Genomic DNA, 136,813 nt, shown 5'->3' on the forward strand with positions numbered 1-136,813 from the left:
TGTAAGGGAATAAGAAGTACTTAGAATGTATAAAAAAGGATCCACACCTACTTAGGTTTCTACGCTCTTTTTAATTTTTCACGACCTGGGTTTCGTTTGCAGCGGAATATCATCATGTTGTAGCGAGTAAAGTATTGAAACAAGTGTAACATTGTTAGTGAAGCAATTCCACCAAGTGACACCCATTACTGAACATTTCCTCAAGGTTTAAATAAAATCGGACGTACAAGAGAAGACATATGAAAGCACGAACAGGATTTTCGATACATGCATTGATTAGAGAACTGAGGCAAACAGATCTACGACTGATAAGCATTGATGGTTAATTTAAAAATATGCATTAAATAGTGACATACATTTATTTCGGCAGACTCATATTGACATTTCTATTTCATATGCATTTTCAAACAAAATAGAAATTGGCCTTACTACTTGATAAGTTTGAATAAATATCTTCTTAGTGGTTTCATTTCCAATTTTACCACTTTTAATTTCATATAATAAACTTAATAAATTGGATGTTATGCATGCATGTGGTGTACCACTGATTACTTTAGTCAGCCTCTGGAGAAACTCAATGCACGCACCAAAATCCGTCGTCTTTCCTTGATAAAACGCTTGGCCTTTGTGGTGCGACATCAGTTTTCCAGTTAATACGATGACTAATGAAAAGACATGGAGGGCGGGACTCAAGAAAAACACCCTTCGCTCGACCACTCCTCCCCCCGCCCGTCAATTCGACCCAAGAGTGGAGGAACTCTAGCGCGACGAACCCGCGCGAGGCAGAACTCAGAACCGCTGCCTGTTGAACCCTTTGGGCCGGGCGGGAGACACCAAAACCCCTGTTGAACCCTCGGGATCGGTGGCCTACCCACCTCGGGGGCTCGTCTCGCCGCCTTCCGTGGTTTTCCCGCTCTTTGAAGGGCCGTCCGCCGAACTTTAGCATACGAGGGGGGAAAATAAAAGAGAAATAACAGCGAGATTATCTCACCGAGATAAAAATGTTTCCCTGACCCCTCACTATAACAGAAAATCCTCGCCGGCCTCCCTCCACTTACAGGTGAATTCCCTCTACCGAAGCCATCCCATTCTCTCCCCACCATACCTCAACTCCCCGCCCCCCTTCGAATGTATTGCCGTGAAAATTGGAGCGAGAACCGGCCGCGGAGGCGGCCGAATGCACACAATGGTTCTCCCGATCGCAAGGTGTTTCCCTCCCGATTGTTTTTTTATCCCTCCTCTCTCCGGTAACGTGCGGGCTATTGTCGGAAAATAGCGGCTCCCCTCCCTTCCTCATTCTCTCCCTCTCTCTCTTTTCTCTCTCCATCTCCCACTCCACCTCCCTTGCCCTCGCTCGATCCTCCACCCAGTCTGTGGATAGAATAAAAATTACAATGAAAGAGAGCAACATTTGCAGCAATAATAATGCATCGGGCGTGCCAGCCTCGGATCACGTTATCAGATGAGGGAAAGTGCATTTGGACGTGATGTGGGTGAATGATGATAAGAAGAACGGGAAGGAGGAAGAATGCGGGGTCGACGGTGGGAGGCTCGGAGTGAAAGGGATGAAGGGAGATTGGCAAAAGGGGAGTGGGCGAGAGGATGGATGGGAGTGGTGTAGTTGAAGGGTTGGAGAGGAACAAGAGCTGAAGGGAGCGTGGACTGGAGGGAAGGGGGAAGAGGGAGGGATATGAAGGGTTGGGAGAGGAGGGGGAGATGAAGAAGAGTGGGAGTGAGAGGAGATGGATGGGAGAGGGGCGAGGAGGAGTGGGAGTGAGGAGAGGAGAGAGAGAGGGAGTGGGCCCGCGGAGGAATTGAGTGTGAAAGAGAGCGTTGTGGGCACGGAGGGTGGGACGGGAATGGACTAGGAACGCGCTGGTGGAGTCGGAGGGGGGAAATTAGAGGCCGCATGGAGAAAGGGGTGTGGAAGCGGCGGGGAAATGTGAGTGCGAGGGTAGGTGAGCGGTCGGGGGGAGTGGGCGGTCCGGAGTGCGGATGGGGGGGAAGAGGGGGTTTTGGGTTTGGTAGTTTCAGGTGAGATAGGGGAGTGAGGGTGGGGTGCTGATGTGAGAGGAAGTGGGAAGTGTCGGGCGGGAGGGGAATGGGGTAGGCAGAAAGGAGGGAGGCGTCAAGTAGGGAGAGGAGAGACCCTGTGGTTTCCCCTCCGCGTACATATCTCTCTCTCTCTCTCCCGCCCAGCCCCCTATCCCTCCGTCTCTCGGCCACCCCGCCGCCGTCTCTCGCTCGCAGTCCTCGCAGTCGCTCCTCAGCCACCTCGCAGCGCGTGTGCGTGAGCGGACCTCTTCGCGAACGGCTCTCCCTCTCGTCTCTCCCTCCCTTGCTCTCCCTCGCTCTTGCGCTCCCACAAACTTGCGCGCTCCCTCGCTCTTGCGCTCCCCCGGTCTTGCACTCCCCCCGTTCTTCCGTTCATCCGCTCGCTCACCCGATCGCTCTCTCCTCTCTCCCCCAATCCGATGATGGCGGGGCCACTCCCACCCCGTGGGTAGGTGAGCCCCCTTCTCACATACTCTCCTCCCAACCCCTCCCTCAACCACCACCACCGCGTCCTCCACCTCCTCACTCCTCCCCTCTTCATCCTCCCCCGTGTCCCCCTCTGTAAGAGGGAGAGAGCCGGAGAGGGCGCTGTCTCCGCTCGATGAAGCCTCCGCTCCCGCCCTACGCCCCAGAACGGACCGCCCTGCCGCCTCCTCTGCCCCCGACCGGAGGCGGCGGAGGGTTGCCATGGCGACTGGCCACGAGGGGTCCGCCGCCACCACCACCACCGTCACCACCGCCGCCGTCGGCGATGCTTCCTCCTCTGCCGCCCACACGGTCGCAGCTCACGCGGTAAGATTCGAATCTGTGGTCCTTTCCTCCGAGGAGGCCCCCGGCGGTGGTCGGCAAGAGAGCGCGCGAGCGCCCGCCTTCCGGATGCCGGGGCGAGGGAGGAACGCGGGCCACCAAGGCGCTCCTTACTTTCGGGGACGGCAATGCGCGTCCAGCACTCGCGGCCCCTCCCCCCGCCGCACCGCCGCGCCGGTCGAACCGTCTCCTGCGGGAGGCGTCGATGGTCCTTCCGCCCTCGGAAGTGGTGACGCGTGTTGTCGGCGGTTTCTTCCCGTATTTCTCCCCTCCTGTTCCCGTTGGACGGAAAAACCCGCGGTTTGTTCACTTTAGTGGAAGTGCCGTAGAGTCCTCAGAGAGTAAATTCGGCTGAAATGGCGTCTCTTTTCAATGTCTCCGCGTGATTATTTTCTCCGTGATTGCTCCTTCTTCCTCGACCCGAACCTCCCCTACTGTCCGTTATTTATCCTCAGCGTCTCTTAGGTCCTCTCGCCCGTCTCCCCGAGGTGTTAATGTCGTCTCGGGAGTAATTCGTTCACCGGCGTTCCGACCGGCCGGAGTGTCCCGTCTCCGACGTCCGTTCCTTCCGGCCCGATCTCCGGGACCACTTCCTCCCTCTCACGGCCCTCCCCATCCGTCCGCCTGCCGACGCCGCGCCGCGGGGAGGACAGGTTGAATCTGGAAAAAGAGTCCCGTCGCCAACGTTGACGTGCTTTTGTGTTTGTGTGTGCTCATTGTGTAGATAACACGTTTATGTGGTGTAGTTATCTCTCGGAAATTCTAAGTGAGAGTCGAAAATTCTCAAGGATCGATCGAAAAGATGATGTATTCAACGGGCGTCAAGTGTGCGAGAGAGATAGCGCGGTTAGTGTTAGTGACAGTTGGTTAGGAGATCGTTTAAGCAAAATACGACCTGCGAATCACTCGAAAAGTTTCGCCGCGTTGGATAATTTATGGCATTGTGAATAAGAGGAAGAAAATAAAAATTGCTGTATAGTTTTGGCTGTTTGATAGTCCTGAAGAAAATACATGCAAGTCGGTGTTGTATCGCAAAGAAACAAAATTTTTGTCGATTAACCGCGTCGATTGACGAATACGTCGATTTCGTCCGAAACATGTGATGCCATAAATTTAAATTTTTTTTCAAAATTTTAAGAAACCGCAATTTTAGCTAAACTTTTCATTTAATTTTCAAATACTGGGACGGAAAGTAATTTGAAACTTTACTCATCAGCTTAAACAGAAAAGAATATTATGAAGTAAATGTGATTAATAATTTTGGCTTTTCAATGGTGGCTTTACGGTGATTTCATTTATTAGACAGGCTATTTTAATTAGTGATTTCATTCATTTGGAATATAATGTTTGAGGTTATTTCTTAACCTTCCGCGTGTATTGCATCCGTAACTTATTGTTTCAATCCAATTTTGTGGTATTTTCCAATTTAAATAAGACTGGGCGAGAGGTCAGCGCTATAAAACCGTATATATGTATAGTTTAGACGACATTTACTTTAAAGGTTGTAGTTATTCATTTATATTGACCTCTCTCCTACCAGTTATTCTCGATAATAAGTTCCCGCAAAGCAATTTTCTCCTGATCTACGCCACTCATCACCACGTAAAGTGTGATATAACATGTTTCGAATATTAAAATAATTTGATGAATAAAAACAATATAAATTTTCTCTCCTTTTTGTAGCAAAACACATTTCCTCAACAGTATCGTGGTAAATATCGTACTATACGCTAATCTAGAAAAAATTATGAGTTTTTTGTTCATTTTTGTAAATGACTCATAATTTATAATTTAATGATTAGCCCAACAATTATTTTCTTTTTCAGATGGAAAATAATATTTTAAAGAGAATAAAAAATTATATATGCTAATGAACCAGAATATTTTTTAGTTTTGTTAAATTACTTTTTTCAAAATTTAACCCTACATTGTTGAAAGCCATGTGTTCGAACGAGTACACTGAAAACGCCGTACAAAAAATAATGAGCATTTTTAAATATTCTCACTTAGTCGTATGCTCGCAATTATCCCCATAGTCTAGTGTTTAATAATTCTAAATTAAATCAATATGAAGAAAATTCAACATTTTATAATAACGACATTCAAAATATAAATCATCTCAAATATATGCAGACTATAGTTTAATGTTTATGTATAAACTGTTATTTTATGCTAAAATAATTGCTTAAAGGCAGAAATCGATTAAATTAAACAAAAAACAAATTTTGAAAATAGATTTGCAATCCCCAACTAGTGTTTCAGTTTTTTTTTCGGATGGCAGATTCAATTTCTCGTTATAGTGGGCAATCATGACCGTAGAGTATCCATCGGGTTTGAAAAATAATATCAGTTCACGTTGAAAAAGTAATGAACCATAAAAATTTTATCATTAAAAAAATTTTCCCCGAATATTCGCTCTGGAACCTGGTTTGGGGAATTAACGGAAATGAGTTTATTCTAAAGGTCAGCGACGGTTCATCGTGATTCTGAAATTTGAAAAAAAAGTCAGAGTGCCACAATGTGAAATCGAAAGGATCGGCACATGTTGCGTCCCGCTTTTAATTAGTATGCCATACGAAACATTTGATCTCCGATTCAGCTTTCACTCTCTCTTTCTCTCTGCTGCTCCTTTCCTATCATAATAATTTTGTTCGTAAAATATTCTCGAAGAAATGTATCTTTCGTTTCTTTACCTGATGCAATTTATATATATTTTCCTCTAATGTAAGATGAACAACTATAAATAACCAAGAAATCTTCGGGTTGTAGGTATATGATATCTCGGCTCAGAATTAATCAAGGAAAATAATAGAGCGTAACACTTGTTGATTAACAGGTAATATGACTTTCCGTGTTATGGCCCTCCTTCCCACGCTGTGCCGTGCAAAGGTATTTATAGGGTGAAATATGAGACCGTCAATAGACATGCGTGCCGATGTTGTTGCCTATTTTGATGAAGGAATCGTGCTCAGCGATTCACTGACAAACCGGTCACAATTACGCTTTCACAAACTGTTTCGACAGTCCATTTTTAATTTAATGCTAGACACATTTTTATCGATAGTAAGAACGTATTTAAAAATTTATGTTACCTGAAAAGTACTTTCAACTTGCGGAATTTGTTGTGTTTCATAATCGCATTAAAAAAGAAGGAAAGAGCGCAATTTAAGTTTTTTTAAAGAATTTCAAATGCTAATGAGACCAATTTCCAAGTATTACACGAAAAAAAAATTCGCAACTTAGCCAGACTACTTAATTCAATTAAGATGATCTCCGGCTTGACTTTCCATTCCATTTGACTCAGTAAGCACCTTTCAAAGGTGACGCTAACACGATCGCCACACCGTTGCCTGTTCATCAAACATGCACTAACACTTCGTATTTATTACGTATTGAAGGTAAATAAATCGAATTTGAGCTCCTTGTGCCGTTGAAATAATAAATGAAGAGCGTAGAGTGCTCGAGCCAAAGATTAAGGCCATTTTCTGGTTTCCATGGTTTCCATTGGGATCGATGGGGCGGGAGGGGTGAGAGCGCGCGCGCATCTCCCGTCAACGACGGTGGGCGAAGAACGAGAAGTGGTGAAGGGCGACAGGGAGAAGAACCAGGGGAAAGGACAATGAATTGAGGAGGAAGGTAGACAAGTACATATATGTGAGTTAGAGAGGACAGTGGGAACATAAACTAAGCACGCACACACACCAACATATATTCGCAAAATAAAGAAATAATTATAGAAATATCACTAATGTTTATATAGACTAAATTTAATTACTACATAATTTGTATATACATAATAAGAACGCCCTCTCTACTTTCTTTTACTTCAAGGTGGTTCAAGCCACTATCGATGCGACTGCGAGAATGCGACTACGACTGCATGCATATGTACGTTGTGTGTATACATATATATATATATATATATATATATATATATATATATATATATATATATATATATATATATATATACACACATATATATACATATATATATATATACACATATATATACATATATATATATATATATATATATATATATATATATATATATATATATACATACATACATACATGTATACATGTGTGTGTGTTTTCAACCACTAAGCTAGAGTGGGCGGATGAGATGGTGTGCGTAGGAATTTTCGCAGCGGATGATTGGGAAAGAAACATCCAGGGACGATGAGAAGAAGAAGTATTGTTTCCAGGAGGAGAAATTGAGAAGAAGTGAGGGAGGTTGAGGGAGGGAGGGTGGGAGAGAGAGAGATAGATGGCGGGTCGAGAGACGGGACGAAAGAAACGGAAAGGAGAGAAGAGAGAGGAATTAAGACGCGAAAGTTGGAGTGAGATAGGGTCCCTTTTCGGGGAACGCTGTCGGGTGTGGTGAAAGGGTAAAAAAAAGGAGATGGAAATAATGAGGAAGAGGGGAGAGTGAGATTCCAGGGAAGGGAGGGGTGATAGGAGCGGGGGGGGGGGGAAAGGCTGTGTGGGTGGGATGGGGCAAGTTGAGAGAATGGGAAAGATTAAGATTGCGCGCTCCGAAACATGTCCCCTAAGAGCCGAATGACATGAATACGTGAGTTATGCGAGGAAAATTAAATTTTGCATCGCTTGAATAATCGAGGAAAGGGAGTGGATCAGAAGGGCGAGGAGACCGCGCATTATTAATTACCCCTCACCTATCATTAAATGACCCCTGGAATGTGAGGAGCGAGGCGAGTTTTGCCATTCACCGCATTGTATTCACTTTATCCCAAGCTTAGGTTCGTGGACCCGATGTCCTGTTTATTGCTCATAAATTACACAACTTATAACGGTGAGTGTGGATGCCACGTAGAAGTTATTGCGTTGTTGCCATAGGTATTTAGGTACTAGTAAGGTACTTAACTATGAAATAGAGTAATGGTGCTTCGACGGCAAGTACCGGTTTTGTCTGGAGGTATACGAAAAGCTAAATGAAACAACACGAACTCCCAAGTCCCGGACGCGCAAGGAACCCGGGACCTATGAATAATCATGTGGCACACACCCGTATAATGCTATTCTACCATTCAAGTCGGTATATTTTCATTAGGTATTCGCTACGTGTTTTTAATGCCCAAGTCACCCATGTTGAATCCACTTCTTACAGCAAAACGTTATGCTTATAATTTTAACCACTTTAACATCTATTGGTACAACGTTTTAGCGAATTAAAAATTACGAATTTTCTCGGCTTCCGTTACTACTCTATAATGAAAATAAGCAAGAGACACGAATATTACTTTTAATTATATGTTAGTTTGTCACTAATAAAAAAGGCTCGGTTATTCATATTTGAATGTTTAATGCCTATTGTCAAAGGCTTGAGTCTCGTCTCTTGAAGTAATGATATTACATTTTGCCGTTTTGGTCCCTAGTGTATTTCGCGTACTTGCAGTTTTTAATCAGCTCAAGCACTGGAGCACCCGAAATTCAATTTCTATGAAAACCTGCTCGGTTAGAAGTTTGTAAGCCAGTCTGGGTCATGTAAGTTATATGTGAGCACATTTTTTCGTACCTATCAATGTTTATTTACAGTAGTATTTATTTAATCAGCCGTAGATGTACTTAAATTCTAAATAAAAATCAATTAAGGGCACGAAAATAAATGATAAATTGCCTGGAGAGTCACCGCAAGGTGAGTAGGGTCCATCATAAAAAATATTGTTGAATTGTTGTATTTTAGGCGTGACATGACCATCCCTACGGAACAAATTTATATGCCATACCCCGATTGCCTCATTAAATTTTCGGAAAAGTGTGGTAAAGGAATTCATTTTTAGGGAAAATCGATTTTATTCGACGTGGACGAAGGTAAAGAGTTATACCGGTCTTGTATTACCACGGCACGCCCACCTCCGTGCGCGAGGGAGGCAGAGAGAGAGAGGGAGAGCGAGGAGTGTGATAGATTATGGAGGTGGTCGCCCCTTCCCGTTCCGTCGTCACATCTCGAAAATTCCAACTCTCTCCCCCGGAAAGCATTTCATTTTTCCTTTTTCCACTGCTCTTCCAGGAGAGAGAGGCGGGGGAGGGAGAAACCCCAACAGGGGAGAGGGCGGGGCAGGAGGGCTTGTCTACGCCCCGGGATACGCATCGCGGGGAGCGGGAGGGGTGGGTGCGTGGCCGGGAAGGGGGATAACGGGGGTGAAGGGGTGGCGTGGGGGAAGGGGGGGAGTGGTCATTTGGACGACGTGCGGCCCGACGTGTCAATACGCTAAAAGAGAAATACACCTGACGGATGGACACCGGTCGCCGCGCTTTTATTTTCGAAAGCCAACCCCTTTTGACCCCCCGCCCTCCTCTCTCCCCCACAAGCTTGAATTAAGCCGTCCAGCGTTCCTCGAGAGATTAATATTTGCGAACGCTCTCTCTGTTATTATTTTCTCTCTTTTTTTATTTTTTAAACCTGCCTCTCCCCTGACCTCCGAACTCTCCCTCCCCCCTTCCAAAAACCCTCCCACCCTTCCTTCTCTCCCGCATTCCTCCGGAGCCTTGTCGCCTTTCCAGTTCTTCTCCTTCTCACTCCCAAGTTTTCCTCCCTCTCATCTTCAAAATCTCCTCAGTCCTCGCGTGCGGTCGCCATTCAATTAACGTCTCGGTTCGCGGCGGTGGCGGGTGGATAGCACACGCGGGGCGCCACTTGTAGCGTGTGACCTCCGGCGTCATTCACGGCCGACTAACGAGCCGACTACGCTCCCTCCCCCGCGCCGAGGATCCCTGCAGTTCTTCTCCTCCTCCTCCTCCCCGCCTTACCTCTCCCTCCGCATTCCCCGCTCTAATCCCACCCGCCCCCGCTGCGACACCATCATCCACGCGGAAAAAAAAGAATCCGCCCCGTCCTCTTCCACCCGCGCAGTCCGCCCGAAGTCTTAGCTCCATTGTCCACCGTCGGCTCCCTCCGGACCCGATTGTGAGGGAGAACGGGGTGGAAACACACGGGTCCCAAAAACTGGTGGTAATTACGTGAGAAAATAATTGCACAAGGACGCAGTTCCCGCTCCACGCCCGAAGAAAGGTTTCATTTCATTCGAGCCCATGGAAATTTGCCCTTCGTGTTTTTATTTTTGCGTTAATCCTTGGAATTACATGGGTTCATTCGTGCGAGCATTGCTGCGAGTCATTGATTTCCTTTATTGAAGCGATGAACGTTAGCGGCTCAAGTGCTGGCTCTAAAGAAGACCCTCGTTAAGAAAATGGTCGAATTTAATACCCAAGGTAGTTAGTTATTTAAGTTGTTGTACTTGAATTTTTGTGGATGACATTCCCTAATGTTTGTGGATGGCTAAAATGCGTTGTGTCTTCAGATTAATCCGACATGGGCTCTATGGTGTTATCCAGCAGTTTCAAGGCACTCAGTTAAAAAAAATAATCGTATTCAAGAGTCGGCACAATTTAAACTAATCTTCTTGATTCATCTTGGAAAAAAAGCAATCGGTTTCATTGCAATTTACTCTTCGTTCACTATTTTTTTAGGGGAATTAATTGAATTTTCGGTTTCATTTACGTGAGCTTTCATGAAAAAATTACCGATTCGCACTAACTTGATTAATTAAATCAACGCCGAGAAACGCGGATCCACATGGAAAGATTGCCAGACCAATCTCTGGGGTCGAAAGAAAGCAATATCTCTACACCCAGATTCTTCCATTCCTCTTTTGTTCACCGGAGGGAGCGGCGGGAACGGATTTCCGGTCTCTGGATGGAATATGGCCTGACGTCAATCGGGATATAATCAGCTCCATGAGCCCACACGTCTGTCATTACCTCTGACGTTCCCCACCTGGAGACTTGACGGATAACGCTGTCGGGGTAGGCTCTGACGTTGAATGTTGCGGGGAGGACTATCTCCTCTGCGTCTAATCTGCATCAAGGCGAATTTCTTCCGGGGCGAAAGTGAAGAGGCCTTCTCTCAGGGTGTAATTGAAAGTAACCGAGACAAATGGGAGGGGATATTTCACCCGAAAGCCACCAACCCTCCTCACTCACTCACTCTCTGCCGCGCGCGCGCGCGCCCTCGTTCTCTATCTCTTTCTCCCCGCCCCCCCCCTCACCGCTCGAGGGCCCAAAACCACCGCAGGCGAGGCGGTACCGGGGAAGAAGCAGTGCCGCCACGATCCCTCTTGGCAGCAGCCCCCTAATCTAAGCAGGTATATCCCTTCGCTCGCTGTGCGGGAGTTGACCCCTCTAGATGGTGCTTTCGATTAAACTTCCGCTGCCACCTTCTAGCTAGAGACTGAGAATGGTCCCCGCGTGACTTTGCCCTAATTGGACGGCTCATTTCGCTGTTCCTCCTCGGGTCTTGATTTTTTAACGCGCTCGAGAACGATGCGAAGTGGAGGCGTGGGGTAAAATAAAAATAAAGAATGGAGCATATGAAATGAACTCCTCCGTCGCTTCGCTCTGTCTTTCCCTCCCTTCAGAAGGATTGACGTTCGAATTGAATGCTAAGTGGCAACGCGGTAGCGATATCCCGGTGATAAAATATGGAAGGGAGCGATATAGAAGAGCTCCGTAGTTAACTTATTATTTTAAATATTTTTTGATGGCATCATACGATCCCCCTCTCCCTCGCTTCCTCTTGCTCCCTTAGTCGCTCTCGTCGCGTGAAGATTGCTTGCTTAAAGTAGAAGCTCTGCCGTATACCCTCACCGCAAACACCCAGTGCCCGGAATGAGAGATTTGAAGTACGTAATCTTGCGAAAAATCCCCGCTCATTGGCCTCTCGTGGAGCCGACTCTATATGGCCTATCGATTATTCCGTACCCAATGCATTGAATGCTTGGGTCGCCACGGCGATGCCTTTCAGCTCCCGGAGGATTAGCGGGCCAGAGAAGAAGGGGAGGCGCGGAGGAGGCGGGCTCGTCCTTTGCAGAGCTCATTCGCCGGCCGAGAGGGCTGCAGAAAGGCTCGTTGCCACGGGATAAGAGGGGAAAAAAGAGTACGCAGGGGTGGGGGCGGAGGAGTGGTAGCGGGGGAGAAAAAAGGGGCAGCGATGTTCAATTTGCCCTGGCCCGTGCCATCCTGAGAAAGATGAAAAATTGAGTTTATAATCCAATCAAAATCACTCTATTGGAGATTTGAACCTTTCTTCTGCCAAAGGCTTCATCGCAAACGACCTCATCAGAATAAAATGTCTTCCTTCAGCACGTAATGGGTCGGGAAGGCCTTTCTTCTGGACGGCTGAAAGAGTGCCGCCTTGCTGTCAGAGATCATGAAGGGGTTCAAGTTTTCCAACCAACCCATATTTTGGATGAGAGTGACGTCATTAGATTTTTAAAGTGCCGATAAGAGGAATTGGTGTCGTCAAGACGCGGCTCTTATGCGATTGAAAGAATGGAATGCATTCGATGGGCGTTGTGAGTTTGATCGAACTAACATTGTGTGTGAACGCTGTCGCAAACGTTCATATTTTCCGAATACAATTGAGCTAAACAAGAAAACGAAGCGATGATTTCATCAAAGCAGCGACATTCGTCAGTACCGTGCATATTATTTTGCTCGAGTATAACGTCGCATGATGTTAATTCTTCTGGAATAAGCCCTCGATTTTAGTGAGTATTTTTCACTTGTATTAGATTCGCCATTTTCATTCCAGATGATTAGAAGTCTTTTAACTAAAGTAGGAACAATCTTTGAGAACGGTTAACTTGACCCCGCCGTTGATGGTCATTTCAGTCCATTATATTCCATCGTAGCACAAAAGTCATGCCTAAGAGATGCTTTGCCGAAAATCTTTGGTTCAACCGAAGATAGTATTTTAACCGCTAACAGTTAATGGTAATGTGTATTTCTTAGAGATTATGAATTCTCCTATGAGAATCTGTTATTTTATCCATCAGAGTTTTCGCCCAGACACGCATGTACTCTGGAATTCAACAAAATGAATTGCATACTTTCACGGAATATACTAATTAATCTCCCCATTAATCATCGCTCACGGGTAATTCTTTTAAATGCTGCCGACGATCATTCTATCCTCAAGGCTGTTGTTAATCACATTTATTTATTTCCTTATGTATTTCTCCAAAGCAAAATGCCTTCCAAAGGAAATTTACTCAATTAAATTTAGAAAAAAGCCAGAATTTCACTCATGCTGTTCATTCGTGACGTAGTGCCATTTTTATCTGGCGAAAATCTTAGTTTTTTTACAGCACTAATGTGACGTAGAAGTTTTTTCCCTGAACCTCTGACCTGCAAAACCTTTACCTCACAGATTTCGTATAGTTTCCTCTCACGCAAAGGTCTCTACTATTCAGGCCCGTCCATAATCTGCAATACCTTTGCGCGCCTCTCTTCACAACTCGCTAGTTGACGGCGCATGCCAGAGAAAATCTATCGGAAGGAAATAAAACCCTCAGCAAGATGGGCCGTAAAAACTACTTGACGTAAAAATAAGATACTCATACTCGCTCGGGGTTGCGAAGCATTGAGTATGTCTGACCCCGTTGGGTCTATTTTCGCATTCCTTATGGCAGAAGCTATGGCTTGCTAGGCAGTTGCCTTATTTACGGCAAACATTTTTGCGAATTTTATGCACTACTAATTGGCAAAGCAGGGTCTTATCCGGTAACTCGGGTAGCGGGATTTGCCGGCGGGAATTCCAAGAGTTGCCTGGGGAGTGTCGCCCAAAGACCACCGGTGCCTACCCAGGTGGTACCGAATGCCAAGAGGGGTGGGCTAATCCTGTGGATATTCAACGTTGCAGGCAAATTGTTTGTCAGAATTGAATCGGGTTAGGAAGTGAAAACGGTGTATTATCACCATTAACTATTGAATAGTAAATCAGTGAAAGTGGTCTAATCTTGCACTGCTGAGAGAGAAATCACCTATCATTATTATCCATAGATCTCCGACATTTCATTGAGTCTCTTTAATGATCAAGGGGAGGGGAATCAGTTGGTTGCATCATGCCCTATTCTCCATAAGCTGATATTTGATATCTGATGAAGGGAATTGATATGCTCATCTAGCATATAGAAAGCCGTTAATATTACTTGTATTCATTTAAAGAACATTAGCAACCAAAATAACAATGGATCTCAGTATTCAAGTAGATAAGTTTCCTAATATACGCAAGGTTGTCGTTTCAGTTCATTCTACCTGGAAAGGTGGCTTTTTTTTATCATACCTATGGAACTAAGGTGTAGTTATAATTACAGTGATCTTCCAAATGTATTAATCTACAGGAACAGTTCTTTCTCGGCTACTCACGCTTGTATTCTTTCATCGCAAAGCTGCACATATAATGACTCCCAGTTTTCGTATTCCCAAGCATGAAGATAACGATGTCATATTGTTACAAATAAATATATATTTACAATTATAATGTATACATATTTATTTAATATATATTTGTCATTATAGTAAATATATATGTACATATATATATTTATTAACTTATATATATTTATTTATTTACTGATATATTAATAATCCTAAAGAGCCATTGGCTTATTTTCATCTCTTGATGGCTTCAATATAAATGCCTCTTCACTTGCAAACGCATGATAGAACAGATGAATGTGTGTCAAGATTGTTATACGTATAATTAAATAATTTGCATTATAAGTGAAAGGATAACAATTGAATTACACATTTCAGCCTCTGTAAAAGTGTATATTCCCCATGTCTACTTGAGGCAAGTAACTCTTCTTGTTCACGTGCCCGCAAAAGCTAAGGACCATCTAATAATTTATTTAATTATGATTTAATGTTATTTTCACGGCTCTGGTACGGTGAGAATCTGACTGTAATAATACAAATTGGTGGATTATAAGATTAAAGCACTCCGCCTTATACCCTATTCCGTTTCAGATCAAAGCGAGAAGGTCGTTTTGACAGGTCTGCCTTTGCGGTATGAAATTCCGACACGCGCTCTCATGATATCATTCCCCACAAACCAACTCAACACCTCTCCCAGATGCTCTGCATTCGAATATACTCTCATATTAAGGCATATTCGAAGGAATCCGGCGCTGTGTTTCTGTAGGTACCACTCTACTTTGGGGAGAAACTGCTTGAGCAATAAAGCAATGGAAGTTTTGACTGATCAATAAACTATGGAGCACATTGGTGACCTAGTTTACGTTAGTGACAATTACAAGCTCATCGTAGAAAGGGCTAATAGATATTTTGCACTGACAATGAGTAATGAACAAACTGGAACATTTTCCATGCGGAAAGATAGACCTGCTTTAACAAATGCAATGCAGTTGAATGGATCTAAGTAGTTAAAGAAGTGTACTTGTTGGTGGAAATCATTAGCGCCGAAATTTTTTTTACGAGTTCATACAAAAAATCCGTTATCTCTAAAAATTCCGTTAATAGTAATCCTCTTGGCCTGATAAACTGAATTTTAATATGTTGAAAACGATGTAATATTAATACCGTCATTAAAGATCAAGTTTAAATGAGTGAAGCGACTTCCCGCTGAAGAAGTATTATGAAGAGGATTACTTGTTGACATTTCTGCTAAGAAAAAGGGAACGACTCAGTGTTGATAATCCATATCATAACAATATACGGAGACAATATAGGAAAGAATGATGGACGGGAAGTACTAATGTTAAACTTAGGATAGAATACGCAGAGGAGACAAAATTAAAAGCATGGGTACTGAACTTAGAAATGAAGTGGCTAGATGAGAAGAAAATGATAGAGGGCTGCTTCAAACCCATCTCCAGAAGGATAACTACGATAGTTATCTACAAACCTAATTACTCAATTGAATTTTTCAATCAGAACATTTTCTGGTGTGCAGAAGAATTGAGGAATTAGTACAAAGCTTTTACTTTAAATAACACAGTATGCTGCCGCATCATTGCATGTAGTTCATTTTAGTAAAATAGGTTAGGTTACCATGATTGCATCCATTACAAAAGAGACAATAATAGATAAAATTCAAACGTTAATTTTAGGAAATTAAAACCATAGGTTTGGACGGCTGGGAACAAATATTCGAACTAGCGCGTCGAAATTTAAAAATAATTGGAAAATGTATTAATAGATTTATAACTTGTGTAAGAAAATCATTGAACTTTGCCTTTTTCGCGTAAGAAAAGTAGAAAAGTCTGTAGCCCAACTTAGTCATATAGAGGAGACCCAGAAAACTTGATTGTGTGCTTTGTGATTTGATATCGATTGATATCTTAGAGACAAAACCAGTTTAGCCAAAGTTTAGTCAGCAGCCAATTTCTTAAACTCTGATTCTTTTCTCACTATCCGGGTCACAATTTTTTAAAAATAATTTTAAGTAGAGCATCAGTTCAGTGCCGCAAGTTGGTTGATCATTATTTGCAGGAATAAATGCATATGCAACGGGTAATAATACCTTGAGAGTGCACTTCAATGAAGGTATTATGTGAGATGAGGCTAAGGCCCTCCGTTGAGAATGATTAAATGGTAGAACCTGGATAATCGATACGTGGCCAGTTTATAATAGGAGGGCTATTTTCTTTCGGGGATTTTTAGATTAGGCAGCGGCTCTGAGGCGGAATGAAAGGAACGGGGCAACATCCGGGGATGAAGGGAGAGAAAGAGTCTTGTTTCTTGGGTCCCCCGTCCATGGGTGAAATTAAAGCGGACCAATCACCGGAGATTTCGGCGACTCTCTCCGCGTTGGCGTCCCTCCTCCGGTGCCTCTTTGCCTCCGAGCGAGCCACTAAGACGCTCGAGAGACCCGAGTGAGGGGGCAGGGCGTGTGCTGGTGTGTGTTTGCGTGCGTGCGGGGGTTGTGTGTGTGTGTGTGCGTGCGTGGGTGGATGGGTAAGGTAGGGGGGGGGGGGGAGAGGGACCGAAGGAGTGGGATATAGCATCGATCTGAAGAGAGTGGCGATGTATACTTTAGAAGGAGGGAAAAGGGGGCTGGTGGGACGAGAAAAAGGATTTGATCGCCATCAATAAATCAAGCGACATCGTCGTACGTTACTACTCTTACAAAAAAAAGTCAATAAAAGCACGTGGGTACGTAAAAACTGTTTAATTTTAAAACGCGCGTGCGTCATCGAGCGATGGGGAGTAATGGATCTTAGTGCATTGTGAATTTTTTTTGGTAGGATTCGAATTTTCTCATTTATTTTTGGAGGGAAATCGTTTTGCGGCCTCATTCTGATGTCTCCGCCCGATTAATGGATGACATGCAGCGGTACCCCAATGCGAAAAGATCGCTTCCATTCAAATCGTTTCCTCCAGCGTTCGGGGGTATCTCACGCTCATCCATGTAATTTCACATGCGAAAACTAAAATATTCAATAATTCTTGTCCTTTTGCGATTTCTATAGCTAATCGCTCAGTTATTTAATTCATTAACTCCTTTTGACGAAATATTAGGGGTCATGTGAGGCTGTGTTCAGGGCAAGCGCGTGAAAATTGCTGAATTGCGTCCCCCGGCCCAAATTCCGCAGGCGAACTCGGAAATATATGCGGCGAATCAGTTTCACGATTCTCGTTACTGTTCAAACTGTCACATTGTCCACTTGAGTAGGGAATTAGATTTTGTGGGAAAATGACATCTATCGCGTGAGCAAACATTAATGGTATTTGAGGAATTTTGGAGCTTGTAATTTTCCAAGAATCATTTCAACCGAGATAGGAGCCAATTTATTATTCCAACTCCATGGAGAATATGCATCGCTGTCTTACAGTTGAAAATGAAGAATTTCTTTAGCTTTTATATCGGCAGCACGGTAGTTTTTAAATGTTAATTTAAAAAAAAATTCCTTTTCGCTTGTGAACGATGGCTCGTTGGAGTTTAATTTATGTTTGCGACTTCGTGGTTAAAGAATTAGTTTAATCGCTAAACTTTTTTGCTGGCTGATTAAGAAGATAGAATGCGCCAGTTAGACCTATTTTCCTTAGGTACTGAGCATCACTCAGTGGAACTCTGAGTTTCTCCTTGTCGTGAGATTTTAAAGGTAGGGAACAATAGATTTAATGGGCAAACCTGACAGATATTTTCATACTCTGTGATTAAAGTTCAAGCATCTCTCGTTGCAATCATTAAAGAGACGCAACAGAATACACTCTCCAAGGTGGAGCCTGTTAATGATGTGCAAAACCTTCAAAAAGACAAAAATGTCGCCCGTATGACCCGAGGCTGCCGACAGCTTTGCACCGCAAATATGGTGCCCCCCCAAAGGCGTGGATACCGTTTGCCCGAAAAAAAGCACATTCTTCGCCAGACCATGAAATCACCGCGCCCTAAAAATAAACACACAATATTCGGGGTAGCCCAAATATTTACCGTCCTTGCAACCGCAGGGCTACAATATGAGGGACACGCTAAATTGTTTGCTAAAGCAGAATATGCGTTTCGAATTTATATGGATCTTAAATTCTTGCCACGAGTTCGTGTAGTGATGGCAAATAAGCGTAATTAAGATTCTCAAAATATTGATGATTATAGAATGGTAATGCAGTACGAAATCACGTTTGAGATGACTTGTCTACTCTCATAATATACACTGCCGATTTGTGCAAAGGTGAATCGGAAATTAACGCGCGAACATAAAAGCGCATTTATAATAAAGGGAAATTTAGTGCGTGAGAAATGTACCGGAAAAATCAGGATATTTGTTTTATTAAATGGCTGTTTTTCAGTCTCTGGGCGTATAAATGCCCCCATATTTTCGTCCTTCTATTCTTAATCAAGAGTGATTCACGTCATTAAATTATCCAAAAAACTTGGTTCATATTTTTACATCTTGATCGTAGAAACCAATGTCTCGTAAAAATAAATGTCTATACCAATTCATTGCATTAAGGTAAAATCATCCGTAATTAAGAAAAAAGGAATAAAACTAACATATCCTATCTTGAATTAATCATTTTGCGAAAACGAATCCGCGGATGCTGAATTATTAGCCAGGACTTAGTAGGTGGATAACTTTCCTGGGAAGGAAATATAAATTAAAATATATTGACGCAAATTGGAATAATTGCGACTCATATTTGATTAAATTTGTAAGTTACTTTTCATTGCAATGTAACAGCAAATTATATGGGGAATTCAACATTTTTCTCGATTATTTTTTTGGATAACGATAATATGGAGAGAGCTTTCCTGGCTTTAAGAATCGGTATACAGGATAATCGTAAAGTAATCATTTTAATGGTGATAATAATAAGCAATTTAGTGTATCGCTTAAACTGGTATAAAATAAACTCTTTCGCCAATTAAACGGTGCTTAATAATAGTTAGAAGATTTTGCCCTAATTATAGTGTTAGTTTTCTTTTTGAAACATACACAGTGAGTTGTAAGAAAAAAATAATCGATTCACTTGAGTCTTAATGTAGTCGAAAATTTTGTTTTTTTTTCTTTAAAAATCTATTTTTCATCTCATCATCCTTCTTTGCTTGTCTATCACTCTACACTCTTCCTACATGAGTCTCTGAATGTATGAATACCCCATATTTTGTCCACGTCAGTGCATTTCTCATCTCCTCAGGATACCTCATGTGTCGTCTGTGTACTTAACCGGGAACATGCGTCCAACCGCCCGCAACGCTTGCACTTATCCGTTTTCACTCAGCCCAGCGTTATACGTACTTCCAGCCCTCCAACTAGCAAGCTTCCTTCCATCCTCTCTCACTGTTACATTTTCAAACGTAGAAACACACTTCATACTGATAAACGAAATTTTTCTTTGTGCGCTGCCTATGGTTTTCTCATTAATTCCTTCACTTACAAAAATATTCGCCTTACTGTCACCTATTATACATTTTATTTCGCAATTATTTTCGACCTCTTATATTTCTTCCTTATGTATTTAGTATTGAAAATGAAAATAATGAACAAATGTAGAACATGTCACGTGACCTAAGTTGTCTTCCTCCCTTAATAATTTGTAATATTTTCCTACATCTCGACTTTACATTAAGTTTGTCTAAATTCCCGACTTTTCTTCCTTCTTGTGATTCCTTTGCGGAATCGCTCTTATGGTTTCACTTTTCACCAACCACACTCACTTAAACCACTAAAAGTCAGCGAAACATCTTTGAGGCAGACATTTATTATTCCTCTCCCCTTGCTTTATTTGTTCCTCGAAGATTTCCAAGGATGTTTCGGAAAATTCTTTCTTACTTTGCCTTATGAATCCTCCGAGAATTCAACCGTTCGCGTTCACCCCTTCTTTCTCCCCACCCCCCACTGTTGAAGAGACTTCAACTTGGCCACACACAACTGCTTCCAATTGACTGGCCTCCTCCGTTTTAAACGTGGTGAGGATCGAAAATCCGATCCATCCGTTAAAGGGGGCCACGCGTGCATACAAATCCCTGAGGGGCTCGTTCAGGCCGTCTAATAAATCACGTGCCCCTCGCCGGTGGGATCGAATGCCGACCTGGCCCGCGGGGCTTACTCACTTTCTACCCCCACCGCCACTTCGGAGGGGTGGGGAGGAGGGGGAAGGACAAGGGGTTGGCTCTCTGACCTCCCCGCCCTCATCATTCCCACCAACGTATATCCCTCTCTCTCTTTCTCTCCGCAGTTGATAACGGACTGCAACTCCCAGGTGGCGCTCTTCAGGGACCTCCTCATCCACATCGGTCAGTCCAAGGACTGCCCGGAACTGAGGGAGAGGATCCGGAAGCTCAGGCGGCAGTGCGTGGATGGCCTGCGCCGCGCCTCCCAGCAGCTGCTCCCTCAAATCAAGCGGTGAGTTGTCGAGGACGACAGCGACAAGCCCCGGTCGCGGTTAGGTCAATCCGTCCGGTTTGGCAGTCCGCCCGGGCGGGGTTCGTCCCGGGACGGCCGAGAAAGGAAATTCATCCCTTTTCACGTTAGGTCACCCGTTGTAGGGCCATGCCCTTCTTTCGATCAGGGGCCCGTTTCTCAAAGCTACGAGAGGTCATTTAAACGTCTCCTAAAGGAGCCACCCTGGTTATCAACCCGCAAGGATTGGCTCGTTCGGTGAGGGTAGAGTTTAACTCCGTAAGGCATATTAAGTACGTATTAGTACTAAATCCTCAGAAATGTGAATCATACATTTTCCCAGGAATATCCGATTACAGAAAAATCACACGGCTTGGATAAAGATGCAGGTGTCCGGGGTGACTTGGTTTTAAACCGGTGTCCACCAGCCATCAGCACAACGATCTAATTCGTAGATTACCACGCTCTCAAGTCTTCTGAAAACAATATAAAGTTGAATATAAAATATTCCATACATTCTGATAACAATAGATGCGGGGATCGAGATGGTGCGGGGGCTAGCGCACTGGCTTCCCACCCAGAGGGCCCGGGTTCAAATCCCGGCGGTGTTGAATATTTTTCAGAGGTATCTCGATCCCTCCTTGAGGTGCTTTGTGGAGGGCACTTTGAGTGAGTACGCCGTCCGTCGGATGGGACGTTAAACTGCGGACCCCTTGGCGCCTTTCGTAAAGAGTAGGCTAATGCCGACGCCGGGTTTCTCTCCACCCTTCATCCTTTCCTATCCATCCCCTATGGCGCAAATGACCTCAGCTGTCGGTCGCCTCCCCTCAAAACTACTACCCAACAATAGATGCACTGAGGTTGCAATATATGCACGTTATTATATTGCTTGGCATTCGTGAACTAAAACGTTTAGTCCAGTGGAACGGACCCTGAGTATCCTCGCGTGTTGTCAGCCAATAGTTCTCATGTTGCTCCCTTCCCTCGGGCTGGCCACATTTTACTTCATTTAAACTTAGATCAAGGATCTTGGGCAGAAGAGGCGCCATTAAATTACATCATGTCGATTGTCGTCACTCTATTCACATACTACTACTACAGTCTACTCACTCTATTCGACACCTTAATAAATTACGTTAAATGAAATAAAGGGCTTGACCAATTATTGTTCTTTTGCCAGTTGAATCCCACGGAGAAACTCAGTTCTTAACGAATTACAAGTAAACGTTATAAGCGCAAAGGTTAGCGCCTAGGAGAGATGGGACAGTTTCAGAGGTACGCCCAGCTTGACCGAGGGGGTAGGTGCATTTAAATTTGGCGAAGGGTTTATGTGGCTGGATTTTTTATAAATACCTAAATAGCTTTTAAAAACACTAGAACCTTCTTTAAAAAAATATATTTTCCATCGACCTATATTTTCAAGAGGGAGGCATACTTGTCCAAAATTTCTCTGGTCCCTTATAAGTAATGCATTTTGAGTCTCATCAATCTCCATTTCCTTGTGTATCCACTGCGCGGAATGCCTTTGGGACGAGCCGCCTTGCACGGGATTATCGATCGCACGAATCGCTTTTCTGTCCCGAAACCTGATGAGTAGACGTTCGTCAGCGATGCAAGTGGTTCTTCGAATTCCCTGGCGATATTTTGCGAGGAACCAATATCATGCGAACGTCGGAACAGTCAAGGCCGAGGGAATTTCAATTTACGGGACGAAGAACAAAGGGGCACGTCAGCAGGATATCTCTAGCTACAGGAATAGAGAGGGATAGGGAACCATTAGAGTCTCGGTAGTGGACGGAGTCCGTGTCGCCGCGTCCCCGGAAGGCGCGCGGCCAGGTGAACGCCATGTGCGGAGCGTCGGGGCCTCTCCATACGCGGGTGACGTCACGCTCTTAAGATCACCTGCCTTTGATGTTGCGCCCAGCGACGCGATATGAGAGCACCTCTTATCTGGGGATGTGCTCGAAGGTTTCCCTGTATGAGCGATGAGCCCCGCTGTGCACTCTGTGAACTCCTCAGGGATATGAGACTTCGTCATTTTTTTTTACCCCGCCGAATACGCGTCCTTTTGCTGGAAATGGAGTAAACAAGGATGGAAGATGGGCGCAAAATTGGCCTGTCGGAAGGACTCTGAATGAGCCATCGTGTCTTGAACCAAAGACGACTATTAGCTTTCCGAACTCTTAATGGGATCGTGTAGAGACACGTGTGGGCACTGGTGAGAAGGTAGGGAGGCATTTGCGACAGTTGGGTCCGTGCGAGAGATAAGCGCGCATTCACGACGTACTCAGGGCCACGGAAAGGACGCGCGAGAGAAATTAAATACCTGGAAGGATTCTAAAAAAAATTGTCTTTCCCTTGAGATTTATGAGAGAGTCAGCACAAAAGGGGTAACAGGATGAATTTTAATGTGCTATTAATTAATTTGGCAAGAAAAATCTTTATCTACGTCCAGAAAATTTCAAGATTAACCTTCATACGTAACTGAAAGTCCGAATCATAGAATTCACATGTTACTTCATTTTGTTTGCTATGCAAGTAACTTGAAAGCTTAAATGGGGTTTAATGGAAAAAATGGTCGATGGTAAAATTTTATTTATTTTAAATGATTTTAATGTCCCAACTTTAATTAAAATGCGTTGCCAACCAAAATATGATAATTATATAGCCATCAGCAACCGATCGTTTGAGCTTCATTTTCAAACGCTAGGACTAGAGGCTACGTACATTTTTTAGGTTTCATTTTCTATTCCTCGATCATTTCTAACGGTTCGCAGTCTATCTAAATGTTTCAATTTATTAGCCATGGATATTCTATCAAATTATTAGTTAGCTTCCCCGTTAATTAGTGCGCATTTTGGCGTAAACGATGCAAGGTAGGAAGACTCTTTGGATATATTCAGGAAGCGGTAATTGCCTTTCAGAAATACTAGACATTTTATCCAAGGCGAAGCAAGATAGGGCAAGGAAGACTGAGCGATCATACTTGTAGAAGTTATTTCGCGGTTTTAAAGGAGAGATTTGTCTGTAGATACAATTATTTTTATCAAATTCACACGTCTGTGTGTGCACGAAGTTAACTAGCGATATCGAAAAGGAGGTTAAGTGGAGCGTGTTCCACTTACGACACCTTAAGTGCAAGATACTATTCGAGGTGATAACCGCGTATATTCGAAATTGACTTTTCCATCCATCTCGCCGCGGCTGATGATATTTCATTACCCCAAAAGAGAGATCGGAACAAAGTCATCTACATCTGTTGCCAATATGCTGAAACATTAACGACATTAATTACAACGTGAGTGGGATAATTAGGGAAATGGTATTTTTTCGTCGGTAATCTACCAGTTAAGCTAGGTTTTTGATGAACGCAAGCTGCCAAACGGTACAGCGACAATTTCCCAACCTCTCCTAACAAAACACAACCTAACATCCTACTCTACAATAAGTCCCACTTCAATTCATCATAGTTTCTTCCTCCCTTGATTCCATCCAATATCGCTGTACTATTCCTTTCCTCCCCTTCCTCGCTTGCTTAAAATTCTCCCCTCTAATCAGTCTTCAACCTCAAATTTAACCAATCACAATGCTCTGTATTCATCTTTCCTGCCTCCTTTGGAATTTCCTTAACAATCCTATCTCCTCCATCATCATGCCTAGCCTCCATCATCCTCGTTTGTTTTCTTTTCCGTCAACTTCACCTTTTCCATCCTTCTCCACGCCCTTGTTTCAAAAGCCTCCAATCTGCGCCTATCATCCTGTTTCAATGACCATGTTTCCGCGCCGTTCAAAACTACGCTTCATATCAAGGTTTTGACGAGCATTTCCTTTAAATCTTTACTCAAGGTCCCTGTCATCAATTCCTCTTTGTGAAAGCTTCTTCGCATGTTGCAATTTTTATCCCCCATTACTCTGACCACTTTGGTCCAACACACTCCCGAGTTAGGTTAACTGTTGGACCTGCTCTAGTTTTCATCCCTCTTTTTTAATGTTAAGTAACTCAGCTTTTATCTTTCTGGAAAATCGCATAACCTCTGTAATTAGTCAATACGATCCATAAAAAAATAGTAATACTTGTATCTATCAATATATAAAAAAACTTTTAAATTATGTTTTGATAACTGAGTGATCTAAGCGAAGCATAAAAATGTTTCATAAAAGCGTTTTAAAATTCTGGGTTGATAGTGAAATTAAATCATCTAAACCATCTATTATCGACCTATAAATTAACCATAAGGAAATTTTCATTAGAATAGGGTTTAGGAAATCGAAAATACTATCTTGGACACCAGTCAATGAGTATAGAGTCGCGGACGAATGTTTTCTATCAAAGTGACATTTTTTATCCTTGATCAACATAAACTTTACAATGTTCCTGCTAGAGAAAAACGATTCTATACTACTTCACCTAGAGCTCATATTCTTCTCTTCATACGTTAGATCTTCCTGTAATTTTTGAACCTGTTTTTATCCATTATTACTTCAAGTGTTCATCATATTCAAATCATCATCATCATATTTATTCATCAAAATAATGCATCAAAGCAAACGCTCTCAATTTATACAAATGGCAGCTCTCGAAGGGTCACGATTTTTTTTCTCCTTTGAATTTTCTCCTGAAGCCAAACTCACAAGTCTTTAGAAATTTGGCTTTATCGAATCAAATGTTATTTACGATTTATATTTGCTATAGGAAGGAAAATTGAGAAAAAAATTCTACAATTATTCCTTACGGTTTTGTTCAATTGAAATTAATCGATAGATTACCATCACACAATAAATCCGACAATTGGTTTGACTGGAAACGACACCGCTCTAAATATTTTGTAATGATGTATAAGAAGAATGGAGACAACAATTAGTCAATTATTGATGGGAAAAATAAAAAATAAATACCATTTAAATGACATTTATTAATGTAAATGTTCGATTAAGCGTATTTCTTTGAAATTTATCCGTATAAAATTCGTAAAAAAATTAGCTATTTAAAGCTGCTCATGTACTTGATTGATGGATGACTAATAATGAGTATTCATAAACCGCATAGTTAGGATACTATTATGAAATAAGAGTAAACTCTAAGTTAGAATGTTGGGATAAAACGTAGAATTAAAGTATTCGAAAATAAAGTAGAACAATTAGAGATACGAAGGACTTTGAAAAGAAATTTTCGTAGAGAGAAGGATCAGTTTGCACTCGTATATTTCAGTTTAACACCTAAGATTAGATCTAATCACAATTCGTATAACTGCTGAATAACATCATTGAAGAGTAATTTATGTCTCTTGAATTGCCAAAATGCTCATAAATCACGTTAATGTACTAATCTTTTTTCAATATCGTGTTTATTAAGGCACGCCGTTCTATTTTCCTTTCGCTGTTATTGAATACGGCATGCCAGTCTTTGATGGTCGTTTCCAAATGTAATTCTTTTCATTTCAATATTGAATGGCATTCATATAGTCTTTTACGGTGAATTTTTCCAAGATATTCCATGTACTTACGCTTCCCCAACGTAAATTTTCTAACTGAACACTTAAAAATTAGAATGTAAGTAGAAGCAGACTGCTGATTAAAATTTTCTTTCATTATTGATTAAATGAACTAAAATCATCATCCATTTTTAGTCTCAGAGGAAGAAGTAATGTAGTGGGCTTAGTTCGAGCTTACTTTGGAAATGTATTTATATATTTTATATTCGATTCGTTTTTTAAATGTAAGATTTATCTTCGAGATTTAAAAATTGAAGTATACGTGAATGATTTTAATTTGATTTGTGCATAATTCGTAATAGAACTTATCAGTTGAGTAACTCTGTTATTTAGACATTCGAAACAGATGGTGTGGTTAAACACATCAAAAAAGTTGACGTCTCAACACATCAGCCATACAGCAATTATGTTCATATTTGTGCTGTAGAGATGCATACATTTTACGTAATATTAATAAATTAAGTATCAAAGAGGCTCAAAAACTACATCATATTGTTCAGTGACAATGGCCTATATTGTGAGACAACATTTCCTTTACTAATGTACTCGTGGTAAAATGTATTTTTGGGATTTTTGCATTATTAGTTTCATATTTATGACATAAATCTTCTCATCTCTATTCGCCTAGGTCAAGTGCCATATGTACACATCCGTGGCCACAAACGTTCATGGTATATTTTTATTTGTTGCATTGAAACAAAATATAGTAATTTTGAAATGCCATTATAGAGCTTTCAAAGCGCTACAAATTCACATTATTAGCTCCCTGGTAGTACATGTACGACTCCAAAAGCTGTCTTCACTTGCATTTGTTTTTAGAGTTAACACATAAAAATCAGTTTTATACTATGAACCTAATAATGATATGCTTTTCCCATACACGAAACGGACTCTCGTTCTTATATAATATAGTTGTGTTTCCGACGAAATAATCCGCTATCGTCGGCAGTTATCTTTAGTAAGATTGCGGCGCTCCATTCCATTATATTTCCAGGTAGTATCTTCATTTCCGTCCCTCCAAACCTTCATATCTCTCTTTATCTGGTTGATATATAGCTTTAGAGGCTGACTTACTGAGAGCGTGTACTTGCAACGATACTAATATGCTCAATTTAATTTCTTCCAAGATTGCGTTTCTTTTTTCCAGTAGATTGCCTTATCTACCCCATTCTGTCCATGTACTTCTACATTTTCTACTTTTTCTATTCTAAATCATTGTTTCATTGGGGGTGTGAAAAATCGACTATTTTATATTTTTACTGCCTGCATATTTTCATGCCCCTCGTGTCTCCCTCCATTAAAAATGTTTTAGTCTCGTTTAAATTAATATCTGGCGTGTATTTTCGTTTCCTTTCTCAAGGCTAGCCATTCCTCTTTCTTTACCAATATTGTTGTTCCATCAGCAAATTGTGGCCTGTTGATTGTTCTTTCTCGTGCAATGAATACTTGATTTTTATTTTTATCTCACTTGGAAAGCAGCGTTTTCAATATCAACAGAGAAGACACTTTGAGTGGTGAAAAGAAGCACCTTTGTCGTGGTTTATTCTTCATCCTTGTCTCTTGAATGGAAAGGCAGTATTTGTTCAATGCCTGCTATTCATGGAGCCTAAAAATATCTCTTCGTCCGCTGTGGAGCACTAGCACAGCCAAAACTCTTTTGAAGTCAACGCAATAAGTTGTTTATTCCAAAAAAACCGATGCAATAAAAATCTGCTTGCAGTCTCTTCTCTGAGAGAGTTTTTACGGGCACCGATCTTCCTGGGAAACTGCAGGCGGCAAAGGAAAGAAACTGGGGTCCAGGATCTGATATTTTAATTTTTCACTCTTATCATGCTCATTTTTTATCCCATCATTCTAAAAGTAATACTTGTAAAATATTTTTATGAATCGCATGAGGTCTAACTGTTCTACAATTGTCGTATGTTCCTGCCCGTTGCTTCTTGGATAACGGGGACATTAAAAAGTATTCCTAGAAGCTAATTGGCATTTTACCTGCCATGCGTGTCGTAGATTTATTTCGCTTTCTCAGGTTTTTTTATTCTGTTCATGGTCTACTTTCCCTTATGTTTTATTGTGGTTGTAGTTCTGAGGGCGTTTCAATATATTTATAACCTTGTATTTACGAAAACCCTACATCGCAATATCAAATTATGATTTGTAGAGTTATATAGAGGACTCATTTTTGTCTCCATCATCAAATGCATCAATATAGAGTATTCTTCTATGCTATTCCAAAGTCATTTTTTCCCAGGGATCCGGTCTTTCGTCTCTCTTCTCCCTTTTTCCCTCGTTTCTCATGAAGATATCTCCCTTAGCACTCCGAATAGCAATGCATTTTGTATGATGTTCGCCGAAGTGACCTCTCACATTTCGTAGGCTGCTTCATCTTTCCTTGTAACACAATGTCTTTAATTCATTCGCATATACTTCCTCCATTCTTCTTCTTCCTATGCGGCTAATATACATGCATATTTATTGTATATTTCTGCTGAAAATTCTTTCTGTCATGTAATTTTTAATTTATATTTTCGTTTAATAAACACAACGTATTTTCTTTGATGTCTCATTTTTACTCGTTTTCTTTCGTATTTCCCACTTTCCCTTCCGCGCCTCACAGTATTAATATATTTCATTTCTTACAATCTGCCCTCAATGTTACTTGCCATTTGAATGCCATAAATGGCCATTCATCACCCTTTGGAAGAGTAACCTATATTCTTAGTCATTTAATTATTCCACCTAGCCGCACATTCTTCATTGATTTTCTCTGTTTTCAAATGTAAGTCAAGACCCCATCACTACCAAATTTTAATCTTTGTCGATTTTCATATCTAATTAGCTCTTACGGTCTTTAATTTGCTTTCGAAATCTGTTGAACCAAAATGCGATAATTTTTTATCTATTTCTGGTATCTTTTTTTCCTGGATTTCTCCGCGTGTGCTATCTTTGACGTTGGTTTCCAGAAATGTGTTTGATTCTAAAAGGTCATATTAGATCGTAATTCATGAGATCCTCTTTCGCTTCATTTATTCAATCCATGGTTATCAACCATCTCCCCTTCTTGTCCCTCCGCGATAACTGCTTTCCAATCTTTAAGAATCATTAAGTCATTTTCTCCATTAAAGTTCTTCACCATCTTGGCCACGAGTTAGATTTCGTTATCTGCATGATGACATTTCTTCTCTTCGTATTCCAGACCTCCTCCGTAGTAGTATGATTACCACTATTGCATTGCAATGTAAATCTCCAGTGTAAGTAATACGTAGTTGTTGTTGCAAAAAAGTTACATGTCTTGAATCATATCTAACAGTATCACTTACCTCTGGGGTACTTGGGCCATTCTTCCCATTTCCCCTTTTCCCACTTTCCCATTTTCATTTTTTTTCGGTCGTCCATTTAAATGATCTGGCATTCCACGAATGGCTGAGACTGTTATTGAACACGCATGCCTGATCACGAGTGACTGATGAACACTCTCGACTGTTACCGAACGGAAATATGGTTGACATTCTAGTTTACATCCGGAATATTGTAATATAGAGCTTTGTGTCTTGTTTGAAAGTGAAACCTAAAAATTTGAAGCTTCTCCCATCGATTTATACATTTCAGTACAACAGCTTTTGAACGAGGATGAAAAGTGAAAAATGTTTCCCTATGATGAAAAATGTAAGTTTTTATAATGAGCCTGCATCTTATTATTCAGCCTCTTTGGGTTCATCTATAGATGGAATGCATGTAAAGCCTTAATTTTATTCACTTAGATATCCCGCGAAAATTTCAAGTACGAAAACCATTTACGTGCAGTATTATTATGATTGAATATATATTGTAAGTCGTGTATGGTATATTGGGTTTTGAGACTAGCAGACATCCAAAGAAATGTTTAGGAATATTAATGGGTTATTCTGATCACTATTCATAGTGAACTTTTTAAAATAAAAATCTTGTTACGACCTTACCTATTTTGTCATAATTCATTTTGACTTTCACAGAATTTAAAGAAACGAATGAATTCATTTCAGCGGTGGAGCAACCAACCTAATAGAGACATTATACCAAGAAAATATTAATGACCAAAACTAAAAATCAAAAGTTTACAATAACGAATCATGAGCATTTTTTATACCTATTTACAGTATTACCAACCTTGCCATTTGTCTTGTTTTACAGTCATATTGAATACCGGAGGAGGGTGCAAATTTCTCTAAAATTTTGGTGAAATTTCTTATAAACATTCTTACGCAAATAGAGAACGTGGACACCGCATATTTTAAAAATGGCTTACTTCATATAAAAAAAATTGCTTGTCGGGGGTGATATCGGGGCTAGGTGACGTTTTTGTAAAGCAGAATGGGTTTATAGTAAATGGAACTGAACAAAAATTGTCTGGAAAACGAAGCACTAAGCAAGCAAACTTTTTAAGTGGGGGTTGTTTTACCTTTAGAACGCCTCAGAATTCGATTGGTGGAATTGATCGAGTCTATAAATACAAAATGAAAATAAAACGAAGTTCAGAGGAAAACGAAGTGCAAAGTTTTGAGACTGCCGGTTTAGAGGGAGGAAGGAAGCAGACTGGCTCTTTTCATGGAAATGCAACTGCCGCTACTCGGATGGGGATCGTCCTTCATTGAATCAAGGGGAAACGCGGATCAATGGAATTCGCACGGTCACTTGGGTCCGCAAAATGTGCGAACCGGGCGTGGTTGGGATAGGACTGAATGGATTCAGGATCCGGAAGAATGTAAACAGAATTAATTTCATCGGGTTTAATTTACATGGCGTCCCCCAAACCAGCTACAAGAAGATTTGATTTTTTTAATTCACAACTGTTTCGACAAGTTGTCATCTTTCCTGTTTTTTGGCAAACATTTGTATCAGATTAATTAAAATGTTTGTGTTCTCCATCACGAAGTAAAATAGAAAATACGTAGCCAGGCATTTAACAACCTGCCGCATTGATACGGAGAGTGGGTTTAAGTAACTGTGAGTGACTTCCCAATCAATAAAAAACGATATTTACTGGTGGTATGATAGCCTAGTTAGTGCTAGATATAGGATCCCGGGTTTAAATCCAAACCAATACTGTCGGATAACCCCATCTAAAATAAACATTTCTGATTAACAGTATTCCGTGGAATACCAAGGTGACAGATGTAAGGTATTTCTCTCCTGAATTGAATGGTCGGATTTAACGCAACTAATGACTTAGTTCGAGGTGACCTTTAACCTTTCGTATAAAAATTCAGTTTGGTGACTCTGCTTTTTTTAAATTTCATTTTTACCCTTCACGTGAAATAAAACATATTTTGCTGATATCGATGGAAATTTTAGCATTTTATTCGCGAACAGAATTTTAGTCTTAGTTTAACCGAGGGGAAAATTTATTCTCGAACCTGCAAAATCCAGCTGATAGGATATTTGGAGCGCATAATTTTGGACATTATTGTCCGTACCGGCACGAGTGGGGAATGGAGGCGGAGTCGAGATGAATACGCTAAAAGAAGATTTCCCTGGCTATTCCCGTTTCACTCTCCAGATTCACTTTTCCTTCTCTCTCCACCCTCCAACGTTTTCATAATCCAAAATCCATTTCCGTGCGAAATTTCCTAATTCGTCGGGCCATCGTATTCCGAAAGCCTCGGGAGTTCGATAGGGGTTGAGTAGGATGTATGGAAAATAGTATGAAGATGCACGATATTTTTAGGAGTAAGCAATCTCTATACTGAGGCTCACGGGGCAAAATGAGACCAGCAGCTTGTTTGGAGTCCCGTTGGCATTTTCATGCAACGGGGAAGAATTTATTATAGCTAAAACGTTCACCCTTTGCGATCAATATAGTGCTTCCTCCATTGTATAAGTTGAAGCATGCTCGACTTCTCTCTCCTTCTGCTGGCCTGTCAGATACGGCTAATAAAATTTTGATCCCGTTGGCCTCTCGATGAGAAAAATGACGAGTCGGAGTGTATCTCAACGAATATCTTGAGTTATTGCTCTTGCGGTGCGGGTTTTTTTTGTAACCAACTCACGTTAATGTGAATTTTCCACCGTTTGGGTTTAACGGTCCTATGCTATGGATTTTTTTTCGGCTTAGTTTCCTAGTTTGTATATTTATCCTTCGTTTATTTAAAATACTCCTGATCTCTTACTAAATAGTCAAATTTTTCTTAAACGATATTACTTTGTTAATATACCTCCATATTGAATGTTACTTTTTCACAACATAAAAAAAGGAACGAAAGTTGAAGGCAAGAAATAATTTACTCGATAACGTTAACATGTTGTCATTTTAGTGTTATTCAGGAATTAATCAACAAATGAAATTATTGGTTGCCAACGAATGAAACTAATCCAGGAGTCCACATTATCAAGCTGTAGGAGCGTTAAAGAGACAAATGGTGCATTTGAGATCCTGTTTTCAATATATTGGCGGAACCGTTCATTTGATTGGCACTTGTATTAACGGAGCTACCGCATCGTATCCACAAAAATCTGCTCGCTCTTCACCAGATCCCGACTGCCCTACCCATGGACGAAAGTAGAACAGGAGAACAGTCATTTATCACCGTAAACAAGCATCAAGTCCCATGAGCACGAAAGGAAAATAAATGGTTTTATCTAGAATAAAAATTGAATATTACAATACCAAGAACAATGATATCCAAAAATGAACATTAGATTCCCAATTCGTTAATTTCACCAAATGTTTTTCTTAGGTTAGCATTGACTTTACTCCTGGAATTAAATCGAAACCACACGACGCACACATTGAGTACAATGATTGGGATGGCTTAGGATTTTTATGGCAATTGGAGTAGTATTGGCCCTACCTTTGGGAAACACTCGTTAGGACCCGCGCTGAGACTATAGTTGCTGGTTTTGAATATCTGTGGCACGTTTTCTGTCGCAAGTACTTTGCTGTGAAATATACCGATAGCCTTAGTCAAGTTTCATACCCTTGGTAATATGCCTTTGCAACGATGAACGGCAGTAAATGGAAGCTCGTTTTCCGGGTCGATGGATTACTATATAGATGCTGCAAATCTCTAAGCTACCAAGCTCGCCATATTCCGTCGAACTCCTTTCCATCGTAAAAAAAACAAGATGCTCACCTCCCATTTGCCATTGAAAAGTGGCGTGGCAGAGAAGAGGTATCTCCGTTCCAGAAAAAAATTCCTTCTAAATAAAATGAATCTGGTAGGAGATTGATTACATCCTAGCTATCAGTGGAATGGATTCCGTGTAAGGAAAGAAGCCTCATTGATATCAAGTGGTAGCTAATGGGAAAGCAAAGATATGTAGAATCTGAATTACTTCTGGTGGTTTTGCACTGTGAACTATGTCGTGTATATATGCATGGCTTCCGATAAACTTTCAATGTCGTACTTGTGGCGGCCACTGTATTCAGAAAAAATGTACGCTTCATTGATATCCGACATTATTAAGTCCAAACACTCATGCTAATAAGAGTCACTATTTTCGAACCAGCTAAACACAAATTCAGTGATTCTCATTGCATTAGATGTAGAATTCTACTTTAGTCTCACCATATTTAGATGGTTAATGAATATTTCTTCTCACTCGATGATACGTTATAACTAAAATGTTCATCGAGCACAAACGTTTTCATGGTATCCTTGTGTGAGCATCTTCATTTAAAAAAATAAGCCACAATTAGTGGTTGAAAAAATATTTTTCCAAGTCATTTTCACGAACTTCCTATACTTGAGCGTTTCTCACGATACATTAAGACTCAAGAATTAAATGAAAGAGCATTATTCGATTGTGCACCAAACAATATGGCGGCCTAGTCTAGTCTAGTCTATCTAGCCCAGTGCCGTAAGCTTTTGGAGCAATAATCTCAAAGGAAGACGAAGCGATACTCTTGACACAATCCATCCAAAATTCGATGCCGGATGTCATCGAGTGGAAAATATATCTGCGCCGCCGTTTCGAATGTTTCGGCACCAATCGATTTCAGCGAAAAGAAATGGATGAATCGCTCTTTTGCCTTTTTTTTATCTAGGTAACGGAAGACACTTGCACAAACATCTGCCATCATTTTCATCCTCATTGCAATCGACGTCTCTCGAGTTTTTTTGTACCTTTTTCGTCTAATAATGGTACTGGTACAATATTTTACGCTGTCATCCTGTGCACCGGGACATTTGGCTTCCGTGTGTACTCGTTTTTTTGGTGATTTGTTGCAATTTTTCAGTGTGCATTTGAGGGAGAAAAATTATAAATCTCATTTTTTGGCGTGACACAGCATAGTACCCCATTTTATTCCAATCCATGCGTATACTTGAAATTATGTCATTTTCGTGCTGTTGCGGTCAAACTTCGTTGTTGCCTCTTTCACTCGTGTTTCCACTTAGCCATTTTACTTCCTTCTGAAGGTCACAATGACGTCGGTTTGTCTCATTCTTTCCTTTGCTATAGAAAATTTTATAATAATGCCACATTTACGTTCTTAGCGAAAAAAAGCACTTACACTTACGAAACATCTATTTATTCAACAAAACGTGTAAAATTTCGTCGATTACACTATATTTATTAACAAAGTAAATGTTTCAATTCCACTAAATTTTAGTTCCAATAAATTGTTCGACAGCTATATATGTTGCAATGAAAACCATTGAAGTCGTTTCATTTTGATTATGAAATAGTGTATATTTTTAGTATGAGCAAAGGTCTTTTTCGAGAAGGCATACATTTTACTCATTGTATTCACTGCTTCATGCACGAATATAGACTGAAAGCATGCCTAATGTCTATATACACAATTTCTTGAGAGTTCAAATAATCTTAAGCGTAGAAGGAGCTCTAATGTCCATCAGAAGTCACAGAGAAGGATTCTATGGAAGTGTTTAATGAAAGACTATCCATGTGGACCTTATTTCCAATTAAATCCTTTCATTTTCTAGATTATCAAAAGGTTGCCGTCCTCAATATAGGATCATAAATTAATTGGGGTCCATAAATATCCATATTCAACTGACCGTTTAACGTTTGGGTGATCGCGACCACCATGATGATGCGAAGTATACAGCCATTGGCAGATAAAATGTGAGATTTCTGAGGCAATAATGGTTCCTGAAAACTATTCGAAAATACGAAGATAGAGAAACTTTTCCCTACAGTGAAAAATTGACCATCCATTTCTCTTTAAGTTTTGTGCTTCCTTTTTTCTCCTCAATGGGCACTTAAAATATACGCCCGTAAAAGATATATAAATTGTTTCTCCCCCACATTTTTGAAAGAAATCCCAACGTTGACCTTTCTCGAGATTTTAATTTAGCTCCGTGTCCGCGATATTCCAATAATTCCCTCGCAAAATCCCACGATTTCAGTGGTACAATTTTTCTCTCACGATAAAAGGGCAATCAAAAACATCAGAAAAGCATCTGCCGTTTATGGATTAAAGGAACTCGGTGGTCCTCTCTGGGATTTTCGATATCGGAAGGACGGGGAGTTGGGAGGTTGGGAAGGGGTGCCGGGAGGAACGCGCACTCCGTCGGGGGCGGGGGAGATAGCGGGAGGGAGCACTGGAAGGGGGGAGGGAATTTCCCATGAACAGACTCGAGATCCGTGGGAAAATGCCGTACACTTGCACCTAATGCCCTAGTCCAGGCGACTATTTAAGTTGCGCGAGTCTTTGTGAGAACCACGATAAGCTAATTATTTCATAAACTTAAAAAACTCAGGGTTTTTGAATTATGATTGAGATTTTGATTTTCCTTGTATCGTTGTATATTATTTATCTAACAACTTCAGGCATAAGCGTGCCTAGCAAACCTTTGGATGGATAAATTCAAGGATTTCAAACTCATAGGATTTTTTTTCTCACTCTACAGCAGTTATCATTCGCAGTAACCTTTTTGTGCTTTGCATATATGTCAAACCATGCTAAATCCACTCATTGATTCAATATAATTATTAATTAATGAATGAGAATGTGATAATCGAGTCGCTTGTGATCCCATGTCAAATATCAACATTACATATACATGATGTTGGTTTATAGCTCCAAGCTCATAATAATTTTAACTTTTTGTAGTTTTACGTAATCCTTCAGTCTGGGCCATCGAACTTTAACATCATAAATATTTCCTGAAGTAATGAGTACTCTGAAAATCTTTCTTCTGAGAAAAAGCCGATTGAGGAACCAAAATATTAAGGGACAAAAATGAACTCTCGAATATTCCAAGGAAATAATAATTCCATTTTTTGTCGATACTGAATCTCATCAAAAGTCTCTGCGTAAAAGTTACATTTTAAAAACGTTAAACCCTGTATTGTTTCGGGCAAAATTGGGACTAATGGCAAGCGCATAACGGCGTTCGTTGAACCCCTCCAGACCTAATACTTCCCGAGATATTGGTAGAGTTTTGGTCGTCGAATCCATTGCCCCCCCGGTCGCAGTAATGGTAATAACAGTAATTAGGGCGGGCGGCCAAAAACAGGTCATTTACGCCTGCCAAGTATCGAACAACCCATCTATTAAGAATGGGTAAACATATATAATTTAACACACCGTCCTCCTATTTGAAATGAGGGGGTATTTAGTTATCGGTGGGCTTGTTTGTTTAAGGTGAAAGGGAGGGGTAAAAGCACACGAGGACGGTTAACGAATGGCACCCTGAAGTCATACGACTTTAAGTCCCATCCGGCGTGCTAAATGTTGCAACTGATTTTCTCTCCATTGATCCCAAGGATCAGTATATTAATAAAAAAATGTCACCAACAAGATATCAACACGGACCCGCGAGTTGGGAAGCTAGTACTCAAAATGCCACACCAACTGCAATCCCATTCCCCCCCCCCCCTCACTTCGTAGTTTTTTCCTTTCGCGGTCTTATCATAGGCTCTTAGTTCGCAATTCTCCAAAACTGTGGCAATCTCCCTGGAAGTATTTTCTCTGAATGTGATTCAACGAAAGATCTTATCCCCTCTAGATTTACTTTCTCAAAAAGTAACATTGAGTATCCAAATTTTTAAACGTAACTTTATCTCATTCGGATTGGATATATAAGTTCGGATTGTTATTTCAAGGCTTTCCATCTTCTAACTATGTGCATTCCTTTGGTGGTTTATTTATTTGATAGCAGTATTAAAACGTCTTTGTTGAGTAGGAAATATTGAGGTGTTAAGGTTTGGTAGTTCAGTCGACAGAGTAGTTTTATTATTGATCATGTTAAACTCACAAAACACCAAAAGACAATATATTTCCTAATTTATTTTTTTCCACTGCCCTTACATTTCACGAAAAAATGAATTGAACTTGTATAGTTGCTCACCCACCACACTGGAAAAGTATTTTTTACAGGAGATATGAAAAAACTCGTAACTCTGGTTACTGTAATATGATTTGAAACCCATATGCCCATTTTTGTTTTGAAAAAGACGCGACAGTTTTTTTTCACTAGAATTTTTTCACAGTCTAAGTAGAAAATATGGCCTCTATGAAATATTTCTAATTATATTTTTTGAAAAATGTGAATTTATTATATTTCGTAGCAAGTGTGAATGTTGTCATTTTTCTTCGAAGCATCAAAGTAAGTCATCTCATCGTGTCAAGTTTGAAATAATTGTTTTGGAAATCAATTCATTGTGATTGATTCGGCAATGAATCTCTTTATTCATTTCCGGAACCTTTTGATCGAAGGAAAAATAAAAGTAATCCAATTGTTTCAAGTCCTATTTTTCATTCCGTTTCACTGTTTTTTTCCTCCACTCCTGGAGGGAGATTTTTCGATCAGCCGGAGTTCCTTCTTCCTTTCGTCATCGAGGAAAATGAGATTTGTTTGGCGCATTGCATTTCCTGTCGAAGTGCTTGACATGGCAGAGACAAAAGGAGGAAAATTTTCATTGTCATCCTCGCGGAGAGGGAGGGGAGAATCGGGCCCTCGAGAGCGCAATCTCGCCTCTGTGTGTTCGTTAACCCCCCTCCCCCTCCTTCCCAAGCCGATTCCGAAATTGTCCGACGGCGAGGCCGTTTCATTTGGTCAAGGGAGATCCTCTCTCTCTCTCTGCCTCCTCACACACCCCTAAACTCTCCCTCGCGTCCAGACGATCCCCTCCCAAACACACACATACCCTTACACACACACATTCACTCGCACCCTAATGCCACTCTCCCACATATTCCCTAAACCCCTCACATCACGACCATCCCAAGCCACTCCCACAGCCACGAAATGGGAACCTTCCTCCTCCTGATCTCGCGGAGGGGCATCGCTTCTAATCGGATACTGATGGCGTTAAATCTCAATAACCCTTTCGCCCCGCTCACGGAATGGGCAGCCGATTAGGCAAAGTCGCAACGGCTACTGCTGGATCGTGAGAGGAATATGTCTTCCCGGAGATTTCTCCCTCAATTTCTCTCCCCACTTCTTTCTCCCTCTCTTGAACCCCCGCGTCCGGAGGTATTTCGGAGAAGTAGAGATAGAAAGAGAGAGAGAGAGAGAGAGGAAGAAGCATTTACTCACCTTGCTCGGGAATGTGGTGTGCGTGAGGGATTTGGTCGTTTCAGCCTCGAGATTCGTCCCGGAGCGTGAAAGCGGATTTCGTGGAGCACGTCCGGGAGGGGGCGTCCATAAATGGAGTCGTCACAATTATGGTCATTCGGGGGCACCCATTCCACTGTCCACCTCCTCAGTCGCCTTCGGTGATGTTTGCCTTAAATCCTCTCCTACCCTTATAGAATATTCCATACAATGGCGTCTTCGTGGAGCGAGGTCGTCTCCTAAACCTTAATACTCCACCCTCTGAGAACCCCCCCCCCTCAGAAGTAAATTACGTGGATTCCTAGGAATCCAGTCTTTAATGCCTCGAGTATCTACCGGAATACCTCATCTCTAAGGCTTGTACTGGGAATCCTAACTATTATTTAGGTCAATGGATTCCCAGATCTCATTTTATAAGTTTTGAAAGCCCAAATGGTCCATCGGCTGAAAAATATCTTTGGTAGAAGGAAACTGGGGTGACATAGGGTGAATGATTTATTCACCTAAGACTCTTTGAATTTATTTACCTGTTTCATGAAGTAATTTGAAAAATTCGAATGGAGAATAGATCAAAAATTCTCGGTACTTGATAAGTTTCACAATGCAAATCATTTTGCCGTAATTGGATTATCTTGAGTTCCCGTGATGGAGCGCTTGAAGGTCTCCAATTCTTAATAGCGCCTAAGCATTCTGTAATTAAGCCGTCGAACCGTCCTACGCCCTGAATGGTAATGAAGTAGACCGTATGGTGAGGCACTTGCTCCGATGGGGATAGGATGAGTTAGGGTAGATTTTTGAGAAAGAAAGAAAGGTGTAAGGAAACTTGTGATTGGGTGTATGTAATGTTCTCTAACAGGGGATCATCAAGGTCCATAGTTTTACATCTCTCTCGATGGACGGATTGCCAAACCTTAAGTCTTTCTGAATGGCAACGAAGTACGGAGATCGGATACGAATCGCGTTGTCCAATAAAGAAATACATCCGTTAGAATCCGAAAACGTGTCCTCAACTAGTTAGTCACAGCACCAGTTCGATTACCTTTCACCTTGGTATCACTCTCTCTCTTTGACGAAACATTTACCTAGGGGCGTGTCTCGATCATCATCCAACTCAAACGGTATGGTGTGGTTCAGATCCGTGCGTGTCACGCGGCGCTTTGCTTTATATATGTACTCGTATGTATATAAATGTCTCCCCAACCCGGAGGACAGCTTCGGCGCGGGGAGAAATTGAGGCGACCGGCTCCTCGATGGCATTTCACTCCCGTTTCGTTTCCGGCCGAGAATTTATCGACGAAGAAAATAATATCCGCTCAGAGCGAGTCGAGGAAAATTTATTTCCCCGTCGGACCATTAGTCTATAAACCCTCGCGTACATGAAGATGCTGCCCGTTCCCTGCGCGGGATCGAAGCTGCCGTGAAGTGAGTGCCCTCGCTCAACTTCCTTTATGATCGCACCATAAACTTAAACGCTGAATTTCGTGCACTCATTTCTAATGTAGTAGTCCTCGATAATGTTTGCAGTCCTGCGTTGATTTGAGAATTTCACTCCAGGAATTAAATGGGTCGGAAGCGGGATTTTATGGACGGGGTGATTTGAGTTGGCGGAGGCCTGAATCATCTTCCGCTGGATGTGGTTCTGAAGGGAAGAGAGACTCGGAAAAATTGGTTCTACCGGAATTAAAGCCCTGCTATATCAAGAAATGAAATTACTTCGTTGCGTTTGAGGCGCTACATACCATGTGGTGTCGGTAAATATAATCTTTTATATCGATATTAAATGTTTTTGAACTCCAATACCGTTGATCATTTTGAGTCAATGGTATTTTTTGAGTGATTTTGGATCAGGACAAGAAGTAATTGTGAGCCCGAGGGCATCCATGACAAATCTAGTTAAGTTCACTTGTGCTCCGAAAGATCTGATATAATTGAATTTCCCGAGTTCGATATTTTTTTCCGATCCAATTCGACCATGATGGGCCTCAGGAGTCCCTCTTTTTCGAGGCGTTTCGTTAATTCTATTGATTTCTTTTGATTTATTAGTTTCGTTAGAGAAAACGGATAGGCAGAATAACGTGCTAGATATATAATTTATGAATTTAGTGCTGAGTGCGTACATAGCATTTCTTTTGTTTTTGTATTGCATTTACTTTGACGGTTTGCATTATATTTATTCTCATCGTGTAAATGGTGAGTTCTAGATTTCCTCACCTGATAGTTTATTTTTGAGATTGCTAAATTGGCGAGTTTTAATTTCACTAAGTAACAGGCTGTTGGTGCCACGATTTTGAATGTGCCTACATGCATTGTATATATAATGACCTAACGGGGATATTTTACCTAATACAAGTGATGTGTGTGATACTCGATGTAGCTACTAGCAAGGATTATTATTTTAAGCAGATGAAATCATATAGCTGGAAAAGCAAATATTAATTCATTCGAAAAAATTGTTTTTCCATGCCTCTAGGAGGCTACATTCCAAAACATGCAATTTCAGGCATGAGATAAATTTTCACACATTACGAATAGGTCAGCGAAAGATTAAATGCGGAACGAGAGGTCTTTTGGAGAAATAAAGTAGTTATTAAATTTCCTCGGAGAGTTAACTATGCTAGATTGAGGCTTTTGGTGGCTTTGTAACTTTAATGAGAAATCTCATAGCGTTGGAGTATTTATACAATTGAAAAATATGAACGAAAATGGGTTCATGTATCGACGATTTAAAAGCATATGTTCTTCAACACGTGGGTAGAACGCTGAGGTTATTTTATTTATATTTTGAATAATTTTTAATATTTTACTAATAAATATAAATATATATGTATGTATTTATAATATATATAATTATATGCAGAAATAAATAAACATATATATATATATATATATATATATAATATTTGGACGATACAATAGAACCCAAATAGTTATACTATTTGTGTTCTATTGTGATGAAGAAGGCCGCCAAGGACGGCACAATAGTAACACTTAAAAGGACACTCACATTGTAAATTGTTTAAGCTTTCAGAAGGCCAAAAGCTTAAACAATTTACAATGTGTGTGTCCTTTTAAGTGTTACTATTTTATTTGTGTAATATTGTGCCGTCCAAATATTATACTTCTCGTGTTCCTATATAATCTCTATATATATATATATATGTATATATATATATATATATATATATATATATATATATATATATATATATATATATATATATCATAAACACAGTAATCAACCCGAAGGTCGGTTTAGTATATATATATATATATAATATATACTCATATAAATGTATATATACGTATTATGTTGATATTGATTATTTACACACAGGTAAAACTTCTTTATTATAACAGAGACTACTATGAAAAATTCACATTATTAAAATGATGAACTTATGGCCCTTAATTAGCGGAAGAATAAAGGTACTGTTATTTTACGAAGGGACATGTAGTGGGGAGAAGTAAGAGCAAGAAAAGAGAAGGGGACGGTGAAGGGGAAGGGATTAGGAGGGGTCTAAGTATGTGGTGTGTTTATATACTATATACGTATATGTACACACACACATTCATAACCATATACGCATACTGGTACATTTATGACATTCATGCAGTCATAGGTTATTCCAGGATTTACCTTTGCCTGAGGACTTATGTTTAAAATGCAGGAAGTTTACTCTCTTTTGCTTTGTAGATGCCAGCAATTACTCTAGGCGTGTTTGCTTTAACTAGAGCATAGAGTAGAATTCCTGTCCCTTTGCAGCACAATCACGTGATCGCATCTGCTATGCTTCGAGCATCGCATTATACGGAGGACGAATGCAGCTCGAGCTGTATGTCTCAGGTTTCTTGCAAGATACTCTCGAGGCACATTTATGTCGTAAATAGTTTTACGCTCATCGAATTCAAGCTTTCCGAAACATACCCATTGAATTATCAGGATGCAAGTATTTGTAACTCGCTTTACTTTTTGTTGTACTTCCCAATGCTTGCATTTCCTCCCGTGAATGATAATTTATTTTTCTTGCCCACGGGGCCTTCTCTATTGTTCCCGATGTAATTTCCTTTCAGCACCACTGGGTGCATGATTCAGAATGATGGTTGGTCTCTTAATAAAAGTGCTCTTAAATAAAAAGGGTAGGGGGCATAAGCCCCCGCCCCCTTGGGCTCCGGATTGGCTTTGAATCCGCCTCCAACGGCTGAAGTCTGCTCGGGTAGAAATGCACATTAAAATTCATTTGCATTCTCGCAGAATTATAGAAGAATTCTCTCCGCTCCATCCCCTAAGGCGATTTTCTCGTTCGCCTGGGGGGTGCGGGGTGAGAATCCGATTGACATACACAAACACACACACCTACACACCAGCACCATTTGCACTCGAAGAACAAAACACATGCTCACGCTCCTCTCTCAAACACCTGGAGTGGTGCGCACCCACTCTAGCTACTGCTCTTCCCTCCTTTCCCCCACCCTTTCCACTTTATCCCCTCCGTAAACGGTTTTTCCCACCCTTTTTCCCACCGCGAGGTTCCCTATTCCCTCCATTCTAGGTCCCATTCGTATTTCTCCATTCCCCTACCCCCCTGCGGGCTCCTTTTATCACCTCCCTCGAACGCACACGAAAACAAGAAACGCGTCAACGGTTTAAACCCTCGAGACAAGTCTTTTTCCTCAAGCGGGAAAGGGAAAATTTTGGGCGTTTGAGCACTCACGAGTCGGTTTTTGCTCACTTCCCTCCTCCCCTCCATTAACTTCCCCCCCTCCACCCCAATCCCCCCCTCCGAGCGAAATCCGCCATTCTTCGGGTCCAAACGAATGGGGAAGACGCAGCCGTCCCCTGACTGGCGTTTCCTCGAGGATGTTAATTAACGAGAAATATTTAATTACCCGAGGAAAGCTGGAGAAAATAACCGCCGTCTCGCTCACGCGCCCGCCGCCGCCTCGGCGCTCGCGCCCCCCTCGGGAACAATTCCCCGGGAGGCAAGGAAACAAACGGTGCGCTCACACTCCCTCGCGCCCATGCCACGCGAGATCCCGTCCCATCTTCCGTGGATCACGCGCGTGGCGAGAGAGACGGGGGCTGGGTGGGAGAGGAAGTCGGGGGAGTGGAGGGAGAGGGAGGGCTGGCGCCCGGACGCCGCCGGGGGCTTCGAGGCGGAGGAGGAAAGGAGCCATTCATTAGACCGGCGAACGAAAATTGACGGTTCAATTTTTAACGTCCTCCTTCTTCTCGTTTCTTTCGATCCCGGCGGCAGCGTTGCGTTCGCGACTAATTTCGCGAGCTTAAATTATGCGACGCGAAGTGCGCGTTGCGTTCTGGAGATCATTTTTTTTAATCCGAGGGTAAAGGCCATCCCCAAATTATCAAAAACTTCTTTTCGTGTGCCCAAAAGACATTTTCGTATCCCTTCCTCGTTTTACCGTTGTCTTCGATGTGCGTCTCAACGACGCTCCTTAACGCAAGTTCAGACGCACCGCGTGTTGTGACGACTCGCACGTACGTCGTCATCTGAAGACATACATGATCGAATGAGATGTTGCGGTCGGAGATTCGTGTGCTTAAAGCGATGGGCCTCCTTTTCCAGCGCGGCAACGTAGCCATCCGATGTGCGGAATACGGGAAAAGTGCCATGTTCTGCACCTAGACGTGGGCATTAAAAATTGAAGCAAGGGCAATGGGTTCAATTTTTAATGGTACGTGATAGGACAAACCGCTGCGTGCAAATGTAGGAGTACCAATCTGCGCCGAGACTCCCATGTTGAAGAGCATCGAGGGGCGATCAATTCCAGTGACATCTAATAAAGAATTTATGTTTCACATTCCACAACACAAGAGGTAGTAGTGGTTTTGGACGTAGCGACGGAGAGTTAGAGGAGAGCACGTCAATGTAAAAGAAGTCGGGGAAGGTTTTTTTTCCATTGAAATAGCAAAGCTTTTTCCCTCCAACTCAATACTATTTCCTCTTTCGTATGCTCGTGATGTGAAGGGAATGGTACGTATTTGCTCTCTCTGGGGTAATTACGTTTTCATAAATGAAATGAAATGTGGGACAGGAGCGTCATGATGCATCAGTGATATCTCCCGGCTGACGACGAATAATGTTATTTAGTCAGAGATTGTAGACGGAAGGAAGCATGGAGTTGGCTGTCCGCCTGCTCCTTCTTAGAGATTGAGGGCATCACATTTATTTCAAGGAATATCCAATAAGGTTGGAACCCCTCCCATGTTCCACAATACATACCCGAGAAAATGTTTCCCCAGTTAAGATTTTATGACTTGTCCGTCAAAGTTCAAACAGCCAAATCATAGAGACCCACGTATAACAATGCTTGGTGACAATCGAAGGAATGATATTAGGCTATACTCCTTTCCATCGCAAAAATAGAGCAAGCTTTAGAAATAATCCATTTCGTAATGAATTATCCTGAGACGAGCCCGCGTATTTTTCTTTTCAACATTATTTGATGTGATAGATCAAATGGAACACCATACATTAAATATGAAACTGATGGAGAAATGTACTTGAGGGGAATATGAGTGATATTTTTACAAGATTTATTTAGATAGGAATGGTCATGAACCGTTCTAGGTGTTCTGGAATTGTCTCAAAGAGCTACCTATGCACTTCATATATGTATTTTGAAAAAAGATAGAGTTGCGAATATAGTGTCATCAAGTTGGCTTGAAGGTAGCTTGAAAATTTAAATATTAGATGGAAATGAGCATTCGAGTTTTTAAAATTCAGTGTCTGCGTATTGCACCGGTAACTGTCAAATAGGTACTCAATACTTTGGGAGAGCTGTGAAAATTAATTGAACAACGTAATCTAAATCTAAAAATATTGATATAATTAAATTTTACATTGATTATGGGTGACTTTAATTTAATCGATATCTCATTGAACATGAAGATTTATTTCGCCATTTCGCAAAATACACGGCATAAATGAAACTGTTATTTAAAGTCTACAGGGGCATTAATCCTTAGTGCATTGTGATATAACGAAAACCGGGTTTTTAACATTGTAATGGTGCAGTCTAGCCGCCATTAATGCTGCATTTTCGGTCTTCCCTCCGCTGTTGAATAGGACGATGAAAATTTATCGCTAATTGTCGTAATTTCGGCGGTATTTGGTCGACTAATTTGTCCCTTGTGAATTATTGCCAGCGAAAAATATTGAAAAGCGAAAAAAGATACGGAAATCCCCCTTCCCCCTTTACACCCCTCCCCCCCAACCCTTTCGTTAACCCTCCTCCGCGTCGACGGTGACCCAAAGAATGGTGTGTCGGCGGCGGAGTCCCCACGGGCCCGCCAGGTTATCGCCGCCGCGGGAATAAATACGCCCGCGCCGTTTAACGAAAGCTCGCGCCCGGCGGTCATTATCGCATTCCTGCGCGACTTGGCGGGAGCATCGAGGGAGACCCCATAACCCCCTCTCCCCGACCAGTCACGTTCTATCGTTCGGATTTTTACCTCGTAGTCGGACCCAGTTTCCGACGGGAAGATGGGATCGCTTCCCGCCGCCGCATTGACCGAAAGGGATCTCCCGCGTGGACATGGGCCGCAGGCGGCGGCCCCCTCGACCGCAATGCGCCTCGCAAACTCCTCCCGTTCCCGTCACGCTCTCCAACATACTCCCTTCCCTGCTCGCACTCACCTTCCCTTCCTCCCCCCCTCTCAGAGCCCTCCGCTTGCAGCCTCGGAGAAGATCCAACGGATCCTCGTGGCGTAAGTACATACTTACTGACCTCCGAGGCAGGGGTGGGCTCCCTCCGGAAAGGGAAAGGATTATTGCTCCCTGTTATATTCATGCGGCTGCCCTCGTAAACTGACCGCAAAACACAAGCGTGTGCGCACGTAGTGGTGGACTTCGTATTGCGGAGCGGATCCTCGCTAATCGTTATAACTATCCGGTCTGGAGACGAGCACACCTACGTAGTGGGGTGGGATCGGGAAGTCATTTTGCGGAAACCCTTTGAGCACTGAAGGACTCGTGGACTTATTTTCCGACCGAGTCGAGACGAAGTCTCTCGACACGCATCCACCATGCAGCAATTACATCGAATGGCGATCCTTAGTGTTTTCTGGGTTTCATTGTAGGTGCATTTTGTCCTCTTTGCCCGATTCAATGCATGGGGATCAAAATCTTCTTATTTCACTGCATAAATGGGTTCATCAATTGATTTATAGCGTTTGTTCTTCATGTAATTGTTTTTATTCTCTTAGAAATTTATGATCCAGTTGTTTAGAAAGCAAACAGTTATGAGACTTCTTTCAATTATTTTGAGCTTTTTCGCGGTTTAACGGAGTTTTTATTTTCGCTGAATTATGTTTTAATTTCTCAAAAACGTATGGAAACCCACATAATCTTAATATTTCTTATTTGAGATATTTTTCGAAATTTTTGCATTGTCTTTGCTGGATTTGCCGAAGAATAAGTCCCCAATCACTTAAGTGTATCCGGAAAAAATTGTTGGTTTCCAATAAAATATAGTATTTGCAATATGTGAATGGACATGAATTGTAAAATGCCAATGGGGATACATTTCTTTAAAACCCCAATTCATTGTCGTCACATTCCTGGTTTTCGAGGCGAAGTAACATTATTTAAAATTTCGCGTTTCTGTAATCTGAATGTATTCTCAAATATACCATTCACCTCCAAACCATCCACGGCGGACAAAGCTTACATCAGCTTCCGAAGCTCTGTGATAATATACAGATTGTTCAATCGAGTAATATCGTATTTTTTATTCAAAATATTAATTGTGCAAAAATTCAATTTAATATTACTTTTAGCATAAGGTGTTGTATGTTACTACTTTCATTGATTTTGACTCCGGTATTGCGTCAGCGGTACCCGTTGCAAATATAAGCCAGTTCAGCTCGCCTACGACAGCGTTGTAGATAGCATGGGACAAGCAATATGCTGCATTGAAATCTTACTCTCGCCTGAACATATTGTCAGCAGAGGTCATCATACTTTTCGATATACAGGGAATTGTGTATCAGCATATCGTACCATCTCATGCAACTGAATTTAAGTATACGGAAAATTATCCTGGTCACATCAATCGCAAAAGGGTACATTTCAAAGAAACAGTTTGGATAATGCACGACCTCAAAAGATGCCCAGGCTTTAGATGGATAGCTCGAAAAAATCAGTAAAAAGAGCATTCCTCTCTCACTTTATGCAACAGACAGTTAAGGTCGATTTTTTCCTACTTCGTAATGTTAATAAACACATTGGAAATAATTTTTCATCATTAGAAGCAAATGAAGGCGAACTGAACATGTTCCAACTTGCAACGACTGCCTTAGGCGCCATACGAGTCAAATTAATCAAACTTGTGCCATTTATATAATACAATTAAAATTACTGGCATAAAATAACTTTTTTCATAATTAAATTCGTGAATGAAAAAAGTGATATCAATTTTATTCAACATTTCTTGTAGTTCTCAACCTCCTTATTTCCGATGCGCCCTTGAATTAGGTGTGCTTATAAAATAGGCGTAAACCCCCACCAAAATTAATGACATCACTTGTATTTTTCAGGAATGGATCTTAAAAACTCTAGGCGTGTGAAAAAGATCAAATTTTAACGTTGAACTAATTTATGTAAGAATCGAATTTCTTTTAAAAACAATTGAGAAAGGTAAATGTTAATATATTTCCTGAAATATATTAACATATTTCCTGATCCAGAATGTATCAATATTTGAGATAATCAATAATTAAACTGAGTCAACACATACGGGATTCAATGAATGCTCGGTTGCAGGGAAAAAGATCATGGATCCACCATCGATCTGGATCGAAATATCAAATCGAGTAGAATTTCTCAAAAGATTTCCTGTGACGTACGGTCGATGGTTTGCAAAAATCACATTTACTAATCAGGCAATCCAAGAGACGTATGTTCTCTGTTCTGCTGTACGTATTTCGTGTGCTTCATATTTTTTTATTTGGTCCATGCTTGTGTGAAAAAAAATGTTTACGTTCGACTTCACTCGCCTTCGGTTGGTCAGGGTATTTCCTTTCAACCGTATTAATTTTTTGACCGCCGTCCTGAACGCATCCCTTCAGCTCAATAAACCAACAGAACGGAGTTCCAATAAATGACTGCAAGTGAGGCGTAAGGGGATTTGACGAATGCGTTTGGAGGTCAATGCCTGGCATCACACGTTCTTTCTGTCCCTCTCTCCAAACCTCATTCCCCCCGATTTGACCCGCCCTCCCCCCGATCATCCCACCCATCCTCTCCCCCATCCTCTCCCCATCCTCTCCCCCCCATCCTCCCCCCGCCATTTGCTGACGGAAGCGAACCGCGAGGGAGAGAAGCGCAATCATCCCCATCGAGAGCGATCCGAGGTGACGCTCGCATTTCGGAAACGAGCGAAGAAAAATAAAGGCTTGGATTTGCGGGACTCCTGATTCTAGCTTCGCAGTTCACTGCCAGGTGGTGCCCCGCGCGAAGTGTCAAGTCCCCAAAACTGCTCTTTTTTTTATTGTTTCTTTAATGGCTTCCTCTTGTCTATTCATCGCACGGGTCGGTGGGCGGTGCAACGGGATGAGCCTCTAATCCCGATTTTGAGGAGGAGAGAAGGGACAAGAGCTGGCGGATCTGAAGAAAAAAAACGTCACGACCTTGCTCTCATCCAGGGAGCCTCGTGGTAAAATCAGTCGGATGAGTTTTTTTCTGGATGGGGAATTGCAAATTAAGTTTCAGATTAAATTAAGGGAATTTCAAATTTTGACGAGGAGAACTGTGGGATGTAAAAAAAATGTGGCACGGAACGAGAAATAGTGTATTTAATTAGTTTTACCAGCGAGAGAAATTCGAAATGCGTACACTGTTATTTATGTGAAATGTGAACATTGCTAAATTTTGCTGAATATGAAAGGAACCATGACGTTTTTTTTACCTTGCCATTCCTAAAATCAGCATAATTAACTGTATCAGCGAATTGAGTGACATGATCATCCTTTGGCATCACATTCGTACCATGGGCCTGTAAATTACTACCCTTTCTGCTTGGGTATCTCTTCAAAAATTAAGTTATCCTAATTTTTATGCTATTTTATCAGGAATGTACGTGTATTCACAAGGTTGAAATGATTTTGGAACCAATAGCTTATATTAAATTAAACTTTCGAATTCGACGAAATAAGAAGTGTTTGGGAATATTGGATGGGGCAAGTAAATCCGTGAAATATTTTGTCAGTGCTCTTCTGCCGTGTCAATAAATTTTTTTAAAGATTACGTTTCAAAATTCCATTGAATAATCAATAATATCTCATTTATGTACCCCAGCCACTGAACATTTTGACCCACATGAGCTGCGGCTCACTGAGAGGAATGCTAGAACTACCACATACGCAATAACTGATGTGAGGGACTGTGATGGAATCCTGAACCGTCAAGTGTGTCAAAGAAAACCGTTTTATATTCCGTCGGCACATTCCTCTTGGCTCTGGGACATGCTCTCATAGCTTTGAACGTAATTGCACCCGGGTTTTCGTACCGACATCAAATACATTAGGACACATGCAAATACATTCGCGGCGAGATCACATAAAACGGACGCCGACTCGTGGAGGTCACCGAGAGCACAAATATGCGGCGATCGTGCCCGACGTCCTCCCACCACAGGCACGGAGGCATCAATTTCTGTCGCCGAGATCACAAGTTGCCAAGGCCGACCACCGTCTGCCGTGCCTTCGTTACGCTTTGGCTCGCATTAATCTTCCAACTTCCGAAAATCAAAGTTCCATCTTATCCTAGTCGGTGGGCGATGAACAGAAGAGGATTTATGAGAGCATGCGAAAGGCGTGAACATTGAAAGTCAAAGTGACATGAAATCGATATTATTAGGCGTCGCTCGGACGAAATCCATTGTTAACCGGAATAAATAAAACAATAAACGAGATTTTTTATTTATTTCAATCCAAGTGACAGGCTTCTAAAAGCCCCTGACTTTCTATGCATGACGTGTATTATTCAATTATTCATCCATCGATAGCTCTTCAAATGTGCTTTTCGCCCAACGATGAGCGAGCCTTTTCAAAAATTTCAAACTCGAATGAGCTTCAAAAGGCAGCAGGTAGCTAATGTGGTGTTTACCGCGAAGGGGAAACGGTTATCTTCGAAGAAGGTGAGAGACCTGATGATGTTGACTTGCAACGAGACCATGGTCGTTCAAAATTAAAACTCTGATGAAATCCGCCAAGTTAGACCTCCCTTATCTAGCCTCCCTTATCCCGCCTAGCTTGAAAGGCTTCCATCAAGTAACGCCTGAGACATTGTAAACATTATGTGAAAGAAATCCGTGGAGAGTAGGTGTAGCCCATGGACCTGAGACATGAAAAATTGAAAAAAATATACCAGAGGAACCATCAACGCCTGGTCCTGGAGGTCCTGGTGCTGGATAATAAAAGGACCAGTAATGTGTTAAAGTAGTAAATAAACATTAGAAGACGAAAGGAAAGAAAGTACCGAGTGCCACAGAAAGCAAGAGAACCAGATCTATTTGGCACACCTTGTGACATAATAGATTAGTTGGGCACGTAATAGAAGACAAGGTCTCACACCACGGGATCATAATCTCTGTGCTTAGGGAATTGGAATAAAGAGCCAAAGAAATAGTTAACATTAGAAATGGGAAGATGGATTCTACCTATTTTCGGATTATATAATACTAATTATGTTGCTTCAAAACAATATGGGGATCGAGATGGTGCGGGGGCTAACGTACTGGCTTCCCACCCTGAGGGCGCGGGTTCAAATCCCGGCGGTGTTGAATATTTTTCAGAGGTATCTCGATCCCTACTTGAGGTGCTTTGTGGAGGGCACTTTGAGTGAGTACGCCGTCAGTCGGATGGGACGTTAAGCTGCGGACCCCTTGGCGCCTTTCGTAAAGAGTAGGCTAATGCCGACGCCGGGTTTCTCTCCACCCTTCATCCTTTCCTGTCCATCCCCTATGGCGCAAATGACCTTAGCTGTCGGTCGCCTCCCCTAAAAACTACTACTACTTCAAAACAATATGATGGGGCCACAATTGCGAGGCCCCAATTATAATTTAGAAAATTTTAAGCAATAGTCTGCACAAGCACCTCTCCCACGTCTCAGTACCGGAGTTTTAAACATTTCAAACAAAGAGATTAAAAAAAGGCGGCTTTATCGCCACCCGCGTCAGTGTCTGGGAAACAAGGAGACAGTTGCCGGGACAAGGTGGGGGGGGGGTGGAGCTGTGGCAGGGCAGGGCTCTCTGCGTACGGCGGCGGGTTTCGCTCTTCGCCCGAAGTCAGGCGGCGGTACAACATGCATCTCACGGCCCGATAAAAAAGTACCCCTCCGCCACCCCCTGCGCTTCCGCCCTTTAGATAAAACGACCAGATTTCTGACTTGCTAATTCCGAGCAACCGCTGGGGAAGGGAGGCGGGAGGGGCGGAGAGGGTTTTGTAGCGGAGGGATCGGGAAAGGTGGGCGACGTGGGGCGTGAAGAGGGGAGGCGCGCGTGAAGGTCCCCCTCCCCTTTCCGTCGGCTCCCCCACCCCCTCCCTCACCCTCTACGCACACACGCACACGTGACTGGCAACCATCCCATCTCCCTTCTCCCCCACCCATTACCGCAGAGTCATCTGTGGTGCTGCGGGGGGAATAGAGGGGTGTAATCGATGCGAAAATATGCCGCCCGGAGATTGTGTCACGGTTGTGGAGTTTATTGATGAGAATCGCGCGCCACCTCGATCTCATTTTCACCTCTTCGGTGTGGGTGGTAAGGGCGGGAGTGTTGGCGGGAGGGGGTCGGAGGGAGGGGTTGTGGGAGGCGGAGATGAAGAAACCCGGCGTCGGGGCGTGGGCCGGCTCTGAAAGGGAGGCGACAAGTTGCCACCCGGGGTGACGCAGAACCGAGAGGCAATGCACGGCAGGCGGTTTCCAAGCCATAATCAAATACCATTCATCAAAGGAGAACTGCCGGGCTCGACTATGCTCCATGTGGACCTCGAGGTCGGGTGGATTCTACATTTCAGTCGAATTCAATCACGATTTTGGAGAAAATAAATCGTGGATGTGTTTCGGATTGTGTGAAATATTCAGTAAGCGCTCATATGATAATTAATGAACAAAAACTCCATTGGAATATTCTGGTGAATTAATGTCACAGTTAAAAAGAAATGGCTAATGATATAACGAATATATTCAAAGCAATAAATATTTTACACTATTGTATTTAGTTCATATAAAATAGGAGATGAATCAATTACTGTCGAAATCCTTTTTAGTATTACTACCCATCTATCATTTCACATTCGTGCACAAATGTAGTAATTGTATTAGGGATAATCGATGTTGATGGACTTTGGAATGGAGACTAGAGAATGACAGGGTTACACAGATATTTTAAATTATAGATATATTTTGGAGTAGAAACATGTCATCAACAATTGGACTGATGGGAATCTTTCTGGCGTGTTTGTTTTCATATTTTTCCTCATACATTTTATAAATATTGAATAAAATATTTTAGTTTGAATTTACCTGTCACGGCTACAACATGAATAGTTTCTTTGAGAAGGGTGATTTTGCTATCCTAAGTTCCTCATAAAATCTTGTTTACCTCACTTTAGTCGTATCTGTAATGCCTTGCTGCCATATACTTGAATGGTGTTTAATATTTCCTCTTTATGCTTGTAAATATCTCTACAATGGCATATTCCAGATGAACCCAAGGAATGAAGTCATTGACTGCTTAATTTTTGTAAATTTCGAAATTTCACATTGGAAAAAATTGCGGGTCACAAGAAAATCCCTTAGTAGTTTTAGATGAGTAGGAAACTCCTTTCAATAAAGTTTTGCGAGAAGAATGTTCATTGTGATTTCTCCCGGGCCCTCGCACTTCATCACAAGCCCCGCTCCGGAGAACAGTTTTTCTTAAGAATCCATGGTATGACATAGTTGGCCCAATTTCTAACATAGGTTGGCATGTACCACTGGTTACAAAGCTGTAGAGTGAACACATCGCGGAAAGAGAAAGTTCCCGAGCCAGGAATCAATCGTGTAATCCACTTAACCAAATCGGGGTAAATGCGCACATAAAACTCATATACGAAACTCATGTATTAAAGTGGACATTATCCGAGTGCATGCACAACGATATGCATACATACGCATGCATATTCAGCAGTGGAAACTATAAAATCCCAAAGTTTCGCGACTGCGCAAAATGCCACTTGACAGATGTGGACAAATTTAAATGAGTAACAAGCCAAAGCCCTGGGATGTTTATTACGCTGACGCTATTATCTTGAGTTCTCAATACAATTTCATTTCAACCATTAAGTAATAATTAATTCATCCTCAGGTAAATGTAAAAAAAATTGACATCACGCGTTATATTATTACCTTATCACGGTCATTCTTTTTAAAAGTATGAGGTGTTTGTCTGAGCGCTGAGGTGAGCTTATCACCAAATAAATATCGAATATTTTTTGTTCATTTCTGTTATAGCTCAGCTCGAGTAACAAAAGAGTTTTGTGGTCAAAGGAGCATAATTTACATATTTAAATTTGGATAGCGAGCCATAAAATCCCAAAATTATTTATGCCAGGGAAGTCGTAAGTTTGAAGCTGTTTCCCACTGGAAATTACGACTTGGTGGAATTGCACCGAAAATACGTGTAATGGCACCTAAAGCAGGTATCCGTGGTAAGCCTATGAAATAACTAAGAAGATAGCTTGGGACTCACTCGTTCATCTATTCTACTTCAGAATGAATGGTGACTCCGAAGGAACAAAATCTTAATATTTTCATAAATTCGATTGTCTTTTCAAAAAAGTAAAGTAAGTGCTGATGCCACGCGGCACCTTAATTCTCGTCCTCTTTTGCTTAGTCATGTTGGTTAATCACATTCCAGAAGGTAATAATGAAGTAAAACATTCGGACACGGAATGTTTCAGGCGTGAAAGGGAAAAAAAACTATTTGGCGAAGAACTCATGCGGACGTTATCGCACTTAAGAGGGAATAACTGAGGCTTTCGCTTGATAAACGGAAGAAATATGCCTCTGGCGTGGAGTTGAGCGGGAGGGTGAGGGCGGGGGTGTGGGAAACAGGAGATATATATTAGTTTTCCTGGGAGAGTTGGAAAGGCCACTTATCGTGCGCCAAAAAATGACCCCGTCCTCCTAGCTCAGCGTTCGTCGCTCGGACGGAGAGAGAGGGAGACAACCCTTGCGGGGTAAAACGACGCGTTCACCTGACGCCCTTTCGGGTCGAATATCCCCAACCTTTTGACCGCAAACCTTTCTCTCCCGAGTTCGGAACGGGCCGCCTGTGTGCATATTTGTCCCTCCCTCCCCACAAAACCCGGGCACGCGTGTGTTGCCCCGGATAACCACCCGAGAGCGACCACTCTGAAACTCACGTCCACACACCCGACGAGCATACACACACAACCCCCCCCCTTCCCACCGCCCCTCTCCCACTCCTCCATTTCATCCCCTCCCCGGGCGTGCAAATGCTCTCTCCAAAATTCGCCCCCGGAAACACGAGAGTGGAGCACGGGCTTTGTCACCCCCCCCCCCAAACCACAGAGCAGCTGGCGATGGGGCGCGCGCGAGCGAGTGGCCCGCGCGCCTCAACCGCATCTCTCCTTCCCCTCCTCTTCCCCCCCGTGCTTCCGCAGGGACGTTGCGGAGGGCATCCCGGTGGATAACCAGCACTTCGTGCTCCTGTTCCTGTGCACGCAACTCTTCCACCGGGAGCTGATCAAGAGCCGAAGATTGGTCCAAGTGATCCCCATGGACATGTCTGGCTACTACGGTGAGTACGCTCTATTTGCCCACTCGCACGGAGAAAATGTTCTCCGGAAGATGCGTGGAAGTCCAATGAGTGCTGTCGCGGTTTTTATTGAAATTTATGGGAATTGCGACTGGGCTTCATTGACATCCGCGGAAATTCTTGAGATTTTCAGTAGGTTAGATGGTTGGGCGCGTGGATTCTGGTGCTCGAGATTCAAGACCCCATCGACATGCTCTCATTTCTGTGAGCCCTCGACTTTTCGTTGGATGAAAGTATTCGATGACGATCGTGACTGTGAAAATAATCCTAATCACGCTATAATTCGAGGCCATAAGATTCAAGGACAGAAAGGATATCATTCTAAAATTAAAGAAATGTCAAATATTACGGGGATGAAGTTATTCGAATTGAATAAATGAATTCGATTCGTATTTTGGCAAACGTTTTCTTGAAAACTAGACAAAGATAACCTTTACCACTAAGATGCGACTAAAACCGAGAAAATACACTAGATATTTCCGTCCAAAGTCTATTAAAAAAACTGTTATCAAACTGAAGGTTGGTTTGATAGGTCTAAGTAGAGCTCATCTTGTTCCAATCTTGACGGGGTGTAATATTCATACGTTTGGGAAGGGGTCCGTTTCCACTTTTCTGTGCCGCGTATGGTTTCCCAGGATGATCTGGTACCGGAAAAATCACACAGCTTGTGTGAACCTGAGGATCTGCAGAGTTTGCCCATGAAATCGAACCCAGGCCCGTTCAAACGCTCTACCCACTGGATCACCACCTCCCCCGAAGTCAATCTATCTTGCTTGAAATTATCATTTATACCTCGTCAATTTTTGGGAAAATTTCGCGTCTAGTTAAGATTCATAAAACAAGAAATAAACAACGTAATATGAAAATAATTCAAGTGAACTTGAATCCATAATTCATTAATGTAAATTTACATGGATATATTAGTATTCTAAAAATTTAATTAATTTTTTTTTGAAAATGAAAGGTTCCTTAGCTGCCAACATATTGTTTCAATTATTTTTTGTAGCCCTCTAAAAAACGTTTATAGATTTGTATCAAGTGAAGTGACGAGCATTGGTTATCGTGCAAAAGTGGTAAATGTCTGGCTTTTTCTCATTTTTGTTTTTTTCCTGTCTCTATCTCAATTTTTTCTCGTTTTCTCGGCTTCCCTCCTTCTTTCTTTCAATTATTTCTCCTCGCCATACCCTTATCTCTTTCACCCGATCATTGTGCGGAGACCATTTCATTCATTCTCCACCACTGGATAATACATTCTTCTAATCTCATTGTGATCTGTATCTTTCCTCTCTCTTTTTTCTCATGGCGCACTTTTTTTCCTCTCTTCCTCTTTGTCTCCCTCTTCTCTCTTCCGAAGAGCTGTATTTCATAACTCTCGCAACATCTCCCAACAACCTCTACTTGTCCTCCAGTATCAAGTGCAAATCAAAACATCAGACCCACGGAAGCTCCTGCCGAAGACCGTTTTCGACCTATAGCTTTCAGCCCTTTGCTATCAAACACCATCGGTCCACGTGATCCGGCATGGCTCACCGCTTCACCAAATTGGCTAGGAAATATCAATCCTCTTCTGCCGATCAAAGGACGGTCGGCAGAATCTGTTAATCCGTTAGAAATCACTTCGAAATTATCGGCAATCTCATACCAATTACGTTTGGGCTTAACCAACAAGCAAGTGTATGGGCGTGCTTCGACTAGTCTCGGGTTATGCCAAAGTGCTTGGTCATTAAAAACGCTACAAAGCGTATTAATGTTTATCGTGGCACGAATTCTTTCTGGTAACCGTCCAAAACCCCGTCAAACTCTCTACATTGTCAGCATTTGAATTATTGGGGCATTTAGCTTTGTTCTCATACCTGTTTAAAATTGTACTCATCCCGCCCCCATAGTTTAATTACAACGTTAGTCAAAACAGAAAAGGACTAAAGGAGAGGTAAAAAAAAAATCCCGACTGCCTTACGGCAGATAAGGAAATACATATTTTGTTAGAACAAGAAGAATAATTGGCGAATATGGGCGACATTGACGTTCAGACACTTCTCTCACATTAGGTTGACGTAATTGTTCGGGAGTAGCATTCCGATTCCGTAACTCTGGCTCTGTAAACAGGAAAGGTGTTTCCATTCAAATGACCCTTTTATGAGTGTTTAATTACCCTGTTTAATTACAAATGGAAATTTTAAAAAATCGCATCATTAAAAATTAACATTTTTCTCACTTTAAACCTGATTATATGCAATAAATACTTGTACTTATTAATCATCATATTTTTATTTAAATACATTAAATGCTAAAAATGTTATTTTTATTACATGGCCACCACGTCCCTCGCCTTTTCTTGCATTATTACTTCTCATCAAGCCTTAATTACAGTCGTAAATTTCCTTCTTCATTCTTTTGAAAACTGAAGGAATAAGCCCTTTTATATTAGATTTTTTCTCACGCTACGTAAACATGACAATTACTTTTTCTCTCTTGGACAAAACACCCTCGAGGTAATTTCATTAGCCTTATTTTTTTCAACAGGTTTGCAATTGTGAAAGAAAAACGATGCACACTTAAAAATGTTGCCCATTACACATGCTGTGGATGAAGGACACTTTGAACGCGTAGATTCCGATTATTTCACCACTCCCTCCCCCCCCCACCACATTCGAAAAGGAGAGAAAATTCGTGGAACGGATGAGACATTAAACCGTACGCGGAGGACGGAATGACCAAAAGTGCAAGAGGGAAGGTTTTCAGCGTGACCGACCGTGTCGTGAAAAACGGTTCTAAATAAAATAAAAATAACGATTTTCACAAAAGTTTCCAAAACAAGTGCCAATTTCAGAGTCCCCATACTCCGAACAGCCCTGCTCGCTGTTGACAGCTGGCGTGGAGATGGGTGAGGGAAGGGGTATTCTACGGAGAGAGAGAGAGAGGGGGAGATGAGAGAAAGGTGGTAATCCCGTTTTTGTGGTCAGTGGACAAATCTCTCCACTGCAGCATGGAGGCGGCGTTTCCACTAATCTTGGACGCGAAAGGTGAATACGTTTACGAATCCAGAGGCAGTTCATACGTACGATCCTTCTTCCCCACGCCGGGAGAGAGGGACACGGAGATCCGTGGCCGGCTAATGTAAACCCCCTCCCTCTCCCCCTTTCCTCTCTCCCTCGCACACGCCACCTCGTCCAACTCTCTCCCTCTCTTCCCCCCCTTCAACCTCCCTTTTCCCCCGAAAACCCTTCTCCACCTCCCTCTCCCCGTCGGATGAGAGGAGAGTATGCGGAGGACGGGGACCAGCGTGGGGGGGGGGGAAGAGCGACGAGGGGGGGAGTCGGGAGGAGGGGGGGTTAGGGGCAGAGGGGGTGCTAAAAAGTGGCCGCCCGTCCCGACGCCGTGCCCCTCGTATCGACCTGGAGGCGTGCCTCCGCCGTGAGTGGAGCCGTCTTACAATTAAGCCTTTACTCTGGTCGCACCTTCCGAAGCGCGCTCCTTCTCCGGAGTCGGATTCGTCCTTCTTCCCACCCACACCCGCCTCCTTTCCTCTCCTCTCTCCCCCCCCACCAACTCCCCGCGAAGCTCTTGTTGCCTCTGTTGTTGTTTTTTTCCCCTCCCCACGTGGAGTTTTAATGGTTTTGCCGCGGGATTATCCGAAAATGAGCCGGCGTTACCCAGCTATGAAATTTTGATCTCTTTCCCTTCCTCTCTTTTGCCGCGCGCTGCCGCGAATTTTTTTTCTTTTGTTTGGATCCCGTATTAAACGACGTCAAAACACGGATGTGTAAAAATGTCCCTCCCATGGATCAGGGTGCGATCATTATGAAGATATGAAGTGGGGTTCCTATCACGCTTTGGCTCTCAGACCACATAATGACTGACCGACTTGTCGATTCCGATGCGCCTCTGTCAATAATTTACCGTGACAGTAATGCAGTAGTTGAAAAATTTCTAGGTCAAACTTTGCATGAGAGAAATCCGAATAACTCCCAATTTGGCCGTGACGTGCGGTATCACTTGGGAGATTTTACTCTCCGTTTAAAACACCATTAACGTGACACCATATGCATAACTAATTCAGATCGTCCCTAGATGTTGCGTATTAGGCATACACGCACGCACAAATTTCCCTTTGGCAGGAGTTTTCACGCTTTCTTTTAATCCCCCATCCCCTTCAGTTTGACGCCACTTACAGGTTACTCCTTAATGACCCATTTTCGTCAGCTCCGTAGACGCATGCGTTAAACGCGTGCGTCTGACGCACGAGAAGCTCTCTCATTGAATTTTTAATGCAGACGGTTTGGCCAAAGGCGCGGAGACACAAAAAACGCTTTCATCTGAAATGCATCGAGAGTCCTCGTATGTCAAACCCATGTGTCAGGTGTTTATCCGTGCCTTGTTATGGATCTCATCTCTAATCTATGTCATACTCGTATTTGGCTAGATCGGTGATAGAAAGACGCAAATTTTCTTCTGCTCTCGTTCAATATTTTGACACCCGGAAACTACCAAAGGGTATTTTCATATCATTTTATTTGTTTATTTTTTCTGTCATGCATTTATAATGTGACAACACTCCTGTATTTATTATTTTGTTAAAATTATTGCTTTACGTCAAGCCTGAATTACCTTGGCAAATTTTCATCTTCACTCCTTTTTAAAATTGAGGAATAAGCCCCTTGCTCTTTCGATTTATATTCATGCATTTATCAATTTGATTTGTATTGTCCAGTTTGACAATATAAATTCAATAATAATGGCTATATTATCTCAATACCTCACCAAGTTTTTCTCATACTCCAAGGTCCTTTGATCACATCTTGGTTCTTTTTTCCCGTGGCCCATTAGAATATTGACCAAATTCACATGTAGAGTTAGCAGTTCCTAAAACCCTTCGCCTGTTTTCTCCGTTTTCATGAGCACAGAATTTACATTCATTATACCGTAAATATTGTTGTTAAAAGTTTTCACGAGCAATACTTTCTCGTTGGTAAAGTTAGTGTTTAGGGACTGCTTTAGCGGTTTGCTTGAAGTTCATAGCTGGTCGATAAATTTTCGTCCTTTCAACTCAGATGACGCTATTTCGAATCTCACCACGGGCATGAATGTTATCTGTATCTTCAGATTAGTAAATTAACACTATTTAATTTAAAAATATGCATTATATTCGATGTTTGTATATCATTACATTGGATGGAAAACCTATAAAACATATAACATGTATGATTTCTTAAGAATTTCCTATTAAAGAGATTGGGACATGGTGGCGTTCCTCAAATTCGTCACAAGCAACAATGTCATTTCTTGTGATTTCCAATCTTTTGTAGACGTCATACAGAATATTGGTGTTTGTTTCACGTAAGTTTGAGGCAGAGAAATCCAATCCCTGTAGCAAAGGATATTATTTAAAATTGTGACAAATAGAAGGTACCGATTCAAATGATGCCGTGGTAGTCTAATGAGTAGAGTTTTGAAATAATAACCGGGGAGACCTGGGTTCAAAATGCGAGGTGATGGCTTTGGAAAAACACCATTTGAAATGCGTCCGAACAATGCAATGATCAGGATGCCTCAAATTCTTGGGAAACCGAATGAAGACCAAGCAAAAGGAAATGGTTTCTCTTCCATAAATATATGTATTTGATAACTTATGGGCTTATGGGTGATTTCAACTGCTAACTTTCAAATTATAAAGACCACCCCAGCCCAAATATCTTGTTTTTTAATTTATAAATGCATTCCTAAATTATAACCTTATAATTCATAACTGTACCTCCGCATAAATAAATTCATAATGGTTGAAAAAGTTTGATTCGTGAGCAGACTTGTCACGAAAATTGGGGAAAACTATTCGAGAATATAGCGAGACTTATAGCCCCGTGAATTCAGGCTACCCGCTAAACGTACATGCACGCCGGGATGTATCCGAATTGTAAAGGCGGCTTCCTGAGACGGTAGCTCCTACAATTTACGGCGCGTCGCCTCCGCCACAAGGAATTTCAGAAATGGAAGAGAATTTCGGCATTGACTCTGTGCTTATTTGAAATATACGTTTTACTTTATAATCTCTTTTAAGAAGTTACGGAAGTTTCATTGGCGGAATAATCCCGGCGCTCAGGAAAGTAACTCATATTTTCCATTAAATTGAACTACGAGGGACCAACACAACAATAATCATCCTGGAAGTTAGAATGATAGTTGATGGCAGGGCTAACCTAATACTAAGCATTATACGGCGTGTGAAATTGACTAATTAGGGTAGGAAGGTAATTACCTTCCCTGAGTCATTTATGGTTTCCCGGGAAGATATGGTACCCGAAAAATCACACGGTTTGAGTGAGGTTGAGGGTGCCCAAAGGCGGCCTCTCGCGGAATCGAACCCGGCAACTTAAAGTGGAATTCCGGCGCTCTTACCACTAGACTATCATACTCCCTGTAGCAAAAGATATTAATTGCAAAGTATGGATTTAAGTATGGAAAATTTCTTCAAAGAACAGAATAATACAAAGTTTCCAAAATGAACATTTTAATCCTTACTTTCAATTAATCACTCTTTACTTCTGCAAATATGTTATTAAAGTTTAAATTGAATTGAAAAAAAGCAAACGTGATGAGTTATTTCGTCTAAATGCGCTGGAAAATACCTTACTTCCTCGTTGAGAATTAAAATTTTGGATTTCATCTGTTTAGATACATTACTCATATAAATAATTAGAATAGTGTTTCAACTTGTTTTGCGGTATCTACCAGAGCAAACGAAGAGATTTAATGGCTGGTTGAACCCAACACACAATAGAAGCTGCTCATCTACTTGTAAAATAACTCTTAGCGTTGAGAAATACAGCAGAGTCGTTATGATACGTGTTAGAAACGAGAGAGTAGTGTGAACAAGCAAGTGCTGGACCACATTTATGAAGGTGAGGATTTTTTACCGGACAAAACTTACTATGCTTAAAAAGAGAAATGGTCCCATCGATTTTATATAATAATTCGTACCTCTACATTCTCTATAAATGGTGCATTTTCATGCAGGGCGAGGAATTATTTCTTTCCATGATGATACACGTTATTCAAATTTTTATCTGATTCATATGTGGTGGATAAATTCAATACGGCGCCGTAAAAATAGTTCTCAAGTGATAACTTCCGGCCATTGAGTGGTTATCATCCTATTTCATACTATATATAGTGAACTCCTTAGAAGATTTCATCAGCAATTTTTCATTTCCGCATGTTTATTATTTGATTCCCTGAACTAATTTCTCTTTCTTCTACGTAGTCCAATAATTCTATTTTTATCATTGAATATTGAATATTAGCCAGAGATGCTAATAATGAAATTCAATACTAGCCAGAGATGAAATACCAAACGTTTGAGCGTGGGAACTAAAAAAGATAATTAATTTCTTCGTATGACATTTTATTTCGGAATTATATGAGAAATGTTTTGAAATATAAGCACTTTCCTTTATTTAAAAAATTAACTCACCCTTTATAAATTAAATATTTAATTATGGCAGTTGCTCTGATTTCAACGAATCTCTCACAAACAAAATACTACAATTACAATTTAAAGAAGAGTAAATAGGGTTGAAAATTTCAGTAGTATAAATATGTTTATCTTGTACACCAGGTTTTTTTTCAAATTTAATTCGGCAACATGATCTCCAACTGAATGACTCATGTCTATTTTTAAATTATTTAAGAAGTATTTCCGTCATGTTAAAAAGTGAGCACCGAGAAAAATGTGGGTTTTAAAACCCCATCATGATAATCGACTCTTCGGACGGAGGACCAAACTGGTGTCTCAGAATTCGTGGACGCCGTACGTTGCACTTTGCTTTCATTGAATGAAGAAAAAATATTTGAATCCGTGTCACTGTGTCTGTTGAGTCGGTAGCGTGCCTCAGAATCTCTCGAGGAAAGTCGAAGTTATGTACGAATTCGTTTCCAGTTCGGTAGAATTTGTGTACATATTCGCATATGTATGTATATTACGTATCTGGGCGAAGGTTTGTGTGTGCAAGTATGTTTCCCTGAGTCAAAAGGGAGGGGAGAGGGATGCGATGTCAATTCCTCACTCGTCAGGCATAACTTCCTTCCCATTTCCCTCCCTTCGTATCTCTCTCTCTCCATAGGAGTGGGGCCGGGATGGACACTAGCGGTGTTTCAAAAGAGATGAAACACATCTTGCACCCTTGACATGCAAATGACACTCGGCTGCAGAGGGAGTGAGCGGGGTAGTGGGGAAGGGGGGATGGAGGAGATGTGCCCACTTTTGCGTGCCGTGGAATCGATGACGGACGTAGGACGGAAGGGTCGGCCCCGTAACCCGCCGCTCCCCACTGGGCTGGCGGCCGCGGACGCTGCTGCTGCGAATTTTGCGCGCGCACGCCACAAGGACCCCAAGCTCCCTCCCCCACGTCTGTCTCATCTGCCCCCTCCCCCACATCCCTCCCCTTTCTGTCCGAACCAGAAACGACGCCGTGTTCCACAAAACGCAGAGACACGGAGAGAAGCGGGGACCCCTGATGATAGCCACGGGGGGTTCGCATTCAAACACGGTCTTTCGCACAACGGCGAGAACACATTCCAAGAATGTGGGTAGAACCAAAAGGAAAAGGGAAGGTGACACATAAAAGAAATAAAGAAAAATTGCTTGCGATCTGCATCCTTCCTACTCTTCACTTCGTGTTTGCCCTTTTTCCCGAGTATGCATTGCCTCTTCCCCTTTTCTAGGCTTCCAAAGTGTAGTCTATAAAGCATTTTCCTCGTTTTGACAATTTTTTGCCACGAATACACGTACGTGTTTATAATTGTGTATGTAATATTTTTATTTATTTATAAGTTTCATTTATCATTTATATATTTATGTATACATAGGTATACTGTGTATAAATAATGTATATATAGGTATACTGTATATACTCACGCATACACACTTACATACTCTTACACAATCTTTACTATATTCTTATTCCGACAGTCTCCACGTCGCGAAACTTCCGTGAATTCCAAATTGTTTTGTTTTACTTTGTCACCTCGTTAAAATTTGTAAGCAAGTCGGTGTGGTCTTAATGGCGAAGTGTTACATAATTGTGTGTGTGTCTGTATATTTATATGTATGAGGATCTCGGTAGTCAAAGGGTAGAGGGTTGGACTACTGGGCTCAGATTCAATTCCCGGGTTAGCCTCTCTTGGCACCCGCAGCTCCACCAAGCTATGTGATTTTCCAGGTACCAGACTGGCCCCCCTACCATGATGTGTGGGTTTCGCACCCTATCCGGCTTAGAACTGGGTGAAATTTACTATCACCTACCAAACCGACCTTCGGGATGATTACTGTGTTTCCATATATATATAGCTATATATATATACATATATATAGTATATACATATAAACATACATGCATATATACATATAAACATACATGCATATATATATATATATATATACACACACACACACACGAGGGTCATCCGGAAAGTAGTACCCGTTCGTGCCGCATGAAGTGCTGACGACGCGAGTAGCCGCTGGACGAGGTCAGATAGCTTCAGTGGCTTGTCTGCCTTCTCTGAGCCAAGTTGCGTGACGCTAGCATTGCCTGTGTTGTTTCTGTGATTGTTTACAATGTTTAAAAAAATTGAGAACGCCGCCAGTTGTGAAGTGAGGGCAGTGATTAAATTCCTCAATGCAAGAAACGTTCGCCCATGTGATATTCATCGCCAATTAAAGGAGGTGTATGGAGACAATGTAATGGACGAGTCGTCTGTTCGGCGGTGGTGTCGCAACTTCAACATGGGGAGGGGGAACACACACGACGATGAGCGTTCGGGGAGACCGTCTGTCATTACAGACCAACTGGTGAGCTCAGTTGACGAATTCGTGAGGAACGATCGGCGCGTCACAATTGATGACATCTGTGAGCATTTTCCCAATGTTTCTCGGACAATTGTTCATGAAATTGTTAAACACCATCTGCATTATGCAAAAATTTGTGCAAGATGGGTCCCTCGCGTATCTCAATGAGCTGGCGGCGAAGGACTATGCAGCAGGAATACAGAAACTTGTCACACGTTATGACAAATGCCTTAATTTGCTTGGAGATTATGTTGAGAAGTAGTTTAAAGTATCCTCTTTCAAATAAAATTTTTTATGTTTGTTAATATTTACTTTTGTGTCTTTATTTCACGAACGGGTACTACTTTCCGGATGACCCTCGTGTGTGTGTGTATATATATATATACTCATATATACAGAAACAGATATAAGGAAAAGGGATAGGAACACATATAAAGGACGAACACAATAAAGGTGGGGAAGGCGGAATCGAACGGATCACAAGAGTAAAAATATCTCCTCAACCGGGACTCGAACACCGGATCTTTCCACTTGCCGGGCGGATGCTCTTAACCACTTGAGCTATCGAGGATAGTCAATTTTCCCTGAGATCCGTGGGTCTAATATGTCGCCAAGCGCCCCGATTGTGATCCGTTCGATTCCGCCTTCCCCACCTTTATTGTGTTCGTCCTTTATATGTGTTCCTATCCCTTTTCCTTATATCTGTTTCTGTATATATGAGTATTTATTCGCCGTTTGGCGGGATTTCGTGTTTGAATGTGTATATATATATATATATATATATATATATATATATATATATATATATATATATATATATATATAGTATATATATAGATACAGATGATTTCGTCGATGTAACACGGAAGTGCCGAATGGTACATTAGACAGTAAAAAACAATATAACAATATAGAAACACAAAAAAAGTAAAAACACACACGTAATTTCTTGATAATTTCTACGGAATTCTGCTCCGTCTTCATCGGAAGATAGAGAAGTAATATATATATATATATATATATATATATATATATATATATATATATATATATATATATATAACGATTGTACGGAAAAACTCACACGAGCGGCACAATAATGGGCTGACACAATATAACACAAATATAATAGAATAGCAACATTTAAAAGACACTCACACGGTAAATTGTTCGAGCTTTCGGCCCTCTCAGAGGCCTTCTTCAAGAGAGACTGAAAATATCTTTCAGTCTCTCTTGAAGAAGGCCTCTGAGAGGGCCGAAAGCTCGAACAATTTACCGTGTGAGTGTCCTTTTAAATGTTGCTATTCTATTATATTTGTGTTATATTGTGTCAGCCCATTATATATATATATATATATATATATATATATATATATATATATATACATACATACAAGCACACACGCATACTATATACTTATTTATTTATGCATGCACACTGGCAAAAATATACAAGGAGACCGGCGCGTCCGGTTAGTACGACTCCTTGCCGGAGCCAATGTCCAAAGAGATAGTGAGCGAGCGAGCGAAAGGAAATGAAGGGGAGAGGAATGGAGATGGATGAGGCAGCTGCACAAAGCATTCGTCCTCGAATTTCACGAGTGCGTATAACGAGGCGAGGTGATCCTCATTTCGATGCGGAGACGGGTGACGGAGGGAGGAGGGTACGGGCGAGAAGCTTGAGGTTGGGGAGTGGAAGCCATGTCGCGCGGGAGATGGAGAGAGAGAGAGAGAGTGGAGAGGGAGAGAGTTAGTTAGAAGAACAGTGAGATTGGAAACCCCAATTCCTCCTCCCACCGCCTTCCTTCCACTCTACATCCGGCCCTCCGCACCCGACTTCCTCACCTTCCTCCCCGCGACCTCCCCGCCAAACGCAGCGTGTCGTGTTTCGTGGCCAAACTGCGACGCCCGGTCGCATGCGTCCCATTACGCTCTTCGCCTCCCTCGCACGGGGGTTGGTTGGGATGGGGGGAATGGTAGATTGGGGGGGAGGGGGCTAGGATGCCCGCGAAAGGGGTTCTTTTTAGAGGAAAAATTGAAAGATCAGGGCGGAAATAAGGAGGCATAAAAAAGGTCCGCGTGATTGCTAGTGGATCGAAAGTTCCGCCCATCCTCCGGCTCAAGGACGAGAGTTTCGTGAAAGCCATTCGAAGGGGTGAAAAAATGACGGTCAAACTTTCAGCCCTTAACGACATTTCGTTGTTAAGGGAAACCATCCGCAAATGATGTCACGCAATAAGTTCACCTTTGGAGCCACCTTACCCCATTTCTCACGAGTATAAATTCCTTCTTCGTCCTTATTCTAATTATTTTTGCGAATTTTCATTCGTCCCTTTTCCTTTTTCCAAAATGAGTTTAAAAAAATGCTATTCGTTAAAACGACCGCCCTTAAGATTAATATCATCTATCAATTACAGTGAAGATTTAAATGTTCTCAGTGATTGCGAAATTTCTGTATGTTTAAAGATGTGTCGCATGTCTGGTTTTACTTCTTAAAAATTGCGTGTTTTCGGGCTGAGGATTATTTATCAATATTTTTATAGAAAATTTTATAGGCTGAACTAAAGTAAAAGATGAAAGAAGAAAATCTATCATTTTGGAGATCCCTAATTTGTTCATTGAGTTAAAAGTACTTCCAATCGCTCCCTAAATTAATGTTTAAGTACATAAAATCCTAAACAATCTTACCATCTCATGGTAATTTCTTGGGTCGGGTAAAAAGCAATCATAGGGAGGAATCAAAACTCAAGATGTAGGTTAACCTTCCAATCAGAACCTTGCACCTTGATGTGTTCTTATTTCCTGTCTTGGGAATCACCGCATGAATTCGGGTAAACAGGGAGTAGTCGTATTCCAGAAATTGTGAGTTCGTGATAATCACTTGCCTAATCTATAACGTTTTAATGAGTATCGTACATGGTCTTCGCACAGCTTTTAGACTTTTTAGTTGTGTTGAATCCTAACAAATATTTCCCGTTAACCGCATCCGTTTTGAGGAATGATTAATGTGTTATACTCCTGATTCCACAATTTTCTCTCTGTTTTTCTACATCAGTGAGGCTTATCAATCGATTGAGCGCAATCTTTTCCCAGTAGCTATTTTTTTTCATCCCTCGTCCCAACATTGCCATTTCACACAAGGTCGATTTTTCATCAAAACGAGGACGTAACGCTCTCAAAAGTCACCCCTCCTCTCGACACATCGCAGCGGAAAACGTCAATCCCTGCCAAATCGTGACGTATTTTATGGATGACCCCTTAATAACCCATTTTTCTTTTTAATACTCAGTTCACCCTCGCGGGCACCGAGGCTGACACTCGGCAGGGCGTCATGATCCCTACAAAAATGTCTCAGTTTCCGGCACACTGCAATGGTTTCTCGCTCCTCTTCGGATTTCTTATGATCTCGCCACTTGGGGTCCGTGGACCCCAAGTGGAGACTTCTAAGGACACCCGGCTGTTACATTTTACCCCGAGCTCTATTTTTAGCTTCATTCTCGAGAAAATCAGGATTTCCATTGAAACATATAACGGCAGGTTTTTGCTTCGGGCAGGATAGATTTTGAATGATGTTCTATGTAGGCGAAGATTATGTCGCCTCAGCGCTCAGATTCAAATTAAGTGACACAGAAAAATATTCTTCATGTGCTATGCGTACTACAAATGAATTACTACCTCTCGTTCAGTACCTAATGTCGGCTGAGATCATACTTTTATCATGGGTATTTGATTACCCATAATCGCAGGATATGACAATTTAAAAAGGTGGTGTTAAAAATTACATTTTTTATTTATTTGAACACTGTGTGATTGGATTAATTTAATATTCCTGCTGAATGTCGGAATCGATCGATAGGTTTGTTCCTTCGCCAGTCTGCGCTGCAAGAGAATGTAATAAATGCTATGCTCAATCAATTCTTGGATTTAAAATACATAAGCCAAAAGAAACAAATTCCAAATGCGAATATATGACATATCTATTTTAAATTTAACTTTGGCTACCTGTGTCTTAATACTTAGAATTTTAGATTCAAAAGCAGAAAACTGAACATCGATTTTTCTTGTCGAAGCTTTCCTTAAGATTTATCTTTGACGCGATAAGACGGTAAAAGCAGTAGCGATTTGGGAAGAAAAGAAATAAAAATATGCGAAAGTATTTAAAAATCAATATCATATTAGGAACCTTTTCACCAACTAAATTTTTCCTAAAATATTATTCCAGATTTAGATCTACCTCAGCATGGGAAATTAATCCATATGAAAATTGTTAGGACATCAGCGAGAGTAAAAGTAGAGGCACCGTGACATTGTATATAATGATATGTAATTTTATAATATCACAATAAACTATGTGCAATAATCAGTGAAAAGAACACAATATGAAGTAAAGTATAAATATTGTAGATTGAATACATTTCTGTGATTGTAAATTGGTCTAAATTTTCTCTTAAAAATTAGCGAAGCGTAACGTAGCTTGGCGTAACCGAATGGTACATGTGTGGAAAAAAAACTCAAGGATGCCATAAACTTGCGAAGATGGAGAATAATGGAACGAGTTACGCTCAAACCTATTGTGTGCCTTTAAATTCATCTCAAGCAAAATGGCTCGTTTGGTAGACCTTCTCCGAAAAACGCTTGATTTATTATGGTCGACCTTCACCCTCAAACCTGACGGCTTCCTCCACCGCGAATTATTATACTGCCGCACTCCATAAATTTGTCGGAGGTCGTCTGCGTTCGTCGAACGGTCAGGTGGCGGAGGCGTCGGGGGAGGAAATGACGGCTTGCCCTCGGAGGAGGGCGACGGCCGACCAGCGCACGCACGGAGGGAAGCGACCCCGTAAACACGGCCGGCGGTCGCTCCTCGATACGGCCGGATAGACGCCGCCAGAACCAGCCACCGACCGGGGGCATCATCATAACCATGATGGAGAAGGAAGGGGGTGGAAGGGAGAGAAGACAATGCAATTCACGGGGCGTGACACTACGGTACCATCGATCCCTTCTCTCCCAACGGAGGGGTCTGCCTGGTCCTCATAATCCGGATATTTTGGAGTGCACATTCGCGATGGCGTCGCGCCGGATTTCGAAAGCGCCGCGCGTGAAGTAACGACCCCTGTTCGTGCCGTCGTCATTCCCGTCCCCCCTCCTCCTCTCCTCCTCCCCCCGTGAAGCGATTCCCAGAGCCTGTCTCCGCCAGGCGAATCGGTTGTTGTGCCCTATCGTCGGTGCAGCGCACGCCAAATGCACACCCGCGCCCCAACGAGACGTGCACCTCGTTAGGAGTCTGGCCCCGCCGCTATACTTTCTGTCGCGGCCATTTACCGAATCCCGAGGATAGATAACCTTATTCAGGTCGTAGCATTGCACACTGCTCGAGACTTCCAAAGCTTTGCCTTATAAATGAGACGACGTCTTTGATTGTATTCGATTTAAACTCTCCTCCTCGATAACTGCCCTGAGTAGTGAACACCGTCTTCCGACAGTTGAAACTGGACTTTTGTTCTGGAGCAATTAATAAAAGTAGCTTTATTGGGGAAGTGGAAGCCTATTCGGTAGTGTGTCGGGATCAGTTTTAAATCTCAGCTGATGCCTAAGGCCAACCCCACCTAAATTTCTGATGGTAGAATTTTATGATGTCTTGAAATTCATGGGGAACGAGGGGTGGCACTGGAATTGAAACTGCCTTTGATTACATCTCACGCATCTCAGGGGTTAATTCGGATTGAGCTCCATCCTTACAAATCAAAACTACCGTTCGGGCTGATCATTCTGGCTAATATGTCTCTCGAGAATTCCTATGAAAAGGCACGAGTTTAGTAGTAGCACCATATGTTTCACGGCTTGTCAGATGAGAGTACTGAGCATTCTAGACTTGAGCTGACAGGATTGGAGCCCATGGTAAACGCAGCGGTGAAATGAGATCGTCGAAAATTTGTTAGTGAGCGAATGCCGAACTGTCTCGTATGCTGGCGAGAAATATAATGGACCAATCTTCAGCGGAGTGAGTGCTTCAATCGATATGGCGTTTGAAATATAGGGCCGGCGTCCTACTTTGAGTGCCATTGGTGCTTCTCAGTATTCCAGGGACGTCATTTTTCGAGAACTTAGTTTCTCGACCGTGCTGGGTGGTTTTACGGCTCCCCGAAGGGTGGGGGGGAAAGTGCGGAGGGCGAGTGGCGAGGAGTGGGGGTATGGGGAGGAGGTCATGGGGGCGAGAGGATGGGGGCACAGCCATGACACTCAATTGCCCTCCCTCCTCTCTCTTCGAAGCGGCGCGAAATTTCGTGCGACACTTTTGACACTCCCTGGCGGGCCATATTTCTCCCTCCGAGCACCCACCCACCCACTCCTCGGCAAGATGTCGATGGGCTTCGGGCCCAGACGCTCCCTCGCCTGGGAGGAATGCGGGCGGACCGACGGAGCCACGAGCCAGCTTCCATGTCGCGCGCCCTTGTGCAAGCAGTCGCTCACTCTTGCTGCAAGACCCATTTTCCCATTACTCGTGATGTTCCGAAAGGAGAGCAAGTTAATGAGGAGCACTGCTATTGAATGAGAATGTTTGGAGTGTCGAAATACCCGACGAGTCCCAGATTGGAAATATGCAAATATCCAATTTTTTACACGCTGATATTTTTCCAGGCGGATTTTGACGTGATAATTAATGGTCGCACACTGCAAACATGGTCTTTATTTGAAATTTTGCAAATAGCGTGAGATAAAATTGATGGAATCGAGTAGTTTTAAGTCTCTTGTGCGCTTTAGTGCTCACAAGTGATTAATTGCATACCCATTGTGATTTTTATATACATTCCACTCAGGGAGATAATTTCCATCGTATGGAGATTCAATTATTGGCTGGTCCTGCACTTAAATCTGTACTCATATCGTTATGATAATACCCAGCATGTCTAACCCCATTTTAAAATTGTATAAAATGCTCAATCCTAAATTAACATTTCCTGAGTGCGCTTCAAGGAACAGAATTCGCTTCTCCCCGTTAATGTTCCTCTCGAGCCGTTTTTAAGCCACCTCTGTGCAAAGGAACGTGCTTGTTCCCGACTTGTGAGTAGTTACGTGTAATAACACACAAGGTCCTCTGATCAGAGCAATAAATTTAGTTCTTCACCTTCTGATGAATTCCGAGGCTTGGATTCAAATACTTGCTTAATTTGTATTCCTCCAGTCGTCCTCTAGCATTTTGGTGCGTGAAAAAATATGGACGCAAATGAAAAAAACATAGCATCTATAGGAACGATGGCAAAATCGTAACGGGAATTAATTGTTCTATTTTAATTGCTCGTAAAATTTGTATTAAACGCGTGCGGTTCATATGCATATGCGTGGCCTCTCCACCGTGGAATTCAACGCTCTCGGGTTTCACTCCTCCTGCTTTCAAATATTACAAGGGGCCAAGAGATTATTCAAATATACTATATGCCAAGGAGTGAGCACGGAGAAATGATTGAACGCCACTCCCCTCGAGTTACTGGGAACGCGTGACTGAGCAGAGGCGGATGGTGCTCCAAAACTTTCGTGGAAATCCACGAGATAAAAGCCTAATGCTTCCCAGCGCTCCAAAAGGATCGCCCAACTAATGGAGTTCTCATTCGTGGCAGCTGCTCATTCGCCTCCCTTTTTTTGTCTCAGATATACGTTTAAAAATTGTAAAAAAAATTATTCTATCGGTGTATTTATTTTCAGAACCCTACAATTTTTTTTACTCGCCCGCCATTACGCAAGGGTTCGCTGGTGTGTAACTCGGAGCACTCAACTTGAGAGGTGGCTGGGTGAGGGGAGCCCGGGAATTATCTGGAATTGATATAATTCCGAGCTTGATATGACACAACTTTTAAATGCCGATGGCCAAAGCACTTTTTACGTGTACTTTGGGTGATAACAGAATGTCCACCTAAATATTAGCTACCAATGATATGTTTTTCATTACATTTTATGGCCATATTTTATTTTATTCCCATAACAATTTATGTAAGCTATTATTTTGAAAAGGTATTATCTAGTTTGGGAATTTTGTGCTCTAATTGTATTTGATCGATGGTGATCAATGGTCATAATATTTATTTCATGTTCGTTTGAATGCCCTCGTAAATTTATCTAGAATTATTATAGCCAAAGATATATTATAAATGTCATATAATATATACATATATGTAAAGGGTTAACAGGAAATGATTTGCTTTCACTTGTTTTGTGAGCCGGCTGAGCGGTCAAGGATTACTTTGAAATTACTTTACTTTGAAAGAGCCAGTAAACTCGCGTTAAACCGTGATGCAAGTCCAGTAATTGAATCATTCCCTCCGTAGTTACACAGATTTAATCATCAAGCACCGGAATTCTGTACAGGGGAGCTCCCAATTTAAAAAATTTCTATGTGCATGCCCTCATTAAGAAATTATCTCCATGCTCATTTTCTTTTCTGCCCTCCATTTCTTTTCTTCCGGTCATCCGACGCTCACTTGGACCGCGGGCGTCCTCTCTTCCCCCGCCTGACCCCTCCCATTGACCCCTCCGACCCTTTCACCCGGCACGCAACCCCCCATTTCCACCTAATAACCACTGCACACATTCCCTTCGCACGTCTCCCCTTTCCCGCTTCCCTTCGCTTCCAACCCCCTTCTACCTACCCCCCCCCCGGGCCGTCCCTGCCCCCCGGCATTAACACCCTCTGTCCACCTGCATCTCATCGCCAACACCCCCTTGCCCCGCGCACCCTCCACCAACCCCGGTTAAATCCGTGCCCTGCACGGGCGCCGGACACAGAGAATAGGCCCGGCCCCTCCAACCTGGGAAGCGTCATCAGCCAGATCATTCTCTGTAAGCAGCTGACGCCCGACTTCAACGCCGAGGAGTTATGCAGCATAGCGAAAGACGCGGACGACATCCGCCACATGCTGGCCGACATGCAGGAGTACATGCCGAAGGAGAACAGCGCGGGTGAGGATGTCTCTTATTTGCATATTTTCGTTCGCAGGAATCCTATTTATTCCGGCAGGAGGTAGAGGGGAGGAGGCCGCTTCCGCTGATTTTCTCTCTTTTTTATCTCTTGTCATGATTTAATCTGCATCCACGCTGTGCTATGCCCTAAAGATTGGGTGCCTAAGTTTTTAAAAAAAATAGAATCCAGTATTTTTATGCAACTTTGTTAGAAAATTTATTTACAACGTAGATTTTTCGTAATGAAATTCATAAAGGGGAAAAAGCTGATCATTTTTTTGTTTCTAATGTGATGACTTGCATAAAATTTTGAAATTTAGTCCTCTTTTTAGAATTGCTCACGTTAGATACTGTTTGGAATTGTTTTTGGTCTCGGTTTCTCTCATTCACTAGATCTGACGTCGCATGGGATGCTATTACACAAATAAATACTCAAGCTGCCGGCTACATGTCGTGAAAGAGGGAAAAGGGTATTCTTTTAATTTATGTGTCGCTTAATTCTCCACATTCCTTATGCATCAGGGACACAACCACGCACCAATTTTGTTCATATTAGCCTACACCGATAAAAACTTTTTCACTAGCAAATTATGCAAATGTTTATTGATTATTATCAACATTGTATTTCCATCACAAGTCTTGAAACGTTTTCAAATACTTTTTTAGGGTTTGAATCACCAGAGCTTCTAGAACTACTTGTACCGTGTCTCTACCTAACCACTAAACTATTGTTGAACTGAATGACTATGACTAAAATTGTCCATATGCATTTCCTATCAAATGCCCGTTCGAAATATACGAAACAAGCAAATACGTCCTGATTGTTTTCTATATTCCTCTCAATTAGTGATCTCATTACTGTAATGGCATCGCGCGTGCCTCTCCTCTTCCTAAACGCAAACTTATCATCCTCTTGTAATCATTTGCCTTGCTCTCCATCCTTTTGTTGATGACGTATTGTACATATGTGTGTGTATGTGTGTGTGTATATATATATATATATATATATATATATATATATATATATATATATATATATATATTTATATTTATAATAAGTATTTCATTCCTAGATTGCTTTACTGCAGCCCTAAATTCTACTGTATTTAATGGCAGTGCCCTTAATCCTTTATAATCTCTATTTTACGTCCTCTTTAATTTATCCTATTTACAAGGTGTGATCAAAAAAAGACCGGACTGATTTTACCCTGCGTAACGATTTTAATCGTTCAATGGATCGAAACAAGACAGTGCGCCATCTAGTATGTATTGTATATATATATATATATATATATATATATATATATATATATATATATATATATATATATATATATATATACATACAGTGTATATATATATATATACATACAGTGTATATATATATATATATATATACACTGAACATTGAAAAACGTCGAACAATATATTAATATTGTCTTAGGTGCTAGTTGAGACAATTTTGCATTATTTCATAAGTATCTTAGAGTGAGAAATAATACAAATAATCCAACTCATTTACACTGATTACCATTTGACGTTCATGCAGTTTGTTTGTAATCTCTAACGCTACTCACTCTAGATGCGTGAAAGTATAAAAGCACTTGGTTCTTCCTTTCGCTGATCCAGAAAATCCCCACTAAGGTGGGAATGGTGGGGCGAATGCGGTTAACCGTCCTCCCTATCGATCCGATATCCGTGCTTTCATTTTTACGCCATTTCTAATTAAGATGGAACATGCAATTTGCGATCCCACGCTTGCTGTTCCGCAATGGCTACGAGGAACGGATCGCCGCTGTCAATGGCTCACCGGGGAGAGTGCTGTTGTTCGCGTTTTATATTTCTAATTTATTCTGTTGTTCACGGGCCACTTGTCAAGATCATATCTCGAGTGCTAACTGGTCATAGTTTATAATCAGAAAGTACGGCGTACACTTTATTCGAGTTGTATTGTGCTACATACTTTGTATTGTTCCCCGAGGAAACCCTATGGATTACCTCTGTTTATTACAGTGTCGACTGCTGCAATTTCTCAGAGTCCTTTTTTAATTGCCCCAAAAGTCCAAGTACTCTTTGTACAAAATAGAGATGTTAAAACAGGCTTAGAAGTGGACTTGTAGAAAAAGATAATTGTCCGCCATTCCCCCATTCCTTTATTTATATAATCCAACTACTTATTTTGCGTTGCACTTCCCTTTGTCTCATGTGATTGTCTTCAATATAATGTGTATAATGTAGGGTTAGGTGGAAGAAGGGACTATTAGTCTCAACCTCGCCCAATGAAGTCGATAAATAAATAAAAATATGCGTAAAACAGGAGTACAAAAATCTTGTTCGATTTGAATAACTTTGGTTCTCTTTTAGTTGTTTCTGAAAAATACCCAAATGCGTAAACCTGCATGTATTTAAAGTTGAGTAATTGACGATACGCGAATCCATGCATCCAAACTTGAGGATTTTGAAGATTATCAATTTTTTTTTATTTTCTCATGCATTTAGGTATGGAAATAGGACTACTTGTTGCGTTTTTGGGTTAAAAGGGAGGGCTGAACAGGGTTTCCGGACCGCGACCCTGCGAAAAATTTTGGCGTTTTCCAAATGCAGCGACCGCCCAATGGGTACAAATACCATCCATGGCTTGAGGAAGTAGAGACATTTCCCATTCTTAATATTAATGCGATCCCTTTGCCTAAGTGAGAGTAAATGTGTTTTATCCTTAATGTTAATGCGATTCGGAAGTCATATGCATTCATCTTCCCCACTATTTTCCGCAAATTTCTTGCCAGAGGAAAGTATTTTTGAAGGGAATTCTTAAAGCAGCACATTTACAAGCAACACATATACAGTTTTTCCCTTGGCCGGTAATTTTCCCGCCCATAAATTTCTCCCTTTTATCTTTTTCCAGAATTTCCTGAGCCGTGCCTCCGAGTTCTATTCCAGTGTCCACCGAATTGCTCAATAAAGTCCAACATTCTTTAATGGTTTTTGGAATTTTCGTGCTTTAATTCCGGCATGGCGGGGAAATTGCGAAGCGCTTTAAACAAAATGGTGCTATTTCGTAACTGATCTTGATATTTTTGCCAGGGAAGGATTATGGATATAATAAATTAGTTTTTCCGTGTGAATATGCCTCCGTCCCGAAATATAGTGCTTTCAGGGTCTAAAGTTAAAAATTAAATTACTATGAAGTTTTCTCCTCTGTCTAAGCAGTGGAATTCCTCGGTCCCTCCAAGGAAAGATATATAAAAATACGAGTACCACCCAGGGGTCAAGTACGGTCGGAACTTCGTACGTATTTCATGTCATCTCTGAGAATATGCAGAATGAAATTGAATATTATATAGGCAAGTTTATCCGCTGCGGAAAGGTTAGAACTCTCCTCGTCAGGTGGAGTACCGCGTTTGTGTTTGTTACCGACGAGCGTCGCAGACTCTGACCTCCGTGCGCAGAATCTTGTGTAGCCATTACGTTCATTCGTATCTTTCGGAGATGTCTTTAAAAAAATATCGATAGAATATTAACTTTGGAGTGCCCAAACAAAATCTAAGAAGTCGGAATTCGCTGAAGAGTCTGGATGTTCCCTCGACGATACAAAGCCATTACTCGCGGTGGTCATCGCCGGGTCACTTCGATCCGAGAGGTTGGAATCCAAAATATCACTATCGGTCGCATCAGATCTGCCACATAACGACCCCAGTTCCCCGATATAGTAACGTCGCAGCCCGCGGGAATCTGTACAATTTTAACTTTACGACATTATTTCCATTATGGAAATGCTCGGGAGAGCTCGGAAACTCGGGACCGAGAGGGGAGGCGAAGGAAATATCCGCACGGGAGCCGCATGAAAAAAACATCCCCGCAAAGAAAACACATTTGATCGGCAAAATGGATTCTCCTCAAGTTACGTCGAGATGCACAGACGTCCTTACTCGCAGACCTTATGCCGTGCGCGCCTCTCTCTCCACCACCCCTCTTCCCTCCCCCCCTCCCCAACCCTCTCGGAGGAAAGAAAGTGAAAAGTTTCTTTCTTCTTTTTTTCCCTTTTTCGATCCACTTCGAAACGGAGGGGAAAGATGAGCTCCAGAGTCTTTCGAGAGAGGGAGGGATATATGGATGTATATGGGGGAGGAGGAGTAGGACTTTGAGCGTTAGGTACTCCCGATGGAAGGGCGTGGTGGAGGAGGGGTGAGTCAAGGTGGATGGCGTTAAGTCTAAGAGGGCGGAGGGGGGAGGGAGGGGGAGAAGTGTGTGAGGGGAGGGAGGAAGAAGGATGGGATGGTAAGGAGGATGAAAAGAGCGGCATTGCAGTGCAGCAGTCAGAGCGCATTACGCCCGCTCGCCGGGCACTGACGAACGCATTACCCATTCCCAAAAATCGCCCTCTCGCGTGTTTCACCGCTGTGAGTTAGAATGAAACAATGCACTCCCTCATTTTCCGACCTGCTACCTTCTCATAATTAATTGCGAACTTTACCTTGACAAAAGTTAAAGCACGTTCTATCTTGTTATAGATATTCTTCGGATGGGTTGTACATATTCTAACCTAACCAGCAGATTTTTCCAGGGGTGGCATAGTATCTCAAAATTATAGTAATCGACCAAAAAGTTGACTTGATGAGTTAATTTAGAGTTCACTTAATATATTACTAATCCCTTCTTTGGGGATAAGCAGGGCGGTTCCCTTCCCTATACCAGATGGAGTTTTTCAGGAAATAATGGTGCCCGAAATATTACAGAACTTGGGTGGTGCTTGAGATGTCCGAAGCCATCTGGATTTGAACCTGAGCTCTCCGGTCAGTAGCCAGCAAATCACTTTACCCAATAGACTTGTACGTCTTTATAGCATCATGCATTCGAATATATTTATTTCATTATCACCCCCTATTATTATAATATCTCCGCGAAAGGCTTATTATTTTATATTTGTCTCATCTTAATTGGTTCCAGTTAAGGAACGTTCAGAACAGTATCTAAGCTTGGGTATTGAGCATCTCACTCCGGGGCTTATTTTTCTTTATTTTTCGTCATGTGCCGCTCTTTATTTTATAAATATGTGAGGCATTCCTCTATTTACCTGCAGCGATTTTCCAAATTATTGAACAAAGACGCGAGTGAAGTACGTACACGATCGTCCTTTCAAGCCTTCCGGCCCACGATATCCAATGAGATCTCTGGAAAGAGTGACGCCATAAAGATCTCTCTCAGTCACTGATTTTGACTGTTTCGCGATGAGGTTCGTCGGTCGGCTTCCGTATTAAACTTCATGATCCGCTTTCCCTCGCAGTATTTAATCCAGAGAAAAAGACCCGACCTGGAAGGGCACGGCCGGAGTTAAGCAAATAGGGATTGGGCTGCCTTCGCCTCTGTGACCGTGCGCGACACGCGGGAAATGACGTGCTTTGCTACACGCTCCATCGCGAAAAAGGTCGAGGTCTTTAACAGCATAATTTGAACACTACCCTCCTACCTTCTCTCGGCGTTTACCTTACTCTCGAAATGGCAAACGAACAAGGCACTCGTAATTTTAAATCTTATCTATCTTGGGGGCGTGAACATTTGCTCAGCAGCATGAACAAGTAGGCTATGTTCGCAGCGTATGTTTTACTCGGAGCAAGTGATCCCTCAACTACTGAAATCTTATTTCGCAGTGATCAATTTTGGTCCACTTAACATCTCAGTTCACATTGCGTAGGCTCTGACGCGCACCCGAATTAGCCCTTTTACATGTACTATATACGTATTTTCGACGTTTGTGTGTAAATTTTTTGCATAAAATCTTGTCCTTTCCGGACTACTTCATAAGTACTCTTTGAGGTCAGCAATAATCGGGTACTTTTAGGCTCTCCGAGGACCGAGGTCATATCACACGAATATTATTATTATGTATCCGAGGATTTGGATGAGTGGCAGCGTAGTTTCCCACGCATCCAACATTGACGCTTTAGGGATAATACCGAGAAACGACCGTGTTTTTTTTAAATTACACTCCGCTCGTAAGGATCATGAAAACGACATTGGTGCTCTGGAAATTTATGGCGGTGTTTAGTTCAGCCACCCAACGCTGGATTTTTCTCGAGTCCTAATCCCGACCCGGGACCCGGTTGTGGCGCGCCACGGTCGGTGCCGACCTCTCCTTTCCACGGGAAACGATCATTCTTCCCCCGCGTCACACCTCGTCTAGCGTCGGCGGTTCATTAATTTTTTCCGCGCTTTCAATGTTAATGCGGGGTTATTCAATCCCATGCTGCCATAATGCCCCGGTTTTTAGGCGGCCGCCCTCTCGCTTCCATCCCGGAGCGGGCCATTCTCCCCGAGAACCCCGTCAAGCGGCGATGGGGGGCGTAGTGGGTGCTCGATCCCACACCAACCCCTTTCCCTCCCACTTCTCTCTTTCTCTCTCTCCCTCACCCCTGGGACCGACTCTGCGTGGGATTTCTTACTTCCCTCGCCGGCCGTGGTGTTAGAGAGGGACAGGGGGTAGGGGGGGAGGAGGAGGGTGGCGGATTCCCGAGGAACGAAGGCGTATATATCAGCGGAGGAGGGGTACGCAGGGGTAGGAGTAGAGACGAGGCACGCTCCGGCGCATACGACTTCCCGGAGGAGGAGTCACCGAGGCGGAGCGTGGCGATAGCGAGCGACTCCCTCCTCGCACTCTCTGCTCTCCGAAAAAGGAGGGCGGGGGGTGAGAAACGACGTGTCCTATCACGCCTTTTATCTCCACCCGGGACGACGCTCTCATTTTTCTGGTGATTTCTGCCGCTTGATCTTTTGTAGCGGCGTGTGGGGGGCGAGCGGAAATGCCGCGCCTCCCTGGGAGCCTTCCGTAAAAAAAGAGGAGATCTCTCCACCGAATTATGGCCATTATAAAAAATAAACCGCCTCCCTTGCGGCTCCCCCCTTTTCCCGCCGCCGCCCTCCATCCGCCGTGAAATCACCTTCATTCAGTCGCCGTCCGAAGCAATCTCTCCGCTGCAAAGATCCCCTTCTTCCGCGCTTTCCGATTATTGAGAGAAATATGTGTCGGATAAATATCCTCGTACAGCGACAAAATCGAGGGTGTTCTGAGCCTGCAGGCGCTCCGGATTGATTCAGCGCCGTGTATTTTCGTTGACATTGCCTTATCATCGAGAGCTATTTTCGTGTCGTTAGCATCATTCTTCGATGGCTTCGCCCTACGTACAGATCGATGTGCACTAAGTTGCTAAAAGTGCCTTCGTTAGAATAAAATGCCTTCTCGCTGTCGATCGAAAGTAAATGAAAAGCACAGGCTTTTCTAGACTAATGAAACTAAATGTACTTACCGTATATAGAGATTTCCCCATCATGGATTAAATATGATTACAAAATGTGCACATTTAATTTGACACGTTTTGTCGTAAAAATTAGCGTCCTAATTCAGTCACGTCCACACCTGTTCCCTAATCCTTTACTTCGATGAAAGGATGAATAGGACGGCACATAATTTACTCTTAGTCTCGTTACAGTGCTTCGAAAATTCAAATTTCGCATTTTAGAGGAAAATCATGTTCGGCGGACAAAATTTTAATTAATTTATTCAATCCCCGCCGAGTCCTAGGGCTTTCTGGGTATTTGATGACGTCATTCGGGTCTTAATCCCTCAATCATGGCCAAAGCGCGTCCCCCTACGTTCGGTGTCCGATGTCGTTTACGGACGGCCTTTAATTAATGGCGGAGCGCGCCCATATTTGCCGGCGGCGGCAGGCTGCGAAACCACCCACGGGGATGGGGTAGAGAGAGGGGGATGGGGTTGGGGGCGGAGGAGGAAAGGGGTTTGGAATCGAGTCCTTTCGCTTTCACCCCGAGCCTCGGTGCCACAATTTTCACTCACCGAGGTCGCCGCAGAGGATCTCCGGGCGAAGAAACTTTCAATGGGGGGAGAGGGAGAGTGGGGGCGGTGTGTTTTTCGCGGGTGATCTTTTGTAGCCCACGAATCCGGTTGGGTGGATCCCTAAGGCCAACTTCCCTCCAACCCTCGGGGTACCTCAGGGCGGAATGTGTCTGGTGGCGTGGTTTTCACTTGAGGTAGACTAATCATCAATGGAGTCGTAGGATGTTATTGTAGGTGATAACCCGGATGACCTTGACGATGTTGTTTCCCTCTAAGAGGAGTGTTGTCTTTGGCTTCCTTGGCGATGCCTTTTGCTTGAGTACGTGATATGCTAAGGGTGGAAATAAAATTTTTGTTTTTTTTGTGAATGTATATATATATATACATGTATCTGTGTGTGTGTATGTGTGTGTGTGTATGTGTGTGTGTGTGTATATATGTGTATATGTGTATATATATATATATATATATATATATATATATATATATATATATAATAAGTATTTCATTCCTAGATTGCTTTACTGCAGCCCTAAATTCTACTGTATTTAATGTCAGTGCCCTTAATCCTTTATAATCTCTATTTTACGTCCTCTTTAATTTATCCTATTTACAAGGTGTGATCAAAAAAAGACCGGACTGATTTTACCCTGCATAACGATTTTAACCGTTCAACGGATCGAAACAAGACAGTGCGCCATCTAGTGACACATCTGACGACGAAAACGAGAGGTGTTGCGTTTGTTTGCGTCGAGTCGTTACGCAGCAGCAGCGGTGCGTGTCTTAACCTGTTCGTCGCCACGTGCAACGGCAGCAATGAAGGAGCTAGAGGAACAGCGTGTGTGCGTGAAATTTTGTTTCAAGCTTGGCCAAAGTGCTACAAAGACATTTGGAATGATTCAGCAAGTCTTTGCTAATAAAGCTATGAGTCAAAGCCAGTGTTTTGAGTGGTACAGTCGTCTTAAATCGGGCAGAACCTCGACAGATGAAGATTCGTGAACCTCCACTTCGACAGACCCCAACCATGTCAATTTGACGCGGTAAAATCGCCGTTTAACCGTTAGAGAGATAGTCGAGGAAGTGAACATTAGTTTTGGATCCTGTCAGACAATTTTGACAGATATTTTGGGCATTACGCGCGTCGCATCAAAATTCGTCCCGCGGGTGTTGACTGATGAACAGCGGCAAAAACGTGTGGACATTTGTCAGGAACTTCTGGATCGAGCCAATTCCGACCCAGTTTCTTAAAACCTTATTTTTGAATCCAAAGTTAAAATCAACCTTGAAAGGGCGCCGATTCGACTCTATTGTTGATATTAAAACTAATTGTACGGCTTACCTGAAGGGGAGCCCTAAGGCGGCTTAACAGGTAGGGTTAGAGAGCTGAAAGAAACGTTGGAAAAGGTGTGTCGTCAGCCAAGGCATGTACTTTGAGGGCAACAGGTTCGATTAAGCTGTATCCATCGAAATAAACAAGTTATAAAATCAGTCTTGTCTTTTTTTGATTACACCCTGTACATGTCGCTTGGTCTTCCTTTTGGAATCTTCCCTTCTATTTTTAATTCTATTATATTCCTTATCAATCCATTGTGCCTCAATGTGAACCCAATCCATCTATTTCTTCTTTGCTGTAGAGTTCTCCATATGGTTCTTTCATCTTCTGCTCTTCTATATACCTCCTCGTTCGTTACTTTAGCTGCCCATTTAATCTTCAGCATTCTCCTCCAGCACCACGTTTCAAAGGCTTCTATTCTTCGCTGGTCCACTTTTCCAATGTTCCAATTCTCGGAACTATAGAGCGCCACGCTCCGCACGAAAGTCTTGACGAATTGCTTCCACAAACGCATATGCAATTGACTTAACGTTTGTCAAAAGGAGCATTTTTTCCCCTATCACGAAAATATATTGAAAATATTGGGACTTTCCAGCTGTAGTACTATCTTTCATTATTACGTTGTCAGAATCTATCTAAGATTATAATTTTTTACAAAAACGAAAATACTATATTATTTGGTTTTATGTTCGTTTTAACAGATCCATTCATGTTTTAAATCATTTTTTCTTGTAAACGACCGAAATGTCGGAAAAAGCTCCCGTTCTTTGCTCTTTACAAGGAATAATCCAGGAAAAATCATCGTGAGAAACGTATTTATTTAATTTTCAAAGGATAAAACTTTTAAAAATGCTTTCTTACAATGTCTAAAAGATTTGGCAACGTGAGACAAGAGCCAACCCATAAAGTGTGCCACATTAAATAGCTCAATTTATTTTATTTAAGCGAGTTATGTTTTATGTAAACGCTGTAATATCCCAATTGTAATAAAATTTATAAAGCATTTTATTTTATTACGAGTGGTCAAAATGTATTGGAGAAAAATTAATTATCTTCACGTTGAGCAACAAAAAGTTCGCAGTCGCACATCCGCAGAAGGGTAACGGAAATTTTGTGCGCCCTCCAAATGTCATCCAAGCAGGGATTGCAGTCTGTCATTGCCTGTTATCGAGCCCGTACACAGGGTAAACCTGATTAAAAAGCTATCTCACGAAAGTCTTGTTAATTCAAGCATAGGATATGCGATGCATTCTTCTTCTGCAGGTAGACTCGCAGCTGTGTTTGCGATTAATAATGAAATGAGACTAGGAGACCCTCATGCAATTTACAGCTTCCTCCCTTCACCCTGTAAAAACTTAAGTTGGCCATAAAGCTGCGCGGTTTTATAACGGCCGGCGAAATAAATTCTCAAGTATACGATCCCTACGATCTTTCATCGCGACCTTTTTCATGCATGTGGAAGGCTGTCCACAATCATATGATGTGCCGGAAAAACGTTTTGAGCTTCTTTTAAAAACCCATATCTCGCCCTGGCGTTTTCAGTTTGAGTGTTTATTTTTAGGGCGCAACACCTCAAAATTCCTTCCCGAACAGCTCCTTGGGGCTTGTCACGGAATGCGAATTTGCCCCGCGCTATTCAGGAAAATTTGACAGATGCGTAAATATTACAAGGATCCGTAATGCAAAACTCTCATATTAAGATGGATACCTTATTGGCAGTATTTTTCCCTTGGGCGCATCACTTGGAAAAATGTATACATTCTAAACGCTCTGTATTCTTAAAGTAGCCATATTAATAAGGTCGTGCAAAGTTTCAGTGGACTCACAGCTCTCGTGATGAATTACCCGTTTGAAGATGTAGACTGAACATAAAAATTCAAATTAATGAGATATTAAAACGTATGAAATTCCACCACATTACTTGTAAGGAACCCTATCGAATTTATACTTCCGTACCGTTTACCCTTAAAGCCATAATTTCCATCCGCATGTCCGCAATATACACGTGATATCATCGACTTAGTGTAGTGTCTCTGAAGTGCTTACTCTTTTCGATGTAACCTAGTCTTAATGATACTTGGTGCAATAGTATTGTGCGACGAGAACTGCGCAACCAGATAAAAAAACCTCGCTATGGCGGTGGCATTTTCGGGTTAGGTATGCCATGAAATTTAGCACAAATGTTTTTTATAACTCGGACACACATTTTTTAGCAACGCATGCCAATTTTTTTATTACGGGGTCCAGATATGTAATACCCTAAATAAGAATCGTCCGTTGCTGGGCACCCTCGCGAGGAAAGACTTTCTCCGTCTTGCTCCGTGGTCTACTCCTCGAAAGGCGTCTCACCCGAAGGCCACTGACAGTATCGATGGAAAATATCTCCTCAAAAGTCCCGAGTGTTTCACAAATCCATCATTGTGACAGAACGCCGAATTCTTTCGCCGCCGCGACATCTGTCCGCAATTTCTGCCGCCGATAAGACCGCCAACTTCCGATCCGCCGTCATCCGACATTGGGGTTGGGTATACAAAGAGGCAAGTCGAACACGTTCCAACCTCAAACCCTTATCTTTTGGCCCTGGTTGGAGAGGGGGGAGAGAGAGAGAGAAAGAGAGACATCTACTTCGTGCTCGCAGTCGGAGCAGTAACGGGGAGAGGCCTCCTTCGTGCCTACTTCCCACCCCCGCCGCCGGCCGCGTGCTCTCTCTCTTTCCCACCGTGAACCCCACCCCCTGCTCCGTCCCCCGGATCGAAATGCCGAATCGAACGGGAATCCCCCCGCTCCGCAGGTCCCTCCCTCTCGCCGCCCCGCAGACCTCGGAACACAGTCGTTCCCTTTCACTAGCAACAGTCCTATTCCCTGCAGGCGAGTCCGTCTTCTCGCCTCGCGAATGATAAGGAGAGGCCCTCTTCCTGTTGACACTACTCCGTGAATATCGTGAGAAACCGGGGAGAGAGGTCGTGGTGAAAACGTTTCCGTAAACGTGACAACTTAATCAGGATTAAATATTTGGATAGATCCTAAAAACTAACTAGCTGAAGTATTTCCGCCAAAAATGAATACCTTCAGCTTTGCGCTAATTCTGTCTTCAGCATCTTTAAAGATTCCTGTCCCCTCCATGCAACCTATTTTCCTATATTATCCGTGCTAACTTAACATTCTCCCTTTTTTCAGATCATTACTTGGTAAATTCGTTCTTGATACCGTCCCAAAAGTTAAATATTTCGACACTACTAGCATGTTTGTGCGCATATTTGGCGTCACCTAGGCAACAAATAATTTCCCAAATTATCACATTTACAAAATGTCAAGCCAAAGTCACCCTATTGTGGTTCAAGGTAAATGAAAGATTTTTAACTTTGCTTGGTTCTAAATTCCTGTTTTCTTCGACTCTGCTACTCCGAATTTCGACCAATGCTGAATTATGTGCAAGATGATCTAGCACAAAAATTTGACCTAAAATTACCATTTTTACTTAATTCCTGAGTTTACTCGTTTTTGGCGAGAAAGGTGCTTATTTGACTCGTTTTCTTCAGTTTGAATGCCTCCTCACGCCATGCGTAAATCGCCACTGCCTTTTGGGAGCAATTCTTTATTCACTATTGAAAACATGAGAAGGCATTTCAATTTACTACGCAATGCTACCAGCAGCACTCTCCTCCCATTCTATGATTAAAAGGTCTTTGACAGGCGGGGTATACTTTCCAAGGCATTGAAGAACTGTTTTTCAGAAGTCAGCCCCCATGGCGGCCTCTACATTTTGGAACTACCTTCCTCATTGATTTAAAAAATACCGCTCATTTAGCAAAATCTAAAAGTGAACTGTACACTTGTCTACTTTCCTCATAATATAATGGGTGAAAATTTTATGAATTATAAGATATTAGACTATATAGATTATCTTGTTTCAATGTATGCGTATAAATTAAATTTGGAAATATATGTTATATTAATCAATCAACAATGCAAAAACTAAGCTATATTTTGTTAATTTTATTGCTGCTCATTTTTTTACCTCCTGCGACTTTTGGCATTTTGGTAATATCCAATGCGAATGTTTATTCCGGGCCAAATACAGTTTTTCAAACACATATATATATTAATGGCTTTTCAGGATACGATTACCTCTCCATATCTCCTCCATTCATTTTCTCTGCTCTCTTCGAATATCCTCCGGCAACTCGCTCTCTTCCCTGCCATACCCACATAAAACTTCGTCGAACTTTTAGATCTCGGGCTCTTGCAGCGATTTGATGATGCTTAGGTCTCTCACTGGAGCACTTGAAAGCCACTCATGGTATCTTCTCCACTGATCTTCCTCCCCGCACAACTTCTCCTCCCCTTCATCCCCCAAGCCATATCTCCTAAGTCTCCCGCCACTTTAAGCTCATCGTCTTTCCTCAAGTTTTCGCAGTAGGCTACGCTCCATGCACTAACAGTGCAAGGACTACGCTCAGAATGTTAACTTTTTTTTACTTCTGCACTCAATAAATCTATTCACAAATTCCCTCATGTATGCAAATGATTCTCTTGCCAATCCAAGTCTTCTCTTGGTGCACTTTATTGTCCCCATCCAAAGGTGAGAAGGTTCAAGAATAAAATGTAGCAACCTGGCCTCTTACCTTTTGGACATTCCGACCGTTTGACTGAAGTTAGCAATTTTATTTAAACGCCCAATAGCAATGGTTGTAAGAATGTATAACAAATCACCTTCCTGGCCCGAACACCACTCCGGTGGTCACCCAGCCCCCTCACAGTCCCGACTTGGCTCTGTGCGGCGTTTTTTTGTTTACCCGACTAAAGAGAGAGCTGAAAGGAAAGCATTGGGAGACCGTGGAAAACATCCTAAAGCATATTACAAAGAAACGGCGGGAGATGCCGCAACAGTAACTTTTAACGGAGCCATCCGCTAATGTGCATTTCAATGCAACAATTCCAGAGATTAAAAATCATTGGCTAAAGCACTCGACCGGATATTGAGGGGAGGAGTTTCAGGGTGTCTTCCAGGCAGACACGATTCCGCAAGTGTATTGAAGCAGGGGGAGAGCATTTTGAAGAATTTCAAGCGTTTGTACAAGTAGGATCAATAAATTCATTTTCTCCCCCTCCCCCCACGTAGAAATGCGTATTATTTTCATAATGGGCCATGTATGACTGTAACATAGTGTAGTAAGAAGTTCACAGGAAAGGGATTTTTATGTGGGAACGAATGCTATGCAATTTCGGCCAAACATTACCTTGCCTAGACCTTTGTTTTCTCCGCTATTCGCTTCCGTCCATTCCCTAACTTTCCCCTTCATCCTACTCGCTTCTCCTCTATCTCACACCCTCTTTGCCTTCGGATCCTGCGGACAGAATCATCAGGGTCCCGCACGTTTCCTGAGTCTATCCGTTTTGTTGAGAAATAACGGTCTTAGTAGTCTGTCTTCCGCTCTACGTATCCCACCCAAACCAGTCGCAGTCCGGAGAATCTATCACTAACGGCTTATCTTCTCTACGAAGAAATTCATTCAGTTCAATGTTTTAATTATTTTCCATGATTCTTAATCTATTAATGATCCATCAATCACGCCAATTGCTTTTATTTCATATCATTGAGTAGTCGCTTTATTTTTTCCTATATATCACTCTCTGCTTCTAATGACACAATGGATTCTCATTACGTTTTCGTGAAGCAATTATTTGGGGTCTCTATCAGGGAATATGCAAAAAAAAAGAAAAGATAAATTTTAAAGGTTATTCCCAAGAGTTGAGAACTATTATAGCGATAACAAATCCCATGTTAATAGAACTATAATTAGATAGCTGTGGGGCTATTAAATCTATTGCAATTATTGTAAATTCAGTCACAGAAAGAGAAATATTAAGGTTCATAGAGCCACATACGTAAAAAACACTAGAATGTACTCACCAGTTACACAAAACGAAAGTTATCGATCCTTCAAACTACAATTGAGCTAATTAATGGTTTCTGGCGTAACTTTATGGAACCGATTCATTATAAATAAATGAAAGGACTAACTTTGTAGTTCCACACGAAAACGATTTACGAAAACGATATACAATTTCCACACGATATACAATTTCCACACGAAAACGATATACTACCTTGATCAAAAATTTCCCGGAATTTATTCAGAAAATTAAAAATACAAGTTTATTCATCTAAATCTATATTGTCCCCTTCAAAGTAATCCCCATCGACTGCAACACACTTATGCCAGCGCTTGATCCAATCCTCGAAACATTTTTTATATTCGGTTTTCGGTATGTCCATCAGTGCTTCCTGCGATTTTTCCATTACTTCCTCTCGGCTGCTAAAACGCGTTCCCCGTAATGGTTTTTTAACTCGATTGAACAGAAAGAAGTCACAGGGAGCCAAATCAGGTGAATTCGGTGGCTGTTGGATGGTATTTGTTGCATTTTTCGTCAAAAAATTACGAATAATGATAGCACTGTGCGACGGTGCGTTATCATGGTGCAAAATCCACGAGTTTTCTGCCCACATTTCTGGTCTCTTTCGGCCAATTGCTTCACGCAAACGTCTCATAACGCCCAAATAATACTCTTTGTTTACTGTCTGGCCTTCTGGCAAAAATTCATGATGCACTACACCGTTGTAATCCATGAAAACCGTCAGCATTGCCTTCTTTTTTGACTGAAAACGACGTGGTTTTTTTGGTCTCGGCTCATTTGGTGAACGCCATTCACTTGCCTGATGTCTGGATTGCGTGTCGTACTCATAAACCCACGTCTCGTCTCCAGTAATGATCCTTTTGATGAATGTGGGATCGGATTCAGCCTCGCAAATCATGTCTTTTGCGACGTCAACACGGTCTCTTTTTTGCATGAAATTGAGGTCTTTTGGCATGCTACACGACGGAAACCCAAATCATTAACCACAATGTCTTGGGCGGATCCATAGGCAATGTTCAAGTCCTCCGCTATTTCTCTGATGGTTAATTTGCGGTTATTGACCAACATTTCTTTTACTTTATCAATTTTTTCACCGACTTTCGATGTCGATGGTCTGCCACTGCGTTCATCATCTTCGATTGACTCACGACCACTTCTGAACCGCTCGTGCCACTGGTAAACGACCGTTTTTTTTAGAGAATCGTTGCCGAAACACTTTTCCAACATTTCCAACGTCCGTGCGCCACTAAATCCGTTTTTTACGCAAAATTTAATACAAGTTCGTTGTTGCAAATTTAAATCCATTTCTGCAATTGTAAAAAATCGCCAACACACACAGAGATAGATGTACTCTTGGCTACGTAACTTTTGCAAATGTCAAGTTATGACACTAAGATTTAAAGGGAATATCAACAACAGATGTACCAATTTAACAAAAAAAAACAGAACTCAAATCGGAACGATGGGAGCGCCACACGGTGGTTATTCCGGGAACGTTTTGATCAAGGTAGTACAATTGAGCTCTAAAATACGTGAGAGTTTAAAGAAAAATAATTAAAATACTCGAGACTATATCAAAATATATTTAAGTCGAAGAACATATTAACTATAGAATCGACCGTATTCAATGATATCAACCGTAGTCGATCTCACTGTTTCAATTAATTTTTTAAATAGCCCCCTCTTTTTTGCATTAAAATTGCAAAAAAACAGGGTTAACGTAGCTATATTTTTAATTCATACAAATTAATTTAATCCTTATTTTGGATTCCTGAAGAGTTTCTAAAATTATTATGTAACTCACTGTAATTTCAACATGAAAGATTGGTGTCTTATACTCTTTGCCAAGCGCCTATGTTTCGGTTTGCAGTGTAGATGTACTTTATAGATGCATGCAATATATTTTCAACTCACAAACGAGTAATTATGTAGGAGACAATCGCCAAATTTTCTATAGACAAATAATGTTTTTGAAAATTATCGAGTAGAATGTGTAAGAGGAATAAATGGAAAAAAATTAGCGTACGCTCCCCTTTTTGTCAGAAAGTTTCTTAGAAGCTCAATTTTACACTAAGAATAATGGAGTCTAGGCATCCTTGCAAATTCTGTTTGAGACATACTTGATGACCTAGTTTATCTCCGGTATGAGCCAGTTGCGAGGATTGAGATTCACTATTGTGGAACTGGAACGTGATGAATATCAAAATAATCAAAACTTTCCGCAGTAATAAATTTTTTTACTGGTAAAATATTTGTTTTAACGAATATTTTAAGTATACAGGCATTCATCCTCTCTCCAGTATGTTTGAATCACGTAATGAACTCATGAAGTTCACCAACTTTTTTCCCTGAGCCAAATCCTTTCGCACTCATATATTAGAAATGCTTGATTTATCATGAACAAATCCTACGTCCGTACATTTGCTCTTTTTTCCATGTCTGTTTTCATTTAATTAGTGTGAGGTTTTAATTAGAATATTGTCAAATAGGAGGCCTTCATTAATTTCACAATAGGTTAGCTAAGGATTACTTGCAAAGATGCAAATGAAAAAGAAAAAGGTTTCGGAGTATAAATTTTGGGGGCATAAGATATTAATTTTCTAGAGTCATTTACGGTATGTGCTCATAAAATTCCATCGAGCATTCCTCATTAATCCCTCCCGCTTTTTGGGTGCAGAAATCCAAGCCACAGTCATGCGTCGAAGAAAGAATGAACGAACAAGAACTCGGGACGACTAATGAAAAAGTAACGCTCGTGGGAATGGCCTCTTGGCATTTACCCAATGTTGCTCCAAAGGAACGTGGAAAAGGGTTAAATGTAGAAATTGTGCACGCTCATGTATATATATATATATATATATATATATATATATATATATATATATATATATATATATATATATATATATATATATATATCGTATATCCGAGTATGTACATAGAAAACAATCACCCGAACAAAGTGAAAAGTGGGTGTGCTGTTCGACTTGAAATAATTGACTGTTTTCTACGTATTTCTAAAAATTCGTTTAGTAGAACTTCGTAGGTGCTTGAAAACTTGCAAAGATAAATTTATGGTATTTTCCGTGAGTTAACTTTTGAAATTCTCTTTTGGAGGCATTTCTCTCGTAATGCTGTGATATTATATCGAAAAAAATAATAATTTATGTTTAAATCGTTTTGGCATTTGTATCGAGCCATTTGGACCTTCCCTGGTGCCAAAGGATATAGGGCTTTATTGTAACGATCTTCTTTGCGTTAATAGGGGCAAAAAAGATCTAAATTTGTTTTCTGGTATAATCGTGAGATATGGGAAATAAAAATTGATAAAAATTTGTTTACTGGGCATGAGTATGAGAAATGGGGGTTCGGAGAGAATCCTGTCCTAGTTGCTGGAATATTCTCAACGAAAGTCTCCATGCCGACTATGCCTCCGGTAATTCTATGGGCGCATAGATTTAATGAGCTATTTTTATTAGTAATTACTCGCTTTGAAAGTGTTCACATTCTACCATTTCAATGTAGACCGGAGAGCTTTTTAGAAAACCTGTCGTCCGCGAGAGTCATGTTTCGGCCCTCGAAATTCCATCTCCTCATGTCCCACACCCTATCACTGCGAACACTTCCGAAAAACAATATGTATTCGCTGGCGTTAGATAATATGTGAGATTAAGGGATTGACTGTAATAATATAATATCTGATTCTAGCTGAGGCGCATATTAATGAGTGAATTTGAGTGGATTTGGACCACTTGGACGAAATTCGCAATGAAAGATTAAGCAAAAGCGTAATTTTTTATTTATTTTGATATTTTAGTACCCATCAAGCCATCGATAGGGTGTATGCCACAGGGGGTAAATACACATCAGACTAAATTTGACCCGAAAATGACCCCTACCGTGATGAAGATGAGGAGGCTTGGGATGTTTGACTTTCTCTATATCCTATAGAATTTTGCCATTCCACCAAATTTATCAACTAATTGTCAACTGAATAACTAGTATTAGTAGTCGTTGGGTAAGACGACCGCCAGTTGAGGTCATTTGTGCATGTAGGGATATGTGAGTTATGCAGTAGGGATAGCATTTTCAGGAAATGGAGAAGGGCAAAAGGAAACCGAGCGCCAGCATTGGCTTGCTCTTAACGAAAGGCGCACACACGTGATTTAGTTTAACATCCGACGGATGGCGTACTCAACTTGAGGTGCTCTGAACATAGCAACCCAAGTTGAGAGCCGTATACTTTTGAAAAATTCTTCGAACTACGCAGGAATCGAACCTGGGCATTAGGGGTGGGAAGCCAGTAATTTATTCCCTGCACCAACACGATCACCTTAAATGAATGGCTTTGTCGAATATCTCGCGACTGATCAAGCGGCGAAACATGTCCTACCGTTCATATTTTGGAACGTGTACAAAGTAAAAATTGTGACGAATAGTGGAAGTTAGTCATCACTTGGTGTTTTACTGATTTTAAATGTGGTCGCACTTGATCAAATTATGGGATCACCGTCACGTTTATAACCCAGAGTGTTTTTTGCCAAACGGTCGTGTACCCCGGTCAAAATTCCGCCTCGGTGGCTCGAGCCATGTGGTTGAGCGGCTTCCTTTCCTCCCGGAACAGGTCGCGGCATGGGGGGCGTCGGTGGCGAGGAAACCCACAGCCTTTGGACTCCGCGTATTCGTCGTCTGCGGTTTCATCCCCGTCGGAGGTCCTCCTTCTACAAGAACCTCAGTTCACTGTGCTGCATCTGCAGACCTAACTACCTGTGATGGGATTATCATGGGATCCTGTACACCGCGATCCGTTGCATCCGCCCTCGATTGAGGTGATGCGTCATGATTTCTCTGGTTTTCTATTTCCTACGGGTTACTTTTTAGATACACTTACTTCCAACCCAAAATGCAATAATTTTAATGCCTTTTGTGGCTGCTGAAATATTTCACTTCAAAATATCAACTATTTAGATATTTCTAAACGTTTATAACACAGAAAGTGTATAGGTGCTGAAGACCACACAAAACCTTTTTTACTGCAATAAAATTTATTTTTTATTTTTACAAAAAGAAAGTTGATAGAACGTTGATGTAAAGCGTAGCGTAGCATACTTCAATATTTAGTGAAATTTCTTTGAGTGCATTGGTGTAGTTGCACCGATCGCAGTCTCCAGTAGAAGGAATTGTTGATATTCCATTGTATGATGACTGAAGGAGCGAGCCCTATTTACTCTCAAAACTCAAATGTGATCTAAACAAGGAAATTCGACAAACGGTTCTTCAAGAAATATGAGCTGTCGACGATTTTCCTTGTGATTAAACACCAAAATATAGTGAATCAAACTGATACTATTGTTAATAATAACATTTTTAAAAGTGTGATTTGTGAACATCTCTTTAGCCATTAATGCTTCACCTCAAGTTGTCACTTCAAAACCATACACCATTATTTCCGAAGCACATTCTTTTTTTTCATGATGAGCATCATTTACAATTATTGTAAAAATATTTCATTTTTAAAATCCTAATATTAAGATAACATTCTGTGTATATAAATATATAAATATATATTATATCCATCGTGATAAGTATTGTCAATTTATCATAGTGACACTAAAGAGTATTTTATAATTCGTTGAAAATGAACTTCAATTATTATATCTTTTCAGAAAGTTATATATATATTTGTTTAGTGTTGAGAACACATTTATAGATCTTAAAAGGCAACAATCGTGTTGATCATGATTCAAAGTGTGAAAATTTGTGCATTCTTATTTTAATTCATAGAGGGCAATATCAAAAAGAAAATTATATAGGTATTTCCTAACATTTATTTTCAAAAGTATTTCTATGGGTCATTGTTAATAAGAACTACCAAATTAACTATATTAAAATATGAAGTTCACATTATCAAGGTATATTAACTACCTGGCAATACTTTCATAGGTATTTAATATAAAATCTAATAATTCACCACTACTCATGAAAAAAAGGCCCTATACCTAGAAGGGCATCATATATCATATCACAAAGGCAATATAATTGTTAAACTTATTAATGTGTAGCCACTCAATAATTAGGCTTCTTAATTTCCCTAGTCTGACCTGTAGTCATGATTATTTTGGCGAGATCATAGAACAATTGAGTTTCCATACAGTATTTTATATCCTCAGAACATTACGTATCATTTTTATGAAATTTCTTATGCTATCCAGGGTCTCAAATAACATCAGTTCGCTGGCTGAACCAGGGCTGTCCGTTTCTTGCTTATGTGACTCGGTAGATAGTGAGCAGTTGGGGATTTACATTGGGAAAAGGCTCATCTGTCTTTCTCAAAAATTTTCGCAACTAGGAATTGCGATTTGCACATTTTGAGATATATAGTACCCCAGAAATATTATTAAACATCCACATTCATTCCTTACCCAGCCCCAAATTGTTATTACATTAATACTATGGAAATAATATTGAAATATACTCCTTTCGAGAACTTAGTGTCATCTCCGAATGATAATTTTCACTTCAGAATTTCGGTGAATGGCTCGTTTTTACTCCCACCCACCGTACTCTTAAATCACTCCGACATCAGCTCGGCGCTCACAAAAAAAACCTCTTCGTGGACGAGAACTTAATCATTAAATAACTTCCGCGTAACGTCTGGTATGCTCCGAGGAGACGTATACCTAATGAATAAATTTACGCGGCTGAAATGAATTGCGGTTTGATATGAAGAGATCTCTACCATTTTTGTGTCCCGTATATTACCCTCTGCAAATTTGATCTCTCGTCGCTGTATTAATGCCCTCACATTTCTTTTAAACTCTTCCTATAAATTTCGGTTCCCCGAGATAGATTTAGATAACATATAAAAGGCTAGGACGTGTTTTATATGAAACACGCGAGAATAATTGAAAGAGGACAGCCCTGATTTATTCAGATGGTCACAAACATTCCTTTAATGTGAATAATAATACTCTTTAACAATATATATTTACCAATTTATCAGTATTTGATATATATATTAATGATTTAAATATCTGTTATTGTTTTAATGAATTATATTGATGTTGGCGTTCATTTAAATTGTTTTTTTTAATATTTAAAATAGTGAATATATTGAGAATATGACAAAAAATTAGGCGTTTATTGATACATGTAGAGTTACAAGAATGTTTGAATGAAAATATTCTTTATATTTTTTTAAAAATGTTCGTTGATTTTAACAATGTTGATTATGCATGATGTTGTGAAAGAAATTTAAAAATTTTGAGTTGTTTGTACACCTATAAATATATCTATATATTTGTTGCATATCTGTATATAGTAGATCTTTGCATACATTAAGTCAATATTATTTGTCAAAATATTGTGTACATTTAAATATATGGTATTAATAAAATTGGCATTATTTAACTGAATTAGTGCAGCAGTTGACGGTTTTTAAGATGCGTTTGTATTATACATATTTTAATTTGTCCTTACAAGTTTTACCCTAACAATGTAAAGTGACGTTTAGTGTTCTTGGTCTGAAAAAGGTGTTAGTATGGGACTTAACTAATAACAGTATTCCTCTGCTTATCGACGGTGAATGTTTGTGTGTTTGGTAAAGTTAGTATAATAGACGATTGAATTAAGATGTAAAATGTAAAAAAACTCTTTTGTATAACGCCTTATAATTGTAGTTATTGTTTTATTACGCCATTCTACATATATTTATGTTTCAACATGTGTCACATTTTTACATAATTAATAGGATTCTTTATGATCCTTTTTGATTACCATCCCGAGGAGAAATTTGTTGTGAAAGAAAAAAAGTCGTGACATTACGCTTTGTTAAAATATTGTGATAGAACGGGGAAAATATAATATTTCTGATTGTACGTGTACGTAGACTTTAAAAGATTATTTGATGATATATATCAGAATAAATCTTGTATTCTACCCAATTATCAATTTTATAGGGCTCGAAAGACTTTTTAATTTCATATTAGCATCCTAAACGCTCCAATCTATTTAGATTGATAAATAAAAAGGTCTTTATTTTGGCGAAATTTAGGGGAATTTTGTTCCGTATTCTCCATAAGACATTGGAAAATAGTCCATTTAGTATAATGTTACATTTCGTGTTGTTTTTTCTTTGAAGAGTAAAATAATCTCTACCTTTTTCCCCACCTTTCGTAGTGCCTTACAATGTATCCTTAAACTGAATCGATGTAATGGAATCTTCATGAAAAAATGAAAATAATATCGATATGCATATATAGCCATCGTATCCCCTCGTACTAAAAGGTTAATGGTTGTGGAAATGTATGTGCGTTCGAGGGAGATTGCATGCAACAAATTTCGCATCGCGTGCTCAACAGATGGTGTCGGGAACGGGCCAAGCATTTGTTACTCCCCGTTACAGGAGGTGAGGGAGATCCAAATATAGCCTCAACTCTGATAAGTAATTTAATTACAGCCCTTATCTCCATACGGCGACGTGCATCCCCTCGCTCGCGAAATGAGTCGCGGGAGAAACACTTAAAGATCCCTCCGACTGAAAATTAATTAAAAGTCAAAATTAGACTTATGCTTAAAACATGTAAATTGGCTATTCAAGTTGACGTTGGAGAATGAAATCCAAACATTCTTTTATGATACCCTTTTTCGTTGGTTACAAATTTCTGAATGTGAGCATTATGCACGAAGGTTGTTTTACGAAAGCGATCGTAATTTTTTAACGACCTATCTTTACTCGTCCTCAAAATATCGATGGTCCTCCACAAAGCAGCTCCTATTGGATGCAATGCTCTTTTCTCACATTTTTTCAGCCTTCGAAAGCATACTGGGAGTCATTTTTAGTATGGATCTTTTAAACGAGAGTTATTCAGCCACAATATTTGCGATGCATGAACGTGCATTATCAAGGTGGTGCAGAATCCAGCAAATTACCTTGAAATATTTCCTCTTCCTATTGATAATTTTCAGTACATTCCATCATCTAGCTGTGTTATGGACAAGAACAAAGTCCAAAGGTCCCCTGAAGCATTGCCAGAGCCTCAGGTCTGTTCAGGCAAAAGCGAAATAACATGCCGCAGTAAGTTCTGAAAATTATTAGTAATTCATCGAATAGTATAATATACGTTCTACACATATAATAATACGTACACTCTAACAAGAATATTGGTTTTTTTAAATAGAGGTATACCTCACTGCAAATTAAGAAGGCCTGCTGTTTTCCTTGGTCTGTGGTTCTTGATGCTTCTCAGAAAATTTCATTAATATCTTACTTTGGTTTTGTCAGTAGTCCAAATGCAAGAACCAAATCATCTTCAATCAGCAGTGACCCTTCACTGTGGATCCCACGCCTAAGGTTTTCACATATGCCATGAAATTCCTATTCATGCACTTATGTTCTCTACCATACAGCCAATTTCTTCTAACGTATTACTCTTTATTTATGATATTTTTGAATAATTGATGCAATGGGAAAATATGAGGATACCCACTTGAAATTCAGAATTTTCAGAACCGATGTTTTGATGTCCGAAAAGGTGCCAAATAACGGAAAGTTAAAAATAACATAAGTGGAACTCCGCATTTAAATTTAAAAAATGAATCCTATACCCTTATTAAGAAGGTATTAATTCTGATTTAAAACACTTTTTACGCTAAACACTTAGGTTTTAATTTAACTATATTTATTCGTCCCTGATTATGTCTTTGATTATTGAGTTTCATTCGTTTACCATTATCGAATATTAACTACCCTCGTTTGAATGAAATACATAGATGTAATCGCTGAAGCTATTGCCCTCTACAAGAAAAATGGCAACAACGCGAATTAAAAGAAACTAAGTGCGACTTGATTATGGAGCGTCCATTTACGCACTGAAAATTGCAGAAATGTTACGTAGCTGCTTCGTTTTTTTAATAAATTGTTGAGAAAAAGAATTTTGAATCCCGAGAAAATTCTGAAATTTTCCTACTTCATCAGCTGATTTGAAAACATCGCTCTCAAGATTTACTTGGATTACAATCCTGGGTTAGTGATCGAACACCTAGGACAATATTTCTTGACTGACTCGTGCACAACTCTTCATTGTAACCTGAAAAGCGTTAGGCTTTCGTGTGGAAGGTGACTGATTGCCACTGAAAACGCGTGCGCTGTACCACAAAGCGATATCTTCGAGCTGGATTTTCGCGTGGGTCCCGGTTTTTCACTGATAGTAATCGTATAAATAACTGCGTCCATGTATTTGTCTTAAGTGAAAGTTATGAATACATGATCATGCTTAAATAACCTTTGATATATAAATGATGAGATACTCGGGAATAAATTATCAATAACTTTCGAAAATTCACATTCATTAACGTAATGTTCAACCCTATTTTTATAAGAAAAATGTATTAAGTCTGTGTGAATATAACCACAGAGTAAAGTGATATTAATTATGTTCAACACAACATGTGAACCTTTTGAATCACCGTACCATGTTCAAATTACTAAGGAAAACATTTTTTTAAGTGTCGCATAAATATGTATTCACTTCACTTTCACATCACTTTTATATAACCATATATACACCTTTTATGTGATTTTCAACAATCGCACAAAATCATGAACGTTTAAAGAGATGAGCCCTTCATGGTTAACAATTTTTTTAGCTCTTGGGAAAACATACTCGTAGGTGATGCCTACCTTTTGACAGCATTATTTATTTTATTTGATTAATTTATTTTTATTTTAAATTTTAATGCAAAAATTTTAAAATCTATTAAACATTATTACTTAGATTATTCAATTACAAATATATATTGAATACTATATATGTTCCAAAACTAACATTAACCTTTTTTAAATAATTTGAACCTTTTCATTATTCACACCATAGTATATACATTGTGGACATTGTTTTAATGCTTGATTTGACAGATAAGAGAATACACTCAATTCCATCTGAAAAAATTCTCAAAATATTCTAAAATTAAGAACCACCTTGCACCCTTTTCATTGAACTCTTCTCATTCATTACTCATATTTATATCATACATTTTCATTTAGGATGTAAATTTACATCATAAATTTACATGCTTAATTTTTCCATAACAAATAATACTTATATACAATATATCTAACTGCTGACATTCTTCAATTTTTCAGTTTCCTGTACAAAGCAGTTTAGACACAACTTATTTGGCATGGTATATTTTTTGTTAATTCTGATAAGAATGTATTCTTTGCAAAATAAGTTCTTCCAAAGGCAAAGTTACATGCCACCTGTCCTCCATTAACTTAGCTGCTGAAATTGGCACATTGAGAATATTTTCAGTTATGCTGATCATGTAGTGAAATTTTGATGGCATATATCATTTGACCAGGCGTAAATCAACTTCCATTTTGATTTATAAAGTGGCATTACATGGAAGAACATAACAAAGCTTCATAATGGATTTATTAGAGAGACATCCATGAATTGCAGAGCTTTTATTTGAAAGGTAATGTATTTGCAATGGATTTATAATTTGCTGCTGCTGGGAGGCACTGGTTATAAATGTGCTGCAATTCAAGGGTGCAATGAAAGTTTTCCATTAAAATGTTTACCACAGTCATCAGAATAAGGACTCAAATGGTATTTTAAAAGGTCAGAAAATATAAGTAAAGGTCTGCTTTTAAAGTATAAAGAAGTCATCAGCATGATCTAACTTTAATTTTGCCACAGTCTTGGTACAACCAAAACAAAATAGAAAAACAAATGGGTGATTAATGATACCCTTTAAAAAATGCATTAAGGCATGTCAATGCATTATCATCCTGGTCACTTGGAGGTTATGGAAAGGAGTCATATATATAGTTATTGGTATCCAGCAATTTCTGTTTTCCATTCTACGTTGATTGAAGAAAGAAAACAACATTCCTGGAATTCTAAACTTGCAGAGAAAGAGTTCTGGAAGTATTCATTCTTCAGGTAGGTACTCAAAACAAAAATTAATCATTACTGCATGAACCAGATTTTTTCTTTGAAGTATGCTTATGCATATGATTGTCTGAACTCAGGGCACAATAAGTTGTCAGAAAATCAGCTGAAATATAAGAGATATTTCATAAAATATTTCAGTTCAACCATCTTCATTCAGCAAAAAGTTGCTTTGTTAATTAATAAAATGAACTATTTAAGGCAATTTGTACTATCAGATCATAAAAGATATATCATTTCATATTAAATTGCAGCCATGTTACTTGTTGTCTGCTGTGTGCCTGATATTAAAAAGTTTGTAATTTCAAGCACCACACTGAGTATGGGCATTGTGTGAACTTAGTAGATTAGAATATAGGAAAATGGTGTTAAGTGAAATTTCAAAGCAAAATCAGAGGTTTTTGATTGACAAAAGAGTGTAATTAATGTAAATACAATGCATAACTTCAACAAATTGCTGTAAATTAATTTTTAAAGCCTGGTTATCCATCAAGGGTAATAGGGTGGGTTTCTGTTGAGTGTACAATGATAATGAGTGGAAGTTCAAAAGTTAGCATTATAAAACTGGAATATTATAGCTATAGATTATATAAACCAAAATGCAATATATTTACTAACTTTTCAAACAACTTGAAAATTAGGTCAATAATACTTTCTTAGAAGGCTATTTTGTTTGTCTTCCTTTCCATCTAGCTTATTTTTACATCCTTTTCCATTCCTAAATTTCAAATATGCTCATGCTCTTTCATTAAGTTCCAAGTTTCAGAAGCATCTCATATTTAATCCAAAATAGGCACTTCCTATGGGAAGACTGCATTTTGACTGTATCCATAGATCCAGTCAAATTCATTTAAAACAAGGTCTTAGGTACTGTAAGGAAAGAAAGAATAGTTTGTGGGAAATTAACATGTATGAGTGACATACTATGGTTAAAGTAACTACAATGGAGGGCATTATAGATAAAATGAGCAAAACTTTATGTCAAATAAACAAGCAGATGATGAACTGTTAGCCCAAGAACCTAGAAATATTATTGGTAACACTTTCTGTTGATGCACCTTTCATAGGATATAAAGCATTGAAGAACAAAAAAAAATTGAACAGAGAAGCCATAAGACCTCTTATACTGACTGTTTAAGTCTAAAAAAATCTCCGGTCCAGCAAGATGGTTTAAGTGAAAAGTATAAGAAAACAAATGCTTATTATATTGTCCCTGAATGACCTTTCTCCCACCCTGCCTACTGTCAGTGTTCACAGAGATTTGAATGGAATGCATAATTTTAATTCATACCATTAATCTTTATTTTGTAATAATTTTTATCACGTATGCATTAGTATATATTTTTGAGTATGTACATAGGTGTGTGAGAGAGAAAGAGAGATAAAAACCTGTGAGTCATAGTAGATGCAACATATTACTCTTTGTACAGGTGTACTGAGCAATGTTTACGTATTCTAAGCAATAGCCTTTAAATCCATAGCATCTCATCATAACCATGTTATACATATGAATTACTCACCTGTTAAAATTGGTACTTTCTTATATATAACTTTAACATAGCCATTGTGCTAACTTAAAAATCTCATTATTTTTAGTCTCTTGTGATTAAGCTTCCTTAAATGTACTTTGTTTAGGACTGTATATAGTATATTCATTCATATGTACAGTGTATAATAATGACTGCAATATCAAGACTGAGTAAATGAAAACATATGGGAAATCACAGAAATCCCGTGTTTCTCATTGTTTTTACTAATCTTCCACCAATTATCTACTATATATACGAGGTCTGTCGAATAAATACGCGAACTGAAACCATAAAAACTTTATATTGCAAAATTTAGCCTGCATCAGTTTTGTCCGCTTCAAAATCCATAGATCATAAATACTCCCTTCCTAGCATGAATTGTATAAGTGAAGGGGCAAAGCTATATTTCACTCGTTAGGTCTCATTTATAATATGCTGCATGCATATGGGATCTTCATGAAGTTGGATTGATCGCCTGATAGGATCGCGAGCAGCGTAGAGGAGCTAGACTTGTAAAACGTTATTATGACAAACTGAGTGGTGTAACAAAATTTTTAGAGGAGCCTGGTTGGGAATCACTAACGAAATGAAGGTTAAATTACAGGTAAGTTCTCTTGTATAAATTGGAATGAGATCTCTTTAGCGATGATGTTGAAAATGTATTATTAGCCTTATTGTACTACGGTTGGAGAGATCATGTAAATACGGCCCTCAATCAGGTGCATGTGTGTGTAAGTTGTAGTTTGAGTGTTTGCATGTGTGGGGTGTAAGTGTTCTTGCATGAATGTATGCCATGTTTTTTTTGTGGATGTATGAATTTGTGGTTCTAGTATGCGGTTTTTTTTTCTTTTCTAAATTACGGGTGGTGTCCTAACACCCCCCACCACACGCCCTTGCGGCGGCTTGCGGGGTATTAAGTAGATGTAGATGGAAATAAAATTAGAAAAATTATATGTAGAGCAGATGGTTTTAAGATGTCATTTTTCCCAAGAATGATAAGGGATCAGAATAACGTCCGACCATAATAGGGAGAAAAGCATTTCGGGTCAAGGGTAGTCTGGTGTGTAATCACCCCCTGCCACACACACACCAGTGGTGGCTTGCAGAGCACCATGTAAAAAAAGGAAGATAAAACTTTGCAAAAATCGGGAAAGTGTTGGCCGTGCGGAGAGAAAAATAATGTTAAGCGGGAAAGACAATTAAATGGGTTTTCCCTACTTCCTTAAAGGCAGGAGTTTAACGAAACATTAATGACCTTATACAATGGCATGCGCAGTCTGAGGGATCTTCTCAATATGTGTGTGTGTCATACACCATATCATATACCATCTTCTCACCGATGTGTTAAAAGGTTCACCAATTTCAATAGTTTCCCGACCAATTCATCTCGACGAGACCGTCTCAACCTTCCCCTCTATTAGCTGTTTAACCGCAAACCCTTCTGGGTCCACTCCCCAACAATTGGCTCCGTGCCAGCCTCAAGGAGGCTCAACCCTCCCATCCCCCGTCGCGCACATTTCTCACCCCCCCTCGCCGCTCACCTGACCTTTCCCTCCCTTTATTCCCCCTCCACCTTCTCTCTTTCCCACTCGCAGTCGTTTGCACGTCACTCCCAAATCAACCATTATGGTCGGACGTTGTGCTTCGGTGAAAACCACAGTGATTTCAAGGTTCGTGTGACTAGGATGGACGAAGGATGAAGATCACCATGGTGCCACATCTATTTCAGGTGAAGGAATTCATATTTTTGCCTTGTCGTACGTGGTGCATTAAATGCGAGCTTTTGAAATATTTTCTGGTCTCAATTACCCTAGGAATTAAGGACGGAACCATTACCTAACGATAATAATTAAACCGCGAAGCCACAAGGTGTATGTAAATAGGGTTGGTTGAATGGTAGAATGTTAAACATAAGTTTCAGGTTTAACTTTGTGCTATTCCTCCTAAATTTTTGATGTATGCCATCTGATGATGCGTAGTAGCATCGAAACCATGGTCGTGTGAAGTATTAAATCTTTATGTGAAAGTGCGAAGTTTCTTCTTTTGCCCTCATGGTTGAGTATTTGGTCATTTTCCGCAAATTGAGGTTCCGTATTAAGCGCATATATTGTCTCTTCGTAGGGCTCCTGTAAATTTTGGTTGAGAAAATAGTTTTCGTCCATCTTTGAAATGAAATAGCTTTTTAAAGTGGCTTCGGAATTTCTTGCCAATCCGCAACTTTGTAGTAAAAAGAGCTGCGGTCGAATTGGTCTTGTTTAAATCGTAGCTGGATCACTCTGAGAAAGGAATAATATTATATTTATTGGCTTGTTAGTAAATTGAATTATTGTTTAAAACACTGACCTAATTAATTTAAATTCTAAATAAATGATTTAAATTAATTGCTTATTATTCTAGAACTTTTTTCTGCTGTTTATGGTTTTCTTTTCGTGAATATGTAGGCATTGTGTAGGATTGTTTCGATGTCGATGGTAGGATCGTCTTACTACTCTAAAAATAACTGTGTACATGGCATCAGCGTTTTCGGTAACTATGTTGTTTGACAAGTTCTATAGTGGGAAGTTTCAAGCTTTAAAACTTCTTTGAGTACTACCTGAAATAAACATGTCCAATATGTTTAGAGGTAATAATTATTTTCAGATGAGAACAGCATGCAGTTGGGTGGAAGTTGAATAATTTGAGAACGGGCCGCATAAATTTGCCTCTGTGAGCGATAGTTCACGCAAGGACGGAGTCCTGCTGCGAATGTCACAATTTTTTTCTTGTGTTTCCGGCCTTCGTTCTCGAGGACTTGAAGCTACCACCGCCAGCACAAATTTAAGAATTCAACCATCCGCTAAAGAGGTAAAGTCACATTTTCATTTTATTTTTCATTGTGTATTATTTTCTAAATATCTGTTAAAAGGTTTGTTATAAAAGATTTAAATTTTCGTTCCTTGACAAAGTGCAGTATAGAGAACAATCAGACTGCTGTGATCTCTGAATGTGTCATTAAACTACTCGACCCCTAGGCGGCTTGCGGCAAGGTTGCCTAATACCGACTCAGCTCCCTCTTTTCTTATCCCTCACCAACGCTGTATCGTCCTTGTTTTCGCCCCTTTTCTTATCAAATTTCGGTTGCCTCTTTTAGTTCTCTCTCGTACTCTGAGAACAAAAGACCAGGAAAGTATGGCCGACTGCGTTATTGGAGCACTATACTCTTAGGCGCAAAGAATTTACTTTACTGATCTTTCTAGTCACTTCATCAGTGGGCACATCAGAGTACCTCTGGTGAGTTCTGCTCTTTCATCCCATGGATGGATATTGTTAGATGAATGATTCTGAGATTGTCATGCCCAAATTATATTTGTAGACAAGTAGCGAGCATTAAGAACTTAACGTAATTTTACTAGAGCGAGCATGTTACAGGCTACCTTCACAGGAGCTATCAAACGATTTTAACTCCGCTGATAATCGTTTTCCACATACAATAGCTATATTGCATCAGTATTAAAGGTTTTGTTCTTTGCTTCGATATTTTAAATGCCTGTTTCGTCTTAAGAGGGTGAACTATTATTTATCGTATAGTCTTAATTTAATTTCACGATTGAATTGAGAGTTTTGTATTAACAGACCTCTTAGCCATCATGCTTCAGATTGCTATGTCTGGTTAAAATTATCGTTAACTGGTGATGTTAAGTTTTCCACCCTCGACACGTGTAATCTGACGCTCGAAATTCTTGTCAATTTGGGTTTTATGTATTTTTAATCAAATTCGGACGATACATTTAATTTTAAAAATTAAATTGGAAATATTTTAATTTATTTTTATGACCATAAAGAGTTATGAGTGGCCAATGCACGGGTGTTGGAAGAAATTTGATTGAAACCTTTAACATTTTGAACTGAAAGGCAGGCACCTTTGAATCATTAATGCTAAATAGTAGCACTTTTACAACATTTAAGTTTTTATTACTATCTATTATTGATCTAGTTTTGTTCACCACCCACTGGTTAACATGCTTACATGAAACAAATTCATGCTACTATTAAATTGTTTAACTTAAATTTTTTGCAGTTCTGTTCCATTAGACAATACTAAAGGGAAAGTTTCTTTTTCATAAATCAACACGTTATTCAAGAAGTTACGGACCCTGTATTCTATTATATTATGTATAATATATCATTTTATCTTTCGCTTTAAACATTCCTGGGCTGTTTAAATAAATTTTATTTGAACTAAGCCTTTAAAATGGAGGGTATTTTCAATTGTAGAAAAAAAATTTCAATGGGAATATTAAGTTAAGGCGATGTGAATTATTCAAATCTACTTTTACGTTTTATCATTAGCTTAGCCAACTTGTGTGTATAATTTTTGATCTGAAGATAAACATTGATAGATTTTGCGGCAGATAGAAGTGACACCTTATTAGTTTTCTATTTTGAGGGTAGGAAAGGCAGTCCAAAATTTCAGTGCTTGCTTTGTAAATCGCTACCATTAAACACTTAAGTTTTACACAATTGATGTAATTAATTCGAAAATGATTGCTTTGGCAATTTAACACGTTGTCCTTTTGTAATTTCGCAAATTACTTAATTATGGAGTTTAGTCCTGGCAAAAGTTGAATCTTTCGCATTTGTTAGTGACCAAGGAAGCTCTCGTTTCCGTCGCTGGTTAAGAGAATAAACGTTCTAAATCTTTTTCACCAATTTGCATACATTATTCATATCGGATTTGAAACTCTCTGGTGTTTCAAGTGTGATAAGTTATCATATTTGAAATGCGATGTTATCACATCTTATCAATTCTCAATAAGGAGGCATCCTTCGAGAAATGTTAACTTATGAGTCCCAGTGGCTAAATATTTCTTGCCTCTAAATCTTGTGCATTTCCTTCCTTATTCAAGGCCGTTATTTCATGAATTGATAGAACCTATGAGATTTCACAGATATCGCAGCTTTGTACCCACGTTGGTACCATGATTCTTTAAAGATAAGTGTGGTAATATATTTTTATATAGACCTAAATTGCGGTGGTAAGTCGTGAGCCAAGGATTCCGGGTATCGGAAGATTCAACTCGGTGTTGGTGTGATCACAAATGCCACGGTGAGGGGGTTTCATGTGCAGAAAGCGTGTTAATTTTATAATTTTATTATGGATTAGTGTCAGCAAAGCATTGGCTAGATTTTTTAAAACTTTCCGAGAGGGTTATAATTATTGTAAGACTTGTATTCGAGCTAAATTTGCGTTTTAACTACATCTACATAATACCCCGCAAGCCGCCGGCTAGGGGGTGTGGCGGGAGGTGTTAGGTCACCACCCGTAAAAAGGAACAAAACCACATGCAAAACTATACCCACAGTGGCATAACATTCATGCAAAATTCCTTTTATTCTACACGCATGCAAATACATACACTATTTTCTAAAAAATAATGGCACCTTAGGATGCAGTATGAAATTTATCCTATAACGTGCATTTTGAAAAGTAGGAAGGCAAAATTCCGCTACCACATGGGCATGCAACATAAAACGCTCTCCTCCCCGAGGACACAGGTAGGGAATGTGACCCAACACTGCAGGCAGCGGGAGCCCCCCCCCCCACGGAGAGGAACGCGGGATGGAAGGGGAATCTTAAAAAGATAAAAGGCTCAACAAACAATCCTGTAAAGGGCGATACATTATTTAATAGCATTCTAATGAGGTCATGCGGAAAGAAATGATTTTGACAGGAAAACACGAGGTCAGTGAAAGTGCATGCAATGGAGTAGAACTAATTATTCCCTAGACGCTGAGGGTGGCAAGTGAAATTTTCGCTATCTTTAGCACTCCAGTGGTTATCCCGTATTGTCCGTGGAAAGGAGGAGTCCTTGTCTGCTAGTTCTGGCATCTTATATCCCGAATTTTATCTAAAGAATCCAAGCAACCGATGTATGTTGGAGTGCGAACAATTTTGCGAGACCTCAGTGTTGAAACGTGCGGGTCTGAATTTATTTAGCAAGTTCAAGCTAGCATATAATCGCCTCTCTTCTAATGATTGCCACCCCAACTCCATAAGCATTTCATGGACGCTTATGTTTTATCGTAACAGTTTTTAACGTTACGGGTTGCCCGGCATTGAACCTTCTCAATTTCCCGAATAACGCCTTTTTCACTCGGATCACATACGCTGTATGCATATTCCAAATGAACAATGGCCTTAAAAGAGCGTGGTAACCACGTTCCTTGACCTTGGAGTCACTTCTACCGATGATGCGTCTTATAAATCCCAATTTTTTATATGCTTGCCCGCAGACTTGACGTATGCGAGTCCCCCAAGTTAAGTTTTCAGTGAATGTAACACCTAGGTATTTTACCGTATCAACGACTTCAAGGTCAACTCCAGCTAATTTTTAAACAAATCCCGTTGATCTTTTAAATAAATTTACCACCTAACATTTATCGTAATTTAATGACAATCCCCAGTTAGAACACCATTTAGTAATGCAATCTAAATCCTGCGTTAGAATGAAACGATCTTCATCTCCGGATACCTCCCGATAGATGAGTGTTATCCGCGAACATCCTAATTTTACTTTTTACTTAGAGGTTCAAATCGTTAACAAAAATCAAGAAAAGCAACGGCCCGATCACACTTCCCTGAGGTACCCCCGACGTGACTCGAACGCTGTCGAACTAGCGCCATCAAGGACTACCCTCTGTTCCCGCTCTGAAAGAAAATCTTTAACCCAACTTATGGCGCCCTTGTTTATACCCGCGACCTTTAATTTATGAATGAGTTTACCATGTGGGACCTTATCAAATGCCTTTTGAAAATCTAAAAAAAGATGGTAATCACTTGGATAATTCTCTCACCCGATAAAAGTAATGTGTGAATAATCGTAATTGGGTCTCGCATGAGTGGGTTTTCCTGAATCCGTGTTAATTGTTACTTAAAAAGTTAATGTTATCATTTGTCTCATTATTAAACTGACAATTATGTGCTCTAAAATTTTGCAACATGTGGAAGTGAGAGATATGGGTCTGTAATTACTGGGGTCGTCCCTGTCGCCACTTTTAAAAATAGGCGTTACTTGCGCGGTTTTCCAATTCGTAGGGACATTGCAGTCAGCGAGGGATTTAAAAAAATATTAATTCGAGGTACGAGGCGATGTAAGAAGCTATTGTCACCCTAACTGGTATGTTTTTGGGACCCGGGGATTTGTACCATTCCTTGTTCGTCCGCTGTTATTTTTGCCGAGTATGCATTGTTTCTTGGAGATACGCGGTGGCAACATCGTTCGAGAAAACACTTCGGAAGAAAGAATTTAGAATCCTCACTGTCAGTGTGAATTATATTGTTACAATCCCCCCTAAGCAAGCCACGGTTGGCTTACCCCCTTTTACTTCCCTAACATATGACCAGAAAGGTTTGGGGTCAGTGTCCAAATACTCGCAAAATACTTTGCGTTTAAAGTCTTGTTATTGTTTTAATTTTAAAGGAACTATACTTGTCCCATAATTGTCTATTCTCTGAAGATGTGTTCACGCCTGCTTTCTTTACCCTGGCATGTAACATTGTCTGCTTTATATGGGCTTTTTTTTAAAGTCTTTATTGTACCACCTAAGGTCGCGATTTGCTTTAAAAGCACTTATTAGGCTAGCTAATGTTAAAGGTGATTATTTAAACCATTTTAATTTGGTTTATTTGAATCATTTTAATTTAATTGCAAATTAATTATTCAATATTTTTACATATTTGTACTTACATTTCGCAAGTCAAGTATACAGTGCAATCAAATTAATCGCGAGAAAAGTTGGTTTAATAATAGCATTAGGAGTAATGTCAAGGGGAGGTTTCGCGGAATATTTCATGCATAATTATGCCATTAAATGTTGCACACGGGATATAAACGGACTAAAGTCATTGTACTGTAATAATTTTAGCCAGGGCTTTAGAATCAGGTAACTATATAAACCACTAATATTAACTAATTAAAAAGCTATCATGAATAAACATCTGGGGGTCATTGTGCTTTAACAGATTTCTATAAAATTTACAATAAGAGGATGCAAACAATAATCGTAATTTTGGTTATTTCTTTATTATCACGTAAGATTTTTTTTACCACTTCTAATTCCAAAAAATGACTCTGAATCAATCTTCAGTCAGTTATGTGGATTCCCCTCCTCAAGGGAGGTCCCCTTTCAACGGTGTACATTTTTCACTTATTTTTTTATCAGTGTGCATTCTCTAATATTATTTATAACATACGCCCGCACGCAAGCATATATGTATACACATAGGTATAAAACAGGTATATCAAATATTTGCAAACAATCAAAGTAAATAAATAAAATAAATTTCAATTATTTATTTTAAAACATTATTCACATACAGCTGTAACATCAATTTACAGTAAAAATATAATCAAGATGAAAAAGGAAAAAAGACAATAAACGAGAACCGAACATGGACAGGGGAAAAATTTAATTAGTTGAAGAGAAGGAGTAAAAAGATCAGTCTCACCAGTAATTCTAGGGCGGGCAGTTGCGGAGGAAGTTTTAAATAAACTAAGTCTGCAGTTTTGGGGACTAGAAATGGATAAAGAACAGCATTTGAGAATATATTGCGGAAATGTAGGACTCGCTGTGTTTTTACTATTTTGACATTGAAGGGAGTGATACAATAGATTTTTAGATTGGTTCGGGCTGAGGTGGACTGAATTGGGGGAAGATTTATGATACTTTAAAACTATTATTGTTAAATAATAATAAGGGAGTGCTTATTGGACCTTTAATTTATAGATTATAAGCATAGATAGGCTTAATAGGGTGGGGTGGGCATTACTTAATGTTTTAGTCTGTATGTGACCAGAGTAATTTAGTTTATGACCAGTTAAAACACCAAACACCGTGATTGTTTACTCATGATTGTTACTCTATTTAAGGGAGTTGAGTTGAATATTATAAAAAATATCCTAAGGGCTGAGAGAATGTGGGCTAGGTGAACTGTGGTTATGAGACAAAGAAGTACTGAAAAATTCTTGGGACTTTGTCCAATGGGGAAGGAAGGAGGAGTGAAAGGACAGAGGTTAGCAGCAGGCAACTGGAAGAGAATAAGATAAAGATATCTTTCTTATGCTTCCCAATAGGCCCAAGGAATGCCTTGAGGGAAGAGTGAAAAAAGTATTTCCACAAATAACTGATTTGTCGATTGACATTGTCAATTTTGAATCCCCTTTGATCCATCCCACGCCTCACGAAGCTAAATAAATTATCTTTCAGCGTGCCGGCCGACTTGTGGTTCCTGCAGACCTGCAGAAAGCGGTTGATATCGCCCTCTGCTTCCGCAGAATGCGATTCGGCTGACTGCGGAGATGTCTACCACGGGCCGGAATAGATGAGTCCTAAAATTGAAAAAGGGAAGAAGGCAAAAATTTAATGATATATGGACCTAAATCATCTCAGACCATGGGTCCGTACGAATTAGATTCCCTTCCAGAAAGATGTTTTTTTTCTGGACAATTCTTCTAGACATGTTTCCAAGATCATCTCACCCCCACCAGAGGGTGGAGAACAACGACGAACATACTAAGAGTATGAGTTGGGACAAATGGCGACCTATTCGGTGATAATGAAATACTGGACAACCACTGTAAAACTGAGGATCGAGCTACTGCATACTTCGTACAGCGGCACTCTGGGGGAGGTTATCTTTTCCAAGAGTTTTTACTATATTACTATGATTGGCGTCCGCTCCCAGTAAGTCATTATCTCCCCATTCACTCTTTTAACAGGTATGTTATCAAAATCAGTTAGAAACACATCGGATGACACCAAGAACGACTTCAATTCGGTTATGGTGACAAATTTGCGAGTAACCATTGCAGGAGCCACAAAGTAACGGACAAGAAAAAAGAAAACAATAATCTTGCTGTTTCGTCTCTTCACGATCATAAAGGGGAATGCATTATTAAACCATTTTTTTACAAAACTATTTCAATTTATCCTATGTTTCCAAGTTCCCAAAGTTCAAAAAAAGAATATTTTTGTTGCTCTGCATTGTTTGTAATTTATTCTGTATCAATAAATATAGTTTCTTTGCTCAATGATCCCTACAGTGTGGGATTTTTTTTCTTCTTATAATTCCGATATAAAATATTCCCAACAGAGCACCTCCACATAAAATAGAGAGAATCTAAATGACTCGCTCAAACGAAGCAGACTTGTCGGGAGAGAAAGCCTTCAGATAGGCTTTAAACGCAAAGGATCTTCAGGTAAGTGTGTACTATAAAACCTCTTTGCGAAAGTGGACCTATAGCACTTTCCTAGAGAGAGTCTGTTGTTGTTACTTCGATTGTTTTACCCAACTGTACCGTTAATAATGACCCATTCATTGTACGCGTTAGGTTAAAGAATTAATTATCCTACAGCATGTGGAATTGCATTCTATCCCAAAGTTTTAACAGATATTAACACATGGAACGCATAATTAAAGCCCATTTTAAAAACCCGAATATATCACATTCTTCCAACACCAAATCATTGTGAACAAAAAGAGTGAGCAATATTTTGCAAGACTTGATAATTTATAATGCATTTGAACGAAATTGAAATGCAGAGAGATTAATCTGCAGTGTGTTCTATTCTATCGCTGCTCTTAAAAAGGCGTAATATTTACTATTTATCAATCTTTGGGTGTATCACTATAATCCGTAAATGACTTCTTAAATATTATTTACGTTTAGCTAATGCTGAACATGGACAAAGTTTATGGGGACATGAGTATTATTTGGGTAAAGTATCTCTCCAACAGAAATCATTCTACAGGTATACACAATATATCGTTATTTCAGTCGTCGGCTTCTGGTTACTGACTAGGTAAATTAACGGCATTTCCACCTGACAATTCACCGAGCGCTCTCTAAAATGCTCTCTTGACTAACCACTTAGACTTTTTACAGTTAACGATTTAATTACCTAGTTAGGATTTTTTTTATTTTCTGCGAGGCAAACCCTTTGACGACTAAACAGTTTGTGAACTACAGCGTTGTAACTTCTAAGGTTCGGTGCTTCCTCATATTATTTTGTTCGGTGCTGGCTTTTCAATTACTTTAATGATGAGTGTAAGTAAGTGTTTCGATCTACCCTCAACTTCCGGAAACTAAATGAATTTCGGAAACTGGCTCAATTCACGACCTATGTTAGCATCATCAATCCTGTTCAATAGACGATTTCCCTTATTCGGATTGTAATTCTTCTCTGTATTAAAGGGGAATTGAGCGTGTGTTATGGGATTAAATTGATAGCTCTTAAGGCACAAAGAATTAGTTAAACATATATAATAGAAGGAAAAATAGACGGAAAGGTCTCACGCAGGTGTTCAAGGGCAAATAGCAGCGGCCAAATAAAGAGGGATGTAGGACAGAAGAAATAGCAGAGCATTGCAAAATTACTATGGGATTGGGAAAAATACAGAGCTGTAGTCAACCAATATTCGGATAACAGAACTAATTATTTTATCGTACAATTTTTAAGTTTAGAAACATCCATCATTCAGCTCAGTCGTAATCGTGCCATAAAACCCGGAGGATGGATGCTATTGTAGCGCCACCAGTTGCTTTTATGATTACAGCAGGACACCCAAGTAGCCTAGGTTGAAATCTTAGTAACAACCATTTTAATAATTTTGTAAACAATATATCAAATCTCAATGGAGATTAGTCAAAGAGACAAAGAAATAGGTGACCATCCTTTAACATTGCCGACTCAAAAGCGCCTGGTGTCATCATCCGAAATTAATTCGAGGTCCTCAACAAATAATACAGGGGAAAGTGCGTATCAAAAATTTATCACCGTTTCCGTGGCTTGGCCATTGCTCATATAAGGCAGGAGATGCTATAGGTTTGTGAGTGCGGACAAAATACATGCATTTTTTAAGAGGAATGTTTCGTAACAGCCTTTGTTTTTCTCTCGCCATCCAATGGATAACATAAAAACTTGCTGTATATGTATGTGAAAAGGGAATCTAGATGCCTCAGGGCTGCTTGAAGTTAGGAAAGGATAGCGGTGATATCTGGAGTGATAGTTATAGATTAATGTTAAGCGGAGGGGACGAGAGCCAGCGAGGGGTTGCCATAATATTGAATAAAAGACACACTGAAGCGTAGTCACTATAGAGCAAGCAACCGATAGAATATTACTAGCAGAAGTTAAAGCATAAAGAAAAAACATGAATATTATTATTATGAGTAATCTACCGATTGAGGTCGGTTATGGATGGATTTAACTACCTTAAATTCCTATCCTTTCCTAACAATACTATATACATCCCAATATACTACTCGACCACAAGCCCCCAAAATCAAACTCTTTGTCCCGTAGTCCTCACATTGAGTAGTCTTTTCCTTTTGTGGAATAGGAATTAAGACTGAGCTTCCGGCCAGATTTTGTACCCATAGATGCTACGAATTAATCCAAAAAGACTAAAACACAAAGAACTAGACGAATAGATAGGAGCAGAATACAATCAAGATGTATTTTCCTGTTCCGTAGTTTCCGAAAAGGCGTTTGATAGAATGATTTTGGAAAATTAATTAATGGATTCCAGAAAATGTTAGTGGCTTGGGAGATTTATCCACAACTTGTACATGTCTCAAACTGCTCAGGAGCACGTGAAGATGGATGGTTCAGATGGTTAGTGTTAAGCAGAAAGTAAGGCAGGTTTGTTCGTTATCACCTGTGCTGTTCAACGTACCTTTGTAGAAAATGGTAAAAGATGCATCGGAAGAATCGGAGATAGGAATGAAAGTAGGTGGGGAATCAGTCAGGTTAGCTGATGATCAAGCTTTGGCTTGTCATTTAGTCAGGTGGTATCAAGCATGGCTGCGTGCATACTACCTTGATCAAAAAGTTCCCGGAATAACCACCGTGTGACGCTCTCATCGTTCCGATTTGAGTTCTGTTTTTTTTGTTAAATTGGTACATCTGTTGTTGATATTCCCTTTAAATCTTAGTGTCATAACTTGACATTTGCAAAAGTTACGTAGCCAAGAGTACATCTATCTCTGTGTGTGTTGGCGATTTTTTACAATTGCAGAAATGGATTTAAATTTGCAACAACGAACTTGTATTAAATTTTGCGTAAAAAACGGATTTAGTGGCGCACGGACGCTGGAAATGTTGGAAAAGTGTTTCGGCAACGATTCTCTAAAAAAAACGGTCGTTTACCAGTGGCACGAGCGGTTCAGAAGTGGTCGTGAGTCAATCGAAGATGATGAACGCAGTGGCAGACCATCGACATCGAAAGTCGGTGAAAAAATTGATAAAGTAAAAGAAATGTTGGTCAATAACCGCAAATTAACCATCAGAGAAATAGCGGAGGACTTGAACATTGCCTATGGATCCGCCCAAGACATTGTGGTTAATGATTTGGGTTTCCGTCGTGTAGCATGCCAAAAGACCTCAATTTCATGCAAAAAAGAGACCGTGTTGACGTCGCAAAAGACATGATTTGCGAGGCTGAATCCGATCCCACATTCATCAAAAGGATCATTACTGGAGACGAGACGTGGGTTTATGAGTACGACGCGCAATCCAGACATCAGGCAAGTGAATGGCGTTCACCAAATGAGCCGAGACCAAAAAAACCACGTCGTTTTCAGTCAAAAAAGAAGGCAATGCTGACGGTTTTCATGGATTACAACGGTGTAGTGCATCATGAATTTTTGCCAGAAGGCCAGACAGTAAACAAAGAGTATTATTTGGGCGTTATGAGACGTTTGCGTGAAGCAATTCGCCGAAAGAGACCAGAAATGTGGGCAGAAAACTCGTGGATTTTGCACCATGATAACGCACCGTCGCACAGTGCTATCATTATTCGTAATTTTTTGACGAAAAATGCAACAAATACCATCCAACAGCCACCGAATTCACCTGATTTGGCTCCCTGTGACTTCTTTCTGTTCAATCGAGTTAAAAAACCATTACGGGGAACGCGTTTTAGCAGCCGAGAGGAAGTAATGGAAAAATCGCAGGAAGCACTGATGGACATACCGAAAACCGAATATAAAAAATGTTTCGAGGATTGGATCAAGCGCTGGCATAAGTGTGTTGCAGTCGATGGGGATTACTTTGAAGGGGACAATATAGATTTAGATGAATAAACTTGTATTTTTAATTTTCTGAATAAATTCCGGGAAATTTTTGATCAAGGTAGTATTTCACGGTTGTGGTATATTTGGTAGTGGCTCAAGAGTTTTTCGTCAAGTTTCATCTCAAAGACACGTCAAGTGACATTTACAAGATGTTTTGTCATGGAAAATCATTTCAGTAATTAATTTTAAGTACAGAACCTGTGTATTGAATTTGTGAATCTCATCGTTAATTTGTTTTTTACGTCCCAAACTGTGAGATAGGCTTATTTTGGCTACGCGACGCACAAGGTTTGTCAATAAAAAGTATCAGGCAACCTTTCGGAAAAATAGATTTATTTAAGATATTGCTACCATGCCTAAATTTCTTCAAATTACATCCCTTGAGCGTTGACATACGTCTTTTCCACGACTCGAGGGCTCCCTGGTTGGCGGATTCCGGAAGGTCCTTAAGGGTACGCGTAAAAGCTTCCTTGACTGCCCATAGGGTCGGTCCTATGGTGGTGTCCTTTGAGGGAGGATTTCATTTTTGGGAATAGTAAATAGTCTGCTGGTGCCGTTATTATTTGTTCAAAAAGTCTAGGTCTTCTTCAACGTGTTGCAGAAGGTCTTCTCAAGCAGACACTCGACTCTGCTCTTGGTTGTCTGTCAAGACCTTCGGGAGAGTTCAGGGCAGATCCTACGCATCACTAAGGTTTCAGTTATATTGGTGTGTGCTGTCATCTTATCAATGTCAATAAGATCTACGACCATGCGCATACTTAACCGACGGTCTGAATTCATCACTTTACGCACACGTTGTCGTCGGTTCTTAACGTCGGCGGCCGTCCAGCGCGGGGCTTGTCCTCAACACACTCTCGGCCAACTTTGAAGAGTGTATGCCGCTTAAAAGCTGCAGTAGGTGGTGTGCATTTATCCTTAAATACTTGGCGAATCAAGCCCAATTTCTCCAGTCCAACACAAAATTTGATAGCGTGCCGTTGGTCAATCGTTCGCCGTATTTTGTACTTGCACAGTGTCACTCGACAAGGGTCCACTAAAAAGGGATCTAGCCTGAACGAACGCTCGCAGGAGATTGGCGCTTGGTACGTGTTGAAGGCAGGCACCAGATAGTAAGTGGGATGGTCCTGGGTGCAACATGCAAATGGACAACATATAACCACGGGTTATATGTTGTCCAACTTGGCTGACACCAAGCTGTAACGTTACAGCTTTTAATTACTACTACTAACAGTACATTGGAAAATTGTTCAATTAGCGTACCTGCAAATATCATAATCACTACGTACGTGACCCTAAGATGTGTTTTAAGTTGAAGAAGTATCAACGCGTTTAACCGAGTGCAACACTTCCAAATGGTCACATTTTTCTTTGCGGTGATGTCTCTTTGTAACAATCGTTTAACCATTAGCGTTTAACCGTATTATTCCGTTTTTATTTTTTGAAAATATAGAAGAAATGCAACTGTAATGCTTTGAATTTCTGTAAGAAAAAATATAATGCTGAACCTCCCCTGCCAAAATACCTAAAAACTGCCACTTGTCATGCCATGGCACAAAAATATTATATTATCAGAGTTTTTCGTAATCCTAACAACTGAGTGACGTCTACTCAACATCTTTTGTAAATAAACATCATTAATCACTCAATGTGGTATTTGATTACTTTTTTGTCTGTTTACTTGGACGGAACACAGTAGCTACTAATTGCATTCCATTCCAATTAATGAGCATTAAAATTAATTACAAAATCGAATGGGATCGCATCATGGGGATGGTTTATTGTAAAAAGGCATCTGTTGCGTCATTTGAAATGAGAACGTTGCTTCATACGCCATGCATAATTGGATATTAAACCAACAAAGACAGCTGGAAATGGCATAGATTGACCGCGGGAATGGATGAAGCATTAAAATCTTTATTTGAAACCTTTTGCCAATTTCCACTGAATACAACTAGTTCAATTCAATGGAAATTAAATTTCACCGCGAATGGTCATGCCTTAACTAGCTAATCATTTTATAATAAATTGGTGAAATTCAATTAGGATACATAGTTATATGCATAAAACTAGAAAATAAAGTTCCACGAGGATTTACAGGATACAATGGACTGTAGGAATTAGAGCATGCCTCTTTCCTTTGATATTTTTCATCGGGAAGGGAAAATACTCTAAAAAGAGAAAATACCTATATCTTTATTTATTGTAAAAACAGTTAAACAACATGATAACATTTTAGGGCAATTATCATATGAAATGCGGCAAAGTGCTGAATGGTCTCATCACGCCCAACTTTTTAATATCTACGTATTGTTGCCGACAGCTGAAATGGCGGAATTCGGCATTGGGAAACTTAATTGGTATCCAAGTAATTAGTTTTATTAGGAATTACTGTGAGTCATTCACCCCTTAGCTGTTGTATTTCACGACTTAGCTTTTGGTAAATATTTCTTGAATAGTAATTTCTCTAGGATATACGAGCATTTTACTTATCTAGATTTATGTGGAATTTATATATAGGTTTAGGTGTAAATCAAATGAATGAAATGATTTATTGTCGTACTGTATAAAGGAAACGAGACCAACTTAGTTTGTAGCACAGTGAGTCTGCCTCACAAATAAATTAATGATTTTTCCCTCCGACGCGGTTGGTTGGAGTGGGGCGATTTGTGGCGAGATAAGTGAAAGCAAAGCAATGCGACCCGCACCAGTTGCCTGTGGGCCGTTATCTTGTATTAATATTAATATGTAGCTTAGGAGTGAACAGAAATTAAAAAAAAATTGAATGGTTACCGCCTTGAAATGCTAAGACATTATCTAGTAAGTGTCATTTTCTCCAGCATACAAGGCATGAGCAGAACAAAACGTCATCAGGATTACAAGAAATCAGTATTATGTGCGTGAAGACACTACCCGTGAAAATAAGTAAATAAGAAAAATATTTAGATATATTAATATATTAATTATATAATGGCGCAGCATTTTGGGGTTTATACTTAACATTTCCCATTCAAGTTTATGAAAATTGGTACTGTTTTCTTTACCCAAAAGGGTTTCGTAATATTTCCTGTCTGATTCAATGTAAAACTTACCATTGTGTCAAATTTCTCCTTCCTACGCCTTCTAGGAGTGCATATACGGGTATTTTGGTGGAACACGTTAAAAAAACCAGAATAATTTGAGGAGAGGATTGGAGGCGATATTTTGTAATCCATTCATTTTCTAGTCTGTTTGTTGCGTGTGAAGGATTCGTTTGTAAGAATTAGCTCTCTGTAAGAATGTAAAAAACCTGTTATCTCTCTGATCCTCTTTAACATAAGTATTAGTTCACCGCCGTCATAGAACTAGCCGCTTCCATACGGCCGACTCCCAATTGGTACAAAATTACTTGTGAAATCGCCGTCGACCAGAACTACAACCTCAATTCAATAATTTTTCGATCCACGGGCGTTGAGTAAAATGGGAGGCCGTGGTTGCCAAATTTCTTCAGATCAACCGGATATTTCTCATGAAAGAGAGAGAGAGAGACTTTGATGTACGAAATTTACAAACGAAACTTGAAACATGTACTAATACATTACGAAATCCGGGAATAGTCAATGGTCGAAACGAGGGACAAGGGAGGGAGGGATATTCTGGCGGAGAAGCCGGAAGGGTGATAGTGGCTGATGAAGAATTGGCAAAGGGGGAGGAGGGATTAAGCTGTCATGGGGTAGAGAAGGGACAAAAGAAAAAAGTGCCGTGTAGGCATGTCGTAAAATTTAAAATTAAAGAACAGGGAGACAAGGAAGAGCGAGGAATTAAGAGTAAGAAGTATCGCACGCGCAGTGAATCAGAATGGTCTTATTCCGACCGTATCGTCATTGAACATCTAGGAAAAAATCTTCTGTAGAGAGAGAGAGAAAGTACCTAACACGTAGGTTAGTCAAAGGTAAAGATGATTTCGATTAATGCCCTACATCATTTCAACTGTATTCTTATAATGTTATTCAGTCTGAATAAAGTATACACGCTTCATTTGCACAAGTCATCCTTTCTAAATAAAACTTAAATTGGTTTTGTAAAAATGTCTCTAAATTGTTTTACTCCTCCAATTTCATTTGGAAGCTCTTGGTCTCGTTCCGCACTAAGTAAAAAAGTATTTGTGTACCAAAGTTGTTACAGATTTGAAACCTAAAGTGTCGTGATTATTACACAGAATTTTTCAGCACTGCATATATTATTATTGGTGATTTACCGGTTAAGGTAGGTTTTGGATGGACACCAGTTACCAAACGGTACAGCAGTATCCCTTGTATCTTCTAACAAACACAACCCAACATCCTACTCAAATATGCTTTTAAATAAATTTCTTGCTCCCTTCAATTCACTCAATATCCCAATCCTATTCCTGCCATATGTTCGTTTGCCTAATATTCTCCCCTCTATTACAGTCTTCAACATCCCACTACTGATCAATACGCCCTTCATCCATTTTTCCTGCCTCCATAGGATTTCTCCCAACAATCCCCTTTCCTCCCCCACCATGCCTAGCACTCCCTAGTTTGTTTTCCTTTCTGTTCCCTTCACTTTTTACATATTTCTCCACACCCACAGTTTAAAAACCTTCCAGTATACACCTCTCATCCTGCTTCAAAGTTCATTTTTCCGGGCCGTACATAGCTACGCACTATATCAACATTTTAGCAAGTCTTTCCTTAACGTCCTTACTCAGCATCCCTGTCATCGACTCCATCCTTCTTGCGAAAGCTTCTTTGCCTAACGCAGTTCTTCTCTTTGTTTCCCTACCACTTAGACCATTTTGGTCCAAAACATTTCCGAGATACGTAACCTACTTAAGTTTTTGCCGTTCTACTTCGTCTAGCTCAGCCTTTCTCTTTCCACATTTATTTTCATCCCTGTATATATATCGGACTGACCTTAATATACCTTGATCAAAAATTTCCCGGAATTTATTCAGAAAATTAAAAATACAAGTTTATTCATCTAAATCTATATTGTCCCCTTCAAAGTAATCCCCATCGACTGCAACACACTTATGCCAGCGCTTGATCCAATCCTCGAAACATTTTTTATATTCGGTTTTCGGTATGTCCATCAGTGCTTCCTGCGATTTTTCCATTACTTCCTCTCGGCTGCTAAAACGCGTTCCCCGTAATGGTTTTTTAACTCGATTGAACAGAAAGAAGTCACAGGGAGCCAAATCAGGTGAATTCGGTGGCTGTTGGATGGTATTTGTTGCATTTTTCGTCAAAAAATTACGAATAATGATAGCACTGTGCGACGGTGCGTTATCATGGTGCAAAATCCACGAGTTTTCTGCCCACATTTCTGGTCTCTTTCGGCGAATTGCTTCACGCAAACGTCTCATAACGCCCAAATAATACTCTTTGTTTACTGTCTGGCCTTCTGGCAAAAATTCATGATGCACTACACCGTTGTAATCCATGAAAACCGTCAGCATTGCCTTCTTTTTTGACTGAAAACGACGTGGTTTTTTTGGTCTCGGCTCATTTGGTGAACGCCATTCACTTGCCTGATGTCTGGATTGCGCGTCGTACTCATAAACCCACGTCTCGTCTCCAGTAATGATCCTTTTGATGAATGTGGGATCGGATTCAGCCTCGCAAATCATGTCTTTTGCGACGTCAACACGGTCTCTTTTTTGCATGAAATTGAGGTCTTTTGGCATGCTACACGACGGAAACCCAAATCATTAACCACAATGTCTTGGGCGGATCCATAGGCAATGTTCAAGTCCTCCGCTATTTCTCTGATGGTTAATTTGCGGTTATTGACCAACATTTCTTTTACTTTATCAATTTTTTCACCGACTTTCGATGTCGATGGTCTGCCACTGCGTTCATCATCTTCGATTGACTCACGACCACTTCTGAACCGCTCGTGCCACTGGTAAACGACCGTTTTTTTTAGAGAATCGTTGCCGAAACACTTTTCCAACATTTCCAGCGTCCGTGCGCCACTAAATCCGTTTTTTACGCAAAATTTAATACAAGTTCGTTGTTGCAAATTTAAATCCATTTCTGCAATTGTAAAAAATCGCCAACACACACAGAGATAGATGTACTCTTGGCTACGTAACTTTTGCAAATGTCAAGTTATGACACTAAGATTTAAAGGGAATATCAACAACAGATGTACCAATTTAACAAAAAAAACAGAACTCAAATCGGAACGATGGGAGCGCCACACGGTGGTTATTCCGGGAACTTTTTGATCAAGGTAGTATTTGAGCTTACATTAGCTCGAACTATAAAAACTAGAATCGGATGTTATAGATTGATCACCTCCTGAGTTTGTTATTGATTTGAAACTCACCGGATGCGAAAGAAAAATTGTGATGCTGCTCACGTATTTGCTCCGTGAAAGGTGTAGTCATTCTAAAGGCACACTAAATTTTTTTATCACTCGGTGAACAAAATGTAAAAATTTCACGAAACGATATCATTACTTTTTGCACGAAAATCGAACTCCGCAGAGGAATTCACCATTAATGGACATGACATAGAGCATTTTGATCAAGCATAACCTGATTTCAAAAGGTGAAAAAGAACCCGGTTCCTGGTCAGGCTTGGGACAAAAATTCAAGCGAGACTGCGGAATATGATGAGCGGTTCTGGGGTCTGACATGAGTACTTCCGGGGACAAAAGGAAAGAGTCGGGAGCCGACACGACGGACCCAATATGAGCGTCAATTTGAAAGGGGTTTGGTCACTCATTATGGTCAGCGCGAGTGAAATAATGAAGAGCGTTGAGTGGCTTCGCGCTGTCATTTTGAAAGCGCTTCTGATTCAAGGTTCCTAACGATTTGTGCAATTAAAGCAATTAAATTGATTTCGCAAATTTGGAAGTAGTGAATTAGTTTTTAAAAAATAATGAGATTCGTTGAAAACGGAAGGTAATAACCAGTCCAGATACCTTGGTTAATAGGTATTTGCAATACCCCAAGCCAAATATAAATTTGAGCGCGAGGAAATTGTAACAACGCCGTGGATGAATCTAATTATATTCTCCGACTAAGTACATTGAACACTGTCGTCATAAGGATGATAAGCAGCATTTAGAAGGCGTTATGTTAAGAGTCATGCCTCCCTGCTTGATTTGGTAAGTGCCTCATTGTATAAAAGGGACGCGTTGTATAAAGCGCGTTGTACAAAAGGGACTCCTCGCACGCATTAATCTACTTCATTTGAGGTACACTAAGGAAGTGAACGTAAAAATTAAATGATTTTAGTAATATGGAGTTAATTAGAAAAATGTTGAGTGCATGTTCCAATAATGCTTAGATTCAGTAAGAGAAGGCTATGTACTTTATTTTAATATGTGGACAGCTAAGTACGAGGATTAAACTGCATGCGATTTGCAATTATGAGATTAAGGTCACTGCATTAAATTTATACTAATTTCTAATGAAAGCGTTTGCTTGTACATCACCACGCACCACTTCCCAATTCGGACTGCAACCAGTGAACTTCAATCGATTGTGCAAATAGAATTATAAAATCAATCGTAAACAGGGTGTTTTTCAGTTTGTCTACGTGAGGAATCTTTTTAAAAAAAAAACCCTCCACATCCTACTGAGAATTTTTTTATTAATAAGTCTGGGTCTAGCAGAGAAAAGAGGACTACAATAATGTAAGACGACTTCTCGAATACTTAGGAAAAAAACGCCCAACTTTCGGAAGAGACAGCATCATCGCGCCAACAAAGAGGACTCCTATGGAAAAAGGTATGCACCTACTGAAAGCATGAACCACGCAAACGGTGAGTGTAAACCCATTCAGCATTCTGTTTCCCACCTGACAGCCCAATCATAAAATCTAGAATTCACTTAGCAAATACATTAGCTTCCCTAGATGTCCGAAACGTAGGTGTATTTGAAACCAGAAATGAAAACACTTTGTGATTACAAATGTGCATGTGCTATTAATAAGCTTTTAACTCACCGGCATGAGTAGTTTCTTTCGGTCGTGTTTGAATATTTAATGCGCGGCGTCGTAAATTCAAGAGGTAAATTAGAAAGAATGGGCGGAGGGGAGAAGGGGGGAGGGGGAATGAGATAAAACTGAATATTTTCATCACAGTAAAAGCTGAAAATGTGAAAAGAGGGCAAATTAGGAATTCCACTGAGAAAGTTTCAAAGTAGGGAGTGAATTTAACGACGAAAGATTATCCATTCATATGCATATGTACTCTGCTGGCTCTAAACTTTAGAGTGAAGTTATGAATTTTTATTCCGACATTATACTTTGTTTTCATCTAATGAGAAAGAGAGCGAGTGAGTGAACTGAGGAGGAGGATCTATAAAAACTTTTAAAGATTTTCAACATCGAGAAAGTGTAAGAGATGTTCCAGAAATTTGGAATTTAAGGTAAAATCCACATTGACGTACCCTCAACTTGCGTTGGAGCTAAACGACTTTGGAGTACGTCCGCAGACTTTTCCTCAGTCGCAATCCAGCATTCGCCTTTCGTATAGGTCTATTTACGTTTAGTACCGATGGCCTTTTCGAACTCTCTCTCTCTCTTTCAATAAGAAAAACGCAATAGCGTCTTAAAAATGACCAACATAACTTTCAAATTAAGGCGTAAGATCGCGGTGTGTACGCATAACTGAGGCTTGCATTTTTACTTATCTGAGTAAGAAACGCAGCTGAAGACTGAGGCTATTGTGCGTCGAACAGCTGGCCGTCTCCAACGCAACACACTCATCCTGAATGGCTGCCAAGGGTGCTTACACTGTTCACTGAGACGAATCATATGAATCATCAGGGGACGAACTGTCGCAGGGAGCCTAGGAGCAAATCTTTTGATTTATAATAGGTTGCCTGTCGTGAAATTGTGGCAAATTCATTAGAAATGAGTACAGAGTTAACCCATTATCAGTAACATTAACTGAGTAAATTTGTCTTTAAAAATATTCAAGTGGCAAAACATTACTTTCTGGACAGTTTCATTATCCTATTGTTTCAGGCTTCACTTCGTGGAAGTAATTGATATCCATTATTGAAATAGAAAGAAAGACTCTTACTTTTCCACAGATTTTATTATACGGCACGACGCGTTTCACCGACTTGCGGCATCATCAGGTACAAATTTGCAAAACAGACAGAGCAACTTCCTCGAATTGACAATCACAATTAGGGATAATAGACACGAATTTGCAATTTATAGGAAACCCACATATACAGACCATATAATTTCTAATGATTCCGCACACCACTTTTCTCACAAACACGCAACCCTCCACTCCATGATCCACCGCCTCCTACACATCCCCCTTTCCCCCAAAAACTTCAAAATTGAACTCGTGAATATCACTAATATAGCTACCAACAATGGTTTCAACCCCAAACTAGTTGACACATTACTACGGAAAAAACAAAAAGCAATGGCCATAAAAAGCATTTTCGTATCTCAGCCCGCAGTATCTAAAGATTTTAAGTGGTGCTCGATCCCGTTTCTGGGAGATCTTTCATATAGGATTTCCAACTGCCTACCCACCTCACTCAAAGCAGCCTTCTACCCACCCATAACCCTCTCCAAACTTCTAGCCAATGGAAAAGACACCCAGGATAGCCTTCTCAAATCAGGCATTTATAAACTGAAATGCGAGGATTGCAACAGCGTTTATGTCGGTCAGACCGGCAGGAATATCAAGTTACGAGTTATCAAGTCCACCCTCAGCGTCTAAAAAATAATTAGTTGTATTTAAAAGCATGCTCTTCCACTAACCTTATGTGTTTTGCTGTAATAACCCATTCTTTCCGAATGACCTCATTTGTGTTCTGTTTATCTGTTTTTAAGTTTCCCTTTCAATCCCTCGTCCCTCTCCGCGGGGGCAAATTCCTGCTACCTGCAACGTTGGGTCGCATTCCCGGCCTTTTAGAGACTCTTTGGGGGTGGAGTGTTTCGTGGTGCATTTTCATGTGGTAGTGATGTTTCAATTTCTTGCTTGTTGTGTCCTGGCTTCCGTGTTGTGGGATGGCTTTCGTGCTGCATCGTGGGGTGCAGTTTTTTAGTTGTTTTGCGGTACATGTGTTTGCATGAGTATTGGATGAAGGGATTTTTGCATGAGTGTGTGCGCTGCTGTGGGTGTAATTTTCCGTGTTGTTTTTTTGCATGTGGTATTTTTCTTTTTTACGGTTGGTGACCTAACACCCCCCGCCACACGCCCTTGCGGCGGCTTGCGGGGTATTATGTAGATGTAGATGTAGATGAAGGAACACGCTAGGTGTCACAAAAATCAGAATAACAACTCTCTCTTCGCCAAGCATTTACTAGAATTCAACCACAGCAGTGACTTTGTCCCAGAGATATTACACACACTCCCAAAAGGATTAAAAATGGACGCTCTCGAGCAATTAGAGATTAGAAGGCACTTGGTGAACCCCAACACGACACTTTGTAATGAGCAATTATTCCCATACCCCTCCCCACTCCTCTCCGAGAAATTAGCCTGGAAATGGTCAAAACAATCCATCAACGCACCTGCGAGCCCCCACCCCCCTCAAATCCTTCCAACCCTCCCCGCCCCCACTCTGTCCTGAGGGTATATAGTATATGCTTGCTCTGTCTGTTTTGCAAATTTGTACCTGATGATGCCGCAAGTCGGTGAAACGCGTCGTGCCGTAAAATAAAATCTGTGAAAAAGTACGAGTCTTTCTTTCTATTTCAATAATGGAGTTTCATTATCCTTTATCATCATGGTAAAATGAATTATAATTAGTAATTTTGGCCATTACATGAATGTAGAGTGAAAAAGAAACTAAGATTTCGCGCCTTGTTCTATGTTTACCCAAAGAACTGTAGTAACGCCATGTATTTTAATGAAAACGACGTATTGAGTTTCCTCCAGTGAAAGACACACATTCAGGTTAGAACCAATTCATTTTCCTGCACTCCCTAAGGTTTCCCGCAAAGTTCCAGTAAACATAAAATCGTTGCTGTGATATTCCGGCGCCCAAGAATAAACTAATAAAATGATTTCAAAGAATTTTAAATGCCTTAGGAAGGACCACTGCTCTAGAAAGCATACTTCTAAAACAATCAACAGAAGTACAGTGTAGTTACTCCCAGAGTTAACGGTATTAGAAGTGTAACTCCTGTCCCTACGACGGAAAATAAGATAAACACTTGTCTATACATTTGATAACTGAGGGCGATGTAAGAAACAGTGAGAATAACTGGTTTGCCTTATCGGAAAATATTTCACATGGTAAATACCATTCAAGTCACCTTTCAGTGCGAAGATAATATTTGTCCCGCTACCCTTGAGTTGGCAGGCGAGCGAGCAGCATCTAGGAGACTATGATTAATGAATGGTAATTGAAAATATAAATAAAATTGAAAAATATCAGAAACAGCAGCGGAAAATGCTCGAACAACAATTAGGAATATGTAAACCTGAAATACTACGAGAAAAGAAGCTTGACCTCTCTTAGGGTTTGACCTCCCTCTTTCCTTCCTGCCCTTTATGTGAAATAAAACCGCTAATAAAACTCCAACACAATCTCATATTAAAAGTTAAAAATGCAGTTAATCGCTATGATCATTAGATGGTCTTTGAAGTAGTGAACCAACACATCACTAAACAAATATTACAGATCGTTGATTTAGAATGAAATTCGAGTTTAAAATGTCAATCGGAGCCATGGAATTTGTTAAATCTACGAATCTTGACAAAACGTACTTTCTCAAAAAAATACGTACATCTCGACAAATAATTCTGGAAAAACATTAATTCCCGAGAGAAAATTGTTTACCGTTCAAATAGCTATTCAACAACTGTATTGTTCAAAACTTATCGGGGCTGCTATAACAGTCATTTCTAGAATTAATACTTGGAATACTTCAGTTTTAGTGTCTCATATGGATTAAGCCATTTGAATGAGCCAAGTCTAATTTGAATTCAAACCGCATTTAAATAATTGGTTGTCAATCTTCTGATGTAGCAAAGATTATTAATAAAGTTATCCCTCACCGGAAGTTGTCGGAGTGCCTTGGTCATCTCGGTGCCTCCAATCCCCGATCCAACAGCAGTGGACTTGTCATTTTCCCTCGTGGGCCGCAGCAGCTGCTTTGAACCTCGGGCACGAGGTGTACGCAAACTGAGCCCGGAACAACTGCGACGTGCCAACGCCTTCGGGAAAGCGCTCGTGTGCGCGAAGGTCCTGCAGTGGTAGGGGAGAAGAAGTCGGGGGAAAAGGGGGGCCTTAAAAAAATTGGAAGGGTCAAACGGGAGCGGTGTCGTAACCACCGAGAAGTACTGAACGTGTATACTGGCGCGGTTAGAAAATTAGAATGGAGCAAACAGGTGGCTGACTGAGTGATAGGGGCCGGAGCTTGGGCCTTGGGGCCTCTCGCTGCACAGTGCAGCCTGAACTTTGACAGGGAATACCTTGCAATGCGCGAGAACGAGGGAGATTTTCAAAAGCGTAATTTAGCGTCGGCTGAACTCATGAAATCCAAAACGATAGCTAAAGTGAATTAAAATGGCCTCTCTACCGTAGAACTGTAAGTTGGAAAGAATTCCTGGAGAGAATTTGATTTTTTTCGATACCTTCACGGTGTCTGAGTAAGTCTTCGCTCCACTCGAATTGAAGCCATTCACGTCGTTAAGGAGGTCGTTTTGAAGGAGGACGGAAATGGGATCATTTCGCCTTTTCTTGCAAATTGAGGCTCTGGCACCATCCTTTGAATATATTTTAATCACGAGGGAGATCATATTTTACCACTTTTGAAATCACTTCAAATCTTTCACGGGGAGTTCCCGAAATTGCTTTAAACGTCCTCCGAAATACTTGACACCTAATTGCGCTACTCCTTTACGTTAAGCTTCCGTTTTCTACATTAAATATTGCCCATCGGTCAACTTAAGGAAATACGTAATACTTTTATGACCCCATTGTAGCTCTACCTTCGAATGTAATTAATTGATACGTTTCAATAAAGCGTCTAAACTGAAAATATTTTATTTTATTCTGATAAATGAAATGCAGTCAATGACGCAAAAAATACTTGTGTTTACTTTACGTATTAACTGATGCTGCTGGTCTCATGGTAACTAGAATCTTTCTTCATAACACTGTAGTTGGCTGACAAAGGTACCTATTTTGCTGTTGAAGAAGTACTACCTGAGGACTTTGAGGGTAATTCATTCGCAAGGGTTCAATACTTGGGGTCTCAAAGCTTTACAGAATGTGATTTACAACTCGTGCCCTACGTAGGACGTGGACCACGATCCTCAGATTACCTGAAAAATTAATCAGATGCCGCAGACAAAGAGAACTCCGTAACTTGATCAATAGTTCTCGTAGGTTATCCAGACCCACCTACGTGTTTCTCTCGCGATTTTCATTTAAAACCCTATTTTTTTAATTCTTCAGAACTTTCAGATTCTCCAGAAAAAAGGTCCCATTTCAAACCCGTTCTTCTCTTAGTATCACGCCTAACCACGTCGCAGGTTATACTCATTCTCCTGACTATGTTCGTACTCATTCTTTATTCATCACCAAATCCACAGACAGCGTTATGAAAATAATTCGCGGGATGACGCTCACAGAGACGCTCATGAATTCCTGCCCTCCCGTCATGAATATAACTCTATTGTAACGGTTAGCTATACGTTGAGGTACGAAATAAGGTGGACTAAAATTACTCTAGAAAATCAGAGCAAGCAATATTTTATGGGGTATGTTACGGTACGAGGCACGATTTAATTTCACGATTTTTCGTACATATATCGTACCATCCATGCTCACCTCTTTCCTCCAACATGTGAACATCAAGAATTCGGAAATATAATCCCCAATTTTTCCTTTCCTCAGCTCTTGAAATGTGACCCGGGCGCTGGAACGGGTTTTCTCTCTCTCCGGACCTGTGTGGTCTAGAGAGGTATCTCCCGGACCACGTAACTGAACAGGAATGTATAGAATTCCTCACCCTTTCGAAGAATGTAGCACTGCCAACGAAGGTATGCAGTGTTTAGCAGAGATAGATAGCACAAGATAGCACGGGCTTTCAGCTTTCATTTAACGTGTAAATTTATGCGAATCTCGGAATTCGAGCATTAGCCTGGATTTTAGGTGTATGCCTTAGAAAGATGTTTATCCGATAAGTACAGGATGGTGTTATGAAATCACGGATCGATATTTTTTCACTACCATTAAGATACCATCAACTATTCCGAGATACGCTACGAAATTCTGATTTGATAATTTTATAAATTATTTGAATTAGAAATTCATTTATATGTGGATCAGCTTTAAAGAAACTTGGCTTCATAAAACGGGTGGTGGGGAAATGTAATGAAAAAGTTAAAGAGAGGTGTTATTTTGCTTTAGTTAGACCTCATTTGGAATATGCCGCAAGTATTTGGGATCCGTGGGAGAAAATTTGGCAAAAAGAATTAGATAAAGTCCAGAGAAAATCCGCTAGATTCGTTAAAAATTGTTATGATAAAAACACAAGTGTGACAGGTCTCTTAGGGGATTTAGGCTGGGAACCACTTGAAGTGCGGAGAGAACAAGCGAGGCTTAGACTTTTAGAAAGGTTCAGAACAAACGAGTTTAACTATGACACTGAAGGAATTATAATGGCCCCACACTACTTAGGTAGATCAGACCACAAAGATAAACTAAGGGAGATAGATTCCAAGACAGATAGGTACAAATACTCATTCTTTCCCCGAACAATCAGTAATCATAATAGCAAGAAACCGAAGTCACTTTAGAAATATTAAAAACGTTGAATTTACAAGTCGGAACAAAATTAAACACTATAGAGATGTTAGGTATACTTTCAGGTGCATGTGTATGTTAGTTGGTAGTTTGAGTGTTTGCATGTGTGTGGGGTGTAAGTGTTCATGCATGAATGTATGCCATGTTTTTTTTTATATATGATTTTGTCGTTATTGCATGCGGTTTTTTTTTTCTTTTTCTTTTCTAAATTACGGGTGGTGTCCTAGCACCCCCCGCCACACGCCCTTGCGGCGGCTTGCGGGGTATTAAGTAGATGTAGATGTAGATTTAAGCACGAAATGCGAAAAAATTTATTGCTACCTCTGTAGGTCGTTACTTCCGAACAGACAGCCCGAATGGTAAAGTATGATGTATCTGTAAAAGTTGAAGGAGTCCAGGTCTTGACGTTGAATTTAATCTATAACAAACTTAGATCATTTCTATAGCTAGTAGAATACGTCAAAGAGAGGAGCATCTCTTAAGCCGTCAAATATAGAAGATTCGTGTTTCTCATGCAAATTAAGTTGTTGAAAAATTGATCTCGTATCAAATATGTAGATTTAGTCTTGTTTGTGATATGACTGAGCAAGATATCATCAGAACTATAAAAGCAGTCGGTGTCTTATGTAGCAAGCCGGGAACAGACTTGTCTAAACTGATATTGAAGTCAGCTCGCGAACGATATCCCGGAGTAAACGAAATGGATATTTTATTCTGCGGACTGCTTTCCAACAATAGGAAGGGGAGAAAATATTCTTTAATGGCAGGGTAATTTAATGATGATGGAAGATTTAAATACAACACAAAATGATATTGGAAGTTACGCCGCGATGGTTTTATTCGAACAAGATTCGAACACGCTGAAATTTGAGCATATAAATAAAGTCAAGCCTGATATTTTATTCAAGCCCCAACGACTTGAAAGTTGAAAATGGTATTGGTAGCACAATTAATGCCAAGTTACATGGTGATTTATGGAAAGTTCCAGGGACAAATCGACTAAAAGCCACGCATTCATCATTATTAAGATTTTTCCACTCGAGCGTTGCGTGAAACCTGATTGGAAGCTAGAATAAAATTCAAGTGTGTGAAAACTTAAAAAAAATAGAACCCGTAACTTTAAAAAATGATAGCGAAGGATAAAGATCAAAATTGAAAGAATAATGATTTTTACATTCAAAGTCTCCCGCCATTTAAATTCGAAGAAGAAAAAGAATAATCCGTTATCCTCCGTTTGTGCCCAGAATTATCTAAGAGCGAACTGCATCCCCCTTCCTTAGAGCGGTTTCACTCGCTCGATTTTAAGGTCATCTGAAGTGACACTTTTTTTTAGATCTCTTGAATTTTGTATAGCAAAAATATAACATTTTTTTATCCTGCGTTAGAGTTTCTATCTTGCACTGAGATAACTTTGAGCGACCGTCCGCTCAGAATATTTTCAAAGCCTCAAGCTTCAACTGCTCATTACCTTGAAAGTCCTATAAAAGTTTGCCCGGCTCAGCAATAATGGAGGATTTTTCGTGCGATTCGGTAGGAGGGTTTATAAAATGTAAAGGCTCTAAAGGTTCCCGTCTTTGAGAAAGCCGATGCCCACCGAAATCACGCGGGTTACTCCCTGTCATTGTGTGTGCATTAAAACGACGCTATCCCTAAATTTTAAAGACGTCGAAAAAGATAATATTTTTCGCTGAGAACAGCGGTGGCGTGAATGGCGGTTTCTAAGTTCTATTTTCAATTAACGACCAGGGCAGTAGTAGTTTCCCCAATTTGCCTGCCGACGTTTCTTTCAGTCTTTGTAGTTACCTTTGCCCCTCGTGAAAAATGCCCATTTATTTCCTCTTTCCGCATGGTCTGTCCGTCTGCCTGGGAGAAGTATAGGTATATCAGGATACAATGCAGTTTACTTTACAAACCAAATTTAGCTTAACGATAAACCTTCACATTAATTCTGTACATTATACATGCGAATATTTAAAATATTGGAGAATCTGGGGCTTCTTTGATCAGAAATCACCTTAAGGATACATAGCAGGAATAACTTATGGAAAGCAGAGGAAAAATTACGAAGCTTTAAGTGGATATCTCCATATCTTTATTGAAAACTTAAATCGATCAAAAAATTAAAATGAAGAGTGTCAAAGCAAAAAACGATCAAATCATTCTATTTATCACCCTAACCATTGTTTTGATAGGTTGGCACATATATATTAAAAGGGAATAAATAAATATTTTGTTAATTTCTATCAAGAAGACAATATTGCAAATATTAATATACAAGTATTTTTTTAAGGTAATCTACCGGTTAAGGTAGGTTTTTGGATGGACACAACTACCAAACAAACATTTTATTACTCCTAACAAAACACAAAATCCCGCATCCTACTCTACATCAGGTCCCTCTTCAGTTCAGAGTACTTCCTTCCTCCCTTCATCCCGTCCACCATCCCTATCCTGTTCCTTCCCTTTCCTCGTTTGCCCAACATTCTACCCTCTATCACAGTCTTCAACATCCCACTGCCGGTCAACACCCCCTTCATCCACTTTTCCTGCCTCCATAGGATTGCTCCCAACAAACCCCTCTCTTCGCCCACCATACCAAGTACTTCCTCATTTGTTTTCTTCTCTGTCCATTTCACCTTCTCCATTCTTCTTCACACCCACATTTCAAAAGCCTCCAGTCTACGTCTATCCTCCTGCTTCAATGACCACGTTTCCGCTCCGTACATAGCTACGCTCCATATCAAAGTTTTAATGAGTCTTTTATAGCCGAAAAGCCAATATAGCGATATAGCCGAAAAGTTCTATTCATTGATGATCATCACAAAAACCATATTTTAAACTCCACACATTAAAGTGCAGTACACAACAATTTGGTAAACCATTTTAATCAAACTCAATATTCTTCAGTTTGAAGTTGACGCTAAAGGCAAGTAAAAAAATTTCATACTTGCAAATTCTATCAATAACAAATTGACCTCCTTGTAGGAAGATAAGTATACACTAATGCACGAGTGTGTTCTGGAAAAGTGATATAAAGTAAAATGTGAAAAACTCTAAGTTTGTGTAAAAAATAAAAATACAAAATTATAATAAAAGTTTATAAATATATTAAAATTTTATTGTTGCACTTCTTATGTATCCCAGTGGTGTACATACATACGTCCCATGTTATCCATTATCTTAAAAAAATACCATAAATAACCTTTGATTCTAAACATTCTTTGACTGATTGCTGCTAAACTTTCATCATAACTCTTTCAGTGCCACTATGCTGCCTCTTAACCAGAAATAAAAGGAAATGCCCTTACTCTTCCTTGCATCCCTTTAGGTGGAGTATCTTAATAACATCTCCTCAATCAATTATAGAGGAGAAACAAGTCATTGATTGACAAAGCAATTACCTAAATTATACATTAGAGTTTTATACTCTCTGAAATATAATTGGCTAAGAATTTACATGGTGGTTATGATTCTTGATATTACTCATTCTCAATTCCTTTTCCCTCAAATGCTAAAAATATAGCTGTAGTTGTGACAATCATACAATTAAAATTATATTTCAAGAATAATGGTTAAAATTTAACGACAAACTTTTAGCTCCTGAAGATTCATATATTTAAGTACTTTTCCGACAAAAGTAGCATTTGAGCTTGAATGTGAAAAATATCACATTTCAAGCAATTGGGCATATGCAATTAAATTTTCAAGATGTAATTGCAAAGTACGTATGCACAATTATGAATACTGGATATTATTAGTTAAAACCAGAAAACATGGCAATAAGAGAGGAAAGCGAGTATACTGTGCTTTTAACCATAAACATGTGCACCTCCTTATTGTGCAATTAGCCATTAACATTTTAACATGTTAGGAAAGGATACTCTAGGGATATAAAGGCACCATATATGTGCACTTAAAAACTGTGCAACTTCATATTAAAGTTTCAATAAAATTTAACTCCACTGTTAATGTCCTTAACCATAAACAAATCCATAACTTCTTTGCAATGTTTATTTTCAAAAAATGTTTATATAATTGAACAACATAGGCAATAGATTATAGATAATTTAAAGATGAGGTATTTTTAGTGTATGCATAGCTTCAGAATAATTTTGAAGCACCCATTCTATCATTTTGATATTCCAAGAATTATTATGTTAAATGAAACATTTATCATTAAATAGTACTTATCTAAAAATGTTTCAAAACTTTAATCAATATGCATGATATTGTACATAAATTTTCTAATTTGATATGACATAACTACAAACATTTTTAAATGTTTCCGAACATTCAGAAAATACAACACCATTGATAAACCTAAAATTAATTAATCTTTTAATACACAACCATAGACATTTTGAATGATTGTACATTTGGAGGTAGTTCACTTGCAACCTTTCGATTGCGACAATACTTTATATAAATTAATCACATATATATAAATAATGAGTTATTAGATTAATATGAAAATCATGACATTAAGGGAAAGTGTAAGAAGAATAAAATATTTACAAAAAGTGACATTAAACTGAATTCTTGGAACTTTATATTACACATAATACTTGAATTTTCAATTTCATAAATAAACCTTGTGTGAACTGATGTACTTATAATATTTCATCATTGTAATATTTTAAACATTGACATAGAATATTGTATAAATATTTTGGATAATTTTTTGAACTTTGGTTTCAAAGAGTTTAGCATTTATAAAATATAAAGTTAACTTCACGTTGATTATAGATGTGATATCAAGAATATTTAGGATTCACAAAGCAATAGCATATTTCCTATAGTTAGCCACATTGGTAAAATGCATTGGTCAAACTTCTGGTGTCCATTTCTTAAATCTACAAGTCAATCAACAACTTGTTGTTTTCTCAAAATTAGTCTTCTAAGAGCAATGCATCTTACAACATGCACCACTTGGTGCATTTCATAAGATGTTATTAATAATTGATAAATTACTCACCCAACTCTTTTCAGAGAACTCGTAAATTGACATATATTTGAGAAATGGACTCCTGGTCTAAAATCATTAATTTCATTTGACTTCTGTCCCTGAATAAGATCTCTGAAGTTCAACACCTGTGGTCCCTCAGCTTATTAGAGATGAGATTCCATACTTCTTATTGTTCTCTTATGTGGATAATAATTTTAAGAAGGGCAAAT

At 40.3% G+C, this 136,813-nt stretch overlaps 1 protein-coding gene across 1 annotated transcript; it reads left to right on the top strand.

Annotated features, from left to right (window-relative positions):
- The first annotated feature begins 2,214 nt into the window (after positions 1-2,214).
- On the top strand, positions 2,215-96,545 carry LOC139694635 (regulator of G-protein signaling 7-binding protein-like). The gene is made up of 5 exons (XM_071593124.1): positions 2,215-2,847; positions 20,374-20,540; positions 55,226-55,362; positions 74,003-74,176; positions 93,902-96,545. Exons 1-5 carry the CDS (start codon positions 2,743-2,745, stop codon positions 94,048-94,050), a joined length of 732 nt encoding a protein of 243 aa, XP_071449225.1. The 5' UTR covers positions 2,215-2,742; the 3' UTR covers positions 94,051-96,545.
- Positions 96,546-136,813: the final 40,268 nt, after the last annotated feature.

The sequence above is a fragment of the Hetaerina americana genome, unplaced genomic scaffold (genome assembly GCF_022747635.1).
Source record: "Hetaerina americana unplaced genomic scaffold, ioHetAmer1.1.p SCAF_1, whole genome shotgun sequence".
Taxonomy (NCBI): Eukaryota; Metazoa; Arthropoda; class Insecta; order Odonata; family Calopterygidae; genus Hetaerina; species Hetaerina americana.

Bases quoted from the DNA above. Each gene is read 5' to 3' on its own strand.
- LOC139694635 (XM_071593124.1), top strand. From the start codon at position 2,743: ATGGCGACTGGCCACGAGGGGTCCGCCGCCACCACCACCACCGTCACC. The intron at 20,541-55,225 runs GTGAGTTGTCGA...GTGCTTCCGCAG, and splicing joins CTGCTCCCTCAAATCAAGCG to GGACGTTGCGGAGGGCATCC. The intron at 55,363-74,002 runs GTGAGTACGCTC...CGCCGGACACAG, and splicing joins GGACATGTCTGGCTACTACG to AGAATAGGCCCGGCCCCTCC.